Below are 141,542 nucleotides of genomic sequence, written 5' to 3'. Positions count from 1 at the left end.
AGGTCTGCTGTACTACTACAAGAGAGAAGTAGAGTCTGGAAGAAGGGACAATTTTATGATGCTTTGGAAGATAATGTTTTTTTTTTCTTTGAAATCGAAATGAATCAGAATATCAGTGCAAAAGACAGACTCTTGGTTTGGTTTAAAGAGATATGGTTTTAAAACAGACAAAATGTAGAAAACAGGTGTTTCTCACTTTTGGAAAAGAATGGACCGGGGATAATATTTTACTAGTTGCAGTGCTGATCTCACTGGGTTACAGTCCTGCAGTGTCACACCGGGGCCAGTGGCGCAATGGATAACGCGTCTGACTACGGATCAGGAGATTGCAGGTTCGACTCCTGCCTGGCTCGGGTCGTTTTTAAACGCATCGGGCTACTCCCTAATTAGTCTGTGCTACTTACTGCATTGTAATCGTACCCAGTAAGAGATTTCCTTCATGTAAATGAACTGCACCTGACAGCTTTAGAAAAACACCTGGCCTCAGTACGGTGCTGAGAGCTCAGCGTTGCTGTTCTAATTAGCACGCACTGCATCGGCTATGAGCCTGAACTTTTCAATTATTCCGATCAGTAAGTCAACACGTAGTCCACATGAACGGTAGAAATATTCTCTTGTCTGTCTCTTGTTTGTATAGAACTGAATGTCCCTGACAATGTACTGTTAGTTTTAATTGAAGAACGGCATTTGTGTTCAAATATACCAGACAAGTTTATGTAACTGCTCATGCGACACTCAGATGTAATTAGTCAAGAAATAAAGTCGAACAACAGCTGCGGGTTTGATTCTGAATGTATGAGATTGCAGTGCCTTTTACTTCCATTGACAAATGATAGAGATTCGAAGAGAGATCCTTCAGACCAGCAAGCAAACCCACGGCTATTTCGGTTTTCTATCTAGGCAACGTTGGTGTCTGCAATAGCATACGTTGGTGCCGTAGGCTTTGGGAGGAAAACCTGCAGGATGGAAAGGTGATCTATAGCCTCATCTCTAGAGATGTTTTGTTGCTGTGGCATGTGTGTGACCCATATTAAAAAAAAAATATCGAAGCTGCCTCTAAATCTGCAAATGAAGATGAGTCGATATACCACTTGTTTTTCGTATAACTAGACATATATTCATTTGTTACTGATTTCATTCATTGAGCACGGGTACAATAGAGGTACAGCAATTCACTGTTTGACATGTCTGGTACAGAACCTACAGAACCTAGCAATTAAAAAAAGGGGTGAAACTGTCTTTAGACTCAGCATACAGTACCGAGGCCACCCATGACCAAATAAAGGCTAACCTCGATAATCAGCCTAAAGAACGCAGACTACAGCAAAACGACTGACTTTGAAAAGGGAATGAACGTCCGGAAGGAGTAGTGGAACTAGCTTGAGATGCTTCTCCGGACCCCTAACTAAAAGCCACCGAGAACCAGCAGCGGCGTCGACTCCTTTCGAACCGGGATCCTTCCGCAGCCACGCAGTTCGTGGTGTCCTAACCCTCCCGTATCTGATTTTGGACCATGCACATCAGGGGAGAGCACGAACGCAGTCCCCCACTACCAGAAATTATGCAGTCGAGATTCCCACATTTGGGGAATTCGCAGGGGTCAGCACAGCCGGAGTGCAACGGCCGAGCCTCGCCCTGGGTGAACCGATTCGATTTCGATTTTTAAGAACTTTATTTTCTTTTCACAAAAAAATACAGGACATCACAAATCAGAAAGCTTTACATTAATATACATACTTAAAACAGTATATATGATCACATCTCATTACATTTTGACACGGTAACAGTTACATAGCAACAATTTTCTTTTTTTCTGGTGCAAATCACATTCTTTACTTAAACATGATAATGTTTTTCACAGTTTCTTGAGATATTGACCTATGCTCTCTATTTCCCACAGATTTTCTGCTTCCTCCCTCCCTTCTCTCCACAGATCTCTGAGGTAATAGTTCTCTCGGGTGATGAACAGGGCCAGGCTACCTGCTGCCTTGACTGGGACCTCGATGCCTTTGAACAGCCCCATGTTCCTCACTCTCCACAGGGCGTCTTTCCCACTGTTCACCACGGCCCAGATCCTGTCAAACACGTCGGGAGGAAGTTTGACAGGAGAGATGCCGTATATGACGAAAGCAGCGGTCAGGGTAAATTGGGGCAAGAGAGCCTGCAACCAATCTTCAAACTGTGCCCAGAAGGCCTTAGCAAAAAAACAGGACCACAGGAGATGGGTCACAGTCTCCTCCTCGCCGCAGCCCACCCTAACGCAGCGAGGGCTGGGGGTGAGGCCCCTACGGTACAAGAAAGTTCGTACCGGTAAGCACTGGTGGAAGACACTCCAGGCTAAATCTCTGTTAATGTTGCACAGAAATTTAGAGGATGTGTGTCTCCACACCTTCCTTGTTTGGGCTGATGTTAAAATGCCCACAGGGGTCTGCCTATTGTTCTGGGGTGCAACGAAATCTTCCAGTTTTTGGACGCTGACATCTCGGAGGGGAATATGGCCAATTGGGTGAGATCTTAGAAAACTTTTAACTGTCCCATAAATTGCAGGGCATGTGTCAGAGAGTGGGACGTCCAGCTTGGGTCTGACACCCCACACTCTGAACTCCTCCCTACCTACCCAGAGCCTGGAAAAATAAGTCCAGGTACGCGCTGCAGGTGCTGTTGCAAAGCCTCTCAGCACAGAGGCCAGGAAAATGCACAGCAGCTTCGTAGCAATATCTGGGACAGACTTCCCCCCTGAGGGTAGCGGCCTGTACATTATTTCCCTTCTGAGTCTTTCCTGCTTCCCACCCCATAGAAATTGAAACATCAATCTCCTCAGCACCGCTGCAACACGGTGTGGGATTGGGAAGGTAGAAGCCAGAAAATTCAAGACAGGCAAGAGCTCGGCTTTGATGACCAGCACCTTCCCTGTCATGGTGAGGTCTCGGTCCTTCCATTGCATCAGTTTTTTGTTTAAGATTGGCAATTTGTTCTGCCAATTTACTGTTCCCATCTCTTCTCCAAAATACACCCCCAGGACCTTAATTCTCTTCTCTTGCAGCCTGAGATCATGTCCTTCTTTTGGCTCCCTCCAGTTCTGATAAAAAATCTCACTCTTAGATTTGTTAATTTTTGCGGATGAAGCCAAAGAGAAACGATCACAGCACTGCAGAGCTCTGCTAATTGAGGCATTGTCAGAGAGGAGCAGGGTGACGTCATCCATGTATAGAGATGTCTTTACCTCTCCTCCCCCACTTCCAGGCACTGGTATCCGATTAATGGCCTGATCCTGGCGCAAGGCACAGGCTAAGGGCTCCATAGCCAAAACGAATAACAAGGGGGATAATGGGCAGGCCTGCCTCACCTCTGAACAGACTTCAAAGGGGCGTGATCTATTGCCATTAACCATTACTCTGCTGTTGCTACCTGTGTACAGCAGGTTAATCCACTTTCTCATGATGGGGCCAAAATTCATGTGCTCAAGTACCGATGTTAAGTACTGCCGGTTTAGGCGGTCAAAGGCCTTTTCTAGGTCTACACCTAAAATGCACAGAGGGAGGGAGCGATCCTCTGAGTACAGACAAACATCCCTCAACAAGGCCAGGTTGTCGCTCATCAGGCGTCCTGCTATCCCACAAGTCTGTTCTTTCCCTACCAGTGAGGCCACTACATTTTGTAGGCGCAGGATCTTAGTGTCCACGCCTAAGAGGCTGAGGGGTCTCCAGTTCTTTATGTCATTCTTTGCTCCTTTCTTAAACAAGAGAGAGATAGTGCCTTCTCTTAAGGAGTCAGGCAGCAATTCTGTCTTATAGCTTTCCTCGAATAGGAGCAGTAGCGGATCCTGAAGCAGATCCCAAAAGGTGCAATAAAATTCTTTAGGGAGCCCGTCAGCACCCGGAGTTTTCCCCTTCTGTAAGCTCTCCATAGCCTGTCTCAGCTCTTCTACTGTCAAATCCCTCTCAAGTACTTCCCTATCTTCTTCACTCAAAACGTTTTCTAGCTTTGAGGTAAAAAAATGAATTTCTTCATCCTTTACCTCTGTAGAGCTGTACAGTCTTGAGTAGAAGGCCTCGGTGCAGGAGAGGATAGCACTCGGCTCTGTTCTCTCTCGTCCCTCCTCATCAACTACACTTTCCATGACAGACTTGGAGCCTACCACTTTCCTGAAAAAGAAGCGAGTACACTTCTCATTTTCTTCCAAGAACTGCACTCTGCTTCTTAACAGCACTCCTCGACTACTTTCTTCGGCTATGCTCCGGATGTCCTTTTTTAAAAGGGTGATATCCTCGAGCACATCGAAGCCACTGTGCAGCATCGTGTAGAGACGCTGCAGCTGCCTCTGTTTCCTGGCTAGCACTCCTCTCCGTCTGGCAGCAGCCTTCCTTCCCTCAGCCATGAAAAAGGCCTTTGTCCTCACCTTCACCTCCTCCCACCACTCTCCTACTGACCCGTACAGACACTGCAAGGACAGCCACTGTGATAGTTTCTCCTTGTAGCGGGATACAACCCCCTCGTTCTCTAGCAGCTTTGTGTTGAGTTTCCAGAGGCCTGGGCCAAAGACAGTCCCGCCCTGGAGTTCCACTCTACACCCTAAAGCCTGATGATCTGAGAAGAAGACAGGCTGAAGAGTGACCCCAACAACTTTCACTCTCTCTGAGACAAAGCAATAGTCAATTCTGGAGCTGCTATTCCTCCCTGACCATGTATATCCTGCTGTTGTGGGATATATACATCTATATGTGTCTGAGAGTTTAAAGTCTTGAACTAAGTTTTGCAGGGCCAGTGAGCTGGAATCCAATTTTATCGGAGAGCTAGACTGCCTGTCTGTGTGCTCTAAGATACAATTAAAATCCCCTCCCACTATCACGTCTGTGCTACTTAACAATAGGGGAGAGAGTGCCTTGAGTAGCTCCACCCTTCCTCCCACATCAGTAGGACAATACACATTGATTAGCCGCAGGTTAACGGTCCCCCATTCCACATCCACACACAGCAACCTGCCATCTATGACCCTCTGAATACTTTTCAATTTGAAAGCCCATCCTTTGAAAAGAATGGCCACGCCAGAGGCTCTGTTGTTATTGTCCCCTGACCAAACAGAAGGCCCTTTATCCCACCTATCTTCAAAGCTTTTATACCTCTCTTGATAGGCTAAAGCACACTCCTGCAACATCAACACATCTCCCTCTCTCTGCTGGAGGTAATCAAAGACAGACTGGCATTTCACTCTGTCATTGATACCTCTGGTGTTAAGAGAAATTATGTTTAGAGCCATATTACATAAGAAAGTGGAACCAGTCTTTACAAAACACATTTCTCTTCGGTCTCACCTGTTACCTTCTTCTTTTTCTTTTTCTTCTTACCAATTTCCTGCCAGCCATCCTCTGAATGAGCCTTCATCAGGGTGGCAGCAGTAAAAGCGTTCACGGAGTCCATTTCAAGGAAGGGGGTAGAGGGAGGGGTGGAGGGGTTCCAGCTGTCCCCATCGCCATGCTCTCCTTCCTCCTCGCTCGGGGAGAAAACAGAGTCATTTTTGCACTCCGGCTGTGCTGACCCCTGTGAATTCCCCAAATGTGGGAATCTCGACTGCATAATTTCTGGTAGTGGGGGACTGGGTTCGCGCTCTCCCCTGATGTGCTTGGTCCAAAATCAGATACGGGAGGGTTAGGACACCACGAGCTGCGTGGCTGCGGAAGGATCCCGGTTCGACAGGAGTGGACGCCGCTGCTGGTTCTCGCTGGCTTTTAGTTAGGGGTCCGGAGAAGCATCTCAAGCTAGTTCCACTACTCCTTCCGGACGTTCATTCCCTTTTCAAAGTCAGTCGTTTTGCTGTAGTCTGCGTTCTTTAGGCTGATTATCGAGGTTAGCCTTTATTTGGTCATGGGGGGCCTCGGTACTGTATGCTGAGTCTAAAGACAGTTTCACCCGTTTTCTGATTGCTGGGTTCTGTACCAGTGCAGACATGTCAAACAGTGAATGGCTGTACCTCTATTGTATCCATGCTCAATGAATGAAATTGGTAACAAATGAATATATGTCTAGTTATACGAAAAACGAGTGGTTTATCGACTCATCTTCATTTGCAGATTTAGAGGCAGCTTCGATATTCGTTTTACAGACGGGTTTTTTTTTTTGAATATGGGTCACACACATGCCACAGCAACAAAACATCTCTAGAGATGAGGCTATAGATCACCTTTCCATCCTGCAGGTTTTCCTCCCAAAGCCTACGGCACCAACGGCGACCCCTGCTGGCCGGGAGAGCAAAAGCTTACAGCACCTGGTATTCCCAGGCAGTCTCCCATCCAAGTACTAACCAGGCCCGACGCTGCTTAGCTTCCGAGATCAGACGAGATCGGGCATGTTCAGGGTGGTGTGGCCGTAAGCGAAACCCCTGGCGCCTGACTCGCTACTTGAAGCTGTGTGTGGCGGGGGTTCCGTGCCCCCCGAGCGGGACTGAAGGATCGTTCGTGTGCAACTCTTTGGAAAGGAGCTGCTTTCCAAATCGCATTGCGTGCCTGGATGTTGGCGAATGCGCTCCCTTGTGTTGGCTCGTCCTGCACTGGAGGAGGACAAACAATCTGCACGGAGGAGCACCAGGCAAGTCTTCAGTGCACAGCACTCTGGAAACATTTCGGGGCTGTCGCGTGTTTATTTCAGCACGTAAAGCGCACCGGTCCAACACGTCGGCCGGGCGCACGGCGCCTCCGCCCTCTTGCTGCCCCTGCAGCTGCTTCACTTTTCCCTTTAGTTGCCATCGATTTTTTTGTAGTGCTATACATATACGATTGAGGTATCTTAGAGTTCTCCTTCGAAGACCCAGCACTCTCTTTTCTTTTCCCAGTGTTACTCATATCGGACTTTTTAAACCTAAAAAAAAATCGTTTTTTTTTCTTTCAATTATAACTGAAGTTTAAACAACTAGTGTTAAGTCCTTATTTTTCTGTAGTCAAAAAAAGCAAAAATTAACATTCAGGTCATGAAAAACTCAAAAAAACTCCCCAACCACTAAACTTTACCTCCCACCTGAGCGCCATCTTGAACGCCCCTACCACCAGAGAATGCTCACGATTTCGGAAGCTGTCTCCGGGACGTGCTGATTCCACACATCCTGAATAAATCATGATATTGTTAGTTGTTGTAGCTAGACGTTCAAATGAGTTTCATGGCCAGATGGACTGTTTCCTCCAGCGGTATAATATTGCAGTGAGACAGCACGATGCCTGCAAGACTATGTCACGCTAAACGCCACAGATTGTGTTTGTCCGTTCGTGTCAGTCGTCCCGCAGCCACGGGAAGTGGGACACAAACATGCTGCAATGCTTTCAGGACGTTAGGATTTGTTTGTGCAACATCCGAGAAGAGTTCTTGTGGCTTGAATGTGAACTGTACGTGCCCGCCCCCTTTCCTCTGTAGTGCATGAGTTCCTCCCGGCATGCCCTTCGTCATTGTTCTGTCATCTTGTATTTAAAGGGTTGTATTTCTGCTGCTGAAAATAAGCAACGGTTTTCTCACAACGCCCTTTGTTCCCAACGGAGCCCTTGTCTGTCATGAAATTCTTCAAAACCTCAAGCTAGAAGAAGAAGAAGACGACAAATATGAAGCGTTATAGCAACGACATGCCATGAGACGATCGATAACGATTTCCATAGGATCCCCGCGGTTGCCTGGCAACCGTCAGCTTTGCGCAGTGGCAGTATCGTAGCCTGTGAGGTTTAGCCGAGGCGCGATTATTGCTAGTTGAAAACTTTTCCCAATACCCCGCTTCCGCCGGTTTGCAATACAATCGGCGAAAGCAATTTTTGACAGTCTCGTCAGAGACTGAGCAAGGTGTTTAAAGACAGATTTGGTCACGGTGATATCATGGTAGAAAGAAACGAGCTTGTTACGTGTCAACAGAAACGCTCTTTAGCTCTTTCAGCTTTATGCAGAGAACAGCGTCTGTCGAGATTACTTTTGAGTCAGCGCGAAACGCCGTGTGCTGTCAGTATGATTTCATATTGCTCGTAGCGGCGTCTGGCTTTTGTCTGTCAAACGTTAGGTTGCGCTTCTTCATGCTGCATCGTCGGCATGAGTGGAGCATTTTAAACGTCTGTACTTACTGCGCCCCATAAGAAATCGTTTGTCCCCATTCAAAAGAGATTGTGCGATGTCTTGCAGCGTTCGCAAAGCAAACCTTTGACAGTTTGAAAAGAGGAATTTATTCTGCTTCCTGTGCGTGCAGTAGTTACAAAGTTGAACGTCTTTACACGATCTGCTGCAGTTTTCAGTGGGTGGGCTTTGTCAAATGGCTTGGAAAAACGCACTGTGTTTCGGCTCGGGAAACATCATGAGCAGTGTCCTGCATGTTTTCTGTGTATAGCTGTCTTTTAACGCATACAGAATTCATTCGAAATCATTGATTTCTCCAATTAACAAGGGTCCCTTTTTGAACCTGCCAGAAGCATTCTTTCAATGTAACAGATTTACTCCGGGGAAGGGCAGCATGACATTGAGAGTAGCTCAAGCTTTCAGCACCTTTATCTGACTGCATGTATGCAGACACTGCTCAGAATCCCCTGTAAGATTCTCCTTCAATTCCGTTTTGCAGTGCTTTAGCTCTTTCAAAAGGCTTCGCTTTGCTAGTCACAATCCAAGGCTCATGACAGCATTTGAAAACATTCGCAACTGCGTTGGCCGGGAATTGAACCTGGGTTAACTGCTTTGAAGGCAGCTATGCGCAACACTGGCTCGCTCCAGAATAAATCTCACGTCGAGGGCATATTTTTTTCCATTTTACCGTGAGTCGGGCTCAGCTGCACAGAGGAGAGAGCAGAGCAAAGAGGTCACGGGGACAGGGGAGTCACACGCTAACGGTTTGAATACGCGGAAGATCACTGAGGGATCCACAGTATATGGACCCTCCGTGCGCCATCAGTCCGCACTCCGGACTCTGAATCCTGCCATCCGAGTTAAGATCTCGGCGGAACCTGAGGCGCAGTTCCTTCTTAAAACGTAATCTGGTGAGCATTTCTAGAATCGTACTTGTATAGATGCAGCCTTTAATGTGTTGCTAGGTTAAAATTGATGACTTCTTGTATTTCAGTAGGCAACTGCCCTCTTGATTTCGGATTTAATTTCTTTATTACAGGGGCACTTTTATGAAGACAGAGTCATGTTCAGGTACTTTGCTTGATGGAGGAAGCTCATTTCGGACTCTGTGATCTGCTCACCTGGAAAGGTCTGCTATACTACTACAAGAGAGAAGTAGAGTCTGGAAGAAGGGACAATTTTATGATGCTTTGGAAGATAATGTTTTTTTTTTCTTATACTGAAAATGAAAGGTAGTTGTTTCTATATGGACTCAGTCTTTGGAATTTGTATATATATATTTCAGTGATCCCTCAGCCATTCCTTCTGTATTGTAATTCAATTTCTCTTTTAAAATTCCTTCCCCACTTCTAGGACCTGCAGTTGCTGAACTCCACAATGGCTTCTATTGGAAAGTCTGTGACTGAGACCAAGTGTTCACTTTTTTATGAAACCATTATTTATTTAGGAGCAATGAGCAATTCTTATATAAATGCAATAAAATCATTATGCTCAAACTATGAGAGAGAAAATTAAGGATAATTTAAGAAATCAGTCTTAGCTTGTTTCTATACACAGATGGTATTATTTATTTTCAAAGGAAACCCGCGAGGATTCCCCTGGTGTGCAAGATGTGCCTGAATACTCTTGATCAGCTTCCTGCTCACTTGAAGAGGGTGTGTATGAAGCACGCCACGGCAGAAAACATCAGGATGGCCTCTCAACAGGCGAGGGAGGACATGATGAATCACCTGAAGAACGGGGTCATCGTGGATTACCACAGAATAGAGATCGTGTCTGGTGAGGCAAACAGGATAGTGGTTGTAAGACTGCTAGAGTCCTTGGGCCTTTTTGTACATGGGAAGCCTGAAGACACATTGGCAAGGTGAGATATTTTTAATCTGTAAGGCTTCTGTAGTTTCTTTTTGAAATCATTGTTACAACATATTATGTAAAAGCATGTTGAAAAGAATCTACCTGCATTCCAGCGGCCCTGAGCAAGAGGCCGCAGTCCAGGAGGAAGAGATGCCAGAGGCTGCTCTAGAAACTGAAACAGAAGCGGATAAGGAAGGGGAAGATGTGAGCTCTGAAGAACTCTATCAGCAGTAAGACTTTTTATTTTTCAGATGTATCTATTTTTTACTAAAATTCTAATTTGTCTTATAGGTATAAAATGTTTAAACCGGTGTTTTATATCCTTACAGGCCCTGAGTAGTTAAAAAGTATCAGCAGGCCGGAAGAGAGTGGCCCAAGCTGGACTCTATAGAAAGCACTCCCTGGATGCTCCTCTCCTGATTGGATTCAAACAGTACCTTACCAAGGATCTGGGAGTGGCAAATTATTCTCAGGAGGTATTTATTTTTTAAAGGCATTTAAAATTAAGCAATGGTATCTTCATTGTAAATGTTTTTATTTCTTAGCTTAAAATTCACCCATGTGAAATGATGTCAGCCATAAACATCATGACTCTATATTTCCTACCTGAATCTATTCTACTTAAATTATTACATTATACACAATTTGAGTTCATTTTAAAAAGTAAAAGGTAATGAAAGGAATGCATTTTCATAAGAAAGATAATACCGATATGCATGTGATAATCTTCCTTATATCATGTAGTGCATCATTTGGACACTTTGTGGGCTTCAAATACAAAGAAAATCATGTTCTATGGTACAAGATAAATACAAAACTTAAGCTTTTATTTTAATTAGATTTCTTTATAAAGCATAAGCAATCATTTATTACATCGCTTCTTGAATTAAATCTTTTGACAAGAGGTAAGACTTCTGTTACATTTAAACCCATGTTTAGCTGTGTTTTTTAGATTTAACTGAACCAATTTCTGTGTGTGATAATGTCCTTGAATTCTGACAACATCACACTAAATTACATGATATAAAACAGCTAATGTTTCTAGAGATAAAGTTTCTGAGATGCTTCTAATTACTTTTTCTTACCAGGGACAGTTTAATTCACCTTGTACAGTACTGTAAGACCAAGATACTTTTTTTAAAAGTTATTTAACATTTTATAGAACTTTGTCTACTATGGCAACATGATGTGCTTGGTGAAACTTGGAAAAATACTGCTTGGCCACTTATCTTAAGATAAAGATAGGATAAAGGTTTATCTTTTGCACCTACCTGACCCCCAGGGAAGGCCAATGCTTTCTAAGTTGATGGTTCCCTACAGTAGACTGTACTTTAATTTCAAAGGTAATGTATATTGACCCAAATCAGTTTTGGAATCCAATCTACTGACGAGATGGAGCACATCCTTTTTTCAGGATTTTAGCATCATACGTTTGGTATATTTAGTCCCTAATGCTGAAAGAAATGATCATAGAACATTTGGACACTTTGTGGGCTTGAAATACAAAGCAAATCATGTTCTATGGTACAAGATAAATACAAAACTTAAGCTTTTATTTTAATTAGATTTGTTTATAAAGCATAAGCAATCATTTATTACATTAATATATGTAAAAATAACATTTTAGCATCATACGTTTAGTATATTTAGTCCCTAATGCTGAAAGAAATGAGCATAGAACATGACATCTAACCTTACCTGCGGTGTTTTTAATCCCTATTGCTCAATGCACGGTGAAAGCATTCCATACATGTGTCTGACAATGAGGAATGGGCCCCTGAGACAGTCATTTGCCTGTTTCACAAATGATCGTATTTTACTAGAGATTCTGTTTGGGATTCAGATGTGCATTCGGACAGCAATCCCTTTCAAGAAATGATATGTTCTGGATGAGGTCAAAGGTGCTGGAACACTGTATCTAGGATGTGTTTGCAGAGACTGTGTGTCTCCTGCTTCAACGCAGTGATAAACAGATGTGCTCCTTTAATTTATTGGTACATGCCCAGGGCAGTAAGCAGTCTGAGGATTTATTTCCAGATGGCATAGAGCAGTGAAGCAGTGAAGTAGTGCAAAACACTGGATCATTATATTATTAGAATCTATTCTACTTAAATTATTACATTATACTCAATTTGAGTTCATTTTAAAAAGTAAAAGGTAATGAAAGGAATGCATTTTCATAAGAAAGATAATACCGATATGCATGTGATAATCTTCCTTATATCATGTAGTGCGTCATTTGGACACTTTGTGGGCTTGAAATACAAAGAAAATCATGTTCTATGGTACAAGATAAATACAAAACTTAAGCTTTTATTTTAATTAGATTTGTTTCTAAAGCATAAGCAATCATTTATTACATTAATATATGTGAAAATAACATTTTAGCATCATATGTTTAGTATATTTAGTCCCTAATGCCGAAAGAAATGATCATTTGTTTAACATGCACGGGTCTGTCTCAAAGGATGCAGTACTCCTGAAGGGTCTCAAACCCTACATTTCGGATGCCTAGCTGTATCCCTCACATGTGGCACCTCAGAATGACTTCTAACCTTACCTGTGGTGTATTCAGTCCCTATTGCTCAATGCACGGTGTACATACTGCATACATGTGTCTTGAGAATGAGGAATGGGCCCCTGAGACAGTCATTTGCCTGTTTCACAAACAGGGACCTGGATCTAGACCTGGCCCGTACAGGGCTCAAACCCGCGACCTTGGCGTTATTAGCACCACGCTCTAACCAACTGAGCTAACCAGCCTCACGACAGTGCTCCTCTCTGTGCTGCAAAAAATCAAACTCAGGGAATTTCTTTTGTCCTCCTTTGAATAGAAAGCCGTGTAATCAGTGTACGGGCTTTCTCGTGCAGTTTCATGGTTCTTGTAACCCAAATCCTACACTGGCCTGAAGTGCCCCCCCATTTCACAGCATTTTTCAGCTGATTTAAAATGTACCTAAAGGAGAAGCATTATTGAAGACCATCAATTACCAAGAGCTTTTGTCAAAGGTTTTGGTGGTCATTTTGAATGACCACAGAGCGCTGTGACCTCGGTTTTACATCTCATCCAAAAGACAGCGCCCTTTTACAACACAGCATCTCCGTCACTATACTGGGGCATTGGGACCCGCACAGACCTCAGGGTGAGCGCCCCCCCGCCGGCACCATTAACACCGCTTCCAGCTGGAAGCTTTGTTTTTCCCTGTAGCTCATCCTCATCCAGGTACTGACCTGGCTCACACCTGCTTAGCTTCAGTGGGTTTTCAGTTGCGAGTTGCAAGGGGATGCAAGTGATGGAGCCGCTCGCTGCAAAAGCCACTGCATTGGCCGGGAATCGAACCCGAGCCTCCCGCGTGGCAGGCGAGAATTCTACCACTGAACCACCAATGTTCGGTGCCTGGGCCTTCAAAAAAGACGCTTTTTTGGTGCTCTGTGCAAAACGCGTCGACATCTGCTTCCAGCTGCAAAATGCCATTTGCGGACGCTGAAGAACTTATTTCCAAGGCAGCGGGTACAAGCGATTGGGCGTTTTAAAACCACCAGGAACAGCAAAGAGGCGCGCTTCTTTGCTTGCGCCGAAACACACCGACTGGAGGCGGATAACGTAGTCGGCAGGATTCGAACCTGCGCGGGGAGACCCCAATGGATTTCTAGTCCATCGCCTTAACCACTCGGCCACGACTACAGCAAGCCCCACTGCCGCTGCATTCTTGCTACAATCTTACCTGGATCGCGAGGCGCCGGCGGAAGCCTATTTCAAAGTCGTTCTCCGTTTCAAACAAACATTTCCAAAATACAAGCCTTGCAGACAGACACGCCTCAGAGGACTTAAGGGTGGCTTCATGTCGGAATGATAAAGTCTCCCCGTCCGGACATGAAAATGCCACTTTGTTACACACAAAAAAAGAATCAACAACAGAGAAATGCCCACAAGCATTTGAAAAGCCGCACCACGTCGCACTTGAAATAGCTCTTACATTAGTGGTAGACGCAGGAATCGCCTTTTTATTTACGCTCTTACCAACGCGATGGAAAGCAAAACAAAGCAAAGCAGAGCAAAACAAAACGAACAAACGAAAACCTTGCGTATAACGCCGTTACGTGCCCAAGCGGTATTGTACATCATCCTAGCACTGCACCCCGGGGCATACGGTATATGGGAACGAGCACACGCCACGAATCGTCTCAAATCACTCCCTACAGCTGTAAGGCGCCTTGAAGCGTGCACCCCCAACATTCTTCTTTGCGCATGTGTGAAAGGTAAACTCTTGAGCAGACTCTGAACCAGCTCTAAGGAAACTAATCCGATTAGACGTTACTTTGACTCATCTTTTTACGCTCAGTGCTGGATTGCTCAAACTCCAGCTAGGGTTAGGGTTAGCATTCCCACGCTACTTAGACACTTTGTTTACGCTCAGTGCTGGATTTTGGGAACTTCAGGATGAGTGGGAATTTTCTCCTATCTGTCAATTCTGTTTTGTTTTGGAGACTCTTGGCTGCCTATGTTGTACAGTGCAGCGTGAAGGAAACATTTTCCAAAACTGTGTCAGCTCAAAAGTTGTAAGAAAACCTCTCCAGCTGCTTTAACTCTCTTCATTTTTGTCATTTAATGTGACACTCGATGTATAACTGGAGCCTCACATATGCAAATGGTGAGGCTCCAGTTCGACACCCAGTTCGACACCACTTTACAGTATATGACAAAAGCATGGCAGACTGTGCCGGACCGGCAGATAACTTCCGCTTATTTTTACCATATTAAACATTGGAAATCCTCCCACTTGTATTTGTGACACTTGATTTTGGCTCCACCTAAGACACTCTTAAATCTTCAAACACTTTTCTCTTCTCCCGCAACACTCTTGTCTGTCGGCACTATGTGGCAGCGTTGCATGACAACCCCTCTCACCACGGAAAGGAACCTAACAGCTTTGGTAAGAGAGGAGAAAAGGACCTGGCCAGTACGGGGCTCGAACCCGTGACCTTGGCGTTATTAGCACCACGCTCGAACCAACTGAGCTAACCGGCCTCACAACAGTGCTCCTCTCTGTGCTGCAAAAAATCGAACTCAGGGAATTTCTTTTGTCCTCCTTTGAATAGAAAGCCGTGTAATTCAGTGTACGGGCTTTCTCGTGCAGTTTCATGGTTCTTGTAACCCAAATCCTACACTGGCCTGAAGTGCCCCCCCATTTCACAGCATTTTTCAGCTGATTTAAAATGTACCTAAAGGAGAAGCATTATTGAAGACCATCAATTACCAAGAGCTTTTGTCAAAGGTTTTGGTGGTCATTTTGAATGACCACAGAGCGCTGTGACCTCGGTTTTACATCTCATCCAAAAGACAGCGCCCTTTTACAACACAGCATCTCCGTCACTATACTGGGGCATTGGGACCCGCACAGACCTCAGGGTGAGCGCCCCACCGCCGGCACCATTAACACCGCTTCCAGCTGGAAGCTTTGTTTTTCCCTGTAGCTCACCCTCATCCGGGTACTGACCTGGCTCACACCTGCTTAGCTTCAGTGGGTTTTTTGAGTTGCGAGTTGCAAGGGGATGCAAGTGATGGAGCCGCTCGCTGCAAAAGCCACTGAATTGGCCGGGAATCGAACCCGAGCCTCCCGCGTGGCAGGCGAGAATTCTACCACTGAACCACCAATGCTCAGTGCCAGGGCCTTCAAAAAAGACGCTTTTTTGGTGCTCTGTGCAAAACGCGTCGACATCTGCTTCCAGCTGCAAAATGCCATTCGCGGACGCTGAAGAACTTATTTCCAAGGCAGCGGGTACAAGCGATTGGGCGTTTTAAAACCACCAGGAACAGCAAAGAGGCGCGCTTCTTTGCTTGCGCCGAAACACACCGACTGGAGGCGGATAACGTAGTCGGCAGGATTCGAACCTGCGCGGGGAGACCCCAATGGATTTCTAGTCCATCGCCTTAACCACTCGGCCACGACTACAACAAGCCCCACTGCCGCTGCGTTCTTGCTACAATCTTACCTGGATCGCGAGGCGCCGGCGGAAGCCTATTTCAAAGTCGTTCTCCGTTTCAAAAAAACATTTCCAAAATACAAGCCTTGCAGACAGACACGCCTCAGAGGACTTAAGGGTGGCTTCATGTCGGAATGATAAAGTCTCCCCGTCCGGACATGAAAATGCCACTTTGTTACACACAAAAAAAGAATCAACAACAGAGAAATGCCCACAAGCATTTGAAAAGCCGCACCACGTCGCACTTGAAATAGCTCAAACATTAGTGGTAGACGCAGGAATCGCCTTTTTATTTACGCTCTTACCAACGCGATGGAAAGCAAAACAAAGCAAAGCAGAGCAAAACAAAACGAACAAACGAAAACCCTCACGTCCCGCACTTGCGTATAACGCCGTTACTTGCCCAAGCGGTATTATACGTCATCCTAGCACTGCACCCCGGGGTGTACAGTATATGGGAACGAGCACACGCCACGAATCGTCTCGAATCACTCCCCACAGCTGTAAGGCGCCTTGAAGCGTGCACCCCCAACATTCTTCTTTGCGCGTCTGTGAAAGGTAAACTCTTGAGCAAACTCTAAACCAGCTCTAAGGAAACTAATCCGATTAGACGTTACTTTGACTCATCCTTTAAGGGACCTTTGTTAATTGGAGAAATCAATGATTTCGAATGAATTCTGTATGCGTTAAAAGACAGCTATACACAGAAAACATGCAGGACACTGCTCATGATGTTTCCCGAGCCGAAACACAGTGCGTTTTTCCAAGCCATCTGACAAAGCCCGCCCACTGAAAACTGCAGCAGATCGTGTAAAGACGTTCAACTTTGTAACTACTGCACGCACAGGAAGCAGAATAAATTCCTCTTTTCAAACTGTCAAAGGTTTGCTTTGCGAACGCTGCAGGACATCGCACAATCTCTTTTGAACGGGGACAAACGATTTCTTATGAGGCGCACTAAGTACAGACGTTTAAAAAGCTCCACTCATGCCGACCATGCAGCATGAAGAAGCGCAACCTAACGTTTGCATTCCTAGCACTGTTGCAACCTAGCACTGTTGCATTCCACGCATCAGTAGCTAAGAGAATATCATTTAAGGCTCTTGTTAATGCTGTTTCAGAAACCAGACTGAAATTTCTCAAGTATATTATTTGAATCCAGATACGATTGACGTTGGGCAACAACTATTCTCTCAAAACTTTTAGATTGAAATGGGACCTTTGAGACAGGCCTGTAGTTGTTAAGAACTTGTGGATCCAAATTTGACTTCTTAAGGAGCGGTCTAACAACCGCTACCTTAAATTGATCAGGTACAACGCCTGACGCAAGCGATGCATTCATCATACTAATTATAGGTCCTGCCAGTCCTTCGAGGGAATCTTTGACTAGCTGAGTGGGTATGGGATCTAGCGAACAGGTGGTTGACTTTGTCTTACGTCTGTGTCCATGAGTCCACCATAAGAAGAAATCTGAACAGAAATCTGAGTGGTGATCATGCGAGGTCACCACGGAGGAAACCACTGCTCTCCCCCCAAAAAAAACCACCACTGCCCCTCTCAAGTTTGCTAAAGACCACATGGATGTTCCACAGCAACTCCTGGAACAATGTTCTGTGGACAGACGTGACAAAAGTTGAACTTGTTGGTAAATGTGCACAGCGTTATGTTTGGAGATAACAAAACACTGCATACCAACTCCAAAACCTCATCCCACCTGGGAAGCATGGCGGAGGCTGTACGGCTTGCAATCATCGAGGGACCGATGAATTCCAAGATGTATCAGGAAATTCTACAGCAGAATGTCAGGGTGTCTGCCTGTGATCTAAAACTCGAAAGACGCTGGGTCATGCAGCATGACAAAAACAAAGGAGTACATCAACAACAGAGTGGCTGAAACAGAAGAAATTCCATATTTTGGGATGGCCAAGTAAGAGTCCTGACCCCAATCCCATTGAAGTGCTGTGGCGTGATCTGAAGCAGGCCGTTCAGCGCAAGACATCCCAAAAATATACATGAACTGAAACAGTTTTGCATAGAGGAATAGGCCAAAATACTTCCTAACCGCTGCTCAGGTCTGACCAGCCGCTACAGAAAGTGGGGATTGAGGTTTTTGTCATAAAGGAGGTTCCACTAGCTCCTTAATATAAGGGTTCACATACTTTTTCCATCAATGACCTTGATTGTTTAAACCATTTGGTCAATAAAGAAACAGCAATGTCAAATGTTGGGCGTGTGTTGTTTGTGAAATCAGACTCTCTTTATTAATTATTATGACTTAGATAAAGATAAGATCACATGTTAGGAGCCATTCATGCAGAAATCCACATCATTCCGAAGGGCTGTTTACAAAAGTTTTTCTCCCAACTGTATGTGAGAGAAAAGCAGAGACGCTCACTGAGTAAGGTGGGGTTGTAGCTTTGCAAATCACAAGGACATTTGTACGCTCAAAATGGGACAGGAGCACCCCAGATGGGACTCAAACCCACAATCGCTGTTTTAGGAGGCCAGTGTCTTAGCCATTAGGCCACTGGGGCACACTGGGGAGGGTCAATCACGCTGATGAGAGACAGTTTTTTTTTCCTTTGCTTTTTCAAAGGGATCCCCAAAATTAGGGAAGTTAGGCAGCAGAAGGTTTACTGTGACCTGAGAAGGACCGGCATCCAATCACGGTGGTACACACACACACGCTCTCACTCATCTGAGCTACACGGCTACCAAGATGATCTCAGGTGCGCCGAGCTGGTACGGAACATATTGAACTGATCGACGACGAATTGTCTCTCAGACAGGCTTTTCACCTCTGAGCTCCCTGACTGACAGTGATCAGCTAGGTAGTGAAACAGTCAGCTGCTTCTAAGCCTTAAACAGCTGCATCTCGGCGCTTCCACGGAGAGATGATTTGAAAGCCGAACATCGCCTATTGGGAACACCTTTCTATCACTAGTTTAAGAGACTCTTAAGGTCTTGCAGAGGTGCCTGTCTAATAGCATGTGCTTTGCAAGCTATAGGTGTTTAGGCTGAGGCAGAATGCCTGTTAACAAAATGTTTTTCTAAAGGGGCCTCGCACTCTTTTCCAAGCAATGGTCACCATCCCCACCGAGTGTCACAATGTAGTCATGTCCTAGGACATCACCTGTTAGTCTCCATTTGTCTGCCACCAACACTTTAGGTTACGGAGTCACAACCGCACCCCGGAGACCAGAGGAGCCATTGGCGTTCTGGCGGCGCAGATTGGGCTGAAGGTGGGACGCTTGAATCTCGCTGTTGGAGGCCGTCTGAAACTGACCCAAGCCTTTCCCTTGAATTAAATGTAAATAAGAAATGAACCCCAGATGCACATGGAATCAATCACGTGTTTCCTTTGAGCCGTTTCAGAGACTGCTCCAGAGTTTACCTTGCACAGATGCGCAAAGATTAATGATGGGGGTGCACGCTTCCAGGCGTCTTACAACTGTAGGGACTGTTTAGAGACAATTCGTAGATTGTTCTCATTTCCCTCTATTCCCCGTGTTGCAGTGGTAGGATGACGTAAATTCCTGCTTCGACACGTAACGGCATTATAATCAAGTGCAGGAGCTGAGGGCTTTAGTTTTGTTTCGTTTTCCATGGCGTTCGTAAGCGCGCAAATCAAAGGCAATTCCTGCGTCTAACACGAATGTAAATGCTTTGGAAAGTGCAGTGTGGTGCAGCTTGTAAAATCCTTTTCCACATTTGTGGTTTGTTGATGTTTTTTCTGTCTGCCAAAGTTGCATTTTGACATCCGGACTGGGGGACTTCATCATTTGAACGTGAAGCCAGCCTTAAACCCTCTGAGGCATGTCTGTCTGCCGGCACGAATCTTGTGAAAGGTATTTTTTTTTTTAACGGAGAGCGACTTTAAAAAGGTTTCCGCAGCGACTTCGCACTCCGTGTTAGATTATAGGAGGAATGCGGCGGCAGCGAGCTCGCTTTTGTCATGGCCGAGTGGTTAAGGCGATGGACTCGAAATGCGTTGGGGCTTCCCCGCGCAGGTTCGGAACTTGCCGACTCCGGCGTCTGCCGCACGTCGCCTTGTGCCTGCGCGGCAAAGGCGAAGTGCCGCTTCTCCTTTCCCGGTACTATAAAAATGCTAAATCGCTTGGACCCGCTGCCATGGAAAGCAGTTCTTCAGATTACCACACATTCTGCGTTCGCACCTCTGGTGCTCTACTTATGCCTTTGAAAACCTAATGAATAAAGCTGAAAGAACCGACACGATATGTAGGTGCTCGTAAAGCACGCATTAAAGATCTGTTAACAGCAAGGGTTTCAGTGGGTTAACTGAGGAGAAGGCGTGATCGCTAATTGTTGACTTTTTATTTGGTGTTAGAAACACTCTTACTGTGCATGATGTGCAACAAATGTAGCCACAGAAATTGCATCACGCTTTCATGTATGCTATTGCAAACACCAACGTTGCCTAGATAGAAAACCGAAATAGCCGTGGGTTTGCTTGTTGGTCTGAAGGATCTCTCTTCGAATCTCTATCATTTGTCAATGGAAGTAAAAGGCGCTGCAATCTCATACGTTCAGAATCAAACCCGCAGCTGTTGTTCGACTTTATTTCTTGACTAATTACAACTGAGTGTCGCATGAGCAGTTACGTAAACTTGTCTGGTATATTTGAACACAAATGCCGTTCTTCAATTAAAACTAACAGTACATTGTCAGGGACATTCAGTTCTATACAAACAAGAGACAGACAAGAGAATATTTCTACCTTTCATGTGGACTACGTGTTGACTTACTGATCGGAATAATTGAAAAGTTCGGGTTCATAGCCGATGCAGTGCGTGCTAATTAGAACAACAGCAACGCTGAGCTCTCAGCACCGTACTGAGCCCAGGTGTTTTTCTAAAGCTGTCAGGTGCAGTTCATTTACATGAAGGAAATCTCTTACTGGGTACGATTACAATACAGTAAGTAGCACAGGCTACTTAGGGAGTAGCCTGATGCGTTTAAAAACGACCCGAGCCAGGCAGAAGTCGAACCTACAATCTCCTGATCCGTAGTCAGACGTGTTATCCATTGCACCACTGACCCTGGTGCAACACTGCAGGACTGCAACCCGGTGAGCTCAGCACTGCAACTAGTAAAATACCCCCGGTCCATTCTTTTCCAAAAGTGAGAAACACCTGTTTTCTACATTTTGTCTGTTTTAAAACCATATCTCTTTAAACCAAACCAAGAGTTTGTCTTTTGCTCTGATATTCTGATTCATTTCGATTTCAAAGAAAAAAAAAACTACCTTCCAAAGCATCATAAAATTGTCCCTTCTTCCAGACTCTACTTCTCTCTTGTAGTAGTACAGCAGACCTTTCCAGGTGAGCAGATCACAGAGTCCGAAATGAGCTTCCTCCATCAAGCAAAGTACCTGAACATGACTCTGTCATCATAAAAGCGCCCCTGTAATAAAGAAATTCAATCTGAAATCAAGAGGGCAGTTGCCTACTGAAATACAAGAAGTCATCAATTTTAACCTAGCAACACATTAAAGGCTGCATCTATACAAGTACGATTCTAGAAATGCTCACCAGATTACGTTTTAAGAAGGAACTGCGCTTCAGGTTCTGCCGAGATCTTAACTCGGATGGCAGGATTCAGAGTCCGGAGTGCGGACTGATTGCGCACGGAGGGTCCATATACTGTGGATCCCTCAGTGATCTTCCGCGTATTCAAACCGCCAGCGTGTGACTCCCCTGTCCCCGTGACCTCATTGCTCTGCTCTCTCCTCTGTGCAGCCGAGCCCGATTCACGGTAAAGTGAAAAAAAAATATGCCCTCAACGTGAGATTTACTCTGGAGCGAGGATAGATGTTACCTTTTTATCATTGAACAGGATGTATGTGATGTGGCGACTAGGTTCAATTTTGTATCCTCTTTAAAAGATTAAGGACTGGGGTGAGCGTGATTTACCACCCTTTCAGCTAAGAACCCGAAGTGCGCACCGTTTAAGCTGCATAGACTCGGTCGTTTAACTCTTCTCCATTAGCAGGGTTAAGGTTAAAGAAAAAAAACATTGCTGACTTCTTTTTTTTTTGCCAGCTGCTAGCGCTGATTAGCAAGGTTTGTATTTCATGTTTTGCAAGTTGCATCCATTTTAAGAAAAACAAGTCGTGTTAAAGACAGGAAATGAATACTTGCATTTAATTAAGTCTAGCCATAGGCAGTTATCCACTGGGATTCAGACCCAGGGTCTCCTGTTTACTAGACAGGCACTTTAACCAACTAAGCCACAGCGCCCCGGGAGTGCTGTCCTTTTGCAGCCACTTGGACACACCACTCAGACACATCTGCATTCGGTGTGTGCTCCGCCTGCTCGCTGAGCAAGTTGCCACCTTTACATACAATAGCAACATCGACACCAAGAGAAAGGATGACAAATGGCTTTTATCTGGAACTTTTCATGTCCAAGGAGCTCAATGTGCTTTCTGTGTACAACAGGGCCACTGAACTCCATGCTGGCCACTGAACCACAGCAGTGGCTTGCTGGCTTGACATCTCCCAAGGAAAATGTTGAAATCGCATGTGGAACAGGAAAATGACCCTCGAGTACGAGGGAAAAAAAAGAAAAAGATCATCTGGAGCGCGCCAACCCAGTTGGGACAGCCCAGTTTTGTTGATGAGGTGGCCGAGTGGTTAAGGCGATGGATTGCTAGTCCATTGTGCTTTGCACGCATGGGTTCAAATCCCATCCTTGTTGGTTTCCATGTCTGTTTCCATTCTGTTTTTGATCCCTATTGCTCAATGCACAGTGAAAGCATTGCATACATGTGTCTGACAATGAGAAATGGGCCCCTGAGACAGTCATTTGCCTGTTTCACAAATGATCGTATTTTACTAGAGATTCTGTTTGGGATTCAGATGTGCATTCGGACAGCAATCCCTTTCAAGAAATGATACGTTCTGGATGAGGTCAAAGGTGCATCATTTGGACACTTTGTGGGCTTGAAATACAAAGAAAATCATGTTCTATGGTACAAGATAAATACAAAACTTAAGCTTTTATTATAATTAGATTTGTTTATAAAGCATAAGCAATCATTTATTACATTAATATATGTAAAAATAACATTTTAGCATCATACGTTTAGTATATTTAGTCCCTAATGCTGAAAGAAATGATCATAGAACATGACTTCTAACCTTACCTGCTGTGTTTTTGATCCCTATTGCTCAATGCACAGTGAAAGCATTGCATACATGTGTCTGACAATGAGAAATGGGCCCCTGAGACAGTCATTTGCCTGTTTCACAAATGATCGTATTTTACTAGAGATTCTGTTTGGGATTCAGATGTGCATTCGGACAGCAATCCCTTTCAAGAAATGATACGTTCTGGATGAGGTCAAAGGTGCTGGAACACTGTATTTAGGATGTGTTTGCAGTTATTCTGTGTTTCTAGCTTCAACCCAGTGATATATATATATATGCTCACTGATTTTTTGGTACATGCCCAGGGCAATAATCATTATGAGGATTTATTTCCATATGTGCTAGAGGTAGTGTTGTGAAATTCTTCAACACACTGGATCGCAGGTTTAAACCTGCACTCTTACTCCTTAAATACCAACAAATGCAGATATGTGGCAATCATATTGTAGCGGACACTCATTTGCCTGTTTCACAAATGATCATATTTTACTAGAGATTCTGTTTGGGATACGGATGTGCATTCTGACAACAATCTCTTTCAAAAAATGATTTTACCTTATCGCAGCTTTGCCCCTCTTGCCTCTTTGGAAAATATCTCCATCTTGTGGTCGTTGTTGGTAATGTTTAGACAATATCTCCATCTTGTGGTCGTTGTTGGTAATGTCTAGACAATATCTCCATCATGTGGTCGTTGTTGGTAATGTCTTCTTATGCCCTTTTTTATTTCAATTCTTTATTAGTTGATTCTAGAATCTCTACAATAGAGCTGAAAATATCAGTTTTGTAGCAGACAATATGACATTAGTTATAGTCCAAATAAGACTTTATTACCCTGTTTGTAACATAACAAATTAAAATTGATTAAAACTAAGTTTGGAACACCAGGGAACATAAAAAATGATTTTTAGGAAAACCATGAGGTTCTCTGTGTCCGATGCCTGCAAGGGGAGAAAGCTAGAATCCTTTGATTTTTTCAAAATTTGAAAATAAACATCATATAACAACAGCTTTCATTCCTAGGAGTGAAAAATAACCATTTTTGAAGACATATTAGTTTCTAAAACACTACAATAAAGTTAAAAACATCCGTTTTATATTACTTTTAGTATTTTTAGTGAAATTAGTCATTTATTGCACTATTTTTAATATAATCTCTAATTAAAAGTGAATAGAATTAAGTTTGGAGCAACAAGGAACACAAAAAAAAAAGATTTTAAGGAAAAAAATGATGTCTTCTGTGCCAGGTGCCTGCAAGGGGAGAAAGCTAGAATCCTACCCAGGCTCCTGGAGTTCTGTCCTGGCTAAAGGAGGGTGAATCCATCCCCTTCAAAGCTCCATGAAAAAATGATCATTTAAAATTTGAAAAAAAAAACATCATATAACAACAGTTTTCATTCATAGGAGTGAAAAACAACCATTTTTGAAGACATATTAGTTTCTAAAACACTACAATAAAGTTGAAAACATCCGTTTTATATTACATTAATTTTTGTGAAATTAGTCATTTATTGCACTATTTTTAATAAAATCTCTAATTAAAAGTGATTAAAATTAAGTTTGGAACAACAAGGAACACACAAAAAAAAGATTTTAAGGAAAAAAATATTGTCTTCTGTGCCACGTGCCTGCAAGGGGAGAAAGCTAGAATCCTACCCAGGCTCCTGGAGCTCTGTCCTGGCTAAAGGAGGGTGAATCCATCCCATTCAAAGCTCCATGAAAAAATGATATTTTTAAATTTAAAAAAAAAAAAACATTATAGAACAACATCTCTTGGTCCACAGAGTGCAAAAATCCAACTTTGAAGAAAATCCATTGACTGATCCCCGAATCCTGAAGTTTCTTCGCATGATATCGGGCTTGCAACCACTTTCTGGAAAATTTTCAGCTCCATTGTAGAGATACTAGAATCAACTAATAGAGAATTAAAATAAAAAAGGGCATAAGAAGACATTACCAACAACGACCACAAGATGGAGATATTGTCTAGACATTACCAACAACGACCACAAGATGGAGATATTTTCCAAAGAGGCAAGAAGGGCAAAGCTGCGATAAGGTAAAATCATTTTTTGAAAGAGATTGTTGTCAGAATGCACATCCGTATCCCAAACAGAATCTCTAGTAAAATATGATCATTTGTGAAACAGGCAAATGAGTGTCCGCTACAATATGATTGCTACATATCTGCATTTGTTGGTATTTAAGGAGTAAGAGTGCAGGGGGTTTAAACCTGCGATCCAGTGTGTTGAAGAATTTCACAACACTACCTCTAGCACATATGGAAATAAATCCTCATAATGATTATTGCCCTGGGCATGTACCAAAAAATCAGTGAGCATATACATATATCGCTGTGTTGAAGCTAGAGACACAGAATAAGTGCAAACACATCCTAAATACAGTGTTCCTGCACCTTGACCTCATCCAGAATGTATCGTTTTTTGAAAGCGATTGCTGTCAGAATGCACAACTGAATCCCAAACAGAATCTCTAGTCAAATATGATCATTTGTGAAACAGGCAAATGAGTCTCTCAGGTGCCCATTGCTCATTTTCAGACACATTTATGCAATACTTTCACCATGCGTTGAGCAATAGGGATTAAAGATACCAGAGGTAAGGTTTAAAAGTGATTCTGAGGTGCAACACATCAGCGAAACAGCTAGGCATCTGAAATGCGGGGTTTGAGAGCCCTTCAGGGAACACCGTACCCTAAAGGTACCAGAAGTCCACTAGTATAAGCATTAAGTCACTGTCAGCCCTGTTGCAATGTAATTGCTACATATCTTCATTTCTTTGGTTTTTAAGGAGTAAGAGTGCAGGGGGTCTAAATCTGCGATCCAGTGTGTTGAAGTATTTCACAACACTACCTGTAGCCCGTCTGGAAATAAATCCTCATTCTGATTATTGACCTGGGCATGTACCAATAAATCACTGAGTATATATATATATCACTGTGTTGAAGCTAGAGACCTGTATGTAATAATATGATGCTAAAATGTTATTTTCACATGTAAGAAAACCGGCTCAGGGACGCCAAATATGTAATGTTGCCATAGCAAAATTAAATGTAGGGGGTCTCTGAAGGCACCAGTTCTGTAGGGTTTGGGCATTTACTGAGACAATTATTAATTGTAGCAGTAAATCACAAAGTTGATTCTTTTGATAGCTTTAGAATCCAACCATGTGACATAACTCAAACAACGCGCACACACAGGTACTAATACACGAGGATACATTTATTAATACATAAAATATGCATGTAAACCTAACAGATCTTATCAAGAGGGTTATCAGAATACAAAAGATATATATTCAGTCAGTTACGAAGTGTTACACATATCAAGAGGACATACGTTCAGTATATCATTCATTAAGACCGTTTCGTTAATGAACTTGGTTATAACTTCTACATTAGATACTCAAACAAGTACATAACTCTTAGGAATTAAATTGATATCAACTGGTTGGGATAACAATTGAATTCTCGAGCTGTAATGCATTGAAGTTGAATACTCATCCAATCTTTGGGGATTCAGATCTTCCTGCGGGCACAAAGAAACAGTTGCAGGCTGTTGCTGTCCAATCCGCGCTCTCTGGCTCCGTGCCAGGCTGTGCTGTGCGGCTTGCGACGCTGCACTGCTGATGCTCACTGTGGGCTTTAACTAGCAAAGTTTGTGCACAGGAGAAAAGATGACTGTGGGTCCCAGCAAGTCAGGAAGAGGACCGGTTCGTTTCTGATGAAGAGCTAGTTCTGAATAGTGATTCAGCTGTCCACAGTTCCGACCTGTTCACAAGGCCTGCTGCTGGTGCTAACCTCGGGTGGATCCTCTGGTTATTCTCTGGCAACCTCCGCTCTAGACTCTTAGAACAAAGGAAAGTTCTGGCACTCGTACACACTGGCCGTTCCGTGGTTGTCCGGGCTGAGTCTCAGGATGGTCAGGAGGCGCGCTGCGAGAATGTCCTGCCCTTGGGAGCCTTCTGCTCCTGGGCCGTCCTGCCCTGGAATTCTCCTTTGAATTCCCTTTAGAATTGTCCACAGAATCCTCTGAATCCTCCCTTCTGAATCTTACTGAATCTCACAGGCTCTCTGTGTTGCCTGTTTTTACCTGGAGGAACTTCAGCTCATTGATTGGCTGAAAGTTCCATGGGCATCAGAGTCCCACGTGGGTTACTCGGCCCTACCAGTCCCTGATTGATTGATCAAGGTGAGATATGAGTCACTTAGTCCTGACACTTAGTAATGCAGTCCAGATGTCCAACTGGCACTCCCTAGACAGATAGGCGCCAATGGATGACCATTGATCATGATAGCCAGGCTTAGCTAAGTGCATCCCCCTTTGGGAGCTGTCCTAGGACCTTAAATCACCCTGCAGAACAGTTTCTCTGTGGCTGCACCACAGAGATGAACAGAGAAATGGGGCCTCATTTGGGAAGGCTCAGAACACTTAATTCTGCCTTATTAATAAGCCTCGCCGCTACATATCCCCCCTTTTTGAAGGTCATGAGGTCCTGAGGCGTTGTTGCCTTCAAAACAAAACAGAGTTAAGTGATGTCCCTTGCCATTAGAACATTAATCTTAAATGTCCACATTACTCCTCGAGAATTCATACCGGAACCAGCGTTGGATACAAACAGGATGAATAACATCTGGAGTATGTATAAACACGGTAGGAGACATTATCTAAGTCTAGGAATTACACATCAGGAAGTTCACTGTCAATATCTGATACCTCTGTAGTACATATTTGGGGAGAAATCACTTCCTTTCTTTTGACATGCTACCTTTGACTCATTCATGCTACCCAGATTACATTTTGATGCAAGAGTACAGCATTCAGAGTACACTGTCAGTCATGATCCAGCTTCCCAGCAGCAGTGTTACAATAACAACAGTTCCTGTTCCCAGCCCCGCGATAAACCACAACACCTGTGTTGGGTATCTGCTTGGGTGGTTTGGAGGTTTGTTCCATTAAAGCAAACTAACTACCTGTACCTCTTCAGGGCTTACTGTTTCTTGGATTTCTATCCAATTCAATAGTGTGGCACCTGAAGGCATCCATGACCTCAAGTTTGGTCTTATGTTGTCTGGTTCCAGACCGTACAGTGTTAAGTTACCATGCTGTACTATGGCCTCCTCGGGAACTTGCAGGAAAACTGTTTGATTAGGTAGCTGCATTGTGGTAGCTGTATCATGCCTGTCACAAGTCATAGTGTCAGTTAAATGTGGTGTGCTGACCAGCCATTTACTTCCTACCTGCTCTTCATGGGGTTCATTAACCTCCCTCTGCTCGTTAGTAGCTTTACACCCTTCATTGGTGAATCGTTTAGACACAGCCAATGGATAGCTTTGGTGGCCATACCCATCTCAAGATTTGGAACCAAATTCAATCTTGGATTGCCTTCTGGGTGAGCTATGAGCGATGGGGTTAATGTCACATACTCCTCTACTGAGAAGAGTGGAATCAAGTGGGTTGGGAATCGTGCCGTGGTTAGACTAGCTACAGTGGCACTAAGCTCCCTTAATAGGTCTTGTGTCAACATTCTGGCCTGTTGCACACAAGCATAAACCCACTGTATAACACCAACAATCATGTCCACTGGTTGGGGAATAAGGTTTAACCCTGTTGCATAGGAAATTGCCTGTAGGGTTTTCCCTAAGCTTTCCAACTTTTGCTGCTGTCGATACAGTCTGTCACTACCCTCCGGCATCTCTGACCCCTGCCTTCTTGGGGCAGTCAGGGTGAGAGTGCCAGTAGCACACAAACCTACCAGAAAAAAGCAAACGTGCAACAGTGGCGGCAGCAATCAGTCCTCCCAAAAGTCTTTTCGGGTGGCTGATCCCAGTCATCTCCTTCTGAGTGACTGTCGCCTTTCTAAGCTGGCGCAGCGTGTACATGGTGTCTTTCTCAGTATGCCCTGTGGCATCTTGGGCACCAACATCCTGGAAATATGGGGAGATCTGACGCAGCTGCTGATGCTGCTCCTCCTTTTCCAGGGCATCTGCTTTTTCGATTTGTTCATGCCTGTGCTCTAGGAACCCTGCAGGGGGTGGTGCAGCGGTAGAGCATGCCTGACCCTCGGCTGAGTGGTCATCTGGAGCACCTGAGTGATCTGGGATTGTTACCCCATTCTCACTGTTCAGGTCCACCCTGCACACTTCCTGATTGAGGAATCCCTCTATCGGCATGTTTACAATCGTTCGCTGGGCGTGGGTGTAGGACACCTGCTCGCTCCCCCCTTCCCTTGCTAGGGGTTCAGGGAGCTGCCCCAGCACTGGGATAGCTAGTTCACTGTCTTTGAACTTACTATCACTCACCAGGCCCATGTCAGTGCAGGCGGGGATTCTGACACCCCTCTTTGCGATGTCCTGCACTGGCAGGCGGGTGACTTGACCATCCAGCTCCAGTCTGGCTGAACCACTGTTGGTCAGACTCAGACTGACAGACTGAGCTGGTGGCTGTAAGAAAACCGGCTCGGCTTTCATTCCCTGTCCCTTCTGGGGGACTGGGTGTGTTGGCAACCCTGCCGTTGAGGCAGGAACAATCAGGTCAGTCTCACTCACTACCTGGTAGTTGTGAGAAATAATGTTACCTGACTGCAGGTTCCCTGGGTCACAGCAGAGGGAATCGGCATCTGGGATCAGGTGTGTCCACAGCGCAGTAGTCTCAGCGTCCAGCTGGACCTCCTGTCTAACCTGTGAATGTTGCACCAGGGGCACCTGGCGGTGGCCCTGTGACAGCTGCTCAAGCAGATCCTTACTAATAGAGGACCTCTCAGGGCTAAGGGTGAGGGCTACATCACCAACCTGCTCTCCTGCCATCTGGATCCCTTCCACCACTGCAGGGTGGTGTTCCTGACCCCTCTTGGGTGCCAGGGTGCACAGGGAAAGCTCCTTTTCATCGCCAGGTGGGGAGATCTGCTCCTCTTTAGGGATGTAAAAGGTGTGTGCTTTACCTGGTGGATCAGGCGGCTGCTTGGAGCACCGCTCCTGTGGCATGGAGGCTGTTGGGACCTTGGCCGGGACACGACTTCCCTGTACAGTGCCTTGCGAAAGTATTCGGCCCCCTTGAACTTTTCAACCTTTTGCCACATTTCAGGCTTCAAACATAAAGATATAAATTTTTTATTTTATGTGAAGAATCACCAACAAGTGGGACACAATTGTGAAGTGGAACGAAATCTATTGGATTTTTGAAACTTTTTTAACTAATAAAAAAATGAAAAGTGGGGCGTGCAAAATTATTCGGCCCCCTTGCGTTAATACTTTGTAGAGCCACCTTTTGCTGCGATTACAGCTGCAAGTCGCTTGGGGTATGTCTCTATCAGTTTTGCACATCGAGAGACTGAAATTCTTGCCCATTCTTCCTTGCAAAACAGCTCGAGCTCAGTGAGGTTGGATGGAGAGCGTTTGTGAACAGCAGTTTTCAGCTCTTTCCACAGATTCTCGATTGGATTCAGGTCTGGACTTTGACTTGGCCATTCAAACACCTGGATACGTTTATTTGTGAACCATTCCTTTGTAGATTTTGCTGTATGTTTGGGATCATTGTCTTGTTGGAAGATAAATCTCCGTCCCAGTTTCAGGTCTTTTACAGACTCCAACAGGTTTTCATCCAGAATGGTCCTGTATTTGGCTGCATCCATCTTCCCCTCAATTTTAACCATCTTCCCTGTCCCTGCTGAAGAAAAGCAGGCCCAAACCATGATGCTGCCACCACCATGTTTGACAGTGGGGATGGTGTGTTGAGGGTGATGAGCTGTGTTGCTTTTACGCCAAACATATCGTTTTGCATTGTGGGCAAAAAGTTCGATTTTGGTTTCATCTGACCAGAGCACCTTCTTCCACATGTTTGGGGTGTCTCCCAGGTGGCTTGTGGCAAACTTTAGACGAGACTTTTTATGGATATCTTTGAGAAATGGCTTTCTTCTTGCCACTCTTCCATAAAGGCCAGATTTGTGCAGTGTAAGACTGATTGTTGTCCTATGGACAGACTCTCCCACCTCAGCTGTAGTTCTCTGCAGTTCATCCAGAGTGATCATGGGCCTCTTGGCTGCATCTCTGATCAGTCTTCTCCTTGTCTGAGCTGAAAGTTTAGAGGGACGGCCAGGTCTTGGTAGATTTGCAGTGGTCTGATACTCCTTCCATTTCAAGATGATCGCTTGCACAGTGCTCCTTGGGATGTTTGAAGCTTGGGAAATCTTTTTGTATCCAAATCCGGCTTTAAACTTCTCCACAACAGTATTACGGACCTGCCTGGTGTGTTCCTTGGTCTTCATGATGCTCTCTGCGCTTTCAACAGAACCTTGAGACTATCACAGAGCAGGTGCATTTATACAGAGACTTGATTACACACAGGTGGATTCTATTTATCACCATCAGTCATTTAGGACAACATTGGATCATTCAGAGATCCTCGCTGAACTTCTGGAGTGAGTTTGCTGCACTGAAAGTAAAGGGGCCGAATAATTTTGCACGCCCCACTTTTCATTTTTTTATTAGTTAAAAAAGTTTCAAAAATCCAATAGATTTTGTTCCACTTCACAATTGTGTCCCACTTGTTGGTGATTCTTCACATAAAATAAAAAATTTATATCTTTATGTTTGAAGCCTGAAATGTGGCAAAAGGTTGAAAAGTTCAAGGGGGCCGAATACCTTCGCAAGGCACTGTATATCCGGGGAACAAGGAAATATTTTTATTTCTTGTCCAGAGGGAACAGAAGGAATCTCCACATAGGCTTCTGTGTTCGGTGGGCACTGTGTGAGCACAGTCTGCCTCTTGGCCCCCCTTTCCTTCTGTACAGAAGGCTTAGGAGCCTTGACCTGTTTCCACACTTTGCCTTTCTGGTGATCCACCAAAGGTTCCTCTCTGAGTCGCATGCCCTTTTCTTTTTCAACCCGTTTGAGCTTGCCGTGTGACATCAAACACCTTTCAACCTCAGTGTCAATCAGTGTCTCACTGTGTAAGACATCTCCCATGGCAGCCTTGAGGTAAAAGCTTCTTGCTTTTCCTCTGTGTTTTACTGCCTGCTCTGTGACTTCAGGGGTGGAGTCAGCACTCACTTGGGAGTGGCTGAATTCATCCAGGCAGGAACCCTTCTGCTCAATCAGATAGACTGAGGGAGGGAGAGGGGGCGGGTCTCCGCCTCCTCATGGAGAGTATCAGCTCATTCACGCTTCCGGCAGCCTTGGGGAGCGGTTGTCCCTGTCCTAATAAAGCTTGTTCAAGCCTGGCCAGGCGGGTGGCTACTGAATCCTTTTGTTCAGCTTTATCTAGCCCTTTCCCTCCCCCGGTGTTCTCATGGCACTTAGGACGCTGGGTGTGGTCCTGTGTGCATGCTTTGGAACGGGGCTTAGCCAGCTCAGGAGCCTGTGCTCCTTCGAGCAGGGGGGAATTAACCCTGCTGGCTCTGACGGCAAACACAGTCACTTTAACAGCTTTTTGCTCAGAGCGACTTTGGACATCATACTCCCAGGCTTTCTGCACGAATCTCTTAATATCAGTCATTTTCATGGTCTGTGCATCTGTATGCATTAAGATCATCTTTCTGACTGACGGGTGGAGATTCGCAATGAATAAACCCTTGAAATGTGTGTTCTCTTCGCAACCCTCATCATTTCGCCCTGCAAAATAAGTTCGTCTAAGTCTCTCGTAATATTCGCGAGGGGACTCTGCTCTCTTGTGCTTAATGTTAAGAGCGGCGGCTATCGCAGCAGTCGGGTCAATAAACGCACTGTTTTCTTCGATAAGTGCTTGACAAAGCTGCTCAAAATCATTACAGACTTCTTTCATCTGCCTAGCCATCCACTCATGTACAGCTCTGCTGGTAGTTTTCCTGACCAGAAACACTTTCTCCTGTTCTGTGGCGTTTGGCAGATACTGCAGGGTATACCTGAGGTCCTGAATATAACTCTCGATATTATTCTTTGACACTGCGGGGTCAAATCTCTCTATGTCCTTCGCTAGCTCTCTCAGAGAATGGAGATTTATCCTTCTAGCTTCTCCGCTGACGGAGATATGGAAGAGATCGTGGTCAGACCTGTCGCTGCTAGAGAGAGTGCTTAATAGCGACTCGAATTCAGACCTTTTAGCAACCATCGTTAAACTTAAAGAGTATTACTTTTAAGTACGAAATCACAGTTTTACCACAGAAAACCACAAGATCAAGTATGCAATCAACCCGGTAGATCGCAAAAGATCACAAAACAATCAAGCACGGCTTAAAGAGCAAGGGGAACTTTTTTTTCTTTCGGCTTTCAGCACACCGTATTGTTGTGTATGAAACCCGCGGCGTTTTATATTGAATTATTCCGCTTGGTTGACTCATTTCAGTCTTGCCACGCCCACCCAGGGACGCCAAATAATGTAAGAAAACCGGTTCAGGGACGCCAAATATGTAATGTTGCCATAGCAAAATTAAATGTAGGGGGTCTCTGAAGGCACCAGTTCTGTAGGGTTTGGGCATTTACTGAGACAATTATTAATTGTAGCAGTAAATCACAAAGTTGATTCTTTTGATAGCTTTAGAATCCAACCATGTGACATAACTCAAACAACGCGCACACACAGGTACTAATACACGAGGATACATTTATTAATACATAAAATATGCATGTAAACCTAACAGATCTTATCAAGAGGGTTATCAGAATACAAAAGATATATATTCAGTCAGTTACGAAGTGTTACACATATCAAGAGGACATACGTTCAGTATATCATTCATTAAGACCGTTTCGTTAATGAACTTGGTTATAACTTCTACATTAGATACTCAAACAAGTACATAACTCTTAGGAATTAAATTGATATCAACTGGTTGGGATAACAATTGAATTCTCGAGCTGTAATGCATTGAAGTTGAATACTCATCCAATCTTTGGGGATTCAGATCTTCCTGCGGGTACAAAGAAACAGTTGCAGGCTGTTGCTGTCCAATCCGCGCTCTCTGGCTCCGTGCCAGGCTGTGCTGTGCGGCTTGCGACGCTGCACTGCTGATGCTCACTGTGGGCTTTAACTAGCAAAGTTTGTGCACAGGAGAAAAGATGACTGTGGGTCCCAGCAAGTCAGGAAGAGGACCGGTTCGTTTCTGATGAAGAGCTAGTTCTGAATAGTGATTCAGCTGTCCACAGTTCCGACCTGTTCACAAGGCCTGCTGCTGGTGCTAACCTCGGGTGGATCCTCTGGTTATTCTCTGGCAACCTCCGCTCTAGACTCTTAGAACAAAGGAAAGTTCTGGCACTCGTACACACTGGCCGTTCCGTGGTTGTCCGGGCTGAGTCTCAGGATGGTCAGGAGGCGCGCTGCGAGAATGTCCTGCCCTTGGGAGCCTTCTGCTCCTGGGCCGTCCTGCCCTGGAATTCTCCTTTGAATTCCCTTTAGAATTGTCCACAGAATCCTCTGAATCCTCCCTTCTGAATCTTACTGAATCTCACAGGCTCTCTGTGTTGCCTGTTTTTACCTGGAGGAACTTCAGCTCATTGATTGGCTGAAAGTTCCATGGGCATCAGAGTCCCACGTGGGTTACTCGGCCCTACCAGTCCCTGATTGATTGATCAAGGTGAGATATGAGTCACTTAGTCCTGACACTTAGTAATGCAGTCCAGATGTCCAACTGGCACTCCCTAGACAGATAGGCGCCAATGGATGACCATTGATCATGATAGCCAGGCTTAGCTAAGTGCATCCCCCTTTGGGAGCTGTCCTAGGACCTTAAATCACCCTGCAGAACAGTTTCTCTGTGGCTGCACCACAGAGATGAACAGAGAAATGGGGCCTCATTTGGGAAGGCTCAGAACACTTAATTCTGCCTTATTAATAAGCCTCGCCGCTACACACATATATTAATGTAATAAATGATTGCTTATGCTTTATAAATAAATCTAATTAAAATAAAAGCTTAAGTTTTGTATTTATCTTGTACCATAGAACATGATTTTCTTTGTATTTCAAGCCCACAAAGTGTCCAAATGTTCTATGATCATTTCTTTCATCATTAGGGACTAAATATACCAAACGTATGATGCTAAAATCCTGAAAAAAGGATAGGCTCCATTTCGTCAGTAGATTGGAGTCCAAAACTGATTTGGGTCAATATACATTACCTTTGAAGATAAGGTACAGTCTACTGTAGGGAACCATCAACTTAGAAAGCATTGGCCTTCCCTGGGGGTCAGGTAGGTGCAAAAGATAAACCTTTATCCTATCTTTATCTTAAGATAAGTGTCCAAGCAGTATTTTTCCAAGTTTCACCAAGCTCATCATGTTGCCATAGTAGACAAAGTTCTATAAAATGTTAAATAACTTTAGAAAAAAGCATCTTGGTCTTTCAGTACTGTACAAGGTGAATTAAACTGTCCCTGGTAATAAAAAGTAATTAGAAGCATCCCAGAAACATCCCAGCATCCCAGAAACATTCTAGAAACATTCTATCTCTAGAAACATTAGCTGTTTTATATCATGTAATTTAGTGTGATGTTGTCAGAATTCAAGGACATTATCACACACAGAAATTGGTTCAGTTAAATCTAAAAAACACAGCTAAACATGGGTTTAAATGTAAAATAGAAGTCTTACCTCTTGTCAAAAGATTTAATTCAAGAAGCGATGTAATAAATGATTGCTTATGCTTTATAAACAAATCTAATTAAAATAAAAGATTAAGTTTTGTATTTATCTTGTACCATATAACATGGTTTTCTTTGTATTTCAATCCCACAAAGTGTCCAAATGACGCACTACATGATATAAGGAAGATTATCACATGCATATCGGTATTATCTTTCTTATGAAAATGCATTCCTTTCATTACATTTTACTTTTTAAAATGAACTCAAATTGTGTATAATGTAATAATGTAAGTAGAATAGATTCTAATAATATAATGATCCAGTGTGTTGCACTACTTCACTGCTTCACCGCTCTATGCCGTCTGGAAATAAATCCTCAGACTGCTCACTGCCCTGGGCTTGTACCAATAAATTACAGGAGCACATCTATATATCACTGCGTTGAAGCAGGAGACACACAATCACTTCAAACACATCCTAAATACAGTGTTCCAGCACCTTTGACCTCATCCAGAGCGTATCATTTCTTGAAAGGGATTCCTGTCCGAATGCACATCTGAATCCCAAACAGAATCTCTAGTAAAATACGATCATTTGTGAAACAGGCAAATGACTGTCTCAGGGGCCCATTCCTCATTGTCAGACACATGTATGCAATGCTTTCACCGTGCATTGAGCAATAGGGATTAAAAACACCGCAGGTAAAGTTAGATGTCATGTTCTATGATCATTTCTTTCAGCATTAGGGACTAAATATACTAAACGTATGATGCTAAAATGTTATTTTCACATATATTAATGTAATAAATGATTGCTTATGCTTTATAAACAAATCTAATTAAAATAAAAGCTTAAGTTTTGTATTTATCTTGTACCATAGAACATGATTTTCTTTGTATTTCAAGCCCACAAAGTGTCCAAATGTTCTATGATCATTTCTTTCCAGCATTAGGGACTAAATATACCAAACGTATGATGCTAAAATCCTGAAAAAAGGATGTGCTCCATCTCGTCAGTAGACTGGATTCCAAAACTGATTTGGGTCAATATACATTACCTTTGAAATTAAAGTACAGTCTACTGTAGGGAACCATCAACTTAGAAAGCATTGGCCTTCCCTGGGGGTCAGGTAGGTGCAAAAGATAAACCTTTATCCTATCTTTATCTTAAGATAAGTGGCCAAGCAGTATTTTTCCAAGTTTCACCAAGCTCATCATGTTGCCATAGTAGACAAAGTTCTATAAAATGTTAAATAACTTTAAAAAAAAGCATCTTGGTCTTACAGTACTGTACAAGGTGAATTAAACTGTCCCTGGTAATAAAAAGTAATTAGAAGCATCTCAGAAACTTTATCTCTAGAAACATTAGTTGTTTTATATCATGTAATTTAGTGTGATGTTGTCAGAATTCAAGGACATTATCACACACAGAAATTGGTTCAGTTAAATCTAAAAAACACAGCTAAACATGGGTTTAAATGTAACAGAAGTCTTACCTCTTGTCAAAAGATTTAATTCAAGAAGCGATGTAATAAATGATTGCTTATGCTTTATAAAGAAATCGAATTAAAATAAAAGCTTAAGTTTTGTATTTATCTTGTACCATAGAACATGATTTTCTTTGTATTTCAAGCCCACAAAGTGTCCAAATGTTCTATGATCATTTCTTTCATCATTAGGGACTAAATATACCAAACGTATGATGCTAAAATCCTGAAAAAAGGATAGGCTCCATTTCGTCAGTAGATTGGAGTCCAAAACTGATTTGGGTCAATATACATTACCTTTGAAGATAAGGTACAGTCTACTGTAGGGAACCATCAACTTAGAAAGCATTGGCCTTCCCTGGGGGTCAGGTAGGTGCAAAAGATAAACCTTTATCCTATCTTTATCTTAAGATAAGTGTCCAAGCAGTATTTTTCCAAGTTTCACCAAGCTCATCATGTTGCCATAGTAGACAAAGTTCTATAAAATGTTAAATAACTTTAGAAAAAAGCATCTTGGTCTTTCAGTACTGTACAAGGTGAATTAAACTGTCCCTGGTAATAAAAAGTAATTAGAAGCATCCCAGAAACATCCCAGCATCCCAGAAACATTCTAGAAACATTCTATCTCTAGAAACATTAGCTGTTTTATATCATGTAATTTAGTGTGATGTTGTCAGAATTCAAGGACATTATCACACACAGAAATTGGTTCAGTTAAATCTAAAAAACACAGCTAAACATGGGTTTAAATGTAAAATAGAAGTCTTACCTCTTGTCAAAAGATTTAATTCAAGAAGCGATGTAATAAATGATTGCTTATGCTTTATAAACAAATCTAATTAAAATAAAAGCTTAAGTTTTGTATTTATCTTGTACCATATAACATGGTTTTCTTTGTATTTCAATCCCACAAAGTGTCCAAATGACACACTACATGATATAAGGAAGATTATCACATGCATATCGGTATTATCTTTCTTATGAAAATGCATTCCTTTCATTACATTTTACTTTTTAAAATGAACTCAAATTGTGTATAATGTAATAATGTAAGTAGAATAGATTCTAACAATATAATGATCCAGTGTGTTGCACTACTTCACTGCTTCACTGCTCTATGCCGTCTGGAAATAAATCCTCAGACTGCTCACTGCCCTGGGCTTGTACCAATAAATTACAGGAGCACGTCTATATATCACTGCGTTGAAGCAGAAGACACACAATCACTGCAAACACATCCTAAATACAGTGTTCCAACACCTTTGACCTCATCCAGAACGTATCATTTATTGAAAGGGATTGCTGTCAGAATGCACATCTGAATCCCAAACAGAATCTCTAGTAAAATACGATCATTTGTGAAACAGGCAAATGACTGTCTCAGGGGCCCATTCCTCATTGTCAGACATATGTATGCAATGCTTTCACCGTGCATTGAGCAATAGGGATTAAAAACACCGCAGGTAAGGTTAGATGTCATGTTCTATGATCATTTCTTTCAGCATTAGGAACTAAATATACTAAATGTATGATACTAAAATGTTATTTTCACATATATTAATGTAATAAATGATTGCTTATGCTTTATAAATAAATCTAATTAAAATAAAAGCTTAAGTTTTGTATTTATCTTGTACCATAGAACAAGATTTTCTTTGTATTTCAAGCCCACAAAGTGTCCTTTGATCTCTTATCTGTGGTAATCCACAATGACCCCGTTCTTCAGGTGATTCATCATGTCCTCCCTCGTCTGTTGAGAGGCCATCCCGATCTCTTCTGCCGTGGCATGCTTCATACACGCTCTCTTGAAGTGAGCAGGAAGCTGATCAAAAGTATTCAGGCACATCTTGCACACCAGGGGAATCCTCGCGGGTTTCCTTTGAAAATAAATAATACCATCTGTGTATAGAAACAAGCTAAGACTGATTTCTTAAATTATCCTTAAAATTCTCTCTCATAGTTTGAGCATAATGATTTTATTGCATTTATATAAGAATTGCTCATTGCTCCAAAATAAATAATGGTTTCATAAAAAAGTGAACACTTACTTGGTCTCAGTCACAGACTTTCCAATAGAAGCCATTGTGGAGTTCAGCAACTGCAGGTCCTAGAAGTGGGGAAGGAATTTTAAAAGAGAAATTGAATTACAATACAGAAGGAATGGCTGAGGGTTCACTGAAATATATAAATATACAAATTCCAAAGACTGAGTCCATATAGAAACAACTACTTTTCATTTTCAGTATAAGAAAAAAAAAACATTATCTTCCAAAGCATCATAAAATTGTCCCTTCTTCCAGACTCTACTTCTCTCTTGTAGTAGTACAGCAGACCTTTCCAGGTGAGCAGATCACAGAGTCCGAAATAAGCTTCCTCCATCAAACAAAGTACCTGAACATGACTCTGTCTTCATAAAAGCGCCCCTGTAATAAAGAGATTAAATCCAAAATCAAGAGGGCAGTTGCCTACTGAAATACAAGAAGTCATCAATTTTAACCTAGCAACACATTAAAGGCTGCATCTATACAAGTGCGATTCTAGAAATGCTCACCAGATTACGTTTTAAGAAGGAACTGCACCTCAGGTTCCGCTGAGATCTTAACTCGGATGGCAGGATTCAGAGTCCGGAGTGCGGACTGATGGCGAACGGAGGGTCCACATACTGTGGATCCCTCAGTGATCTTCCGCGTATTCAAACCGCCAGCGTGTGACTCCCCTGTCCCTGTGACCTCATTGGTCTGCTCTCTCCTCTGTGCAGCCGAGCCCGACTCACGGTAAAGTGAAAAAAAAGATGCCCTCAACGTGAGATTTACTCTGGAGCGAGGATAGATGTTACCTTTTTATCATTGAACAGGATGTATGTGATGTGGCGACTAGGTTCAATTTTGTATCCTCTTTAAAAGATTAAGGACTGGGGTGAGTGTGATTTACCACCCTTTCAGCTAAGAACCCGACTTGCGCATCGTTTAAGCTGCATTGACTCGGTCATTTAACTCTTCTCCATTAGCAGGGTTAAGGTTAAAGAAAAAAACATTGCTGACTTCTTTTTTTTTTTGCCAGCCGCTAGCGCTGATTAGCAAGGCTTGTATTTCATGTTTTGCAAGTTGCATCCATTTTAAGAAAAACAAGTCGCGTTAAAGACAGGAAATGAATACTTGCATTTAATTAAGTCTAGCCGTAGGCGGTTGTCTGTAATGACCAGTTCTGTTCGAGAAGACACAACAAAGAAGGCACCGCTGGGATTCGAACCCAGGATATTCTGTTTACTAGGCAGGCGCTTTAACCAACTAAGCCACGGCGCCCCAGGAGTGCTGTTCTTTTGCAGCCACTTGGACACACCACTCAGACACATCTGCATTCGGTGTGTGCTCCGCCTGCTTGCTGAGCAAGTTGCCACCTTTACATACAATAGCAACATCGACACCAAGAGAAAGGATGACAAATGGCTCTTATCTGGAACTTTTCATGTCCAAGGAGCTCAATATGCTTTCTGTGTACAACAGGGCCACTGAACTCCACACTGGCCACTGAACCACAGCAGTGGCTTGCTGGCTTGACATCTCCCAAGGAAAATGTTGAAATCACATGTGGAACAGGAAAATGACCCTCGAGTACGAGGGAAAAAAAAGAAAAAGATCATCTGGAGCGCGCCAACCCATGTCCGGACAGCCCAGTTTCGTCGACAAGGTGGCTGAGTGGTTAAGGTGATGGACTGCTAATTCATTGTGCTCTGCAGTCATGGGTTCAAATCTCATTCTCGTCGCTCTCCATGTCTGACACATGTGCCTGTTTGACGTCGGCCCTCCTGTTGCTTGCTCCGGTGCTAGAGCCGTACATTTTCTAGCGGTGGCTGAACATGGTATAGTAGGCCAACGTCGGTATCGAGCAGTGACAGTAACAGTACTTACTGCGCCCCATAAGAAATCGTTTGTCCCTGTTCAAAAGAGATTGTGCGATGTCCTGCGGCGTTCGTAAAGCAAACCTTTGACAGTTTGAAAAGAGGAATTTATTCTGCTTCCTGTGCGTGCAGTAGTTACAAAGTTGAACGTCTTTACACGATCTGCTGCAGTTTTCAGTGGGCGGGCTTTGTCAGATGGCTTGAAAAAACGCACTGTGTTTCGGCTGAACTCCACACGCATGAGCAGTGTCCTGCATGTTTTCTGTGTATAGCTGTCTTTTAACGCATACAGAATTCATTTGAAATCATTGATTTCTCCAATTAACAAGGGTCCCTTTTTGAACCTGCGAGAAGCATTCTTTCAATGTAACAGATTTACTCCAGGGAAAGCCAGCATGACATTGAGAGTAGCTCAAGCTTTCAGCACCCATATTGGACTGCGTGTATGCAGACACCACTCAGAATCCCCTGTAAGATTCTCCCTCAATTCCGTTTTTCAGTGCTTTAGCTCTTTCAAAAGGCTTCGCTTTGCTAGTCACAATCCAAGGCTCATGATAGCATTTGAAAACATTCACCACTGCGTTGGCCGGGAATCGAACCCGGGTCAACTGCTTGGAAGGCAGCTATGCTCACCACTATACCACCAACGCATGCCCACAGGAAGTCTGCAGGACACCACCAGAGAATGCTTTTTTTAAAAAAAATTTTATTAAACATAGAATTTACAAATACAAATACAACAAGAGGATCAGAGTCATGTACAAGAGAAAAAAAATGCAGCAGAAAAAAGCATTTAACTACCAGAGGTAATTAAGTAATTATGTGATCAAATTGTATATTTTACATGTATCATATTTTCCTTGCTTTAATATTTCTCAATTATTTATAAACTTTAGTTTCAACATGCATGCGTTTCCTGTAAAAAATAAAACTCAGCACACAGTTTTTCTTTTAACAACATTTCGAGTACCTCTGGCATTCATGAAAAAGACATACACAAAAGCAAATAACTAACTCTAAGACTGTCTAAACTATTGAGTTTTTCAAAGAACCAGAACTATAACAGTCCTTAACACTTAACTACACCATTCCAAACTAACACTAAAGAAACACTAGTATATACTGGTATAACAAATAAAACCAAACATAATCATTAACTGAGCAGTCACTGGGAGCAAATCTCCTTCCCGTCCACAAAGGCCCTCGCTCCCACAAAGTAGGCTCTCCTCCCCTCTCTTCTGGCAGCTTCAACCTGGGGCCACAGCTGGTTCCTGGTACTCCTGTCCGCAGCAGACAGGTCCTCTGCAAACCTCAGTTTGTTCCCATTCAAATACTCATTCCCCCTCGCCGCTTGCCACAGCATGTCCCTCGCCGTCCTCTTGGTGAACTGTATTATAATCGATCTGGGGAGCACTTGCCCAGACATGTTCGCTCTCCCGAGCTTGTGAACAAAGTCAATGGCCGATATTACGTCCTCCTGGTCCGGCAGGGTCCTTTTACAGATACCCTTCACTGTTGCAACAAGGTCCTTATCACGTTCCTCTTTAACTCCAAATAATTTTAAATTCCATCATCGACGGTATCTATCTACATCGTTCACTTTCAATTCAAGTTCTTTAATATGCTTTTCTTGTTTGGTATTTACTTGTTTAAGAACTTTTACTTCACTCTTTAAGTCTTCAACCTCTTTAAACAAACAGTCCATGGACTTTTTAAGACTTTCGATTGCGACTGTATTAGATCAAGTCATTTCCTTCAGCTCACCCATGCTCTGTGCCATCATGTTGAAGATGTTGGTCTGGAGCTCCTCCAGCGTCAGGTTGCCCCTTCCTCTCTTGGCTGCCGGGGTTTTCACAGGTGTGCTGGGCAGGGACTCCGGCTCTTCCTCTGGCAGCTGAGTCTCACTTGGGCTGCGAGCGCTCGCGTACGAGCGCATCTCCAGCACTCTTTCCACGTCCCCTCCAGCTGCTTCACTTTTCCCTTTAGTTGCCATCAATTTTCTTGTAGTGCTATACATATACGATTGAGGTATCTTAGAGTTCTCCTTCGAAGACCCAGCACTCTCTTTTCTTTTCCCAGTGTTACTCATATCGAAATTCTTAAACCTAAAAAAAATAGTTTTTTTTTCTTTCAATTATAACTGAAGTTTAAACAAGTAGTGTTAAGTCCTTATTTTTCTGTAGTCAAAAAAAGCAAAAATTAACATTCAGGTCATGAAAAACTCAAAAAAAATCCTCAACCACTAAACTTTACCTCCCACCTGAGCGCCATCTTGAACGCCCCTACCACCAGAGAATGCTCAAGATTTCGGAAGCTGTCTCCGGGACGTGCTGATTCCACACATCCTGAATAAATCATGATATTGTTAGTTGCTGTAGCTAGACGTTCAAATGAGTTTCATGGCCAGATGGACTGTTTCCTCCAGCGGTATAGTATTGCAGTGAGACAGCACGATGCCTGCAAGACTATGTCACGCTAAACGCCACAGATTGTGTTTGTCCGTTCGTGTCAGTCATCCTGCAGCCACGGGAAGTGGGACACAAACATGCCTCAATGCTTTCAAGACGTTAGGATTTGTTTGTGCAACATCCGAGAAGAGTACTTGTGGCTTGAATGTGAACTGTACGTGCCCACCCCCTTTCCTCTGTAGTGCATGAGTTCCTCCCGGCATGCCCTTCGTCATTGTTCTGTCATCTTGTATTTAAAGGGTTGTATTTCTGCTGCTGAAAAGAATCAACGGGTTTCTTTGTTCCCAACGGAGCCCTTGTCTGTCATGAAATTCTTCAAAACCTCAAGCTAGAAGAAGACGACAAATATGAAGCGTTACAGCAACGACATGCCATGAGACGATTGATAACGATTTCCATAGGATCCCCGCGGTTGCCTGGCAACCGTCAGCTTTGCGCAGTGGCAGTATCGTAGCCTGTGAGGTTTAGCCGAGGCGGGATTATTGCTAGTTGAAAACTTTTCCCAATACCCCGCTTCCGCCGGTTTGCAATACAATCAGCGAAAGCTATTTTTGACAGTCTCGTTAGAGACTGAGCAAGGTGTTTAAAGACAGATTTGGTCATGGTGACATCATGGTAGAAAGAAGCGAGCTTGTTCCCAGTGGGCATTGATTCGTCGAATATACGTATATTTACGGCGAAATTACGGCTATACGTATATATACGTCGCCTCGACGTATAATCAACGTCGAATTGCAACCGTAAAATTGACGACATTAACAAACGCATATATAACGTCGAAAACACATCTAACACAGTGCATGAGGCTTTTTACTGTATGTATCGTGTGTGCCGCAACTAGGAGTATACGGCACTCTGCACAGTGTACGAAGTAAATTATTTTCGCAGCAATTAATTTACATGTGTATAATAAATATAGTAAATATAATAAATTAATTACTGCGAAAATAATTTACTTCGTACACTGTGCAGAGTGCCGTATACTCCTAGTTGCGGCACACACGATACATACAGTAAAAAGCCTCAGGCACTGTGTTAGATGTGTTTTCGACGTTATATATGCGTTTATTCATGTCGTCGATTTTACGGTTGCAATTCGACGTTGATTATACGTCGAGGCGACGTATATATACGTATAGCCGTAATTTCGCCGTAAATATACGTATATTCGACGAATCAATGCCCACAGCTTAGCATACAAGGGTTTTGCTGAGGGGTCTTGCCACCTGCCTGAAAAAAAACAGTAAAATGTTTGAGTGCCTATAGAGTTTCTATTTTTATTTTCTTGACAAAAGTTGATACCATTTCCTGGACACCCCGTCCCCCATCAGTGTGCGGTGCCCGAGGAAAAATCTGTAGGGGGGCGTCTGAAATTCTGAGGGGGGAGTGATATTTCGGTTGAAACGGAGCTGTTCGGTGCAGCTACCCAAATGAAATCTCGCAGCTATGCCATTGATTAGTGCTTCATGATAGAAGATAACGACTAGCAATCTGGTATTTGCGATGAAGTTCAGTTTCACATTTTTCGTCACTCTCACGGTTTGTATTGCCTGGAGCAAAAAGTACCATAAGCGTTCATTTTTGCAGCTACATGGACGTTCTGAATCGTTAAGAAAAAAATGTTGTAAAACCAACAGAAAGCACAGACTGCTATAACTAGTCCTAGTTATATAACAATTTTAAGTATTAAATCGTTACTGCAAGGAACTACTGCAAGGAATCGGTCCACCTGAGCAAACAGGATCGTAATGTTGACACTCAATAATATGTGCAGTTCCTGGACGGATAGCCCTCCTGCCCATCAAACAGACTGAGTGACTGTTCGTGTCATTTAGTGTTGTCTGACCATTGACAAAGTACAACTATTTTTTTAGGGCGCAAATTAAGTTAGGTAAAACTTTTTGCCCAAAACTGAAGGGGCGACATTCCCCCCTCCCCCCGTGATGCCAGGCCTGTCCCCATCCTATTCCATAATGTAATTATATATAATACCATACAACAGTGACCGATCCTTACTAACTGCATGCGTTAAAATTGCACATCAGCTCATAGCAGGGGGCACATAGCCGCGATGTATTATCAATGTTAAATTTCAACCATAATATCGACAACATTAATAAACGCATACGTTGAGAAAATATCGAACCCAGCATATTTTCCGGTTATATACCACAATGCATTGCTAGTATTCGTTGGTCACCATTTTGGACACGTTTTTCAAACGTAGAAGTATATCCGCAAATATCTCAGCAATCCTCTTTTGACGAGTAAGTATGAACAATAATAATACTATCTGAATACATACAGATCTTTCTTAATATTATTTTGATTAAAATAGTATGTGAATAAGCAAAAAAATGGCACATAAAATAGTGTGAATGGGGAAGATGACACAAAATCGTTTTGCCATTTCTCTTATTCTTATTCTATGTTGTACTTTCAAACTTTGGGTACTCTTTAATTAGGATAGACTTTATTGCTCAACTGCTATGATGCAAGCCAAATTTTATACATTGATTTCAGCTTTGAGCTTAGTAAACCGTTCATTTTTTAGATTATACTAAAGAAGATATTAATCATCATTTATTTGGGAAGTAATATTATATAATTTTCTCCTAGCTGCGGTGCTGAAGTCCCACCCTACATCAACAGAAAAAGAAATAAAGGAGCACACAATGTGTTACTTGAAGAATGCATATGCAAGGCAGGGGGCCAGGAGATCTGGACTCTGAAAATAATAGGTTTTTGGTTCTAACAGGACAATTAGACAGGGTTTGCAAATAGTGGACAAAAATCGTCTTAACTTCCATTGTAATATTTTTTTTTCTTGGAAATATAGAAGTTGTACATTTTAAAATGTATATTTGAATCAAAATGTGGTTTTGAGTTAGTGTGTTAATGTAATTAGTTTTGTGTTTGTCATTACTATACTGTATATTGCCATGTTACCAGAATTTGTAGGTGAAGTTTAAGACTAGTTGTGTTTTTTATGATTATTGCCCATATGTTGATTGTTGATTGATTGTATACAATGTATAATTTGAAATACATATGTTTCAGGTGTGAATGTGTATTTTCAGAATAAATTTCTAAACCTAATCATTGGCTTGGTTTACTTGTTTCTACACCTATAAAATCTATCTTTGATGTATAATAGACCTCTACCCATATACGTATAATAGACCTCTAAAATTATCCGTATAAAAGACCTCTAACCATATACGTATAATAGACCTCTAAAGTTATGCGTATAATAGACCTCTAACCATATACGTATAATAGACCTCTAAAGTTATCCGTATAATAGACCTCTAACCATATACGTATAATAGACCTCTAAACTTATACGTATAATAGACCTCTAACCATATACGTATAATAGACCTCTAAAGTTATACGTATAATAGACCTCTAACCATATACGTATAATAGTCCTCTAAAGTTATCCGTATAATAGACCTCTAAAGTTATCCGGAACTCCAACCATATATGTATAATAGTCCTCTAAATTTATCCGTATAATAGAACTCCAACCATTTATGTATAATGAACGTCTAAACATAGACGTATAACTTTAGACGTACATTAGAATTTCATTCTAGACGAATTGTAGACCACATTTAGACGTCTAAGGTATGCGTTTAATAGACGTATATTATACGTCTTTTGCCCACTGGGTTACGTCTCAACAGAAACGCTCTTTAGCTCTTTCAGCGTTATGCAGAGAACAGCGTCTGTCGAGATCACTTTTGAGTCAGCGCGAAACGTCGTGTGCTGTCAGTTTGATTTCATATTGCTCGTAGCGGCGCCCGGCTTTTGTCTGTCAAACGTTAGGTTGCGCTTCTTCATGCTGCATCGTCGGCATGAGTGGAGCTTTATAAACGTCTGTACTTACTGCGCCCCATAAGAAATCGTTTGTCCCCGTTCAAAAGAGATTGTGCGATGTCCTGCAGCAAACCTTTGACAGTTTGAAAAGAGGAATTGATTCTGCTTCCTGTGCGTGCAGTAGTTACAAAGTTGAACGCCTTTACACGATCTGCTGCAGTTTTCAGTGGGCGGGCTTTGTCAAATGGCTTGGAAAAACGCACTGTGTTTCGGCTCGGGAAACATCATGAGCAGTGTCCTGCATGTTTTCTGTGTATAGCTGTCTTTTAACGCATACAGAATTCATTCGAAATCATTGATTTCTCCAATTAACAAGGGTCCCTTAAAGGATGAGTCAAAGTAACGTCTAATCGGATTAGTTTCCTTAGAGCTGGTTCAGAGTTTGCGCAAGAGTTTACCTTTCACAGATGCGCAAAGAAGAACGTTGGGGGTGCACGCTTCAAGGCGCCTTACAGCTGTAGGGAGTGATTCGAGGCGATTCATGGCGTGTGCTTGTTCCCTTATACCGTACGCCCCGGGGTGCAGTGCTACGATGACGTACAATACCGCTTGGGCACGTAACGGCGTTATATGCGAGTGCGGGACGTGAGGGTTTTCGTTTGTTCGTTTTGTTTTGCTCTGCTTTGCTTTGTTTTGCTTTCCATCGCGTTGGTAAGAGCGTAAATAAAAAGGCGATTCCTGCATCTACCACTAATGTAAGAGCTATTTCAAGTGCGACGTGGTGCGGCTTTCAAATGCTTGTGGGCATTTCTCTGTTGTTGATTCTTTTTTTGTGTGTAACAAAGTGGCATTTTCATGTCCGGACGGGGAGACTTTATCATTCCGACATGAAGCCACCCTTAAGTCCTCTGAGGCGTGTCTGTCTGCAAGGCTTGTATTGTGGAAATGTTTTTTTGAAACGGAGAACGACTTTGAAATAGGCTTCCGCCGGCGCCTCGCGATCCAGGTAAGATTGTAGCAAGAACGCAGCGGCAGCGGGGCTTGCTGTAGTCGTGGCCGAGTGGTTAAGGCGATGGACTAGAAATCCGTTGGGGTCTCCCCGCGCAAGCTCGAATCCTGCCGACTACGTTGTCCGCCTCCAGTTGGTGTGTTCCGGCGCAAGCAAAGAAGCGCGCCTCTTTGCTGTTTCTGGTGGTTTTAAAACACCCAATCGCTTGTACCCGCTGCCTTGGAAATAAATTCTTCAGCGTCCGTGAATGGCATTTTGCAGCTGGAAGCAGATGTCGACGCGTTTTGCACAGAGCACCAAAAAAGCGTCTTTTTTGAAGTCCCAGGCACTAAGCATTGGTGGTTCAGTGGTAGAATTCTCGCCTGCCATGCGGGAGGCTCGGGTTCGATTCCCGGCCAATGCAGTGGCTTTTGCAGCAAGCGGCTCCATCACTTGCATCCCCTTGCAACTCGCAACTCAAAAAACCCACTGAAGCTAAGCAGGTGTGAGCCAGGTCAGTACCCGGATGAGGGTGAGCTACAGGAAAAAACAAAGCTTTCAGCTGGAAGCGGTGTTAATGGTGCCGGCGGGGGGGGGCGCTCACCCTGAGGTCTGTGCGGGTCCCAATGCCCCAGTATAGTGACGGAGATGCTGTGTTGTAAGAGGGCGCTGTCTTTTGGATGAGATGTAAAACCGAGATCACAGCGCTCTGTGGTCATTAAAAATGACCACCAAAACCTTTGACAAAAGCTTTTGGTAATTGATGGTCTTCAATAATGCTTCTCCTTTAGGTACATTTTAAATCAGCTGAAAAATGCTGTGAAATGGGGGGGCAATTCAGGCCAGTGTAGGATTTGGGTTACAAGAACCATGAAAATGCACGAGAAAGCCCGTACACTGAATTACACGGCTTTCTATTCAAAGGAGGGCAAAAGAAATTCCCTGAGATCGATTTTTTGCAGCACAGAGAGGATTACTGTCGTGAGGCCGGTTAGCTCAGCTGGTTAGAGCGTGGTGCTAATAACGCCAAGGTCACGGGTTCGAGCCCCGTACGGGCCAGGTCCTTTTCTCCTCTCTTACCAAAGCTGTTAGGTTCCTTTCCGTGGTGAGATGGGTTGTCATGCAACGCTGCCACATAGTGCCGACAGACAAGAGTGTTGCGGGAGAAGAGAAAAGTGTTTGAAGATTTAAGAGTGTCTTAGGTGGAGCCAAAATCAAGTGTCACAAATGCAAGTGGTTGGATTTCCAATGTTTAATATGGTAAAAATAAGCAGAAGTTATCTGCCGGTCATGGCACAATCTGCCATGCTTTTGTCAGATACTGTAAAGTGGTGTCGAACTGGAGCCTCACCATTTGCATATGTGAGGCTCCAGTTATACATCGAGTGTCACATTAAATGACAAAAATGAAGAGAGTTAAAGCAGCTAGAGAGGTTTTCTTACAAATTTTGAGTTGACACAGTTTTGGAAAATGTTTCCTTCACGCTGCACTGTACAACATAGGCAGCCAAGAGTCTCCAAAACAAAACAGAATTGACAGATAGGAGAAAATTCCCACTCGTCCTGAAGTTCCCAAAATCCAGCAGGTGGATTTTGGGAATGGCATACAGACCCCTGGCACAAGTGGTCTGTGCCAGGGGTCTGTATGCCGTTAACCATGCCGCTTAACCCAGTAGCACCACCACAGTCTTAAAGGAAACCGGTGTAACAACATGTCCGGGTAACTTTTTCCATTCACCCGCAGCCCTTTGTGTAAGGATGTGCCACATATGTGGCGTTTTTATCATAGTTATCATAGTTTTCTGATTTTGACCATTTAGATATAATTGATTGTTGTGTTGAAAAGTCTTTTATTTTTATCACAGTGTAGTTTTCTGATTTTGAGATATGGAGCATTGGCGTTATTCACACAGCAGCTGTATCGACGAGCGGTGAAAAAAGTGTGGTGGAAACGTCGGACCCTAAGGTGGTGACTGCATCGGAGACGGCTGTTAAGACGCTGATCAAAACCAAACGTGTCAAGCCTTCGGAGAGAAATAATAACACGCCTAAAGACTTGGTGTTTGGTGATGTGGGAGACTCAGTGCGGTATATTGCACAGTTAGTATCAAAGGTGGGCACTAATGAGGTGGATAAAAAGCGGGGTTTAGAGAATCTAAGAGCCGCTTTAGCAAGTGTACATTCAGTGTTTCCAAAACTGATCCAGGTTTACGCCGCTAGACTCTTAGACGTTTTTTTCTAAAGAAGATGCTGATCTAACCTCTGGATTTCGTTACCTGATAATGCTATTTCATGGTGCACTGGCGAAGACCCACCGGGATAAATGACTAAACATGTGCATGGTGCAGTCCAGAGAATATTGGATGAACTTTCTCCAAACATCGGGGCGAATGATTTTGTACAGCTGCGTTTGACTGCGGGTGGTTTTAACAAACCCTTGTTCTCACGCAGGAGACAACCCGGAGAATTAAATGCTGCTGATTTTTTAAGCCACATCTCAGACCTCTTACAGAGCCACACAGAAATTCTCACCGATGACAGCCTCCGATTAGTGGTGACGATAGTTAGGAATATGCAGGGGGGTGCCCGTCGAAGATTTAAATCCGTTCTGGGTAATTGCTCAGAAAAAAGCGCACCTTATCGACTTACATTACACGGGCGGTAATCTGTGTTTCACTGGGAGTGTGTACGGTTTGTTGAATGAAGGTTGTACCAATGGGGAAATGTTACAGGGCGCTAAACGAATGCACAAAGAGTTGGGTTTTTCAGAGAATCAGAAAATTAGTTTGTCAGACATTACTGCTTTTGAAAAACATTTAAAGGTGGTCATTAAAATTTTGTACCATGACCAGGGTGATTGGAAATATTTTACAACGGGGCCCACACCACCTAATTCTAAAATACTTTTTGTTCTACTGCATGAAGAGCATTTTTATGGGGTTTTAAATTTTAAAGCTTTTGTGGGGGCGGCATATTTTTGCACTAACTACCATGCGGCGTATAGCCACAAGAACGCACACGCCTGTGTTAAAACTTGTAAAACCTGTTTAGATCCCCAGTGTTGCGAAATTGATGCAGAAATTCAGAATTGTCCGGCCTGTAAGGTCTTTTGTCGTAGCTCTCAATGTTTGGCGAGACACTTTCGGAATGCAGCGACGGGTGTTAGTAAGTGTGAGCGCAGGGTCTTTTGTGAGAAATGTGAGGTTTATAACCTCTCTAGTCACAAATGTAAAGAGAAACTGTGCTCGCATTGTAACAACGTGATCGACACCCCTGACACACATTTGTGCTACATACTGCCTTTGGACAACCCCAAAATTTCAAACAAGTACATTTTTTTCGACTTTGAATGCATGCAAGAAACGGGGACACACATACCAAATTACATCCATGCCCTTCATATTAACAATAAACGAAGCTGGGAATTTTATGGTGAAACTTGTCTAAAGGATTTTGTGTGTAAATTTATCGATAGACGTTTCAAAAACCATACATTCATATCGCACAATGGCAAGGGATATGACAATTACCTAGTAATCAGACAGTTGTAAGATGAAAAGATGGACGTTGAACTAATTAATCAGGGTGGTAAGATAATGTGTATGACCGTAAAAGCTCTGAACATCAGATTTATCGATTCTTTAAACTTTCTACCTATGAAATTAAGCAAACTGTCGGCCGCCATGGGGTTCCCCGGGGGTAAGGGTCATTTTCCACACTTGATGAACACTTCAGAAAACCAAAATTATGTCAGCCCGATGCCGCCGCCAGAACTTTACGGCGTTAACTACATGCTGCAGAGGGAGAAAGCCGAGTTTTTGGTTTGGTATGAAGAATGCAAGGGAAGTGTGTTTAACTTACAGAGAGAGTTGAAACGTTACTGCCAGTTGGATGTGGCAATTCTAAGAGAAGGCTGTGTCAGGTTTTGGGACAAGGTCATGAATATGACCAGACAGACACGCGTGACTGAGTCAGGGGCCGCCTGCGTTGTGTGCATCGACCCCTTTCAGTTTGTGACCATCGCTAGTGTCTGCATGGCCATGTTCAGACTTATGTTTTTACAGGAAGAGACGATAGCGTTGCTACCCCATGACAATTACCACCACCAGCAAAAACGATTTTCTACACCCAGCATTCAGTGGCTTATGTACATCGAACACACAGAGCCCGTTAAAATCCAACACGTGTTAACCACGGCCGGTGAGTTCAAGGTTGGACAAAGCTGAAAGCTCAAAGCTGAAATAAATGTATAAAATTTGGCTTGCATCATAGCAGTTGAGCAATAAAGTCTGTCCTAATTAAAGAGTACCTAAAGTTTGAAAGTACAACATAGAATAAGAATAGAGAAATGGCAAAACGATTTTGTGCCATCTTCCCCATTCACACTATTTTTATGTACCATTTTTTGCTTATTCACGTACTATTTTAATCAAAATAATATTAAGAAAGATCTGTGTGTATTCAGATAGTATTATTATTGTTCATACTTACTCGTCAAAAGAGGATTGCTGAGATATTTGCGGATATACTTCTACGTTTGAAAAACGTGTCCAAAATGGTGACCAACGAATACTAGCAATGCATTGTGGTATATAACCGGAAAATATGCTGGGTTCGATATTTTCTCAACGTATGCGTTTATTAATGTTGTCGATATTATGGTTGAAATTTAACATTGATAATACATCGCGGCTATGTGCCCCCTGCTATGTGCTGATGTGCAATTTTAACGCATGCAGTTAGTAAGGATCGTACTGTTGTATGGTATTATATATAATGACATTATGGAATAGGATAAACGAAGTAATACTAAGACATGTTCTTATGGATTTGTCTTACCTTGAGATATGTAATTGGATTTCAGGATTAACTTCCTCATTCAATGTAGTGGTGATTCTTTGCCTGGTCAGTACCTGGGTGGGAGACCTCCAGCGAACAATTAAGCTTGCTGCTGGAAGTGGTGTTAAGAGACTCTTAGGATCTTCCAGAGGTCTCTATCCAATAGCACTAGTTGCCTTAGAGCTGGCTCAAACATTGCTCAAGAGTCTACCTTTCACAGATGCGCAAAGATGAATGATGGGGGTGCACGCTTCAAGGAGCCTTCCAACTGTAGGGACCGATTAGAGACGATCCGTAGCATGTGTTCGTTTCCATATACGCCCCGTGTCTCAACGGTAGGACAGAGTCAAATACTGCCTCGACACGTAACAGCGTTATATTAAACCGCAGGACTTGAGGGCTGTTTTGTTTGAATGTTCAAGGCATTGGTAAGAGCGTAGGTCAAGGGCCATTGGTGCATCTCCTGTAACTGGAGCAAAAATGCTATTCAAAGTGCAGTGACTAAAATCGTCGTCCACATGTCTCCGTTGTTGATTGCTTTCTGTCTAAGAACGTTCTGTTTTCATGTCCGAACGGGGAGACTTTATCATTCCAACTTGAAGCCACCCTTAAGTCCTCTGAGGTGTGTGTGTGTGTGCTTGCACGTATGGCGTAAAAGGTTTCTTAAACGGAGAGCGAACTTGAAAAAAGTTGCCTCCGCTGCCGCCGCCGCCTCGCACTCCCTGTTCGATTGTAGCAAGAAGGCAGCGGCCACGGCGCTCGCTGTAGTCGTGGCCGAGTGGTTAAGGTGACGGACTTGAAATCTGTTGGGGTCTCCCCGCGCAGGTTCAAATCCTGCCGACTACAGCGTCCTTTGCATTTGGTTGCGTGCGTGCGTGTAAAAGGACCAGCGCCGTTTCGTTTTCGCTGGGACCTTTAACACTCTAAATCGCCTGGACCCGCAGCCTGTGAAATCGATTCTTCAGCACCCACGAAGGACGCTTTGCCGCTGGACACAGATACCGATGCTTTTCTGCAACGAGCTTTCCAGCTGAATTTTCTCGGCAGCTCCGTACTGAACCTGTTCTCCATTGCAACATAGCGGAGGCTCGTCACGTCTATAGCAAGGCTGTGTAGGACCGCATACGCCACAGTGACTTGTACACAGACCACATGAAAGGCAAGCAAAATACACTTTTAAAATTCCAAAGACTCACAAGGTCAGAGGAACAGCGATGACCTGAACAGATCTGTTACAGAAGTCTAGGTTGACCTTTTTAGAGCTGTAATTGCATTTTTGTTTAATAGAAGATCAAATCTACTCGCATGTACCAGCACCTTACAGTTTATTGATGTTAATTCTGTTTAAGTAATAAGATTGCTAACGATGTTGGACTTTAGCCGGTGTTTTTTAGAACAAATTGCTTACACTTCTGTAAGGAATACGCAGTACGTGCCTTTGTCAGTCATTGCTCACCATACCTGTAACTTTCTTATCTAACTCACTTCCTCAAATAGTGAAGGTCCACAAACATAAATGAAAAAAAACCCTTGTTGTAGATGAGGTGCACAAAAAAGCAGCCCCTGATAGTGTATAACACATTTGTACTATTGCAGAGACACATGTAACATATATATATACTGTATATATTTATATATGAAACAGAAATAGAAACAGAAACAGGAATCGCGTACTCACCTGGAGAATCTCTGTAGGAATATCTAGCATTTATCAATGGAAATAAAAGCTGCTTTAATACAGTGCATGTTCAAACTCAAACCCTCAGCTGCTGTTCTTGTTTGTTTTGGGACAAATTGCAACTGAGCATCGCATGAGCCGTTACGTACCCTTATCTGTTAGGGAATTTCAAGGGAGGAGTTAGGTCAGAATGGGTAGGCTGCAAAACAACAAGTAAAGATTTATTCCAAGATGAAACGTTGTGGCGGTTTTCTTATCTTTTTAGCATGGACTAAACTTTTACGTGTTCCTTATATGCTATATATGTATATATTAGCACCAATGTCGTTCTTAAAAACTAACATGAAATTGTCAGGGACATTCAGCTATATACAAAGACGAGACAGACAAAGTAATAATTCTGTATTAACGTGCCCTACATATTGACGCAATGATCGAACTAACTGACATGTTCTGATTCAGATCCCCTGCAGTTCATGCCAATTAGAACAATAGCAATGCTGAGTCCTCCCCACCCTACCGAGCACAAATTCAGCTGCTCTGCATGTTTTTTCATTGCAATTGAGCTCGGAGCTGGAGATGATCTCCATACAGTTCTGTGTTCACTAGCCCGCACTTGCGTGCTAATTTACGGGTTGTGGCAAATGCTTTTCTATAGTTCATATACATGACGGCAACCTGTTACCGAGGAACCTGAGAGGTTTAAAAGCCTCACGAGCCAGGCAGGACTCGAACCTACAATCTTCTGATCCGAAGTCAGACGCGTTATCCATTACGCCACTGGCCCATAGAACATGCGCTTGCACTCCACCACAGAGAGCTCTACACTGCTACTAGTAGTACACTTCCCCATCTAAATTTTCACAGCAAGAAACTTGTGTTTCCTACTATTTTTATCAGGTTTAAAATATCATCTCCTTAAAACAGAAAAAGTGTTGATGTGTCGTGCTGAAATTCCGATTGATTTTGAATTCAAAGAAAAAAGGTTTTCTTCCAAAACACCATGAAATTGTCACATCTTGCAGACAATAGGTGTATTCCATGTTGAAAAGAGAAGAAAGAAAACCATGGAGCCTTTTACAGGTGTGAGAAGACCTCACAGTCGAAACGCTGTTTCCGTTCTTCTCTTTTCAGCATGCAATAAACCCATTGCTTGTTCCTTTGCAGCCGAGGCATGCTGACGTAGCTACCCAGCTGAACATCTTGCAGACTCTACCGTACTTCTCTCCTGTAGAAGTAAAGCAGGGCTTGCTGGGTGAGCTTTTGCTCCGGTAAATTAGGTCACGTGTCATGTTAAATCACTTCTTCTAAACACAACATTTGCTGGTGCTAGCTTTCCCCATTAAAAAAAAGAGACATTTCCCTTACAGTACATGACATATCGTTTTTATTCTATCAATAAGTATAGAAATTAAACAAAAGAAAAAATGGTGTTGCCAAAGAATGCACAGCTTGGACATGAAAAGTGCCCGATAAATGCCATTTCTCATCATTTCTCTTGGCGTCAGTTCTGCTATTAAATGGGACGGAGGCAACGGGCTCAGAGAGCATGTTAAGTGCACACCGAACGCAGATGTGTCCAAGTGTCTGTAAAAGTGCGGTGCTCCCTAGTGGCTTAAAGTGCCCGCCTAGTAAGCAGGCGATCGTGGGTCTGAATACCAGTGGTGCCTCTCTCCGTGTCTTGTTGTGCCGAATGTCTCATTTCAGACAAACATGTACAGCTTGGTTCAGTTTAATGCAAGAATTCATTTCCTTTCTGGAATAACTTGTTTTTGAAGAAATCCATACAGCTTGTGAAAGATGAAATCCATTTCTTGGTTGTCAGTGGAAAAAGATTGCCGGCTGCAAGAAGCGCAAGTGATTGTTTTCTTTGACCATAAACCTGCAAATGTAGGGAGCACAAGCGGCCGTCAGTCTCTGTGGCGCAATCGGTTAGCGCGTTCGGCTGTTAACCGAAAGGTTGGTGGTTCAAGCCCACCCAGAGACGCATGTCTCAGTTTTTCCAATGTAAACATCATCACCGCTAAAGAAGATGGCGCAGAAGGCTCCACAGTCGAAACGTTGTGCTTCTTTTCTTCTCTTTTCAGCATGGAGTAAACCTTTGTTTGATCCTTTGCAGCCTAAGCATGCTGACGCAGCTACCTTTCTCTTAACGCGCCTCAATCATTATTCACCAAAACGATCAGCAGAATAAGTCACTTTGTGGTGATGTCACTCCTCTGCTTCACAAATGTCCTTAGTGACGGGCCATTTCTTTCTGCCATTTTTCCGGAGCGGTTATGGATTGCTCCATCATTTCCCTCTTACTTTCCATCACTAGATTGAAAAAAAAAACAGAAACAGGCTGACAGGACGACAATCAAATTGCAAAAACTCATCAAAGCACTCGATAAAGTATTTGAATCCACAAGTAGCTACAGATGTAGCCATTCAAAATGGGTGAGGTATTTCACGGCATACCGCGACACGCCCACCGGGGTATCACGCGGTATCACGTGTGTCACGTGACTAGCTATCCGGCGTCGCCTTGTAAAACCGCCAGGGGGAGCTTAACCTCTCATGTACAGCATTCGAGCCTTTAATTTTGAACTGTGTATCACAGCATGTTAATCATCAGTCATTCAAATGTTGGTATATTTTATGAAAGCAAGATTGCTCAGTTGGACAAAAGTACACAACCTACCTTTATCAGAAATATTTATGCATCAAAGCCTTTACTGAAGATATTACTAATAGTATTAATAATGGATGACTTTGGACAAGCTGTATACTCAAAGTATAATTTCTTTAGCACATTTGTACAAGCACTTGGAATCTGTCCAAGCCATACTTTGTCAGGCATTTTGTTTTACTTCAACGGGGCATAAAAACTTCCTTGCTTTTAACAGGGCGTTTCATAATTTCTACTACGAGAATGATTTAAAATGCGACACCTATCATTCAACTAGAGCTTAAAATATCACAAGGAAAAATACACACCGGTATTCCATTTCTCCCTAAACATTGTAAGCTTCGAAGTCTTTAACTAACGTGATACCGGATACGTCAACAAGCATACTTTTAGAATTTGATTAAAAGGGAATATAATATGGAATCGCGTATCTCAAGAATTTAATAACGGTATGATTATATCCGTGTACTGCGGCAGAACTGTGTAGGGCTGTTTCGCCTGCCTGATCATGCGAGCTGTCTTGTAGCCTCCTGGTCTGGGTGCGTGACTACCAACTGGCAGGTTGTGTGTTCAAATCCAGCTGCTGCTGGACCTTCCAGTTTTATTTATTTATTTTTTAATCGCGTAACATAAACATATTACCGTATGCAAACTGTACTGTATACAATATGTATATGTATATTTAATGTCTTAACTGTGCCCGTTTAAGTATTGAATATTCATATCTAATTTTACCACTGAAGGGAAATCTTAACATAAACATACAGTATATGGCTGGTCTCGGTACTTTAAAGAAAAAAATACACACCAGTATTCCATTTCTCCCTAAACATTGTAAGCTTCGAATGAAACCACTAAATAAAGACATAAATATAGAAATCTTAAGATTTGTTTTATTTAATGTTGGTAGCAGGATGAACTGTCAGAGTGTATATTTTGTCGCAAAGTTGCTACAAGATGTTAACAGTGAAAAAGGTATTTAGAAATGAGTTATTTCAAGATGAAAAAGAAAACATACACGAAACATGGTTTCATTACGACCAGAATCGGTCTTGAGATATTTTTAACTTGATTTACAGTATTTGAGAGGTATGTCTTAACACCGATACTACAGTGCTTAAGTACTGCTCACGTATATGTTTCTAGGTTTATATTATGCATTTCATACGGTCAAATTACTTTTGAGCAACTAATAAGAAGCGCGAAACGGTATGCGTTTTAGTTTCGTTTTGTGCTGGAACCTGTGGATTGATTAGAGATATCAAGTACATACAAGTCATTTTTTAAATGTTGTAGTTCGTCTTGAAAAAATGTTATGAGTACATCATCTATCAACAATTACACAGGTTCTGTTTCCATATTGCGGATTTTGGTTAGGTACAGTATTATCAAATCCAGTGGCGCTGTGTGTTACTTTACTGAGTCCCAATCTGTGATTGAAACCTGTAAAACCGGTTTAATTCGTCACAGCCAGCACTCTTCAGGTGTGAGGGTCTTCTGCTCAGAATGAAACGCTAAAATGTTTGTGTATATTCTAATGGTAGTGGGGGCAGGGTGTGTGGGAACAGGTTTGTTCTTCACACCTGAAACATTTTCTCTGAAAGGATTTTCTTCGAAGTTTAACCGATCTTGTTACAGCATGTTACAGTTTACTATTATTAACCATATTAATTTTAAGTGCTTAATGTAAAATCTTGTAAAAATATATTTTCATTGTTCAAATATACATTAATATACATTAAGTCTGACTATCATATAATAAGTTAAATACAAAACTAAAGAAAAAATAGGGTTAAATATAATTCAAAATATTTTGCTAACAATGTTAACTGTTTATGAATAATAAAATGTATTAACTAAGGAGTAGGATGGCACAGTTGTTAGTATGTTTTTTGTTTTGTTTCTTTTTCATAAATACAACAGTAGTACCTGATGTCTCAGTGGCTTTCAAAATTAAATTATGCATGCAAACCTGTGAACTAGAAAGATAACTAAGATTTTAATACTAATTAAATGACCGCGGGCACTTCCCACCCCCTCTACATTCTCAGAGTAGAACAGACTAACCTTCTAATGAAAGACGGTCCACCCCCCACGGACAGGAAAAGTGCCCACAGGCACTTAAACTTAATATGGTCAGTAACGGTAAACAGTAACATGGTAAGAAGGAGCACGTACAAACGTTTTCGAAATAACCACATGTAAGACTCTGATCCTAAAAATGTTTAGGGAGAAAGTGGAATACTGGTGTGCTTCCAGAAGAATCAGTATGGCTCAGAGATTAAATAAAACTTCACAGACATTAACGAAGAGCATAACGCGTGTACTGTATACACTGCAAGTACTGTACAACCCAACTCTCTGCAGGAGTGCTGGCTGTGACGAATTGAACCGGTTTCACGGGTATTTTCAAAGTAAGAGGCGAGATTTCCAGCGAAAGACACCCCCTCAAAAACCCAGTAAATACAGTACTTACTAGTTAAAGGCTAGGCTCCCGACTACGGCGAAAGGAACCCTTCTTTCATTAGAAGACAATGAACATATTTTAGCCCTGAATGAATTAATAGCAAACATGGTTTACATAAAAGACATTTTTCCAAGAAAGTTTAGCCTTTGTCACTAATGAAACCACTAAATAAAGACATAAATAGAAAAATCTTAAGATTTTTAAAATACATGACTTTGCTAAAATTTATTTGAAAATAAAAACAATTACAACCGCCAGGGGAAAGAGAGAACAGGGGAGGGATGTTGGTTTTGCATAAGGGGCGGGGCTATGGAAAGTAGGTATGTTTGGGAATGTGTAGTTACATGTTCTGGCTGTTTGTGAATTATCGTTGTTGAGTATGGAGTGTTGAGGTATTGATTTTGTGTAATGTTTTATGTTGAAAATTGAGGTGGATTTTGTTTATGATAAACAGGATAAACTGGGATGGGAGGAAGGTTTGGTTTTGCATAAGGGGCGGGATTATGATAATTGGAGGACTTTGCGAGTGTAAAATGGTTTGATTATTTGATTTTGTATTGTGGTTGTTATCTATGTTTTTGGTTGGTATTATGTTTATATGGTTGTTTTTGTTGGTTGGTTGTTATTATGGTTATTAATAATACGATCTATAGTTGAAATCTGAGCCTAAATAAAAAGAAAAAGCAAGTGATTAGGTTTATGAGCAATCTAATTACTTATTCGTTTAAAAAGCTATATAAAATAAAGTTTATTATTAATTTGCTGGACAGAGCGGTGAACATTATTATGCATAAGACAAAGATAACGATCCTGATCAGTTTAGAAATCTGTGTACGCTGTAAGGTTTTTACTTCTTAAACTTTTAAAATACACGTTTTGAATAGAAAGAAATCCTCTTCCTGGTATAGCACACCAGCACGTCTTTTTTCTCCAATCAGAGGGGTCAGCCAATCACCATTCTGCGTTGGGTAGCAACGGGTGACTGTTCTCAGGCGGAAGATGTAAACAGCTTAATGTTCGTGTTAAATATTTTTTTTTAATTCAATTAAACGGGCACAGTTAAGACATTAAATATACATATACATACTGTATACAGTACAGTTTGCATACGGTAATATGTTTATGTTACGCGATTAAAAAATAAATAAATAAAAATGAGAAGTCCAGCAGCAGCTGGATTCGAACACACAACCTGCCAGTTGGTAGTCACGCACCTAGACCAGTAGGCTACAAGACAGCTCGCATGATCAGGCAGGCGAAACAGCCCTACATAGCTCTGCCGCAGTACACGGATATAATCATACCGTTATTAAATTCTTTAGATACGCGATTCCATATTATATTCCCTTTTAATCAAATTCTAAAAGTATGCTTGTTGACTCCGGTATCACGTTAGTTAAAGACTTCGAAGCTTACAATGTTTAGGGAGAAATGGAATACTGGTGTGTATTTTTTTCTTTAAAGTACCAAGACCAGCTATATACTGTATGTTTACGTTCCAAAATTAATATCGTTTATGGCCTTCACACGCGTTACAGTATGCTCCTATTCTTTTTATGCTCAGCTACTAAGATTTCCCTTCAGTGGTAAAATTCAATATCTACAACGGGCACAGTAAAGACGTTTACAGTAAGTCTTTCTACGACAGACCAACGGACCACGAGTGCCCCTGTCGGTCAACCAATCACGCACCGCGGTATCGCGTGTCATCTTACCTGCTGTACGTGTCTGTACCGCTTACTTTGAATGGCTGCATCTGTACGAGCAACTTTGTCCTGGCTTGCATGAAAGTCGGAAAATGTCAAAAAGAAAAAGATGGTGGCTTTTTCATATTCATTCTTTTATTTTTAGTTCGTTGGCTCTTCTGTCCATTGTCCTCCTGCCTGGCTCTTGACCTGTGACTGTCTGAACGCACACAGTAAAATTTCATGTGGGGGATTTGTCCTGAGCCTCTGTGAAAGACCCACCCACCCCTATAAATAACTGCTCTAGAAACACATGAATGCAAAACTAAACCACAGCTTAAAGAGGAGCTTGTCATGACCGCCAGGCAGTTAAGACCAACTCATAAGCGATCTAATCAGCACCAGCAGTGGGTGATTATTAACAAACGCCGCCGCACGAGTTAACCCACCTGCACACACTCCACCGTGCGGTACGCAGTGCTATTTTTACCATCTTTACCTGCTTCCCGCTGCTCGGTATTGAGTCTACTCCTTGAGAGCTCTACCTGGCGTTTTTCCATTACCTCGTTTATTCTGGATATTGGACTCCCCTTCTGCCTTTTCGACTTTGGACCTCGCCTCTCACCTCGGACTGTTTGCCACCAGTGTTCTCCCTGGATTACGACTTACCTTACGCCTCTTGACCACGAAACAAAGCAAAGCAGAGCAAAACAAAACGAACAAACGAAAACCCTCACGTCCCGCACTTGCATATAACGCCGTTACGTGCCCAAGCGGTATTGTATGTCATCCTAGCACTGCACCCCGGGGCGTACGGTATATGGGAACGAGCACACGCCACGAATCGTCTCGAATCACTCCCTACAGCTGTAAGGCGCTTTGAAGCGTGCACCCCCAACATTCTTCTTTGCGCATCTGTGAAAGGTAAACTCTTGAGCAAACTCTGAACCAGCTCTAAGGAAACTAATCCGATTAGACGTTACTTTGACTCATCCTTTAAGGGACCCTTGTTAATTGGAGAAATCAATGATTTCGAATGAATTCTGTATGCGTTAAAAGACAGCTATACACAGAAAACATGCAGGACACTGCTCACGATGTTTCCCGAGCCGAAACACAGTGCGTTTTTCCAAGCCATTTGACAACGCCCGCCCACTGAAAACTGCAGCAGATCGTGTAAAGGCGTTCAACTTTGTAACTACTGCACGCACAGGAAGCAGAATAAATTCCTCTTTTCAAACTGTCAAAGGTTTGCTTTGCGAACGCTGCAGGACATCGCACAATCTCTTTTGAACGGGGACAAACGATTTCTTATGGGGCGCAGTAAGTACAGACGTTTAAAAAGCTCCACTCATGCCGACGATGCAGCATGAAGAAGCGCAACCTAACGTTTGACAGACAAAAGCCGGGCGCCGCTACGAGCAATATGAAATCAAACTGACAGCACACGGCGGTTCGCGCTGACTCAAAAGTGATCTCGACAGACGCTGTTCTCTGCATAACGCTGAAAGAGCTAAAGAGCGTTTCTGTTGAGACGTAACAAGCTCGTTTCTTTCTACCATGATGTCACCATGACCAAATCTGTCTTTAAACACCTTGCTCAGTCTCTGACGAGACTGTCAAACATTGCTTTCGCCGATTGTATTGCAAACCGGCGGAAGCAGGGTATTGGGAAACGTTTTCAACTAGCAATAATCGCGCCTCGGCTAAACCTCACAGGCTACGATACTGCCACTGCGCAAAGCTGACGGTTGCCAGGCAACCGCAGGGATCCTATGAAAATTGTTATCGATCGTCTCATGGCATGTCGTTGCTGTAACGCTTCATATTTGTCGTCTTCTTCTTCTAGCTTGAGGTTTTGAAGAATTTCATGACAGACAAGGGCTCCGTCGGGAACAAAGGCCGTTGTGAGAAAACAGTTGCTTATTTTCAGCACCAGAAATACAACCCTTTAAATACAAGATGACAGAACAATGACGAAGGGCATGCCGGGAGGAACTCATGCACTACAGTGGAAAGGGGGCGGGCACGTACAGTTCACATTCAAGCCACAAGTACTCTTCTCGGATGTTGCACAAACAAATCCTAACGTCTTGAAAGCATTGCAGCATGTTTGTGTCCCACTTCCCGTGACTGCAGGACGACTGACACGAACGGACAAACACAATCTGTGGCGTTTAGCGTGACATAGTCTTGCAGGCATCTTGCTGTCTCACTGCAATACTATACCGCTGGAGGAAACAGTCCATCTGGCCATGCAACTCATTTGAGCGTTGGTGGTATAGTGGTGAGCATAGCTGCCTTCCATGCAGTTGACCCAGGTTTGATTCCCAGCCAACGCAGTGGTGAATATTTTCAAATGCTGTCACAAGCCTTGGATTGTGACTAGCAAAGCGAAGCCTTCTGAAAGAGCTAAAGCACTGCAAAACGGAATTGAGGGAGAATCTTACAGGGGATTCTGAGCGGTGTCTGCATACACGCAGTCCGATACGAGTGCTGAAAGCTTGAGCTACTCTCAATGCTGCCTTTCCCTGGAGTAAATCTGTTACATTGAAACAGCCCCGGGAGTGCTGTCCTTTTGCAGCCACTTGGACACACCACTCAGACACATCTGCATTCGGTGTGTGCTCCGCCTGCTCGCTGAGCAAGTTGCCACCTTTACATACAATAGCAACATCGACACCAAGAGAAAGGATGACAAATGGCTTTTATCTGGAACTTTTCATGTCCAAGGAGCTCAATGTGCTTTCTGTGTACAACAGGGCCACTGAACTCCACACTGGCCACTGAACCACAGCAGTGGCTTGCTGGCTTGACATCTCCCAAGGAAAATGTTGAAATCGCATGTGGAACAGGAAAATGACCCTTGAGTACAAGGGAAAAAAAAGAAAAAGATCATCTGGAGTGTGCCAACCCAGTTGGGACAACCCAGTTTTGTTGACGAAGTGGCCGAGTGGTCAAGGCGATGGACTGCTAATCCATTGTGCTCTGCACGCATGGGTTTGAATCCCATCCTCGTCGGTTTCCATGTCTGACGTGTGACGTTGGCCCTCCTGTTGTTTGCTCCAGATCTAGAGCTGTACATTTTCTAGCGGTGGCTGAACATGGTATAGTAGGCTAACGTCGGTATCGAGCAGTGACAGTAACAGTATTTACGTGCCACTGCTGCCAAGTGGCTCTGGGTTGAGACCGCGTTTCCACTTACTTGCAACGCAAACGGAGAAAGCGATTTTTGACAGTCTCTTGAGAGACTGCGCTAGGTGCATAGGGATAGACTTTGTAAGTTCCCCCTGGGATGGTGGCCTCTCAAATAGTTTGTGATTCCTCTAGACATTTATACAGTAGAAGCCTGCTTCGTGGCTTAAATCCAAGCTAAGGAAACGAGTTAGATGTCTGATGCAGAACTGCGAATTCAATGAAGGGGAACACTACAGTACATTGCACTGTATGTGTGAGGAAAGCTGCCCCCTTCTGTCCCTTATCGACCGAACAGAGTACTGTAAAGGATACCGCCAAGAAACTTTAGGATGCTGGTTGGAATCCAGCTCCAAAGAAGCCCCTTTGGGTGTTATGTCATCAAAAAGTAAGAACAGCGAATCTCCCTTTGATCAAAAGCGCAACAGAACTGTTTTCCGTGGAGCAGCTTTCAGACCCGCAGACCTGTTTTATTTGTAGGGCAGGGCGCATTCCCAAATGCGAATCTCCTGTTTTAGAAATGCTTTGGGCGGCGTGAAGTGAAAATAAGAAATGGGCTCCAGATGCACATGGAAGCAATCAAGTGTTTCATCCGAGCTGTTTCAAAGACTGCTCAAGAGCTTTCCTTTCACAGAGGCGCAACGATTAATGATGGGGGTGCACCCTTCAATGCGCCTTCCCAGTGGGCATTGATTCGTCGAATATACGTATATTTACAGCGAAAATACGGCTATACGTATATATACGTCGCCTCGACGTTTAATCAACGTCGAATTGCAACCATAAAATCGACGACATGAATAAACGCATATATAACATCGAAAACACATCTAACACAGTGCCTGAGGCTTTTTACTGTATGTATCGTGTGTGCCGCAACTAGGAGTATACGGCACTCTGCACAGTGTTCGAAGTAAATTATTTTCGCAGTAATAAATTTATTATATTTACTATATTTATTATACACGTGTAAATTTATTACTGCGAAAATAATTTACTTCGAACACTGTGCAGAGATTCTAGACAAATTGCAGACAACATTTAGACGTCTAAGGTATGCGTTTAATAGACGAATATTATACGTCTTTTGCCCACTGTGCTGCCCTCTTGATTTCGGATTTAATTTCTTTATTACAGGGGCGCTTTTATGATGACAGAGTCATGTTCAGGTACTTTGCTTGATGGAGGAAGCTCATTTCGGACTCTGTGATCTGCTCACCTGGAAAGGTCTGCTGTACTACTACAAGAGAGACGTAGAGTCTGGAGGAAGGGACAATTTTATGATGCTTTGGAAGATAATGTTTTTTTTTTCTTTGAAATCGAAATGAATCAGAATATCAGTGCAAAAGACAGACTCTTGGTTTGGTTTAAAGAGATATGGTTTTAAAACAGACAAAATGTAGAAAACAGGTGTTTCTCACTTTTGGAAAAGAATGGACTGGGGGTAATATTTTACTAGTTGCAGTGCTGATCTCACTGGGTTACAGTCCTGCAGTATCACACTGGATAACGTGTCTGACTACGGATCAGGAGATTGTAAGTTCGACTCCTGCCTGGCTCGGGTTGTTTTTAAACGCATCGGGCTACTCCCTAAGTAGTCTGTGCTACTTACTGCATTGTAAGAGTACCCAGTAAGAGATTCCCTTCATGTAAAGGAACTGCACCTGAAAGCTTTAGAAAAACACCTGGGCTCAGTACGGTGCTGAGAGCTCAGCTTTGCTGTTCTAATTAGCACGCACTGCATCGGCTATGAACCCGAACTTTTCAATTATTCCGATCAGTAAGTCAACACGTAGTCCACATGAACGGTAGAAATATTCTCTTGTCTGTCTCTTGTTTGTATAGAACTGAATGTCCCTGACAATGTACTGTTAGTTTTAATTGAAGAACGGCATTTGTGTTCAAATATACCATTTACGTAACTGCTCATGCGACACTGAGTTGTAATTAGTCAAGAAATAAAGTCGAACAACAGCTGCGGGTTTGATTCTGAACGTATGAGATTTCAGCGCCTTTTACTTCCATTGACAAATGACAGAGATTCGAAGAGAGATCCTTCAGACCAGCAAGCAAACCCACGGCTATTTCGGTTTTCTATCTAGGCAACGTTGGTGTCTGCAATAGCATACATGAAAGCGTGATGCAATTTCTGTGGCTACATTTGTTGCACGTCATGCACAGTAAGAGTGTTTCTAACACCAAATAAAAAGTCAACAATTAGCGATCACGCCTTCTCCTCAGTTAACCCACTGAAACCCTTGCTGTTAACAGTTCTTTACTGCGTGCTTTACGAGCACCTACATATTGTGTCGGTTCTTTCAGCTGTATTCATTAGGTTTTCAAAGGCATAAGTAGAGCACCAGAGGTGCGAACGCAAAATGTGTGGTTATCTGAAGAATGTATTTCCATGGCAGCAGGGCCAAGCGATTTAGCGTTCTTATAGTACCAGGAAAGGAGAAGCGGCACTTAGCCTCTGCCTCGCAGGCACAAGGTAACGTGCGGCAGACGCCGGAGTCGGCAGGTTTCGACCCTGCGCGGGGAAGCCCCAACGCATTTCGAGCCCATCGCCTTAACCACTCGAGCACGACAAAAGCGAGCCCGCCGCCGCCGCCGCATTCCTCCTATAATCAAACACGGACTGCGAGGTGGCTGCGGAAACCTTTTTAAAGTTGCTCTCCGTTAAAAAAAAAATACCTTTCACAAGATACGTGCCGGCAGACAGACACGCCTCAGAGGGTTTAAGGCTGGCTTCACGTTCAAATGATAAAGTCCCCCCGTCCGGATGTCAAAATGCAACGTTGTCAGACAGAACAAACATCAACAAACCACAAATGTGGACAAGGATTTTACAAGCTGCACCACACTGCACTTTCAAAAGCATTTACGTTCGTGTTAGACGCAGGACTTGCCTTTGATTTGCGCGCTTACGAACGCCATGGAAAACGAAACTAAACTAAAGCCCTCAGCTCCTGCACTTGATTATAATGCCGTTACGTGTCGAAGCAGTAATTTACGTCTTCCTACCACTGCAACACGGGGAATAGAGAGAAATGAGCACACGCTACGAATCGTCTCAATCACTCCCTAGAGTCGTAAGGCGCATTGAAGGGTGCACCCCCATCATTAATCGTTGCGCCTCTGTGAAAGGAAAGCTCTTGGGCAGTCTTTGAAACAGCTCGGATGAAACACTTGATTTCTTCCATGTGCATCTGGAGCCCACCCAGTGGGCAAAAGACGTATAATATACGTCTATTAAACGCATACCTTAGACGTCTAAATGTGGTCTACAATTCGTCTAGAATGAAATTCTAATATACGTCTAAAGTTATACGTCAATTATACGTCTATGTTTAGACGTTCATTATACATAAATGGTTGGAGTTCTATTATACGGATAAATTTAGAGGACTATTATACATATATGGTTGGAGTTCCGGATAACTTTAGAGGTCTATTATACGTATATGGTTAGAGGTCTGTTATACGTATATGGTTAGAGGTCTATTATACGGATAACTTTAGAGGTCTATTATACGTATATGGTTAGAGGTCTATTATACGTATATGGGTAGAGGTCTATTATACATCAAAGATAGGTTTTATAGGTGTAGAAACAAGTAAACCAAGCCAATGATTAGATTTAGAAATGTATTCTGAAAATACACATTCACACCTGAAACATGTATTTCAAATTATACATTGTATACAATCAATCAACAATCAACATATGGGCAATAATCATAAAAAACACAACTAGTCTTGAACTTCAGCTACAAATTCTGGTAACATGGCAATATACAGTATAGTAATGACAAACACAAAACTAATTACATTAACACACTAACTCAAAACCACATTTTGATTCAAATATACATTTTAAAATGTACAACTTCTATATTTCCAAGAAAAAAAAATATTACAATGGAAGTTAAGATGATTTTTGTCCACTATTTGCAAACCCTGTCTAATTGTCCTAACAGTTAGAACCAAAAACCTATTATTTTCAGTGTCCAGATCTCCTGGCCCCCTGCCTTGCATATGCATTCTTCAAGTAACACATTGCATGCTCCTTTATTTCTTTTTCTGTTGATGTAGGGTGGGACTTCAGCACCGCAGCTAGGAGAAAATTATATAATATTACTTCCCAAATAAATGATGATTAATATCTTCTTTAGTATAATCTAAAAAATGAACGGTTTACTAAGCTCAAAACTGAAATAAATGTATAAAATTTAGCTTGCATCATAGCAGTTGAGCAATAAAGTCTGTCCTAATTAAAGAGTACCCAAAGTTTGAAAGTACAACATAGAATAAGAATAGAGAAACGGCAAAACGATTTTGTGTCATCTTCCCCATTCACACTATTTTATGTGCCATTTTTTGCTTATTCACGTACTATTTTAATCAAAATAATATTAAGAAAGATCTGTATGTATTCAGATAGTATTATTATTGTTCATACTTACTCGTCAAAAGAGGATTGCTGAGATATTTGCGGATATACTTCTACATTTGAAAAACGTGTCCAAAATGGTGACCAACGAATACTAGCAATGCATTGTGGTATATAAGCGGAAAATATGCTGGGTTCGATATTTTCTCAACGTATGCGTTTATTAATGTTGTCGATATTATGGTTGAAATATAACATTGAAAATACATCGCGGCTATGTGCCCCCTGCTATGAGCTGATGTGCAATTTTAACGCATGTAGTTAGTAAGGATCGGTCACTGTTGTATGGTATTATATATAATGACATTATGGAATAGGATGGGGACAGGCCTGGCATCACGGGGGGAGGGGGGAATGTCGCCCCTTCAGTTTTGGGCAAAAAGATTTACCTAACTTAATTTGCGCCCTAAAAAAATAGTTGTACTTTGTCAATGGTCAGACAACACTAAATGACACGAACAGTCACTCAGTCTGTTTGATGGGCAGGAGGGCTATCCGTCCAGGAACTGCACATATCAGTGTCGTTATTGAGTGTCAACATTACGATCCTGTTTGCTCAGGTGGACCGATTCCTTGCAGTAGTTTATCATTATACTTAAAATCGTTATATAACTAGGACTAGTTATAGCAGTCTGTGCTTTCTGTTGGTTTTACAACATTTTTTCTTAACGATTCAGAACGTCCATGTAGCTGCAAAAATGAACGCTTATGGTACTTTTCGCTCCAGGCAATACTCTCCAGTGAGAGTGACGAAAAATGTGAAACTGAACTTCATCGCAAATACCAGATTGCTAGTCGATATCTTCTATCATGAAGCACTAATCAATGGCATAGCTGCGAGATTTCATTTGGGTAGCTGCACCGTACAGCTCCGTTTCAACCGAAATATCACCCCCGCTCAGAATTTCAGACGCCCCCCTACAGATTTTTCCCCGGGCACCGCGCACTGATGGGAGACGGGGTTTCCAGGAAATGGTATCAACTTTTCTCAAGAAAATAAAAATAGAAACTCTATAGGCACTCAAACATTTTACTGTTTTTTTTTTCAGGCAGGTGGCAAGACCCCTCCGCAAAACCCTTGTATGCCAAGCTGTGGGCATTGATTCGTCGAATATACGTATATTCACGGCGAAAATAAGGTTATACGTATATATACGTCGCCTCGACGTATAATCAACGTCGAATTGCAACCGTAAAATCGACGACATTAATAAATGCATATATAACGTCGAAAACACATCTAACACTAGGAGTATACGGCACTCTGCACAGTGTACGAAGTAAATTATTTTCGCAGTAATTAATTTACACGTGTATAATAAATATAGTAAATATAATTAATTACTGCGAAAATAATTTACTTCGTACACTGTGCAGAGTGCTGTATACTCCTAGTGTTAGATGTGTTTTCGACGTTATATATGCGTTTATTAATGTTTATTTCACAGTGTCGTGCACCTTTTCATTGCTCTCGCTTTCAGAGCCTCCGCACGGCACACGACTCAACATCAGGAAGCACATTGAAGTGAAAGCAGGGAGCGCTGCGACATGCACTGTGCAGATCCCGCCACACTAAGAGGTGAGTGGGTCTGTTCGATGCACAAAGAACGCTTTGATAAGCGTCAAAGGCAAATCATTCCGAGTTGGTCGTTTGTGTTTTCCGTTCAGACGCGAAATGCTGAAATGATCTCTCGGCTCCTCGGTTGTCATTTCTGCTCCGTAAAGGAATCACAGCACGAGTCGGCTTCCAGCACGGTGGGTCGGGACACGATGCCGGGGGTCGGAGAGAGCGATGTCTTCCTCGTTAGTATAGGACCTGTCACGTGGACCTGTCACCTGTCCCCACCTGTCACGCGGGAGACCGGGGTACATCAGGACGCGCATTGAAGTGAAAGCAGGATGCGCTGCGACATGCACTGTGCAGATCCCGCCACACTAAGAGGTGAGTGGGTCTGTTCGATCACAGCACTAGGCGAATCCCCAATCCCCTTTTGTGCGTGGCGACAGAAGAAGTCTGGTCTGTTTCCTCCCGGTTTCAATCCGGGGATCTTTCGCGTGTGAGGCAAACGTGATAACCACTACACTACGGAAACTGTGGTCAGATGTGCCCAGCGGCCCAGCGCTGAGCTTCACCAATGCGATTCAGCTGCTTCCAGTGCCTTTATTGGGATGCGCTGATGGACCATGCTCTCTCTCCAGAGACCAGCACGCCTGTCATGGACGGAGCAGGAAAGACGGCGCCACATTCTACAGCCCTCTCCACGCAATCGACGAAATCGGGCTACTGAAGTGGAGAAAATCGCCTCTCCAGAAAGTGCAAATATCATCTTGGAGAGTATTGTAACGCAACGGGGGCTCAGGCGGGCGCCCTTGCCGCATCTGGTCGGCCCCATCCCGACTGGAGGCTCGAACCCGGGACTTCCGCGTCTCTCTGCAGCGACCTAGCCCCGTGAGCCAAAGAGAGATCTCACCACAGCCCAGTAGCTGTGGTCCTGCTATCACAGGGAAGGGCGGTGACGTCACCCGCTCTGGTACGCCGGCTCTTACACAGCGCCTGTCGGCCGTAAGCGTTACACTCTCCCCCGCTTAAATCGCCGTCCCCGGCGAAGGGCTATCCCGCCCCGCTTCTGACACCAATGTAACGCAACGGGGGCTCAGGCGGGCGCCCTTGCCGCATCTGGTCGGCCCCATCCCGACTGGAGGCTCGAACCCGGGACTTCCGCGTCTCTCTGCAGCGACCTAGCCCCGTGAGCCAATGAGAGATCTCACCACAGCCCAGTAGCTGTGGTCCTGCTATCACAGGGAAGGGCGGTGACGTCACCCGCTCTGGTACGCCGGCTCTTACACAGCGCCTGTCGGCCGTAAGCGTTACAGTATAAATCCTATTGCCGAAGGTCAGCCCTGTCTACCAGAGTGACCCTCCCACCTCCTGCAGCGATGGTCAGCTCGTCTCACACGCGTGAAGTTTCGGCTGGAAACAAGCGCCCCCTCTTCTCGCACGTTTTGCACGTTGAGTAGTTTTAATGCGGCTCCTTCGTACACAGTGCTGATCTTTTGGAAAGCAGGAGGCAAAATTGACACGTTCCCATACCGGGAGTCGAACCCGGGCCGCCTGGGTGAAAACCAGGAATCCTAACCGCTAGACCATATGGGAGTGCACAACCCTGCTGTTCCGGGCATCATGCAAGCAAACTACATAAATATGAGAAAACACGCAAGAGAGCTGTCACTCAGAGTGTCGAAGGGTCGATGTATACTGGGGCTCAGTTGAAATGCAACGTCAGGACTTTCCCGAATTATGTCACACGAAGAGAGCACAGCCTTTTCCGCCCTGCCACGTGTGTATCGGTAACTCGCCGTGATCGTATAGTGGTCAGTACTTTGTGTTGTGGCCGCAACAACCCCGGTTCGAATCCGGGTCACGGCAGAATAGGGGCGTCTGCTTTTACTACTTGCACGAATGAAGGCAAAAAAAAGCCAATTGATGTGAACGAACGGCGCTTTACAGAGGAGTACTGCCTGACTGGATCGTTGATGAACGACAGAGACCACTCCGACCTCTTCTCGGGTTTCTTCAATGACTTACTAAGGATCTTCTTCACATTCGCCCATGCAGGGGAAGCCAGTTACACCAAAGCAAACGCAGGAAAGTGCAATTCAAGCAGAGACCAGGAGGGACTTGTTTACACCGAGAGTGGTCGGAGAATGGAACAATGCGCCCAGCCCTGTTGCTGGAGCCGATTCTTGATGAGATCTTGGGCTCACTAAGAAGCCCCCGCTGGATGCTAATCTTTCTGTTGTTCTTGCAGGTCCTGCGCTGCTATTGAGCCGACAGAGCTCGTCCTGATCTGTCGGCACAGCCCAATTGCAAATGATCGGCTCCGCATACAGAAGGAACGTGCGTTTGGTACAAGAGTGCATGAAGGCACCGGAAATACATTGGGAACAAATGACCGGTCGCTCAATACCTCTGTGAAGTACAGGAGCGTGCAAAACGAGGCTGTTTCCACCCGGTCTCGAACCGGGGACCTTTCGCGTGTTAGGCGAATGTGATAGCCGCTACACCACGGAAACCTGCAGGGACTGCTGCTGGTGTCTCGCTTGCGTTTCGGGCTGAGAAAGGGACGCGTCACTTTAGGCAGGGGGCGCTGGAGAGAGGAACAAAGGGCGCGATGAAACAAAACACCGAAACCCGGGATCTTTAGATCTTCAGTCTAACGCTCTCCCAGCTGAGCTATTTCGGCGGTGCACAGAGCCCACAGCCACCTGCTCCAGCCTTCCTGTGTTGCGGCATGAGCGCACCAAGAGTAGCGGGAGAGTGTTGCAGGAACGTCACTCAGAAGGAAAGCCACCCAGGTGCGCCCTCTGAGCTCTGTCCAGCGCATCTTCCTCGCATGGACTCCTGCCTGCGACGGGCAGGAAACAATTAGCAAGAACAGAACAACACCCCATGGGTGTCTCATGACCACACCTTAGGTTGTGACACGTGCAGGTGTGAGGGGTTGCCGGGCTACTTTGGAGCAGAGCTTGGGCGGAGGGAAGGCGGGAAAGCAGACAAAGAGGTGACACCTCAAGGTCTGCACGATCACAGCTCTCCGCCGCCCCAGGCTTCCGCTCGATAAGCTGCTGGACACACCCGCCCCTCCTCACACAGACCGTGGAAAAGCCCCCGAGTCGGAAGCCTATTTCAAAGTCGTTCTCCGTTTCAAAAAAACATTTCCAAAATACAAGCCTTGCAGACAGACACGCCTCAGAGGACTTAAGGGTGGCTTCATGTCGGAATGATAAAGTCTCCCCGTCCGGACATGAAAATGCCACTTTGTTACACACAAAAAAAGAATCAACAACAGAGAAATGCCCACAAGCATTTGAAAAGCCGCACCATGTCGCACTTGAAATAGCTCTTACATTAGTGGTAGACGCAGGAATCGCCTTTTTATTTACGCTCTTACCAACGCGATGGAAAGCAAAACAAAGCAAAGCAGAGCAAAACAAAACGAACAAACGAAAACCTTGCGTATAACGCCGTTACGTGCCCAAGCGGTATTGTACATCATCTTAGCACTGCACCCCGGGGCGTACGGTATATGGGAACGAGCACACGCCACGAATCGTCTCGAATCACTCCCTACAGCTGTAAGGCGCCTTGAAGCGTGCACCCCCAACATTCTTCTTTGCGCATGTGTGAAAGGTAAACTGTTGAACAAACTCTGAACCAGCTCTAAGCAAACTAATCCGATTAGACGTTACTTTGACTCATCTTTTTACGCTCAGTGCTGGATTGCTCAAACTCCAGCTAGGGTTAGGGTTAGCATTCCCACGCTACTTAGACACTTTGTTTACGCTCAGTGCTGGATTTTGGGAACTTCAGGATGAGTGGGAATTTTCTCCTATCTGTCAATTCTGTTTTGTTTTGGAGACTCTTGGCTGCCTATGTTGTACAGTGCAGCGTGAAGGAAACATTTTCCAAAACTGTGTCAGCTCAAAAGTTGTAAGAAAACCTCTCCAGCTGCTTTAACTCTCTTCATTTTTGTCATTTAATGTGACACTCGATGTATAACTGGAGCCTCACATATGCAAATGGTGAGGCTCCAGTTCGACACCCAGTTCGACACCACTTTACAGTATATGACAAAAGCATGGCAGACTGTGCCGGACCGGCAGATAACTTCCGCTTATTTTTACCATATTAAACATTGGAAATCCTCCCACTTGTATTTGTGACACTTGATTTTGGCTCCACCTAAGACACTCTTAAATCTTCAAACACTTTTCTCTTCTCCCGCAACACTCTTGTCTGTCGGCACTATGTGGCAGCGTTGCATGACAACCCCTCTCACCACGGAAAGGAACCTAACAGCTTTGGTAAGAGAGGAGAAAAGGACCTGGCCAGTACGGGGCTCGAACCCGTGACCTTGGCGTTATTAGCACCACGCTCTAACCAACTGAGCTAACCAGCCTCACAACAGTGCTCCTCTCTGTGCTGCAAAAAATCGAACTCAGGGAATTTCTTTTGTCCTCCTTTGAATAGAAAGCCGTGTAATTCAGTGTACGGGCTTTCTCGTGCAGTTTCATGGTTCTTGTAACCCAAATCCTACACTGGCCTGAAGTGCCCCCCCATTTCACAGCATTTTTCAGCTGATTTAAAATGTACCTAAAGGAGAAGCATTATTGAAGACCATCAATTACCAAGAGCTTTTGTCAAAGGTTTTGGTGGTCATTTTGAATGACCACAGAGCGCTGTGACCTCGGTTTTACGTCTCATCCAAAAGACAGCGCCCTTTTACAACACAGCATCTCCGTCACTATACTGGGGCATTGGGACCCGCACAGACCTCAGGGTGAGCGCCCCACCGCTGGCACCATTAACACCGCTTCCAGCTGGAAGCTTTGTTTTCCCCTGTAGCTCACCCTCATCCGGGTACTGACCTGGCTCACACCTGCTTAGCTTCAGTGGGTTTTTTGAGTTGCGAGTTGCAAGGGGATGCAAGTGATGGAGCCGCTCGCTGCAAAAGCCACTGCATTGGCCGGGAATCGAACCCGAGCCTCCGGCGTGGCAGGCGAGAATTCTACCACTGAACCACCAATGCTCAGTGCTTGGGCTTTCAAAAAAGACGCTTTTTTGGTGCTCTGTGCAAAACGCGTCGACATCTGCTTCCAGCTGCAAAATGCCATTCGCGGACGCTGAAGAACTTATTTCCAAGGCAGCGGGTACAAGCGATTGGGCGTTTTAAAACCACCAGGAACAGCAAAGAGGCACGCTTCTTTGCTTGCGCCGAAACACACCGACTGGAGGCGGATAACGCAGTCGGCAAGATTCGAACCTGCGCGGGGAGACCCCAATGGATTTCTAGTCCATCGCCTTAACCACTCGGCCACGACTTCAGCAAGCCCCACTGCCGCTGCGTTCTTGCTACAATCTTACCTGGATCGCGAGGCGCCGGCGGAAGCCTATTTCAAAGTCGTTCTCCGTTTCAAAAAAACATTTCCAAAATATAAGCCTTGCAGACAGACACGCCTCAGAGGACTTAAGGGTGGCTTCATGTCGGAATGATAAAGTCTCCCCGTCCGGACATGAAAATGCCACTTTGTTACACACAAAAAAAGAATCAACAACAGAGAAATGCCCACAAGCATTTGAAAAGCCGCACCACGTCGCACTTGAAATAGCTCTTACATTAGTGGTAGACGCAGGAATCGCCTTTTTATTTACGCTCTTACCAACGCGATGGAAAGCAAAACAAAGCAAAGCAGAGCAAAACAAAACGAACAAACGAAAACCTTGCGTATAACGCCGTTACGTGCCCAAGCGGTATTGTACATCATCCTAGCACTGCACCCCGGGGCGTACGGTATATGGGAACGAGCACACGCCACGAATCGTCTCGAATCACTCCCTACAGCTGTAAGGCGCCTTGAAGCGTGCACCCCCAACATTCTTCTTTGCGCATGTGTGAAAGGTAAACTCTTGAGCAGACTCTGAACCAGCTCTAAGGAAACTAATCCGATTAGACGTTACTTTGACTCATCTTTTTACGCTCAGTGCTGGATTGCTCAAACTCCAGCTAGGGTTAGGGTTAGCATTCCCACGCTACTTAGACACTTTGTTTACGCTCAGTGCTGGATTTTGGGAACTTCAGGACGAGTGGGAATTTTCTCCTATCTGTCAATTCTGTTTTGTTTTGGAGACTCTTGGCTGCCTATGTTGTACAGTGCAGCGTGAAGGAAACATTTTCCAAAACTGTGTCAGCTCAAAAGTTGTAAGAAAACCTCTCCAGCTGCTTTAACTCTCTTCATTTTTGTCATTTAATGTGACACTCGACGTATAACTGGAGCCTCACATATGCAAATGGTGAGGCTCCAGTTCGACACCCAGTTCGACACCACTTTACAGTATATGACAAAAGCATGGCAGACTGTGACGGACCGGCAGATAACTTCCGCTTATTTTTACCATATTAAACATTGGAAATCCTCCCACTTGTATTTGTGACACTTGATTTTGGCTCCACCTAAGACACTCTTAAATCTTCAAACACTTTTCTCTTCTCCCGCAACACTCTTGTCTGTCGGCACTATGTGGCAGCGTTGCATGACAACCCCTCTCACCACGGAAAGGAACCTAACAGCTTTGGTAAGAGAGGAGAAGAGGACCTGGCCAGTACGGGGCTCGAACCCGTGACCTTGGCGTTATTAGTACCACGCTCGAACCAACTGAGCTAACCGGCCTCACAACAGCGCTCCTCTCTGTGCTGCAAAAAATCGAACTCAGGGAATTTCTTTTGTCCTCCTTTGAATAGAAAGCCGTGTAATTCAGTGTACGGGCTTTCTCGTGCAGTTTCATGGTTCTTGTAACCCAAATCCTACACTGGCCTGAAGTGCCCCCCCATTTCACAGCATTTTTCAGCTGATTTCAAATGTACCTAAAGGAGAAGCATTATTGAAGACCATCAATTACCAAGAGCTTTTGTCAAAGGTTTTGGTGGTCATTTTGAATGACCACAGAGCGCTGTGACCTCGGTTTTACATCTCATCCAAAAGACAGCGCCCTTTTACAACACAGCATCTCCGTCACTATACTGGGGCATTGGGACCCACACAGACCTCAGGGTGAGCGCCCCACCGCCGGCACCATTAACACCGCTTCCAGCTGGAAGCTTTGTTTTTCCCTGTAGCTCACCCTCATCCGGGTACTGACCTGGCTCACACCTGCTTAGCTTCAGTGGGTTTTTTGAGTTGCGAGTTGCAAGGGGATGCAAGTGATGGAGCCGCTCGCAGCAAAAGCCACTGCATTGGCCAGGAATCGAACCCGAGCCTCCCACGTGGCAGGCGAGAATTCTACCACTGAACCACCAATGTTCGGTGCCTGGGCCTTCAAAAAAGACGCTTTTTTGGTGCTCTGTGCAAAACGCGTCGACATCTGCTTCCAGCTGCAAAATGCCATTCGCGGACGCTGAAGAACTTATTTCCAAGGCAGCGGGTACAAGCGATTGGGCGTTTTAAAACCACCAGGAACAGCAAAGAGGCGCGCTTCTTTGCTTGCGCCGAAACACACCGACTGGAGGCGGATAACGTAGTCGGCAGGATTCGAACCTGCGCGGGGAGACCCCAATGGATTTCTAGTCCATCGCCTTAACCACTCGGCCACGACTACAGCAAGCCCCACTGCCGCTGCGTTCTTGCTACAATCTTACCTGGATCGCGAGGCGCCGGCGGAAGCCTATTTCAAAGTCGTTCTCCGTTTCAAACAAACATTTCCAAAATACAAGCCTTGCAGACAGACACGCCTCAGAGGACTTAAGGGTGGCTTCATGTCGGAATGATAAAGTCTCCCCGTCCGGACATGAAAATGCCACTTTGTTACACACAAAAAAAGAATCAACAACAGAGAAATGCCCACAAGCATTTGAAAAGCCGCACCACGTCGCACTTGAAATAGCTCTTACATTAGTGGTAGACACAGGAATCGCCTTTTTATTTACGCTCTTACCAACGCGATGGAAAGCAAAACAAAGCAAAGCAGAGCAAAACAAAACGAACAAACGAAAACCTTGCGTATAACGCCGTTACGTGCCCAAGCGGTATTGTACATCATCCTAGCACTGCACCCCGGGGCGTACGGTATATGGGAACGAGCACACGCCACGAATCGTCTCGAATCACTCCCTACAGCTGTAAGGCGCCTTGAAGCGTGCACCCCCAACATTCTTCTTTGCGCATGTGTGAAAGGTAAACTCTTGAGCAGACTCTGAACCAGCTCTAAGGAAACTAATCCGATTAGACGTTACTTTGACTCATCTTTTTACGCTCAGTGCTGGATTGCTCAAACTCCAGCTAGGGTTAGGGTTAGCATTCCCACGCTACTTAGACACTTTGTTTACGCTCAGTGCTGGATTTTGGGAACTTCAGGATGAGTGGGAATTTTCTCCTATCTGTCAATTCTGTTTTGTTTTGGAGACTCTTGGCTGCCTATGTTGTACAGTGCAGCGTGAAGGAAACATTTTCCAAAACTGTGTCAGCTCAAAAGTTGTAAGAAAACCTCTCCAGCTGCTTTAACTCTCTTCATTTTTGTCATTTAATGTGACACTCGATGTATAACTGGAGCCTCACATATGCAAATGGTGAGGCTCCAGTTCGACACCCAGTTCGACACCACTTTACAGTATATGACAAAAGCATGGCAGACTGTGCCGGACCGGCAGATAACTTCCGCTTATTTTTACCATATTAAACATTGGAAATCCTCCCACTTGTATTTGTGACACTTGATTTTGGCTCCACCTAAGACACTCTTAAATCTTCAAACACTTTTCTCTTCTCCCTCAACACTCTTGTCTGTCGGCACTATGTGGCAGCGTTGCATGACAACCCCTCTCACCACGGAAAGGAACCTAACAGCTTTGGTAAGAGAGGAGAAAAGGACCTGGCCAGTACGGGGCTCAAACCCGTGACCTTGGCGTTATTAGCACCACGCTCGTACCAACTGAGCTAACCGGCCTCACGACAGTGCTCCTCTCTGTGCTGCAAAAAATCGAACTCAGGGAATTTCTTTTGTCCTCCTTTGAATAGAAAGCCGTGTAATTCAGTGTACGGGCTTTCTCGTGCAGTTTCATGGTTCTTGTAACCCAAATCCTACACTGGCCTGAAGTGCCCCCCCATTTCACAGCATTTTTCAGCTGATTTAAAATGTACCTAAAGGAGAAGCATTATTGAAGACCATCAATTACCAAGAGCTTTTGTCAAAGGTTTTGGTGGTCATTTTGAATGACCACAGAGCGCTGTGACCTCGGTTTTACATCTCATCCAAAAGACAGCGCCCTTTTACAACACAGCATCTCCGTCACTATACTGGGGCATTGGGACCCGCACAGACCTCAGGGTGAGCGCCCCACTGCCGGCACCATTAACACCGCTTCCAGCTGGAAGCTTTGTTTTTCCCTGTAGCTCACCCTCATCCAGGTACTGACCTGGCTCACACCTGCTTAGCTTCAGTGGGTTTTTTGAAATGCGAGTTGCAAGGGGATGCAAGTGATGGAGCCGCTCGCTGCAAAAGCCACTGCATTGGCCGGGAATCGAACCCGAGCCTCCCGCGTGGCAGACGAGAATTCTACCACTGAACCACCAATGCTCAGTGCCTGGGCCTTCAAAAAAGACGCTTTTTTGGTGCTCTGTGCAAAACGCGTCGACATCTGCTTCCAGCTGCAAAATGCCATTCGCGGACGCTGAAGAACTTATTTCCAAGGCAGCGGGTACAAGCGATTGGGCGTTTTAAAACCACCAGGAACAGCAAAGAGGCGCGCTTCTTTGCTTGCGCCGAAACACACCGACTGGAGGCGGATAACGTAGTCGGCAGGATTCGAACCTGCGCGGGGAGACCCCAATGGTTTTCTAGTCCATCGCCTTAACCACTCGGCCACGACTACAGCAAGCCCCACTGCCGCTGCGTTCTTGCTACAATCTTACCTGGATCGCAAGGCGCCGGCGGAAGCCTATTTCAAAGTCGTTCTCCGTTTCAAAAAAACATTTCCAAAATACAAGCCTTGCAGACAGACACGCCTCAGAGGACTTAAGGGTGGCTTCATGTCGGAATGATAAAGTCTCCCCGTCCGGACATGAAAATGCCACTTTGTTACACACAAAAAAAGAATCAACAACAGAGAAATGCCCACAAGCATTTGAAAAGCCGCACCACGTCGCACTTGAAATAGCTCTTACATTAGTGGTAGACGCAGGAATCGCCTTTTTATTTACGCTCTTACCAACGCGATGGAAAGCAAAACAAAGCAAAGCAGAGCAAAACAAAACGAACAAACGAAAACCCTCACGTCCCGCACTTGCGTATAACGCCGTTACTTGCCCAAGCGGTATTATACGTCATCCTAGCACTGCACCCCGGGGTGTACGGTATATGGGAACGAGCACACGCCACGAATCGTCTCGAATCACTCCCTACAGCTGTAAGGCGCCTTGAAGCGTGCACCCCCAACATTCTTCTTTGCGCGTCTGTGAAAGGTAAACTCTTGAGCAAACTCTAAACCAGCTCTAAGGAAACTAATCCGATTAGACGTTACTTTGACTCATCCTTTAAGGGACCTTTGTTAATTGGAGAAATCAATGATTTCGAATGAATTCTGTATGCGTTAAAAGACAGCTATACACAGAAAACATGCAGGACACTGCTCATGATGTTTCCCGAGCCGAAACACAGTGCGTTTTTCCAAGCCATCTGACAAAGCCCGCCCACTGAAAACTGCAGCAGATCGTGTAAAGACGTTCAACTTTGTAACTACTGCACGCACAGGAAGCAGAATAAATTCCTCTTTTCAAACTGTCAAAGGTTTGCTTTGCGAACGCTGCAGGACATCGCACAATCTCTTTTGAACGGGGACAAACGATTTCTTATGAGGCGCACTAAGTACAGACGTTTAAAAAGCTCCACTCATGCCGACCATGCAGCATGAAGAAGCGCAACCTAACGTTTGCATTCCTAGCACTGTTGCAACCTAGCACTGTTGCATTCCGCGCATCAGTAGCTAAAAGAATATCATTTAAGGCTCTTGTTAATGCTGTTTCAGAAACCAGACTGAAATTTCTCAAGTATATTATTTGAATCCAGATACGATTGACGTTGGGCAACAACTATTCTCTCAAAACTTTTAGATTGAAATGGGACCTTTGAGACAGGCCTGTAGTTGTTAAGAACTTGTGGATCCAAATTTGACTTCTTAAGGAGCGGTCTAACAACCGCTACCTTAAATTGATCAGGTACAACGCCTGACGCAAGCGATGCATTCATCATACTAATTATAGGTCCTGCCAGTCCTTCGAGGGAATCTTTGACTAGCTGAGTGGGTATGGGATCTAGCGAACAGGTGGTTGACTTTGTCTTACGTCTGTGTCCATGAGTCCACCATAAGAAGAAATCTGAACAGAAATCTGAGTGGTGATCATGCGAGGTCACCACGGAGGAAACCACTGCTCTCCCCCCCAAAAAAACCACCACTGCCCCTCTCAAGTTTGCTAAAGACCACATGGATGTTCCACAGCAACTCCTGGAACAATGTTCTGTGGACAGACGTGACAAAAGTTGAACTTGTTGGTAAATGTGCACAGCGTTATGTTTGGAGATAACAAAACACTGCATACCAACTCCAAAACCTCATCCCACCTGGGAAGCATGGCGGAGGCTGTACGGCTTGCAATCATCGAGGGACCGATGAATTCCAAGATGTATCAGGAAATTCTACAGCAGAATGTCAGGGTGTCTGCCTGTGATCTAAAACTCGAAAGACGCTGGGTCATGCAGCATGACAAAAACAAAGGAGTACATCAACAACAGAGTGGCTGAAACAGAAGAAATTCCATATTTTGGGATGGCCAAGTAAGAGTCCTGACCCCAATCCCATTGAAGTGCTGTGGCGTGATCTGAAGCAGGCCGTTCAGCGCAAGACATCCCAAAAATATACATGAACTGAAACAGTTTTGCATAGAGGAATAGGCCAAAATACTTCCTAACCGCTGCTCAGGTCTGACCAGCCGCTACAGAAAGTGGGGATTGAGGTTTTTGTCATAAAGGAGGTTCCACTAGCTCCTTAATATAAGGGTTCACATACTTTTTCCATCAATGACCTTGATTGTTTAAACCATTTGGTCAATAAAGAAACAGCAATGTCAAATGTTGGGCGTGTGTTGTTTGTGAAATCAGACTCTCTTTATTAATTATTATGACTTAGATAAAGATAAGATCACATGTTAGGAGCCATTCATGCAGAAATCCACATCATTCCAAAGGGCTGTTTACAAAAGTTTTTCTCCCAACTGTATGTGAGAGAAAAGCAGAGACGCTCACTGAGTAAGGTGGGGTTGTAGCTTTGCAAATCACAAGGACATTTGTACGCTCAAAATGGGACAGGAGCACCCCAGATGGGACTCAAACCCACAATCGCTGTTTTAGGAGGCCAGTGTCTTAGCCATTAGGCCACTGGGGCACACTGGGGAGGGTCAATCACGCTGATGAGAGCCAGTTTTTTTTTCCTTTGCTTTTTCAAAGGGATCCCCAAAATTAGGGAAGTTAGGCAGCAGAAGGTTTACTGTGACCTGAGAAGGACCGGCATCCAATCACGGTGGTACACACACACACGCTCTCACTCATCTGAGCTACACGGCTACCAAGATGATCTCAGGTGCGCCGAGCTGGTACGGAACATATTGAACTGATCGACGACGAATTGTCTCTCAGACAGGCTTTTCACCTCTGAGCTCCCTGACTGACAGTGATCAGCTAGGTAGTGAAACAGTCAGCTGCTTCTAAGCCTTAAACAGCTGCATCTCGGCGCTTCCACGGAGAGATGATTTGAAAGCCGAACATCGCCTATTGGGAACACCTTTCTATCACTAGTTTAAGAGACTCTTAAGGTCTTGCAGAGGTGCCTGTCTAATAGCATGTGCTTTGCAAGCTATAGGTGTTTAGGCTGAGGCAGAATGCCTGTTAACAAAATGTTTTTCTAAAGGGGCCTCGCACTCTTTTCCAAGCAATGGTCACCATCCCCACCGAGTGTCACAATGTAGTCATGTCCTAGGACATCACCTGTTAGTCTCCATTTGTCTGCCACCAACACTTTAGGTTACAGAGTCACAACCGCACCCCGGAGACCAGAGGAGCCATTGGCGTTCTGGCGGCGCAGATTGGGCTGAAGGTGGGACGCTTGAATCTCGCTGTTGGAGGCCGTCTGAAACTGACCCAAGCCTTTCCCTTGAATTAAATGTAAATAAGAAATGAACCCCAGATGCACATGGAATCAATCACGTGTTTCCTTTGAGCCGTTTCAGAGACTGCTCCAGAGTTTACCTTGCACAGATGCGCAAAGATTAATGATGGGGGTGCACGCTTCCAGGCGTCTTACAACTGTAGGGACTGTTTAGAGACAATTCGTAGATTGTTCTCATTTCCCTCTATTCCCCGTGTTGCAGTGGTAGGATGACGTAAATTCCTGCTTCGACACGTAACGGCATTATAATCAAGTGCAGGAGCTGAGGGCTTTAGTTTTGTTTCGTTTTCCATGGCGTTCGTAAGCGCGCAAATCAAAGGAAATTCCTGCGTCTAACACGAATGTAAATGCTTTGGAAAGTGCAGTGTGGTGCAGCTTGTAAAATCCTTTTCCACATTTGTGGTTTGTTGATGTTTTTTCTGTCTGCCAAAGTTGCATTTTGACATCCGGACTGGGGGACTTCATCATTTGAACGTGAAGCCAGCCTTAAACCCTCTGAGGCATGTCTGTCTGCCGGCACGAATCTTGTGAAAGGTATTTTTTTTTTAACGGAGAGCGACTTTAAAAAGGTTTCCGCAGCGACTTCGCACTCCGTGTTAGATTATAGGAGGAATGCGGCGGCAGCGAGCTCGCTTTTGTCATGGCCGAGTGGTTAAGGCGATGGACTCGAAATGCGTTGGGGCTTCCCCGCGCAGGTTCGGAACTTGCCGACTCCGGCGTCTGCCGCACGTCGCCTTGTGCCTGCGCGGCAAAGGCAACGTGCCGCTTCTCCTTTCCCGGTACTATGAAAATGCTAAATCGCTTGGACCCGCTGCCATGGAAAGCAGTTCTTCAGATTACCACACATTCTGCGTTCGCACCTCTGGTGCTCTACTTATGCCTTTGAAAACCTAATGAATAAAGCTGAAAGAACCGACACGATATGTAGGTGCTCGTAAAGCACGCATTAAAGAACTGTTAACAGCAAGGGTTTCAGTGGGTTAACTGAGGAGAAGGCGTGATCGCTAATTGTTGACTTTTTATTTGGTGTTAGAAACACTCTTACTGTGCATGATGTGCAACAAATGTAGCCACAGAAATTGCATCACGCTTTCATGTATGCTATTGCAGACACCAACGTTGCCTAGATAGAAAACCGAAATAGCCGTGGGTTTGCTTGTTGGTCTGAAGGATCTCTCTTCGAATCTCTATCATTTGTCAATGGAAGTAAAAGGCGCTGCAATCTCATACGTTCAGAATCAAACCCGCAGCTGTTGTTCGACTTTATTTCTTGACTAATTACAACTGAGTGTCGCATGAGCAGTTACGTAAACTTGTCTGGTATATTTGAACACAAATGCCGTTCTTCAATTAAAACTAACAGTACATTGTCAGGGACATTCAGTTCTATACAAACAAGAGACAGACAAGAGAATATTTCTACCTTTCATGTGGACTACGTGTTGACTTACTGATCGGAATAATTGAAAAGTTCGGGTTCATAGCCGATGCAGTGCGTGCTAATTAGAACAACAGCAACGCTGAGCTCTCAGCACCGTACTGAGCCCAGGTGTTTTTCTAAAGCTGTCAGGTGCAGTTCATTTACATGAAGGAAATCTCTTACTGGGTACGATTACAATACAGTAAGTAGCACAGGCTACTTAGGGAGTAGCCTGATGCGTTTAAAAACGACCCGAGCCAGGCAGAAGTCGAATCTACAATCTCCTGATCCGTAGTCAGACGTGTTATCCATTGCACCACTGACCCTGGTGCAACACTGCAGGACTGCAACCCGGTGAGCTCAGCACTGCAACTAGTAAAATACCCCCGGTCCATTCTTTTCCAAAAGTGAGAAACACCTGTTTTCTACATTTTGTCTGTTTTAAAACCATATCTCTTTAAACCAAACCAAGAGTTTGTCTTTTGCTCTGATATTCTGATTCATTTCGATTTCAAAGAAAAAAAAAACTACCTTCCAAAGCATCATAAAATTGTCCCTTCTTCCAGACTCTACTTCTCTCTTGTAGTAGTACAGCAGACCTTTCCAGGTGAGCAGATCACAGAGTCCGAAATGAGCTTCCTCCATCAAGCAAAGTACCTGAACATGACTCTGTCATCATAAAAGCGCCCCTGTAATAAAGAAATTCAATCTGAAATCAAGAGGGCAGTTGCCTACTGAAATACAAGAAGTCATCAATTTTAACCTAGCAACACATTAAAGGCTGCATCTATACAAGTACGATTCTAGAAATGCTCACCAGATTACGTTTTAAGAAGGAACTGCGCTTCAGGTTCTGCCGAGATCTTAACTCGGATGGCAGGATTCAGAGTCCGGAGTGCGGACTGATTGCGCACGGAGGGTCCATATACTGTGGATCCCTCAGTGATCTTCCGCGTGTTTAAACCGCCAGCGTGTGACTCCCCTGTCCCCGTGACCTCATTGCTCTGCTCTCTCCTCTGTGCAGCCGAGCCCGATTCACGGTAAAGTGAAAAAAAAATATGCCCTCAACGTGAGATTTACTCTGGAGCGAGGATAGATGTTACCTTTTTATCATTGAACAGGATGTATGTGATGTGGCGACTAGATTCAATTTTGTATCCTCTTTAAAAGATTAAGGACTGGGGTGAGCGTGATTTACCACCCTTTCAGCTAAGAACCCGACGTGCGCACCGTTTAAGCTGCATAGACTCGGTCGTTTAACTCTTCTCCATTAGCAGGGTTAAGGTTAAAGAAAAAAAACATTGCTGACTTCTTTTTTTTTTGCCAGCTGCTAGCAAGGTTTGTATTTCATGTTTTGCAAGTTGCATCCATTTTAAGAAAAACAAGTCGTGTTAAAGACAGGAAATGAATACTTGCATTTAATTAAGTCTAGCCATAGGCGGTTATCCACTGGGATTCAGACCCAGGGTCTCCTGTTTACTAGGCAGGCGCTTTAACCAACTAAGCCACAGCGCCCCGGGAGTGCTGTCCTTTTGCAGCCACTTGGACACACCACTCAGACACATCTGCATTCGGTGTGTGCTCCGCCTGCTCGCTGAGCAAGTTGCCACCTTTACATACAATAGCAACATCGACACCAAGAGAAAGGATGACAAATGGCTTTTATCTGGAACTTTTCATGTCCAAGGAGCTCAATGTGCTTTCTGTGTACAACAGGGCCACTGAACTCCACGCTGGCCACTGAACCACAGCAGTGGCTTGCTGGCTTGACATCTCCCAAGGAAAATGTTGAAATCGCATGTGGAACAGGAAAATGACCCTCGAGTACGAGGGAAAAAAAAGAAAAAGATCATCTGGAGCGCGCCAACCCAGTTGGGACAGCCCAGTTTTGTTGACGAGGTGGCCGAGTGGTTAAGGCGATGGATTGCTAGTCCATTGTGCTTTGCACGCATGGGTTCAAATCCCATCCTTGTTGGTTTCCATGTCTGTTTCCATTCTGTTTTTGATCCCTATTGCTCAATGCACAGTGAAAGCATTGCATACATGTGTCTGACAATGAGAAATGGGCCCCTGAGACAGTCATTTGCCTGTTTCACAAATGATCGTATTTTACTAGAGATTCTGTTTGGGATTCAGATGTGCATTCGGACAGCAATCCCTTTCAAGAAATGATACGTTCTGGATGAGGTCAAAGGTGCATCATTTGGACACTTTGTGGGCTTGAAATACAAAGAAAATCATGTTCTATGGTACAAGATAAATACAAAACTTAAGCTTTTATTATAATTAGATTTGTTTATAAAGCATAAGCAATCATTTATTACATTAATATATGTAAAAATAACATTTTAGCATCATACGTTTAGTATATTTAGTCCCTAATGCTGAAAGAAATGATCATAGAACATGACTTCTAACCTTACCTGCTGTGTTTTTGATCCCTATTGCTCAATGCACAGTGAAAGCATTGCATACATGTGTCTGACAATGAGAAATGGGCCCCTGAGACAGTCATTTGCCTGTTTCACAAATGATCGTATTTTACTAGAGATTCTGTTTGGGATTCAGATGTGCATTCGGACAGCAATCCCTTTCAAGAAATGATACGTTCTGGATGAGGTCAAAGGTGCTGGAACACTGTATTTAGGATGTGTTTGCAGTTATTCTGTGTTTCTAGCTTCAACCCAGTGATATATATATATATGCTCACTGATTTTTTGGTACATGCCCAGGGCAATAATCATTATGAGGATTTATTTCCATATGTGCTAGAGGTAGTGTTGTGAAATTCTTCAACACACTGGATCGCAGGTTTAAACCTGCACTCTTACTCCTTAAATACCAACAAATGCAGATATGTAGCAATCATATTGTAGCGGACACTCATTTGCCTGTTTCACAAATGATCATATTTTACTAGAGATTCTGTTTGGGATACGGATGTGCATTCTGACAACAATCTCTTTCAAAAAATGATTTTACCTTATCGCAGCTTTGCCCCTCTTGCCTCTTTGGAAAATATCTCCATCTTGTGGTCGTTGTTGGTAATGTTTAGACAATATCTCCATCTTGTGGTCGTTGTTGGTAATGTCTAGACAATATCTCCATCATGTGGTCGTTGTTAGTAATGTCTTCTTATGCCCTTTTTTATTTCAATTCTTTATTAGTTGATTCTAGAATCTCTACAATAGAGCTGAAAATATCAGTTTTGTAGCAGACAATATGACATTAGTTATAGTCCAATTAAGACTTTATTACCCTGTTTGTAACATAACAAATTAAAATTGATTAAAACTAAGTTTGGAACACCAGGGAACATAAAAAATGATTTTTAGGAAAACCATGAGGTTCTCTGTGTCCGATGCCTGCAAGGGGAGAAAGCTAGAATCCTTTGCTTTTTCAAAATTTGAAAATAAACATCATATAACAACAGCTTTCATTCCTAGGAGTGAAAAATAACCATTTTTGAAGACATATTAGTTTCTAAAACACTACAATAAAGTTAAAAACATCCGTTTTATATTACTTTTAGTATTTTTAGTGAAATTAGTCATTTATTGCACTATTTTTAATATAATCTCTAATTAAAAGTGAATAGAATTAAGTTTGGAGCAACAAGGAACACAAAAAAAAAAGATTTTAAGGAAAAAAATGATGTCTTCTGTGCCAGGTGCCTACAAGGGGAGAAAGCTAGAATCCTACCCAGGCTCCTGGAGTTCTGTCCTGGCTAAAGGAGGGTGAATCCATCCCCTTCAAAGCTCCATGAAAAAATGATCATTTAAAATTTGAAAAAAAAAACATCACATAACAACAGTTTTCATTCATAGGAGTGAAAAACAACCATTTTTGAAGACATATTAGTTTCTAAAACACTACAATAAAGTTGAAAACATCCGTTTTATATTACATTACTTTTTGTGAAATTAGTCATTGATTGCACTATTTTTAATAAAATCTCTAATTAAAAGTGATTAAAATTAAGTTTGGAACAACAAGGAACACACAAAAAAAAGATTTTAAGGAAAAAAAATATTGTCTTCTGTGCCAGGTGCCTGCAAGGGGAGAAAGCTAGAATCCTACCCAGGCTCCTGGAGCTCTGTCCTGGCTAAAGGAGGGTGAATCCATCCCATTCAAAGCTCCATGAAAAAATGATATTTTTAAATTTGAAAAAAAAACATTATAGAACAACATCTCTTGGTCCACAGAGTGCAAAAATCCAACTTTGAAGAAAATCCATTGACTGATCCCCGAATCCTGAAGTTTCTTCGCATGATATCGGGCTTGCAACCACTTTCTGGAAAATTTTCAGCTCCATTGTAGAGATACTAGAATCAACTAATAGAGAATTAAAATAAAAAAGGGCATAAGAAGACATTACCAACAACGACCACAAGATGGAGATGTTGTCTAGACATTACCAACAACGACCACAAGATGGAGATATTGTCTAGACATTACCAACAACGACCACAAGATGGAGATATTTTCCAAAGAGGCAAGAAGGGCAAAGCTGCGATAAGGTAAAATCATTTTTTGAAAGAGATTGTTGTCAGAATGCACATCCGTATCCCAAACAGAATCTCTAGTAAAATATGATCATTTGTGAAACAGGCAAATGAGTGTCCGCTACAATATGATTGCTACATATCTGCATTTGTTGGTATTTAAGGAGTAAGAGTGCAGGGGGTTTAAACCTGCGATCCAGTGTGTTGAAGAATTTCACAACACTACCTCTAGCACATATGGAAATAAATCCTCATAATGATTATTGCCCTGGGCATGTACCAAAAAATCAGTGAGCATATACATATATCGCTGTGTTGAAGCTAGAGACACAGAATAAGTGCAAACACATCCTAAATACAGTGTTCCTGCACCTTGACCTCATCCAGAATGTATCGTTTTTTGAAAGCGATTGCTGTCAGAATGCACAACTGAATCCCAAACAGAATCTCTAGTCAAATATGATCATTTGTGAAACAGGCAAATGAGTCTCTCAGGTGCCCATTGCTCATTTTCAGACAAATTTATGCAATACTTTCACCATGCGTTGAGCAATAGGGATTAAAGATACCAGAGGTAAGGTTTAAAAGTGATTCTGAGGTGCAACACATCAGCGATACAGCTAGGCATCTGAAATGCGGGGTTTGAGAGCCCTTCAGGGAACACCGTACCCTAAAGGTACCAGAAGTCCACTAGTATAAGCATTAAGTCACTGTCACCCCTGTTACAATGTGATTGCTACATATCTTCATTTCCTTGGTTTTTAAGGAGTAAGAGTGCAGGGGGTCTAAATCTGCGATCCAGTGTGTTGAAGTATTTCACAACACTACCTGTAGCCCGTCTGGAAATAAATCCTCATTCTGATTATTGACCTGGGCATGTACCAATAAATCACTGAGTATATATATATATCACTGTGTTGAAGCTAGAGACCTGTATGTAATAATATGATGCTAAAATGTTATTTTCACATGTAAGAAAACCGGCTCAGGGACGCCAAATATGTAATGTTGCCATAGCAAAATTAAATGTAGGGGGTCTCTGAAGGCACCAGTTCTGTAGGGTTTGGGCATTTACTGAGACAATTATTAATTGTAGCAGTAAATCACAAAGTTGATTCTTTTGATGGCTTTAGAATCCAACCATGTGACATAACTCAAACAACGCGCACACACAGGTACTAATACACGAGGATACATTTATTAATACATAAAATATGCATGTAAACCTAACAGATCTTATCAAGAGGGTTATCAGAATACAAAAGATATATATTCAGTCAGTTACGAAGTGTTACACATATCAAGAGGACATACGTTCAGTATATCATTCATTAAGACCGTTTCGTTAATGAACTTGGTTATAACTTCTACATTAGATACTCAAACAAGTACATAACTCTTAGGAATTAAATTGATATCAACTGGTTGGGATAACAATTGAATTCTCGAGCTGTAATGCATTGAAGTTGAATACTCATCCAATCTTTGGGGATTCAGATCTTCCTGCGGGCACAAAGAAACAGTTGCAGGCTGTTGCTGTCCAATCCGCGCTCTCTGGCTCCGTGCCAGGCTGTGCTGTGCGGCTTGCGACGCTGCACTGCTGATGCTCACTGTTGGCTTTAACTAGCAAAGTTTGTGCACAGGAGAAAAGATGACTGTGGGTCCCAGCAAGTCAGGAAGAGGACCGGTTCGTTTCTGATGAAGAGCTAGTTCTGAATAGTGATTCAGCTGTCCACAGTTCCGACCTGTTCACAAGGCCTGCTGCTGGTGCTAACCTCGGGTGGATCCTCTGGTTATTCTCTGGCAACCTCCGCTCTAGACTCTTAGAACAAAGGAAAGTTCTGGCACTCGGACACACTGGCCGTTCCGTGGTTGTCCGGGCTGAGTCTCAGGATGGTCAGGAGGCGCGCTGCGAGAATGTCCTGCCCTTGGGAGCCTTCTGCTCCTGGGCCGTCCTGCCCTGGAATTCTCCTTTGAATTCCCTTTAGAATTGTCCACAGAACCCTCTGAATCCTCCCTTCTGAATCTTACTGAATCTCACAGGCTCTCTGTGTTGCCTGTTTTTACCTGGAGGAACTTCAGCTCATTGATTGGCTGAAAGTTCCATGGGCATCAGAGTCCCACGTGGGTTACTCGGCCCTACAAGTCCCTGATTGATTGATCAAGGTGAGATATGAGTCACTTAGTCCTGACACTTAGTAATGCAGTCCAGATGTCCAACTGGCACTCCCTAGACAGATAGGCGCCAATGGATGACCATTGATCATGATAGAAAGGCTTAGCTAAGTGCATCCCCCTTTGGGAGCTGTCCTAGGACCTTAAATCACCCTGCATGAATAGTCTCTCTGTGGCTGCACCACAGAGATGAACAGAGAAATGGGGCCTCATTTGGAAAGGCTCAGAACACTTAATTCTGCCTTATTAATAAGCCTCGCCGCTACACACATATATTAATGTAATAAATGATTGCTTATGCTTTATAAATAAATCTAATTAAAATAAAAGCTTAAGTTTTGTATTTATCTTGTACCATAGAACATGATTTTCTTTGTATTTCAAGCCCACAAAGTGTCCAAATGTTCTATGATCATTTCTTTCATCATTAGGGACTAAATATACCAAACGTATGATGCTAAAATCCTGAAAAAAGGATAGGCTCCATTTCGTCAGTAGATTGGAGTCCAAAACTGATTTGGGTCAATATACATTACCTTTGAAGATAAGGTACAGTCTACTGTAGGGAACCATCAACTTAGAAAGCATTGGCCTTCCCTGGGGGTCAGGTAGGTGCAAAAGATAAACCTTTATCCTATCTTTATCTTAAGATAAGTGTCCAAGCAGTATTTTTCCAAGTTTCACCAAGCTCATCATGTTGCCATAGTAGACAAAGTTCTATAAAATGTTAAATAACTTTAGAAAAAAGCATCTTGGTCTTTCAGTACTGTACAAGGTGAATTAAACTGTCCCTGGTAATAAAAAGTAATTAGAAGCATCCCAGAAACTTTATCTCTAGAAACATTAGCTGTTTTATATCATGTAATTTAGTGTGATGTTGTCAGAATTCAAGGACATTATCACACACAGAAATTGGTTCAGTTAAATCTAAAAAACACAGCTAAACATGGGTTTAAATGTAAAATAGAAGTCTTACCTCTTGTCAAAAGATTTAATTCAAGAAGCGATGTAATAAATGATTGCTTATGCTTTATAAACAAATCTAATTAAAATAAAAGCTTAAGTTTTGTATTTATCTTGTACCATATAACATGGTTTTCTTTGTATTTCAATCCCACAAAGTGTCCAAATGACGCACTACATGATATAAGGAAGATTATCACATGCATATCGGTATTATCTTTCTTACGAAAATGCATTCCTTTCATTACCTTTTACTTTTTAAAATGAACTCAAATTGTGTATAATGTAATAATTTAAGTAGAATAGATTCTAACAATATAATGATCCAGTGTGTTGCACTACTTCACTGCTTCACTGCTCTATGCCGTCTGGAAATAAATCCTCAGACTGCTCACTGCCCTGGGCTTGTACCAATAAATTACAGGAGCACGTCTATATATCACTGCGTTGAAGCAGAAGACACACAATCACTGCAAACACATCCTAAATACAGTGTTCCAACACCTTTGACCTCATCCAGAACGTATCATTTATTGAAAGGGATTGCTGTCAGAATGCACATCTGAATCCCAAACAGAATCTCTAGTAAAATACGATCATTTGTGAAACAGGCAAATGACTGTCTCAGGGGCCCATTCCTCATTGTCAGACATATGTATGCAATGCTTTCACCGTGCATTGAGCAATAGGGATTAAAAACACCGCAGGTAAGGTTAGATGTCATGTTCTATGATCATTTCTTTCAGCATTAGGAACTAAATATACTAAACGTATGATACTAAAATGTTATTTTCACATATATTAATGTAATAAATGATTGCTTATGCTTTATAAATAAATCTAATTAAAATAAAAGCTTAAGTTTTGTATTTATCTTGTACCATAGAACAAGATTTTCTTTGTATTTCAAGCCCACAAAGTGTCCTTTGATCTCTATTCTGTGGTAATCCACAATGACCCCGTTCTTCAGGTGATTCATCATGTCCTCCCTCGTCTGTTGAGAGGCCATCCCGATCTCTTCTGCCGTGGCATGCTTCATACACGCTCTCTTGAAGTGAGCAGGAAGCTGATCAAAAGTATTCAGGCACATCTTGCACACCAGGGGAATCCTCGCGGGTTTCCTTTGAAAATAAATAATACCATCTGTGTATAGAAACAAGCTAAGACTGATTTCTTAAATTATCCTTAAAATTCTCTCTCATAGTTTGAGCATAATGATTTTATTGCATTTATATAAGAATTGCTCATTGCTCCAAAATAAATAATGGTTTCATAAAAAAGTGAACACTTACTTGGTCTCAGTCACAGACTTTCCAATAGAAGCCATTGTGGAGTTCAGCAACTGCAGGTCCTAGAAGTGGGGAAGGAATTTTAAAAGAGAAATTGAATTACAATGCAGAAGGAATGGCTGAGGGTTCACTGAAATATATAAATATACAAATTCCAAAGACTGAGTCCATATAGAAACAACTACTTTTCATTTTCAGTATAAGAAAAAAAAACATTATCTTCCAAAGCATCATAAAATTGTCCCTTCTTCCAGACTCTACTTCTCTCTTGTAGTAGTACAGCAGACCTTTCCAGGTGAGCAGATCACAGAGTCCGAAATAAGCTTCCTCCATCAAACAAAGTACCTGAACATGACTCTGTCTTCATAAAAGCGCCCCTGTAATAAAGAGATTAAATCCAAAATCAAGAGGGCAGTTGCCTACTGAAATACAAGAAGTCATCAATTTTAACCTAGCAACACATTAAAGGCTGCATCTATACAAGTGCGATTCTAGAAATGCTCACCAGATTACGTTTTAAGAAGGAACTGCACCTCAGGTTCCGCTGAGATCTTAACTCGGATGGCAGGATTCAGAGTCCGGAGTGCGGACTGATGGCGAACGGAGGGTCCACATACTGTGGATCCCTCAGTGATCTTCCGCGTATTCAAACCGCCAGCGTGTGACTCCCCTGTCCCTGTGACCTCATTGGTCTGCTCTCTCCTCTGTGCAGCCGAGCCCGACTCACGGTAAAGTGAAAAAAAAGATGCCCTCAACGTGAGATTTACTCTGGAGCGAGGATAGATGTTACCTTTTTATCATTGAATAGGATGTATGTGATGTGGCGACTAGGTTCAATTTTGTATCCTCTTTAAAAGATTAAGGACTGGGGTGAGCGTGATTTACCACCCTTTCAGCTAAGAACCCGACTTGCGCACCGTTTAAGCTGCATAGACTCGGTCGTTTAACTCTTCTCCATTAGCAGGGTTAAGGTTAAAGAAAAAAAAAATTGCTGACTTCTTTTTTTTTGCCAGCTGCTAGCGCTGATTAGCAAGGTTTGTATTTCATGTTTTGCAAGTTGCATCCATTTTAAGAAAAACAAGTCGTGTTAAAGACAGGAAATGAATACTTGCATTTAATTAAGTCTAGCCGTAGGCGGTTGTCCATAATGACCAGTTCTGTTCGAGAAGACAGAACAAAAAAAGGCACTGCTGGGATTCAGACCCAGGGGCTCCTGTTTACTAGACAGCCGCTTTAACCAACTAAGCCACAGTGCCCCGGGAGTGCTGTCCTTTTGCAGCCACTTGGACACACCACTCAGACACATCTGCATTCGGTGTGTGCTCCGCCTGCTCGCTGAGCAAGTTGCCACCTTTACATACAATAGCAACATCGACACCAAGAGAAAGGATGACAAATGGCTTTTATCTGGAACTTTTCATGTCCAAGGAGCTCAATGTGCTTTCTGTGTACAACAGGGCCACTGAACTCCACGCTGGCCACTGAACCACAGCAGTGGGTTGCTGGCTTCACATCTCCCAAGGAAAATGTTGAAATCGCATGTGGAACAGGAAAATGACCCTCGAGTACGAGGGAAAAAAAAGAAAAAGATCATCTGGAGCGCGCCAACCCAGTTGGGACAGCCCAGTTTTGTTAACAAGGTGGCCGAGTGGTTAAGGCGATGGATTGCTAATCCATTGTGCTTTGCACGCATGGGTTCAAATCCCATCCTCGTTGGTTTCCATGTCTGTTTCCATTCTGTTTTTGATCCCTATTGCTCAATGCACAGTGAAAGCATTGCATACATGTGTCTGACAATGAGAAATGGGCCCCTGAGACAGTCATTTGCCTGTTTCACAAATGATCGTATTTTACTAGAGATTCTGTTTGGGATTCAGATGTGCATTCGGACAGCAATCCCTTTCAAGAAATGATACGTTCTGGATGAGGTCAAAGGTGCATCATTTGGACACTTTGTGGGCTTGAAATACAAAGAAAATCATGTTCTATGGTACAAGATAAATACAAAACTTAAGCTTTTATTATAATTAGATTTGTTTATAAAGCATAAGCAATCATTTATTACATTAATATATGTAAAAATAACATTTTAGCATCATACATTTAGTATATTTAGTCCCTAATGCTGAAAGAAATGATCATAGAACATGACTTCTAACTCTACCTGCGGTGTTTTTGATCCCTATTGCTCAATGCACAGTGAAAGCATTGCATACATGTGTCTGACAATGAGAAATGGGCCCCTGAGACAGTCATTTGCCTGTTTCACAAATGATCGTATTTTACTAGAGATTCTGTTTGGGATTCAGATGTGCATTCGGACAGCAATCCCTTTCAAGAAATGATACGTTCTGGATGAGGTCAAAGGTGCTGGAACACTGTATTTAGGATGTGTTTGCAGTTATTCTGTGTTTCTAGCTTCAACCCAGTGATATATATATATATGCTCACTGATTTTTTGGTACATGCCCAGGGCAATAATCATTATGAGGATTTATTTCCATATGTGCTAGAGGTAGTGTTGTGAAATTCTTCAACACACTGGATCGCAGGTTTAAACCTGCACTCTTACTCCTTAAATACCAACAAATGCAGATATGTAGCAATCATATTAATAATAATAATAATAATTGCTTACACTTATATAGCGCTTTTCTGGACACTCCACTCAAAGCGCTTTATATTGTAGCGGACACTCATTTGCCTGTTTCACAAATGATCGTATTTTACTAGAGATTCTGTTTGGGATACGGATGTGCATTCTGACAACAATCTCTTTCAAAAAATGATTTTACCTTATCGCAGCTTTGCCCCTCTTGCCTCTTTGGAAAATATCTCCATCTTGTGGTCGTTGCTGGTAATGTCTAGACAATATCTCCATCTTGTGGTCGTTGTTGGTAATGTCTAGACAATATCTCCATCATGTGGTCGTTGTTGGTAATGTCTTCTTATGCCCTTTTTTTATTTCAATTCTTTATTAGTTGATTCTAGAATCTCTACAATAGAGCTGAAAATATCAGTTTTGTAGCAGACAATATGACATTAGTTATAGTCCAATTAAGACTTTATTACCCTGTTCGTAACATAACAAATTAAAATTGATTAAAACTAAGTTTGGAACACCAGAGAACATAAAAAATGATTTTTAGGAAAACCATGAGGTTCTCTGTGTCCGATGCCTGCAAGGGGAGAAAGCTAGAATCCTTTGCTTTTTCAAAATTTGAAAATAAACATCATATAACAACAGCTTTCATTCCTAGGAGTGAAAAATAACCATTTTTGAAGACATATTAGTTTCTAAAACACTACAATAAAGTTAAAAACATCCGTTTTATATTACTTTTAGCATTTTTAGTGAAATTAGTCATTTATTGCACTATTTTTAATATAATCTCTAATTAAAAGTGAATAGAATTAAGTTTGGAGCAACAAGGAACACAAAAAAAAAAGATTTTAAGGAAAAAAATGATGTCTTCTGTGCCAGGTGCCTGCAAGGGGAGAAAGCTAGAATCCTACCCAGGCTCCTGGAGCTCTGTCCTGGCTAAAGGAGGGTGAATCCATCCCCTTCAAAGCTCCATGAAAAAATGATCATTTAAATTTTGAAAAAAAAAACATCATATAACAACAGTTTTCATTCATAGGAGTGAAAAACAACAATTTTTGAAGACATATTAGTTTCTAAAACACTACAATAAAGTTGAAAACATCCGTTTTATATTACATTAATTTTTGTGAAATAAGTCATTTATTGCACTATTTTTAATAAAATCTCTAATTAAATGTGATTAAAATTAAGTTTGGAACAACAAGGAACACAAAAAAAAAGATTTTAAGGAAAAAAATATTGTCTTCTGTGCCAGGTGCCTGCAAGGGGAGAAAGCTAGAATCCTACCCAGGCTCCTGGAGCTCTGTCCTGGCTAAAGGAGGGTGAATCCATTCCATTCAAAGCTCCATGAAAAAATGATATTTTTAAATTTGAAAAAAAAAAACATTGTAGAACAACATCTCTTGGTCCACAGAGTGCAAAAATCCAACTTTGAAGAAAATCCATTGACTGATCCACGAATCCTGAAGTTTCTTCGCATGATATCGGGCTTGAAACCACTTTCTGGAAAATGATGAAAAATGCCAAAAATGAAAAAAAAGTTATCAATTCTAGAGCCTAAGGGGAAAATAAGACAAATGTATATCTCCAAATAATTTTATGTGCTTCAGAAGAGCCCAGGAAAGTTTTTTGCATACATGAAACCACGCCCGTTTGCACGTAAGCAGACATGGTTGCACACACGACTGCATGAAAGCACGCGTGCATGCAAAATCATCCTGTTAAGCATTTGAAAAGCCGCACCACGGCGCACTTGAAATAGCTCTTACATTAGAGGTCGACGCAGGAATCGCCTTTTTATTTACGCTCTTACCAACGCGATGGAAAGCAAAACAAAGCAAAGCAGAGCAAAACAAAATGAACAAACGCAAAACCCTCACGTCCCGCACTTGCATATAACGCCGTTACGTGCCCAAGCGGTATTGTACGTCATCCTAGCACTGCACCCCGGGGCGTACGGTATATGGGAATGAGCACACGCCACGAATCGTCTCAAATCACTCCCTACAACTGTAAGGTGCCTTGAAGCGTGCACCCCCAACATTCTTCTTTGCGCATCTGTGAAAGGTAAACTCTTGAGCAAACTCTGAACCAGCTCTAAGGAAACTAATCCGATTAGACGTTACTTTGACTCATCCTTTAACAGTTTTCAGTCTCTGTCTTTAAACACCTTGCTCAGTCACATTCAAGCCACAAGTACTCTTCTCGGATGTTGCACAAACAAATCCTAATGTCTTGAAAGCATTGCAGCATGTTTGTGTCCCACTTCCCGTGGCTGCAGGACGACTGACACGAACGGACAAACACAATCTGTGGCGTTTAGCGTGACATAGTCTTGCAGGCATCGTGCTGTCTTACTGCAATACTATACCACTTGAGGAAACAGTCCATCTGGCCATGAAACTCATTTGAACGTCTAGCTACAGCAACTAACAATAACATGATTTATTCAGGATGTGTGGAATCAGCACGTCCCGGAGACAGCTTCTGAAATCGTGAGCATTCTCTGGTGGTGTCCTGGAGGGCTCCCCCGGGCATGTGTTGGTGGTATAGTGGTGAGCATAGCTACCTTCCAAGCAGGTGACCCGGGTTCGATTCCCGGTCAACGCAGTGGCAAGTGTTTTCAAATGCTGTCACAAGCCTTTGGTAAGCAAAGCGAAGCCTTTTGAAAGAGCTAAAGCACTGCAAAATGGAATTGAAGGAGAATCTTACAGGGGATTCTGAGCAGTGTCTAAATAAATAAATTCACAGCGTCTGCGGATGGCATTTTGCAGCTGGAAGTAGATGTCGACGCTTTTTTCACACAGCACCAAAAAAGCGTCTTTTTTGAAGGTACAGGCATTGAGCATTGGTGGTTCATTGTTAGAACTCTCGCCTGCCACGCAGGAGGCTTGGTTTCGATTCCTGGCCAATGCAGTGGCTTTTGCAGCGAAGAGCTCCATCACTTGCATCCCAACTTTTGCAACTCGCAACTGAAAACCCACTGAAGCTAAGCAGGTGTGAGCCAGGTCAGTACCTGGATGAGGGTGAGCTACAGGGAAAAACAAAGCTTCCAGCTGGAAGCGGTGTTAATGGGGCCAGCGGGGAGGCGCTCACCCTGAGGTCTGTGCGGGTCCCAATCTCCCAATATAGTGACGGAGAAGCTGTGTTGTAAAGGGGCGCTGTCTTTTGGATGAGATGTAAAACCGAGGTCATAGTGCTCTGTGGTCATTAGAAATGACCACCAAAACCTTTGACAAAAGCTCTTGGTAATTGATGGTCTTCAATAATGTTTCTCCTTTAGGTACATTTAAAATCAGCTGAATAATGCTGTGAAATCATGAAACTGCATGAGAAAGCCCGTACACTGAATTACACGGCTTTCTATTCAAAGGAGGACAAAAGAAATTCCCTGAGTTCGATTTTTTGCAGCACAGAGAGGGGCACTCTCATGAGGCCGGTTAGCTCAGTTGGTTAGAGCGTGGTGCTAATAACGCCAAGGTCGCGGGTTCGAGCCCCGTATGGGCCATGTCCTTTTCTCCTCTCTTACCAAAGCTGTTAGGTTCCTTTCCGTGGTGAGAGGGGTTGTCATGCAACACTGCCACATAGTGCCGACAGACAAGAGTGTTGCGGGAGAAGAGAAAAGTGTTTGAAGATTTAAGAGTGTCTTAGGTGGAGCCAAAATCAAGTGTCACAAATGCAAGTGGGAAGATTTCCAATGTTTAATATGGTCAAAATAAGCGGAAGTTACCAGCTGGTCCGGCACAGTCTGCCATGCTTTTGTCATATACTGTAAAGTGGTGTCGAACTGGAGCCTCACCATTTGCATATGTGAGGCTCCAGTTATACATCGATTGTCACATTAAATGACAAAAATGAAGAGAGGTAAAGCAGCTGGAGAGGTTTTCTTACAACTTCTGAGCTGACACAGTTTTGGAAAATGTTTCCTTCACGCTGCACTGTACAATATAGGCAGCCAAGAGTCTCCAAAACAAAACAGAATTGACAGATAGGAGAAAATTCCCACTCCTCCTGAAGTTCCCAAAATCCAGCACTGAGCGTAAACAAAGTGTCTAAGTAGTGTGGGAATGTTAAACCTAACCCTAGCTGGAGTTTGAGCAATCCAGCACTGAGAGTAAAAAGATGAGTCAAAGTAACGTCTAATCAGATTAGTTTCCTTAGAGCTGGTTCAGAGTTTGCTCAAGAGTTTACCTTTCACAGATGCGCAAAGAAGAATGTTGGGGGTGCAGGCTTCAAGGCGCCTTACAGCTGTAGGGAGTGATTCGAGACGATTCGTGGCGTGTGCTCGTTCCCATATACCTTACGCCCCGGGGTGCAGTGCTAGGATGACGTACAATACCTCTTGGGCACGTAACGGCGTTATATGCAAGTGCGGGACGTGGGGGTTTTCGTTTGTTCGTTTTGTTTTGCTCTGCTTTGCTTTGTTTTGCTTTCCATCGCGTTGGTAAGAGCGTAAATAAAAAGGCGATTCCTGCATCTATCACTAATGTAAGAGCTATTTCAAGTGCGGCGTGGTGCGGCTTTTCAAATGCTCAACAGGATGACTTCGCTTGCACGTGTGCTTTCATGCAGTCGTGTGTGCAACCATGTCTGCTTATGTGCAAACGGGCGTGGTTTCATGTATGCAAAAAACTTTCCTGGGCTCTTCTGAAGCACATAAAATTATTTGGAGATATACATTTGTCTTGTTTTCCTCTTAGGCTCTAGAATTGATAACTTTTTTTTAGGATTCTAGCTTTCTCCCCTTGCAGGCATCGGGCACAGAGGACCTCATGGTTTTCCTGAAAATCTTTTTTTTTTTGTGTTCCTTGTTGTTCCAAACTTAATTTTAATCACTTTTAATTAGATATTTTATTAAAAATAGTGCAAAAAATGACTAATTTCACTAAAAATAATGTAATATAAAACTGATGTTTTTAACTTTATTGTAGTGTTTTAGAAACTACTATGTCTTCAAAAATGGTTATTTTTCACTCCTAGGAATGAAAGCTGTTGTTATATGATGTTTATTTTCAAATTTTGAAAAAATCAAAGGATTCTAGCTTTCTCCCCTTGCAGGCATCGGACACAGAGAACCTCATGGTTTTCCTAAAAATCATTTGTTATGTTCCCTGGTGTTCCAAACTTAGTTTTAATCAATTTTAATTTGTTATTATGTTAAAAACAGGGTAATAAGTTTCTAATTGGACTATAAATAATGTCATATTGTCTGCTATAAAACTGATGTTTTCATCTCCATTGTAGAGATTCTAGAATCAACTAATAGAGAATTAAAATAAAAAAGGGCATAAGAAGACATTACCAACAACGACCACAAGATGGAGATGTTGTCTAGACATTACCAACAACGACCACAAGATGGAGATATTGTCCAAAGAGGCAAGAAGGGCAAAGCCGCGATAAGGAGATTGCTGTCAGAATGCACATCCGGATCCCAAACAGAATCTCTAGTAAATTATGATCATTTGTGAAACAGGCAAATGAGTGTCTGCTACAATATGATTGCTACATATCTGCATTTGTTGGTTTTTAAGGAGTAAGAGTGCAGGCGGTTTAAACCTGCGATCCAGTGTGTTGAAGTATTTCACAACACTACCCCTAGCACATCTGGAAATAAATCCTCATAATGATTATTGCCCTGGGCATGTACCAAAAAATCACTGAGCATATACATATATCGCTGTGTTGAAGCTAGAGACACAGAATAAGTGCAAACACATCCTAAATACAGTGTTCCTGCACCTTGACCTCATCCAGAATGTATCGTTTTTTGAAAGCGATTGCTGTCAGAATGCACAACTGAATCCCAAACAGAATCTCTAGTCAAATATGATCATTTGTGAAACAGGCAAATGAGTCTCTCAGGTGCCCATTGCTCATTTTCAGACACATTTATGCAATACTTTCACCATGCGTTGAGCAATAGGGATTAAAGATACCAGAGGTAAGGTTTAAAAGTGATTCTGAGGTGCAACACATCAGCGATACAGCTAGGCATCTGAAATGCGGGGTTTGAGAGCCCTTCAGGGAACACCGTACCCTAAAGGTACCAGAAGTCCACTAGTATAAGCATTAAGTCACTGTCAGCCCTGTTGCAATGTGATTGCTACATATCTTCATTTCTTTGGTTTTTAAGGAGTAAGAGTGCAGGGGGTCTAAATCTGCGATCCAGTGTGTTGAAGTATTTCACAACACTACCTGTAGCCCGTCTGGAAATAAATCCTCATTCTGATTATTGACCTGGGCATGTACCAATAAATCACTGAGTATATATATATATCACTGTGTTGAAGCTAGAGACCTGTATGTAATAATATGATGCTAAAATGTTATTTTCACATGTAAGAAAACCGGCTCAGGGACGCCAAATATGTAATGTTGCCATAGCAAAATTAAATGTAGTGGCTCTCTGAAGGCACCAGTTCTGTAGGGTTTGGGCATTTACTGAGACAATTATTAATTGTAGCAGTAAATCACAAAGTTGATTCTTTTGATGGCTTTAGAATCCAACCATGTGACATAACTCAAACAACGCGCACACACAGGTACTAATACACGAGGATACATTTATTAATACATAAAATATGCATGTAAACCTAACAGATCTTATCGAGAGGGTTATCAGAATACAAAAGATATATATTCAGTCAGTTACGAAGTGTTACACATATCAAGAGGACATACGTTCAGTATATCATTCATTAAGACCGTTTCGTTAATGAACTTGGTTATAACTTCTACATTAGATACTCAAACAAGTACATAACTCTTAGGAATTAAATTGATATCAACTGGTTGGGATAACAATTGAATTCTCGAGCTGTAATGCAGTGAAGTTGAATACTCATCCAATCTTTGGGGATTCAGATCTTCCTGCGGGCACAAAGAAACAGTTGCAGGCTGTTGCTGTCCAATCCGCGCTCTCTGGCTCCGTGCCAGGCTGTGCTGTGCGGCTTGCGACGGTGTGCTGCTGATGCTCACTGTGGGCTTTAACTAGCAAAGTTTGTGCACAGGAGAAAAGATGACTGTGGGTCCCAGCAAGTCAGGAAGAGGACCGGTTCGTTTCTGATGAAGAGCTAGTTCTGAATAGTGATTCAGCTGTCCACAGTTCCGACCTGTTCACAAGGCAGGCCTGCTGCTGGTGCTAACCTCGGGTGGATCCTCTGGTTATTCTCTGGCAACCTCCGCTCTAGACTCTTAGAACAAAGGAAAGTTCTGGCACTCGGACACACTGGCCGTTCCGTGGTTGTCCGGGCTGAGTCTCAGGATGGTCAGGAGGCGTGCTGCGAGAATGTCCTGCCCTTGGGAGCCTTCTGCTCCTGGGCCGTCCTGCTCTGGAATTCTCCTTTGAATTCCCTTTAGAATTGTCCACAGAATCCTCTGAATCCTCCCTTCTGAATCTTACTGAATCTCACAGGCTCTCTGTGTTGCCTGTTTTTACCTGGAGGAACTTCAGCTCATTGATTGGCTGAAAGTTCCATAGGCATCAGAGTCCCACGTGGGTTACTCGGCCCTACCAGTCCCTGATTGATTGATCAAGGTGAGATATGAGTCACTTAGTCCTGACACTTAGTAATGCAGTCCAGATGTCCAACTGGCACTCCCTAGACAGATAGGCGCCAATGGATGACCATTGATCATGATAGCCAGGCTTAGCTAAGTGCATCCCCCTTTGGGAGCTGTCCTAGGACCTTAAATCACCCTGCAGAACAGTTTCTCTGTGGCTGCACCACAGAGATGAACAGAGAAATGGGGCCTCATTTGGGAAGGCTCAGAACACTTAATTCTGCCTTATTAATAAGCCTCGCCGCTACATATCCCCCCTTTTTGAAGGTCACGAGGTCCTGAGGCGTTGTTGCCTTCAAAACAAAACAGAGTTAAGTGATGTCCCTTGCCATTAGAACATTAATCTTAAATGTCCACATTACTCCTCGAGAATTCATACCGGAACCAGTGTTGGATACAAACAGGATGAATAACATCTGGAGTATGTATAAACACGGTAGGAGACATTATCTAGGTCTAGGAATTACACATCAGGAAGTTCACTGTCAATATCTGATACCTCTGTAGTAGATATTTGGGGAGAAATCACTTCCTTTCTTTTGACATGCTACCTTTGACTCATTCATGCTACCCAGATTACATTTTGATGCAAGAGTACAGCATTCAGAGTACACTGTCAGTCATGATCCAGCTTCCCAGCAGCAGTGTTAAAATATAACCAGTTCCTGTTCCCAGCCCCGCGATAAACCACAACACCTGTGTTGGGTATCTGCTAGGGTGGTTTGGAGGTTTGTTCCATTAAAGCAAACTAACTACCTGTACCTCTTCAGGGCTTACTGTTTCTTGGATTTCTATCCAATTCAATAGTGTGGCACCTGAAGGCATCCATGACCTCAAGTTTGGTCTTATGTTGTCTGGTTCCAGATTGTACAGTGTTAAGTTACCATGCTGTACTATGGCCTCCTCGGGAACTTGCAGGAAAACTGTTTGATTAGGTAGCTGCATTGTGGTAGCTGTATCATGCCTGTCACAAGTCATAGTGTCAGTTAAATGTGGTGTGCTGACCAGCCATTTACTTCCTACCTGCTCTTCATGGGGTTCATTAACCTCCCTCTGCTCGATAGTAGCTTTACACCCTTCATTGGTGAATCGTTTAGACACAGCCAATGGATAGCTTTGGTAGCCATACCCATCTCAAGATTTGGAACCAAATTCAATCTTGGATTGCCTTCTGGGTGAGCTATGAGCGATGGGGTTAATGTCACATACTCCTCTACTGAGAAGAGTGGAATCAAGTGGGTTGGGAATCGTGCCGTGGTTAGACTGGCTACAGTGGCACTAAGCTCCCTTAATAGGTCTTGTGTCAACATTCTGGCCTGTTGCACACAAGCATAAACCCACTGTATAACACCAACAATCATGTCCACTGGTTGGGGAATAAGGTTTAACCCTGTTGCATAGGAAATTGCCTGTAGGGTTTTCCCTAAGCTTTCCAACTTTTGCTGCTGTCGATACAGTCTGTCACTACCCTCCGGCATCTCTGACCCCTGCCTTCTTGGGGCAGTCAGGGTGAGAGTGCCAGTAGCACACAAACCTACCAGAAAAAAGCAAACGTGCAACAGTGGCGGCAGCAATCAGTCCTCCCAAAAGTCTTTTCGGGTGGCTGATCCCAGTCATCTCCTTCTGAATGACTGTCGCCTTTCTAAGCTGGCGCAGCGTGTACATGGTGTCTTTCTCAGTATGCCCTGTGGCATCTTGGGCACCAACATCCTGGAAATATGGGGAGATCTGACGCAGCTGCTGATGCTGCTCCTCCTTTTCCAGGGCATCTGCTTTTTCGATTTGTTCATGCCTGTGCTCTAGGAACCCTGCAGGGGGCGGTGCAGCGGTGGAGCATGCCTGACCCTCGGCTGAGTGGTCATCTGGAGCACCTGAGTGATCTGGGATTGTTACCCCATTCTCACTGTTCAGGTCCACCCTGCACACTTCCTGATTGAGGAATCCCTCTATCGGCATGTTTACAATCGTTCGCTGGGCTTGGGTGTAGGACACCTGCTCACTCCCCCCTTCCCTTGCTAGGGGTTCGGGGAGCTGCCCCAGTACTGGGATAGCTAGTTCACTGTCTTTGAACTTACTATCACTCACCAGGCCCATGTCAGTGCAGGCGGGGATTCTGACACCCCTCTTTGCGATGTCCTGCACTGGCAGGCGGGTGACTTGACCATCCAGCTCCAGTCTGGCTGAACCACTGTTGGTCAGACTCAGACTGACAGACTGAGCTGGTGGCTGTAAGAAACCCGGCTCGGCTTTCATTCCCTGTCCCTTCTGGGGGACTGGGTGTGTTGGCAACCCTGCCGTTGAGGCAGGAACAATCAGGTCAGTCTCACTCACTACCTGGTAGTTGTGAGAAATAATGTTACCTGACTGCAGGTTCCCTGGGTCACAGCAGAGGGAATCGGCATCTGGGATCAGGTGTGTCCACAGTGCAGTAGTCTCAGCGTCCAGCTGGGCCTCCTGTCTAACCTGTGAATGTTGCACCAGGGGCACCTGGCGGTGGCCCTGTGACAGCTGCTCAAGCAGATCCTCACTAATAGAGGACCTCTCAGGGCTAAGGGTGAGGGCTACATCACCAACCTGCTCTCCTGCCATCTGGATCCCTTCCACCACTGCAGGGTGGTGTTCCTGACCCCTCTTGGGTGCCAGGGTGCACAGGGAAAGCTCCTTTTCATCGCCAGGTGGGGAGATCTGCTCCTCTTTAGGGATGTAAAAGGTGTGTGCTTTACCTGGTGGATCAGGCGGCTGCTTGGAGCACCGCTCCTGTGGCATGGAGGCTGTTGGGACCTTGGCCGGGACACGACTTCCCTGTATATCCGGGGAACAAGGAAATATTTTTATTTCTTGTCCAGAGGGAACAGAAGGAATCTCCACATAGGCTTATGTGTTCGGTGGGCACTGTGTGAGCACAGTCTGCCTCTTGGCCCCCCTTTCCTTCTGTACAGAAGGCTTAGGAGCCTTGACCTGTTTCCACACTTTGCCTTTCTGGTGATCCACCAAAGGTTCCTCTCTGAGTCGCATGCCCTTTTCTTTTTCAACCCGTTTGAGCTTGCCGTGTGACATCAAACACCTTTCAACCTCAGTGTCAATCAGTGTCTCACTGTGTAAGACATCTCCCATGGCAGCTTTGAGGTAAAAGCTACTTGCTTTTCCTCTGTGTTTTACTGCCTGCTCTGTGACTTCAGGGGTGGAGTCAGCACTGACTTGGGAGTGGCTGAATTCATCCAGGCAGGAACCCTTCCGCTCAATCAGATAGACTGAGGGAGGGAGAGGGGGCGGGTCTCCGCCTCCTCCAGTGGAGAGTATCAGCTCATTCACGCTTCCGGCAGCCTTGGGGAGCGGTTGTCCCTGTCCTAATAAAGCTTGTTCAAGCCTGGCCAGGTGGGCGGCTACTGAATCCTTTTGTTCAGCTTTATCTAGCCCTTTCCCTCCCCCGGTGTTCTCATGGCACTTAGGACGCTGGGTGCAGTCCTGTGTGCATGCTTTGGAACGGGGCTTAGCCAGCTCAGGAGCCTGTGCTCCTTCGAGCAGGGGGGAATTAACCCTGCTGGCTCTGACGGCAAACACAGTCACTTTAACAGCTTTTTGCTCAGAGCGACTTTGGACATCATACTCCCAGGCTTTCTGCACGAATCTCTTAATATCAGTCATTTTCATGGTCTGTGCATCTGTATGCATTAAGATCATCTTTCTGACTGACGGGTGGAGATTCGCAATGAATAAACCCTTGAAATGTGTGTTCTCTTCGCAACCCTCATCATTTCGCCCTGCAAAATAAGTTCGTCTAAGTCTCTCGTAATATTCGCGAGGGGACTCTGCTCTCTCGTGCTTAATGTTAAGAGCGGCGGCTATCGCAGCAGTCGGGTCAATAAACGCACTTTATTCTTCAATAAGTGCTTGACAAAGCTTCTCAAAATCATAACAGACTTCTTTCTTCTGCCTAGCCATCCACTCATGTACAGCTCTGCTGGTAGTTTTCCTGACCAGAAACACTTTCTCCTGTTCTGTGGCGTTTGGCAGATACTGCAGGGTATACCTGAGGTCCTGAATATAACTCTCGATATTATTCTCTGACACTGCGGGGTCAAATCTCTCTATGTCCTTCGCTAGCTCTCTCAGAGAATGGAGATTTATCCTTCTAGCTTCTCCGCTGACGGAGATATGGAAGAGATCGTGGTCAGACCTGTCGCTGCTAGAGAGAGTGCTAAATAGCGACTCGAATTCAGACCTTTTAGCAACCATCGTTAAACTTAAAGAGTATTACTTTTAAGTACGAAATCATAGTTTTACCACAGAAAACCACAAGATCAAGTATGCAATCAACCCGGTAGATCGCAAAAGATCACAAAACAATCAAGCACTGCTTAAAGAGCAAGGGGAACTTTTTTTTCTTTCGGCTTTCAGCACACCGTATTGTTGTGTATGAAACCAGCGGCGTTTTATATTGAATTATTCCGCTTGGTTGACTCATTTCAGTCTTGCCACGCCCACCCAGGGACGCCAAATAATGTAAGAAAACCGGCTCAGGGACGCCAAATATGTAATGTTGCCATAGCAAAATTAAATGTAGTGGCTCTCTGAAGGCACCAGTTCTGTAGGGTTTGGGCATTTACTGAGACAATTATTAATTGTAGCAGTAAATCACAAAGTTGATTCTTTTGATGGCTTTAGAATCCAACCATGCGACATAACTCAAACAACGCGCACACACAGGTACTAATACACGAGGATACATTTATTAATACATAAAATATGCATGTAAACCTAACAGATCTTATCGAGAGCGTTATCAGAATACAAAAGATATATATTCAGTCAGTTACGAAGTGTTACACATATCAAGAGGACATACGTTCAGTATATATTTCATTAAGACCGTTTCGTTAATGAACTTGGTTATAACTTCTACATTAGATACTCAAACAAGTACATAACTCTTAGGAATTAAATTGATATCAACTGGTTGGGATAACAATTGAATTCTCGAGCTGTAATGCATTGAAGTTGAATACTCATCCAATCTTTGGGGATTCAGATCTTCCTGCGGGCACAAAGAAACAGTTGCAGGCTGTTGCTGTCCAATCCGCGCTCTCTGGCTCCGTGCCAGGCTGTGCTGTGCGGCTTGCGACGGTGCGCTGCTGATGCTCACTGACCGGCTAGTTAGTGTTGGCTTTAACTAGCAAAGTTTGTGCACAGGAGAAAAGATGACTGTGGGTCCGAGCAAGTCAGGAAGAGGACCGGTTCGTTTCTGATGAAGAGCTAGTTCTGAATAGTGATTCAGCTGTCCACAGTTCCGACCTGTTCACAAGGCAGGCCTGCTGCTGGTGCTAACCTCGGGTGGATCCTCTGGTTATTCTCTGGCAACCTCCGCTCTAGACTCTTAGAACAAAGGAAAGTTCTGGCACTCGGACACACTGGCCGTTCCGTGGTTGTCCGGGCTGAGTCTCAGGATGGTCAGGAGGCGTGCTGCGAGAATGTCCTGCCCTTGGGAGCCTTCTGCTCCTGGGCCGTCCTGCTCTGGAATTCTCCTTTGAATTCCCTTTAGAATTGTCCACAGAATCCTCTGAATCCTCCCTTCTGAATCTTACTGAATCTCACAGGCTCTCTGTGTTGCCTGTTTTTACCTGGAGGAACTTCAGCTCATTGATTGGCTGAAAGTTCCATAGGCATCAGAGTCCCACGTGGGTTACTCGGCCCTACCAGTCCCTGATTGATTGATCAAGGTGAGATATGAGTCACTTAGTCCTGACACTTAGTAATGCAGTCCAGATGTCCAACTGGCACTCCCTAGACAGATAGGCGCCAATGGATGACCATTGATCATGATAGCCAGGCTTAGCTAAGTGCATCCCCCTTTGGGAGCTGTCCTAGGACCTTAAATCACCCTGCAGAACAGTTTCTCTGTGGCTGCACCACAGAGATGAACAGAGAAATGGGGCCTCATTTGGGAAGGCTCAGAACACTTAATTCTGCCTTATTAATAAGCCTCGCCGCTACATATCCCCCCTTTTTGAAGGTCACGAGGTCCTGAGGCGTTGTTGCCTTCAAAACAAAACAGAGTTAAGTGATGTCCCTTGCCATTAGAACATTAATCTTAAATGTCCACATTACTCCTCGAGAATTCATACCGGAACCAGTGTTGGATACAAACAGGATGAATAACATCTGGAGTATGTATAAACACGGTAGGAGACATTATCTAGGTCTAGGAATTACACATCAGGAAGTTCACTGTCAATATCTGATACCTCTGTAGTAGATATTTGGGGAGAAATCACTTCCTTTCTTTTGACATGCTACCTTTGACTCATTCATGCTACCCAGATTACATTTTGATGCAAGAGTACAGCATTCAGAGTACACTGTCAGTCATGATCCAGCTTCCCAGCAGCAGTGTTAAAATATAACCAGTTCCTGTTCCCAGCCCCGCGATAAACCACAACACCTGTGTTGGGTATCTGCTAGGGTGGTTTGGAGGTTTGTTCCATTAAAGCAAACTAACTACCTGTACCTCTTCAGGGCTTACTGTTTCTTGGATTTCTATCCAATTCAATAGTGTGGCACCTGAAGGCATCCATGACCTCAAGTTTGGTCTTATGTTGTCTGGTTCCAGACCGTACAGTGTTAAGTTACCATGCTGTACTATGGCCTCCTCGGGAACTTGCAGGAAAACTGTTTGATTAGGTAGCTGCATTGTGGTAGCTGTATCATGCCTGTCACAAGTCATAGTGTCAGTTAAATGTGGTGTGCTGACCAGCCATTTACTTCCTACCTGCTCTTCATGGGGTTCATTAACCTCCCTCTGCTCGATAGTAGCTTTACACCCTTCATTGGTGAATCGTTTAGACACAGCCAATGGATAGCTTTGGTAGCCATACCCATCTCAAGATTTGGAACCAAATTCAATCTTGGATTGCCTTCTGGGTGAGCTATGAGCGATGGGGTTAATGTCACATACTCCTCTACTGAGAAGAGTGGAATCAAGTGGGTTGGGAATCGTGCCGTGGTTAGACTGGCTACAGTGGCACTAAGCTCCCTTAATAGGTCTTGTGTCAACATTCTGGCCTGTTGCACACAAGCATAAACCCACTGTATAACACCAACAATCATGTCCACTGGTTGGGGAATAAGGTTTAACCCTGTTGCATAGGAAATTGCCTGTAGGGTTTTCCCTAAGCTTTCCAACTTTTGCTGCTGTCGATACAGTCTGTCACTACCCTCCGGCATCTCTGACCCCTGCCTTCTTGGGGCAGTCAGGGTGAGAGTGCCAGTAGCACACAAACCTACCAGAAAAAAGCAAACGTGCAACAGTGGCGGCAGCAATCAGTCCTCCCAAAAGTCTTTTCGGGTGGCTGATCCCAGTCATCTCCTTCTGAATGACTGTCGCCTTTCTAAGCTGGCGCAGCGTGTACATGGTGTCTTTCTCAGTATGCCCTGTGGCATCTTGGGCACCAACATCCTGGAAATATGGGGAGATCTGACGCAGCTGCTGATGCTGCTCCTCCTTTTCCAGGGCATCTGCTTTTTCGATTTGTTCATGCCTGTGCTCTAGGAACCCTGCAGGGGGCGGTGCAGCGGTGGAGCATGCCTGACCCTCGGCTGAGTGGTCATCTGGAGCACCTGAGTGATCTGGGATTGTTACCCCATTCTCACTGTTCAGGTCCACCCTGCACACTTCCTGATTGAGGAATCCCTCTATCGGCATGTTTACAATCGTTCGCTGGGCTTGGGTGTAGGACACCTGCTCACTCCCCCCTTCCCTTGCTAGGGGTTCGGGGAGCTGCCCCAGTACTGGGATAGCTAGTTCACTGTCTTTGAACTTACTATCACTCACCAGGCCCATGTCAGTGCAGGCGGGGATTCTGACACCCCTCTTTGCGATGTCCTGCACTGGCAGGCGGGTGACTTGACCATCCAGCTCCAGTCTGGCTGAACCACTGTTGGTCAGACTCAGACTGACAGACTGAGCTGGTGGCTGTAAGAAACCCGGCTCGGCTTTCATTCCCTGTCCCTTCTGGGGGACTGGGTGTGTTGGCAACCCTGCCGTTGAGGCAGGAACAATCAGGTCAGTCTCACTCACTACCTGGTAGTTGTGAGAAATAATGTTACCTGACTGCAGGTTCCCTGGGTCACAGCAGAGGGAATCGGCATCTGGGATCAGGTGTGTCCACAGTGCAGTAGTCTCAGCGTCCAGCTGGGCCTCCTGTCTAACCTGTGAATGTTGCACCAGGGGCACCTGGCGGTGGCCCTGTGACAGCTGCTCAAGCAGATCCTCACTAATAGAGGACCTCTCAGGGCTAAGGGTGAGGGCTACATCACCAACCTGCTCTCCTGCCATCTGGATCCCTTCCACCACTGCAGGGTGGTGTTCCTGACCCCTCTTGGGTGCCAGGGTGCACAGGGAAAGCTCCTTTTCATCGCCAGGTGGGGAGATCTGCTCCTCTTTAGGGATGTAAAAGGTGTGTGCTTTACCTGGTGGATCAGGCGGCTGCTTGGAGCACCGCTCCTGTGGCATGGAGGCTGTTGGGACCTTGGCCGGGACACGACTTCCCTGTATATCCGGGGAACAAGGAAATATTTTTATTTCTTGTCCAGAGGGAACAGAAGGAATCTCCACATAGGCTTATGTGTTCGGTGGGCACTGTGTGAGCACAGTCTGCCTCTTGGCCCCCCTTTCCTTCTGTACAGAAGGCTTAGGAGCCTTGACCTGTTTCCACACTTTGCCTTTCTGGTGATCCACCAAAGGTTCCTCTCTGAGTCGCATGCCCTTTTCTTTTTCAACCCGTTTGAGCTTGCCGTGTGACATCAAACACCTTTCAACCTCAGTGTCAATCAGTGTCTCACTGTGTAAGACATCTCCCATGGCAGCTTTGAGGTAAAAGCTACTTGCTTTTCCTCTGTGTTTTACTGCCTGCTCTGTGACTTCAGGGGTGGAGTCAGCACTGACTTGGGAGTGGCTGAATTCATCCAGGCAGGAACCCTTCCGCTCAATCAGATAGACTGAGGGAGGGAGAGGGGGCGGGTCTCCGCCTCCTCCAGTGGAGAGTATCAGCTCATTCACGCTTCCGGCAGCCTTGGGGAGCGGTTGTCCCTGTCCTAATAAAGCTTGTTCAAGCCTGGCCAGGTGGGCGGCTACTGAATCCTTTTGTTCAGCTTTATCTAGCCCTTTCCCTCCCCCGGTGTTCTCATGGCACTTAGGACGCTGGGTGCAGTCCTGTGTGCATGCTTTGGAACGGGGCTTAGCCAGCTCAGGAGCCTGTGCTCCTTCGAGCAGGGGGGAATTAACCCTGCTGGCTCTGACGGCAAACACAGTCACTTTAACAGCTTTTTGCTCAGAGCGACTTTGGACATCATACTCCCAGGCTTTCTGCACGAATCTCTTAATATCAGTCATTTTCATGGTCTGTGCATCTGTATGCATTAAGATCATCTTTCTGACTGACGGGTGGAGATTCGCAATGAATAAACCCTTGAAATGTGTGTTCTCTTCGCAACCCTCATCATTTCGCCCTGCAAAATAAGTTCGTCTAAGTCTCTCGTAATATTCGCGAGGGGACTCTGCTCTCTCGTGCTTAATGTTAAGAGCGGCGGCTATCGCAGCAGTCGGGTCAATAAACGCACTTTATTCTTCAATAAGTGCTTGACAAAGCTTCTCAAAATCATAACAGACTTCTTTCTTCTGCCTAGCCATCCACTCATGTACAGCTCTGCTGGTAGTTTTCCTGACCAGAAACACTTTCTCCTGTTCTGTGGCGTTTGGCAGATACTGCAGGGTATACCTGAGGTCCTGAATATAACTCTCGATATTATTCTCTGACACTGCGGGGTCAAATCTCTCTATGTCCTTCGCTAGCTCTCTCAGAGAATGGAGATTTATCCTTCTAGCTTCTCCGCTGACGGAGATATGGAAGAGATCGTGGTCAGACCTGTCGCTGCTAGAGAGAGTGCTAAATAGCGACTCGAATTCAGACCTTTTAGCAACCATCGTTAAACTTAAAGAGTATTACTTTTAAGTACGAAATCATAGTTTTACCACAGAAAACCACAAGATCAAGTATGCAATCAACCCGGTAGATCGCAAAAGATCACAAAACAATCAAGCACTGCTTAAAGAGCAAGGGGAACTTTTTTTTCTTTCGGCTTTCAGCACACCGTATTGTTGTGTATGAAACCAGCGGCGTTTTATATTGAATTATTCCGCTTGGTTGACTCATTTCAGTCTTGCCACGCCCACCCAGGGACGCCAAATAATGTAAGAAAACCGGCTCAGGGACGCCAAATATGTAATGTTGCCATAGCAAAATTAAATGTAGTGGCTCTCTGAAGGCACCAGTTCTGTAGGGTTTGGGCATTTACTGAGACAATTATTAATTGTAGCAGTAAATCACAAAGTTGATTCTTTTGATGGCTTTAGAATCCAACCATGCGACATAACTCAAACAACGCGCACACACAGGTACTAATACACGAGGATACATTTATTAATACATAAAATATGCATGTAAACCTAACAGATCTTATCGAGAGCGTTATCAGAATACAAAAGATATATATTCAGTCAGTTACGAAGTGTTACACATATCAAGAGGACATACGTTCAGTATATATTTCATTAAGACCGTTTCGTTAATGAACTTGGTTATAACTTCTACATTAGATACTCAAACAAGTACATAACTCTTAGGAATTAAATTGATATCAACTGGTTGGGATAACAATTGAATTCTCGAGCTGTAATGCATTGAAGTTGAATACTCATCCAATCTTTGGGGATTCAGATCTTCCTGCGGGCACAAAGAAACAGTTGCAGGCTGTTGCTGTCCAATCCGCGCTCTCTGGCTCCGTGCCAGGCTGTGCTGTGCGGCTTGCGACGGTGCGCTGCTGATGCTCACTGACCGGCTAGTTAGTGTTGGCTTTAACTAGCAAAGTTTGTGCACAGGAGAAAAGATGACTGTGGGTCCGAGCAAGTCAGGAAGAGGACCGGTTCGTTTCTGATGAAGAGCTAGTTCTGAATAGTGATTCAGCTGTCCACAGTTCCGACCTGTTCACGAGGCCTGCTGCTGGTGCTAACCTCGGGTGGATCCTCTGGTTATTCTCTGGCAACCTCCGCTCTAGACTCTTAGAACAAAGGAAAGTTCTGGCACTCGGACACACTGGCCGTTCCGTGGTTGTCCGGGCTGAGTCTCAGGATGGTCAGGAGGCGCGCTGCGAGAATGTCCTGCCCTTGGGAGCCTTCTGCTCCTGGGCCGTCCTGCCCTGGAATTCTCCTTTGAATTCCCTTTAGAATTGTCCACAGAATCCTCTGAATCCTCCCTTCTGAATCTTACTGAATCTCACAGGCTCTCTGTGTTGCCTGTTTTTACCTGGAGGAACTTCAGCTCATTGATTGGCTGAAAGTTCCATGGGCATCAGAGTCCCACGTGGGTTACTCGGCCCTACCAGTCCCTGATTGATTGATCAAGGTGAGATATGAGTCACTTAGTCCTGACACTTAGTAATGCAGTCCAGATGTCCAACTGGCACTCCCTAGACAGATAGGCGCCAATGGATGACCATTGATCATGATAGCCAGGCTAAGCTAAGTGCATCCCCCTTTGGGAGCTGTCCTAGGACCTTAAATCACCCTGCATGAATAGTCTCTCTGTGGCTGCACCAGAGAGATGAACAGAGAAATGGGGCCTCATTTGGGAAGGCTCAGAACACTTAATTCTGCCTTATTAATAAGCCTCGCCGCTACACACATATATTAATATAATAAATGATTGCTTATGCTTTATAAACAAATCTAATTAAAATAAAAGCTTAAGTTTTGTATTTATCTTGTACCATAGAACATGATTTTCTTTGTATTTCAATCCCACAAAGTGTCCAAATGACGCACTACATGATATAAGGAAGATTATCACATGCATATCGGTATTATCTTTCTTTTAAAAATGCATTCCTTTCATTACCTTTTACTTTTTAAAATGAACTCAAATTGTGTATAATGTAATAATTTAAGTAGAATAGATTCTAATAATATAATGATCCAGTGTGTGGCACTACTTCACTGCTTCACTGCTCTATGCCGTCTGGAAATAAATTCTCAGACTGCTTACTGCCCTGGGCATGTACCAATGAATTACAGGAGCACATCTATTTCTCACTGCGTTGAAGCAGGAGACACACAGTCTCTGCAAACACATCCTAAATACAGTGTTCCAGCACCTTTGACCTCATCCAGAACGTATCATTTCTTGAAAGGGATTGCTGTCCGAATGCACATCTGAATCCCAAACAGAATCTCTAGTAAAATACGATCATTTGTGAAACAGGCAAATGACTGTCTCAGGGGCCCATTCCTCATTGTCAGACATATGTATGCAATGCTTTCACCGTGCATTGAGCAATAGGGATTAAAAACACAGCAGGTAAGGTTAGATGTCATGTTCTATGATCATTTCTTTCAGCATTAGGGACTAAATATACTAAACGTATGATACTAAAATGTTATTTTCACATATATTAATGTAATAAATGATTGCTTATGCTTTATAAATAAATCTAATTAAAATAAAAGCTTAAGTTTTGTATTTATCTTGTCCCATAGAACATGATTTTCTTTGTATTTCAAGCCCACAAAGTGTCCTTTGATCTCTATTCTGTGGTAATCCACGATGATCCCGTTCTTCAGGTGATTCATCATGTCCTCCCTCGCCTGTTGAGAGGCCACCTGATCTCTTCTGCCGTGGCGTGCTTCATACACGCCCTCTTGAAGTGAGCAGGAAGCAAATCAAAAGTATTCAGGCACATCTTGCACACCAGGGGAATCCTCGCGGGTTTCCTTTGAAAATAAATAATACCATCTGTGTATAGAAACAAGCTAAGACTGATTTCTTAAATTATCCTTAAAATTCTCTCTCATAGTTTGAGCATAATGATTTTATTGCATTTATATAAGAATTGCTCATTGCTCCAAAATAAATAATGGTCTCAGTCACAGACTTTCCAATAGAAGCCATTGTGGAGTTCAGCAACTGCAGGTCCTAGAAGTGGGGAAGGAATTTTAAAAGAGAAATTGAATTACAATACAGAAGGAATGGCTGAGGGTTCACTGAAATGTATAAATATACAAATTCCAAAGACTGAGTCCATATAGAAACAACTACTTTTCATTTTCAGTATAAGAAAAAAAAAACATTATCTTCCAAAGCATCATAAAATTGTCCCTTCTTCCAGACCCTACTTCTCTCTTGTAGTAGTACAGCAGACCTTTCCAGGTGAGCAGATCACAGAGTCCGAAATGAGCTTCCTCCATCAAGCAAAGTACCTGAACATGACTCTGTCTTCATAAAAGCGCCCCTGTAATAAAGAAATTAAATCCAAAATCAAGAGGGCAGTTGCCTACTGAAATACAAGAAGTCATCAATTTTAACCTAGCAACAAATTAAAGGCTGCATCTATACAAGTGCGATTCTAGAAATGCTCACCAGATTACGTTTTAAGAAGGAACTGCGCCTCAGGTTCCGCCGAGATCTTAACTCGGATGGCAGGATTCAGAGTCCGGAGTGTGGACTGATGGCGAACGGAGGGTCCACATACTGTGGATCCCTCAGTGATCTTCCGCGTATTCAAACCGCCAGCGTGTGACTCCCCTGTCCCTATGATCTCATTGCTCTGCTCTCTCCTCTGTGCAGCCGAGCCCGACTCACGGTAAAGTGAAAAAAAAGATGCCCTCAACGTGAGATTTACTCTGGAGCGAGGATAGATGTTACCTTTTTATCACTGAACAGGATGTGTGATGTGGCGACTAGGTTCAATTTTGTATCCTCTTTAAAAGATTAAGGACTGGGGTGAGCGTGATTTACCACCCTTTCAGCTAAGAACCCGACTTGCGCACCGTTTAAGCTGCATAGACTCGGTCGTTTAACTCTTCTCCGTTAGCAGGGTTAAGGTTAAAGAAAAAAAAATAGCTGACTTCTTTTTTTTTTGCCAGCCGCTAGCGCTGATTAGCAAGGTTTGTATTTCATGTTTTGCAAGTTGCATCCATTTTAAGAAAAACAAGTCGCGTTAAAGACAGGAAATGAATACTTGCATTTAATTAAGTCTAGCCGTAGGCGGTTGTCTGTAAGGACCAGTTCTGTTTGAGAAGACACAACAAAGAAGGCACCACTGGGATTTGGACCCAGGATCTCCTGTTTACTAGACAGGCGCTTTAACCAACTAAGCCACGGTGCCCCAGGAGTGCTGTCCTTTTGCAGCCACTTGGACACACCACTCAGACACATCTGCATTCGGTGTGTGCTCCGCCTGCTTGCTGAGCAAGTTGCCACCTTTACATACAATAGCAACATCGACACCAAGAGAAAGGATGACAAATGGCTTTTATCTGGAACTTTTCATGTCCAAGGAGCTCAATGTGCTTTCTGTGTACAACAGGGCCACTGAACTCCACACTGGCCACTGAACCACAGCAGTGGCTTGCTGGCTTGACATCTCCCAAGGAAAATGTTGAAATCACATGTGGAACAGGAAAATGACCCTCGAGTACGTGGGGAAAAAAAGAAAAAGATCATCTGGAGCGCGCCAACCCATGTCCGGACAGCCCAGTTTCGTCGACAAGGTGGCTGAGTGGTTAAGGTGATGGACTGCTAATCCATTGTGCTCTGCAGGCATGGGTTCGAATCCCATTCTCATCGCTCTCCATGTCTGACATGTGTGCCTGTTTGACGTCGGCCCTCCTGTTGTTTGCTCCGGTGCTAGAGCCGTACATTTTCTAGCAGTGGCTGAACATGGTATAGTAGGCCAACGTCGGTATCGAGCAGTGACAGTAACAGTACTTACTGCACCCTATAAGAAATCGTTTGTCCCTGTTCAAAAGAGATTGTGCGATGTCCTGCGGCGTTCGTAAAGCAAACCTTTGACAGTTTGAAAAGAGGAATTTATTCTGCTTCCTGTGCGTGCAGTAGTTACAAAGTTGAACGTCTTTACACGATCTGCTGCAGTTTTCAGTGGGCGGGCTTTGTCAGATGGCTTGAAAAAACGCACTGTGTTTCGGCTCGGGAAACATCATGAGCAGTGTCCTGCATGTTTTCTGTGTATTGCTGTCTTTTAACGCATACAGAATTCATTCGAAATCATTGATTTCTCCAATTAACAAGGGTCCCTTTTTGAACCTGCGAGAAGCATTCTTTCAATGTAACAGATTTACTCCGGGGAAAGCCAGCATGACATTGAGAGTAGCTCAAGCTTTCAGCACCCGTATCGGACTGCGTGTATGCAGACACCGCTCAGAATCCCCTGTAAGATTCTCCCTCAATTCCGTTTTTCAGTGCTTTAGCTCTTTCAAAAGGCTTCGCTTTGCTAGTCACAATCCAAGGCTCATGACAGCATTTGAAAACACTCGACACTGCGTTGGCCGGGAATCGAATCCGGGTCAACTGCTTGGAAGGCAGCTATGCTCACCACTATACCACCAACGCACACCCACAGGAAGCCTACAGGACACCACCAGAGAATGCTTTTTTTAATTTTTTTTTTATTAAACATAGAATTTACAAATACAAATACAACAAGAGGATCAGAGTCATGTACAAGAGAAAAAAAACGCAGCAGAAAAAAGCATTTAACTACCAGAGGTAATTAAGTAATTATGTGATCAAATTGTATATTTTACACGTATCATATTTTCCTTGCTTTAATATTTCTCAATTATTTATAAACTTTAGTTTCAACATGCATGCGTTTCCTGTAAAAAATAAAACTCAGCACACAGTTTTTCTTTTAACAACATTTCGAGTACCTCTGGCATTCATGAAAAAGACATACACAAAAGCAAATAACTAACTCTAAGACTGTCTAAACTATTGAGTTTTTCAAAGAACCAGAACTATAACAGTCCTTAACACTTAACTACACCATTCCAAACTAACACTAAAGAAACACTAGTATATACTGGTATAACAAATATAACCAAACATAATCATTAACTGAGCAGTCACTGGGAGCAAATCTCCTTCCCGTCCACAAAGGCCCTCACTCCCACAAAGTAGGCTCTCCTCCCCTCTCTTCTGGCAGCTTCAACCTGGGGCCACAGCTGGTTCCTGGTACTCCTGTCCGCGGCAGACAGGTCCTCTGCAAACCTCAGTTTGTTCCCATTCAAATACTCATTCCCCCTCGCCGCTCGCCACAGCATGTCCCTCGCCGTCCTCTTGGTGAACTGTATTATAATCGATCTGGGGCGCACTTGCCCAGACATGTTCGCTCTCCCGAGCCTGTGAACAAAGTCAATGGCCGATATTACGTCCTCCTGGTCCGGCAGGGTCCTTTTACAGATACCCTTCACTGTTGCAACAAGGTCCTTATCACGTTCCTCTTTAACTCCAAATAATTTTAAATTCCATCATCGATGGTATCTATCTACATCGTTCACTTTCAATTCAAGTTCTTTAATATGCTTTTCTTGTTTGGTATTTACTTGTTTAAGAACTTTTACTTCACTCTTTAAGTCTTCAACCTCTTTAAACACACAGTCCGTGGACTTTTTAAGACTTTCGATTGCGACTGTATTAGATCAAATCATTTCCTTCAGCTCACCCATGCTCTGTGCCATCATGTTGAAGATGTTGGTCTGGAGCTCCTCCAGCGTCAGGTCGCCCCTTCCTCTCTTGGCTGCCGGGGTTTTGACAGGTGTGCTGGGCAGGGACTCCGGCTCTTCCTCTGGCAGCTGAGTCTCACTTGGGCTGCGAGCGCTCGCGTACGAGCGCATCTCCAGCACTCTTTCCACGTCCCCTCCAGCTGCTTCACTTTTCCCTTTAGTTGCCATCAATTTTCTTGTAGTGCTATACATATACGATTGAGGTTTCTTAGACTTCTCCTTCGAAGAACCAGCACTCTCTTTTCTTTTCCCAGTGTTACTCATATCGAAATTCTTAAACCTAAAAAAAATCGTTTTTTTTCTTTCAATTATAACTGAAGTTTAAACAAGTAGTGTTAAGTCCTTATTTTTCTGTAGTCGAAAAAAGCAAAAATTAACATTCAGGTCATGAAAAACTCAAAAAAAATCCTCAACCACTTAACTTTACCTCCCACCTGAGCGCCATCTTGAACGCCCCTACCACCAGAGAATGCTCACGATTTCGGAAGCTGTCTCCGGGACGTGCTGATTCCACACATCCTGAATAAATCATGATATTGTTAGTTGCTGTAGCTAGACGTTCAAATGAGTTTCATGGCCAGATGGACTGTTTCCTCCAGCGGTATAGTATTGCAGTGAGACAGCACGATGCCTGCAAGACTATGTCACGCTAAACGCCACAGATTGTGTTTGTCCGTTCGTGTCAGTCATCCTGCAGCCACGGGAAGTGGGACACAAACATGCTGCAATGCTTTCAAGACGTTAGGATTTGTTTGTGCAACATCCGAGAAGAGTACTTGTGGCTTGAATGTGAACTGTACGTGCCCGCCCCCTTTCCTCTGTAGTGCATGAGTTCCTCCCGGCATGCCCTTCGTCATTGTTCTGTCATCTTGTATTTAAAGGGTTGTATTTCTGCTGCTGAAAAGAATCAACGGGTTTCTTTGTTCCCAACGGAGCCCTTGTCTGTCATGAAATTCTTCAAAACCTCAAGCTAGAAGAAAACGACAAATATGAAGCGTTACAGCAACGACATGCCATGAGACGATTGATAACGATTTCCATAGGATCCCCGCGGTTGCCTGGCAACCGTCAGCTTTGCGCAGTGGCAGTATCGTAGCCTGTGAGGTTTAGCCGAGGCGGGATTATTGCTAGTTGAAAACTTTTCCCAATACCCCGCTTCCGCCGGTTTGCAATACAATCGGCGAAAGCAATTTTTGACAGTCTCGTTAGAGACTGAGCAAGGTGTTTAAAGACAGATTTGGTCATGGTGACATCATGGTAGAAAGAAGCGAGCTTGTTCCCAGTGGGCATTGATTCGTCGAATATACGTATATTTACGGCGAAATTACGGCTATACGTATATATACGTCGCCTCGAAGTATAATCAACGTCGAATTGCAACCGTAAAATTGACGACATTAACAAACGCATATATAACGTCGAAAACACATCTAACACAGTGCCTGAGGCTTTTTACTGTATGTATCGTGTGTGCCGCAACTAGGAGTATACGGCACTCTGCACAGTGTTCGAAGTAAATTATTTTCGCAGCAATTAATTTACACGTGTATAATAAATATAGTAAATATAATAAATTAATTACTGCGAAAATAATTTACTTCGTACACTGTGCAGAGTGCCGTATACTCCTAGTTGCGGCACACATGATACATACAGTAAAAAGCCTCAGGCACTGTATTAGATGTGTTTTCGACGTTATATATGCGTTTATTCATGTCGTCGATTTTACGGTTGCAATTCGACGTTGATTATACGTCGAGGCGACGTATATATACGTATAGCCGTAATTTCGCCGTAAATATACGTATATTCGACGAATCAATGCCCACAGCTTGGCATACAAGGGTTTTGCTGAGGGGGTCTTGCCACCTGCCTGAAAAAAAACCGTAAAATGTTTGAGTGCCTATAGAGTTTCTATTTTTATTTTCTTGACAAAAGTCCCCCATCAGTGCGCGGTGCCCGAGGAAAAATCTGTCGGGGGGCGTCTGAAATTCTGAGGGGGGAGTGATATTTCGGTTGAAACGGAGCTGTACGGTGCAGCTACCCAAATGAAATCTCGCAGCTATGCCATTGATTAGTGCTTCATGATAGAAGATAACGACTAGCAATCTGGTATTTGCGATGAAGTTCAGTTTCACATTTTTCGTCACTCTCAAGGTTTGTATTGCCTGGAGCGAAAAGTACCATAAGCGTTCATTTTTGCAGCTACATGGACGTTCTGAATCGTTAAGAAAAAAATGTTGTAAAACCAAGAGAAAGCACAGACTGCTATAACTAGTCCTAGTTATATAACGATTTTAAGTATAATGATAAACTACTGCAAGGAATCGGTCCACCTGAGCAAACAGGATCGTAATGTTAAAACTCAATAATATGTGCAGTTCCTGGACGGATAGCCCTCCTGCCCATCAAACAGACTGAGTGACTGTTCGTGTCATTTAGTGTTGTCTGACCATTGACAAAGTACAACTATTTTTTTAGGGTGCAAATTAAGTTAGGTAAAACTTTTTGCCCAAAACTGAAGCGGCGACATTCCCCCCTCCCCCCGTGATGCCAGGCCTGTCCCCATCCTATTCCATAATGTCATTATATATAATACCATACAACAGTGACCGATCCTTACTTATTGCATGCGTTAAAATTGCACATCAGCTCATAGCAGGGGGCACATAGCAGCGATGTATTATCAATGTTAAATTTCAACCATAATATCGACAACATTAATAAACGCATACGTTGAGAAAATATCGAACCCAGCATATTTTCCGGTTATATACCACAATGCATTGCTAGTATTCGTTGGTCACCATTTTGGACACGTTTTTCAAACGTAGAAGTATATCCGCAAATATCTCAGCAATCCTCTTTTGACGAGTAAGTATGAACAATAATAATACTATCTGAATACATACAGATCTTTCTTAATATTATTTTGATTAAAATAGTATGTGAAAAAGCAAAAAAACGGCACATAAAATAGTGTGAATGGGGAAGATGACACAAAATCGTTTTGCCGTTTCTCTTATTCTTATTCTATGTTGTACTTTCAAACTTTGGGTACTCTTTAATTAGGACAGACTTTATTGCTCAACTGCTATGATGCAAGCCAAATTTTATACATTTATTTCAGCTTTGAGCTTAGTAAACCGTTCATTTTTTAGATTATACTAAAGAAGATATTAATCATCATTTATTTGGGAAGTAATATTATATAATTTTCTCCTAGCTGCGGTGCTGAAGTCCCACCCTACATCAACAGAAAAAGAAATAAAGGAGCACGCAATGTGTTACTTGAAGAATGCATATGCAAGGCAGGGGGCCAGGAGATCTGGACTCTGAAAATAATAGGTTTTTGGTTCTGTTAGGACAATTAGACAGGGTTTGCAAATAGTGGACAAAAATCGTCTTAACTTCCATTGTAATATTTTTTTTTCTTGGAAATATAGAAGTTGTACATTTTAAAATGTATATTTGAATCAAAATGTGGTTTTGAGTTAGTGTGTTAATGTAATTAGTTTTGTGTTTGTCATTACTATACTGTATATTGCCATGTTACCAGAATTTGTAGCTGAAGTTTAAGACTAGTTGTGTTTTTATGATTATTGCCCATATGTTGATTGTTGATTGATTGTATACAATGTATAATTTGAAATACATATGTTTCAGGTGTGAATGTGTATTTTCAGAATACATTTCTAAACCTAATCATTGGCTTGTTTTACTTGTTTCTACACCTATAAAATCTATCTTTGATGTATAATAGACCTCTACCCATATACGTATAATAGACCTCTAATGTTATCCGTATAATAGACCTCTAACCATATACGTATAATAGACCTCTAAAGTTATACGTATAATAGACCTCTAAAGTTATCCGGAACTCCAACCATATATGTATAATAGTCCTCTAAATTTATCCGTATAATAGAACTCCAACCATTTATGTATAATGAACGTCTAAATATAGACGTATAATTGACGTTTAACTTTAGACGTATATTAGAATTTCATTCTAGACGAATTGTAGACCACATTTAGACGTCTAAGATATGCGTTTAATAGACGTATATTATACGTCTTTTGCCCAATGGGTTACGTCTCAACAGAAACGCTCTTTAGCTCTTTCAGCGTTATGCAGAGAACATCGTCTGTCGAGATCACTTTTGAGTCAGCGCGAAACGCCGTGTGCTGTCAGTTTGATTTCATATTGCTCGTAGCGGCGCCCGGCTTTTGTCTGTCAAACGTTAGGTTGCGCTTCTTCATGCTGCATCGTCGGCATGAGTGGAGCTTTATAAACGTCTGTACTTACTGCGCCCCATAAGAAATCGTTTGTCCCCGTTCAAAAGAGATTGTGCGATGTCCTGCAGCAAACCTTTGACAGTTTGAAAAGAGGAATTTATTCTGCTTCCTGTGCGTGCAGTAGTTACAAAGTTGAACGCCTTTACACGATCTGCTGCAGTTTTCAGTGGGCGGGCTTTGTCAAATGGCTTGGAAAAACGCACTGTGTTTCGGCTCGGGAAACATCATGAGCAGTGTCCTGCATGTTTTCTGTGTATAGCTGTCTTTTAACGCATACAGAATTCATTCGAAATCATTGATTTCTCCAATTAACAAGGGTCCCTTAAAGGATGAGTCAAAGTAACGTCTAATCGGATTAGTTTCCTTAGAGCTGGTTCAGAGTTTGCTCAAGAGTTTACCTTTCACAGATGCGCAAAGAAGAATGTTGGGGGTGCACGCTTCAAGGCGCCTTACAGCTGTAGGGAGTGATTCGAGGCGATTCATGGCGTGTGCTCGTTCCCTTATACCGTACGCCCCGGGGTGCAGTGCTATGACGATTGCTGTAGTCGTGGCCGAGTGGTTAAGGCGATGAACTAGAAATCCATTGGGGTCTCTCCGCGCCTGTTCGAATCCTGCCGACTACATTGTCCGCCTCCAGTTGGTGTGTTCCGGCGCAAGCAAAGAAGCGCGCCTCTTTGCTGTTTCTGGTGGTTTTAAAACACCCAATCGCTTGTACCCGCTGCCTTAGAAATAAATTCTTCAGCGTCCGTGAATGGCATTTTGCAGCTGGAAGCAGATGTCGACGCGTTTTGCACAGAGCACCAAAAAAGCGTCTTTTTTGAAGGCCCAGGCACTAAGCATTGGTGGTTCAGTGGTAGAATTTTCGCCTGCCATGCGGGAGGCTCGGGTTCGATTCCCGGCCAATGCAGTGGCTTTTGAAGCGAACGGCTCCATCACTTGCATCCCCTTGCAACTTGCAACTGAAAACCCACTGAAGCTAAGCAGGTGTGAGCCAGGTCAGTACCCGGATGAGGATGAGCTACAGGGAAAAACAACGCTTTCAGCTGGAAGCGGTGTTAATGGTGCCGGCGGGGGGGGCGCTCACCCTGAGGTCTGTGCGGTTCCCAATTCCCCAGTATAGTGACGGAGATGCTGTGTTGTAAGAGGGCGCTGTCTTTTGGATGAGATGTAAAACCGAGATCACAGCGCTCTGTGGTCATTAAAAATGACCACCAAAACCTTTGACAAAAGCTCTTGGTAATTGATGGTCTTCAAAAATGCTTCTCCTTTAGGTACATTTTAAATCAGCTGAAAAATGCCGTGAAATGGGGGGGCACTTCACGCCAGTGTAGGATTTGGATTACAAGAACCATGAAACTGCACGAGAAAGGCCGTACACTGAATTACACGGCTTTCTATTCAAAGGAGGACAAAAGAAATTCCCTGAGTTTGATTTTTTGCAGCACAGAGAGAAGCATTGTTGTGAGGCCGGTTAGCTCAGTTGGTTAGAGCGTGGTGCTAATAACGCCAAGGTCACAGGTTCGAGTCCCATACGGGCCAGGTCCTTTTCTCCTCTCTTACCAAAGCTGTTAGGTTCCTTTCCGTGGTGAGAGGGGTTGTCATGCAACGCTGCCACATAGTGCCGACAGACAAGAGTGTTGCGGGAGAAGAGAAAAGTGTTTGAAGATTTAAGAGTGTCTTAGGTGGAGCCAAAATCAAGTGTCACAAATGCAAGTGGTTGGATTTCCAATGTTTAATATGGTAAAAATAAGCGGAAGTTATTTGCCGGTCCGGCACAGTCTGCCATGCTTTTGTCAGATACTGTAAAGTGGTGTCGAACTGGGTGTCGAACTGGAGCCTCACCATTTGCATATGTGAGGCTCCAGTTATACATCGAGTGTCACATTAAATGACAAAAATGAAGAGAGTTAAAGCAGCTGGAGAGGTTTTCTTATAACTTTTGAGCTGACACAGTTTTGGAAAATGTTTCCTTCACGCTGCACTGTACAACATAGGCAGCCAAGAGTCTCCAAAACAAAACAGAATTGACAGATAGGAGAAAATTCCCACCCGTCCTGAAGTTCCCAAAATCCAGCACTGAGCGTAAACAAAGTGTCTAACTAGTGTGGGAATGCTAACCCTAACCCTAGCTGGAGTTTGAGCAATCCAGCACTGAGCGTAAAAAGATGAGTCAAAGTAACGTCTAATCGGATTAGTTTCCTTAGAGCTGGTTCAGAGTTTGCTCAAGAGTTTACCTTTCACAGATGCGCAAAGAAGAATGTTGGGGGTGCACGCTTCAAGGCGCCTTACAGCTGTAGGGAGTGATTCGAGACGATTCGTGGCGTGTGCTCGTTCCCATATACCTTACGCCCCGGGGTGCAGTGCTAGGATGACGTACAATAACGCTTGGGCACATAACGGCGTTATATGCGAGTGCGGGACGTGAGGGTTTTCGTTTGTTCGTTTTGTTTTGCTCTGCTCTGCTTTGCTTTGTTTTGCTTTCCATCACGTTGGTAAGAGCGTAAATAAAAAGGCGATTCCTGCGTCTACCACTAATGTAAGAGCTATTTCAAGTGCGACGTGGTGCGGCTTTTCAAATGCTTGTGGGCATTTCTCTGTTGTTGATTCTTTTTTTGTGTGTAACAAAGTGGGATTTTCATGTCCGGACGGGGAGACTTTATCATTCTGACATGAAGCCACCCTTAAGTCCTCTGAGGCGTGTCTGTCTGCAAGGCTTGTATTTTGGAAATGTTTTTTTGAAACAGAGAACGACTTTGAAATAGGCTTCCGGATTGGGCACACCCGTACGGATTGGGCACGCCCGCAAGCCGAGAGCCACAGGCGATGAGCCCGGAGCTGAACGGGCCCCACTGGCTCGTTTGTAAGGCCAGGTGCATTGCCAACCACGACCGTCAGGGCAGAGGCTTTGAAGGCGGCCTGGGCTCCTGCAGCTGTGCAGCCACGCACTTTGGTTTCTCTTCATTTCGTACAAATCTTTCGCTTTTTACTAAAGATTTCCGTGGAGAGGAGCATGAATGAGCTCCATGCAATTTTTGTGCTTCCCTGCCTTCGGGTGGGGCGCAGCTGGGCTGGTCAAAGAGAGAAAACAACAACGCTCACAATCGCTCTTGTTATGGCGATTGTGGCCGTCTGCTCTGCGAGTCCTCGGTCTCCGCCCGTCTGATTGGCGCTCTCTTCTTTGGGGGGCGGGAAGTGTCCGGCCGCAGGGGATCTTCAGACCTCGCTTTGCATAGCGGCTTCCCAGAGTGCGTCGTTTCCGGCACAGTGTGGCCGGGTGTTTTCCGAGTTATCGCACGGATTGGGCAGGCCCGCAAGCCAAGAGCCGCAGGCGATGAGCCCGGAGCTGAACGGGCCCCACGGTGGAAAGAACGCATGGGTTCTAATCCCATTCTCGTTGCTCTCCATGTCTGACACGTGTGCCCGTTCGACGTTGGCCTTCCTGTCGTTTGCTCCGGTACTAGAGCCGTACATTTTCTAGCAGTGGCTGAACATGGTATAGTAGGTTAACGTCGGTATCGAGCAGTAACGGTAACAGTATTTACGTGCCGCTGCTGCCAAGTGGCTCTGGGTTGAGACTGCGTTTTCACTTACTTGCAACGCAAAAGGAGAAAGCGATTTTTGACAGTCTCTCGAGAGACTGCGCTAGGTGTTTAGGGATAGACTTTGTCAGTTCCCCCTGGGATGATGGCCTCTCAAATAGTTTGTGATTCCTATAGACGTTTATACAGTAGAAGCCTGCTTCGTGGCTTAAATCCAAGCTAAGGAAACGAGTTAGAGGTCTGATGCAGAACTGCAAATTCAATGAACAGGAACACTACAGTACATTGAACTGTATGTGTGAGGAAAGCTGCCCCCTTCTGTCCCTTGTCGACCGAACAGAGGACTGTAAAAGATACCGCCAAGAAACTTTAGGATGCCGGTTGGAATCCAGCTCCAAAGAAGCCCCTTTGGGTGTTATGTCATCAAAAAGTAAGGAACCCCCGCCACACACAGCTTCAAGTAGCGAGTCAGGCGCCGGGGCTTTCGCTTACGGCCACACCACCCTGAACACGCCCGATCTTGTCTGATCTCGGAAGCTAAGCAGCGTTGGGCCTGGTTAGTACTTGGATGGGAGACTGCCTGGGAATACCAGGTTCTGTAAGCTTTTGCTCTCCCGGCCAGCAGGGGTCGCCGTTGGTGCCGTAGGCTTTGGGAGGAAAACCTGCAGGATGGAAAGGTGATCTATAGCCTCATCTCTAGAGATGTTTTGTAGCTGTGGCATGTGTGTGACCCATATTCAAAAAAAAAAACCCGTCTGTAAAACGAATATCGAAGCTGCTTCTAAATCTGCAAATGAAGATGAGTCGATAAACCACTCGTTTTTCGTATAACTAGACATATATTCATTTGTTACCGATTTCATTCATTGAGCACGGATACAATAGAGGTACAGCCATTCACTGTTTGACATGTCTGCACTGGTACAGAACCGAGCAATCAGAAAACGGGTGAAACTGTCTTTAGACTCAGCATACAGTACCGAGACCCCCCATGACCAAATAAAGGCTAACCTCGATAATCAGCCTAAAGAACGCAGACTACAGCAAAAGGACTGACTTTGAAAAGGGAATGAACGTCCGGAAGGACTAGTGGAACTAGCTTGAGATGCTTCTCCGGACCCCTAACTAAAAGCCAGCGAGAACCAGCAGCGGCGTCCACTCCTGTCGAACCGGGATCCTTCCGCAGCCACGCAGCTCGTGGTGTCCTAACCCTCCCGTATCTGATTTTGGACCAAGCACATCAGGGGAGAGCGCGAACGCAGTCCCCCACTACCAGAAATTATGCAGTCGAGATTCCCACATTTGGGGAATTCGCAGGGGTCAGCACAGCCGGAGTGCAATGGCCAAGCCTCGCCCTGGGTGAACCTCCTTCTTGATCAAAGTATCTCCCCTGCCAGGTAAGTATGAGTTAAACAGGCCCCTGCAAGCGGCCCGCACCCACAGCACAAATCGCGCAGCCTAGGCCACCTCCTCGCCCCGCACGCCACCGCCTCCTGCTGGGCCCACTCTTTCACACACTCACACGCCACACTAACACTCAAAAGTGTGGGCAAAACGAGAAAACGAGCGCGCCGTTTTCTACACATCTGCAGTCGCCGTTGCGCATTCGCAGCATGTTCGCAGGATGCAATTCGGCCTCATTTGCATAACTCCAGACCGGCAGATCGCCACGCAAGCTCGCGACGTGCGCCTGCCACACACCGAACAAACCTTTTCAGCAATTTCCAAAAAACGGGCCTGCTCGCCTGCCCACAAGGCTCCGTCTCTTACCTGCTCTCCAGAGCCTGCTGCCTTCTGTGCTTTTCTCTCGGCACCGCTGCAGCGCACACAACTCCTGCAGCGGGAGGGGGGGAGAAAGTTCCCGCGCTCCGCCGCAGGGAAGGCTCGCTCCGTACGCACACGTCCTTTCGATGCCAGTCCAACAAGTGCTCCGCATTAGCTGCGTCGGGGCTCCGGCGTGTCGCACCTCACCTCACCTCGCCCTGCCCCCTCCTTGAATGTCTGCCGCTAGGCATGCCCCGCTCTCCTCCGCCTTATCTTATCGCGTGTGAGGACCGACAATGGCCACAATGCCGGGGAATGGCACCTGTAAAGTGTTAATTGGGGCACAGGAACAGCCCGTCTCGTCTCGGGGGGGCCGGCTTCAGAGACAATACAGCAAACACAGCGGGGCGGGGGAAGAAGACGACACCACACATGCGGGTACATTCAGCTCCGGCGGGAACGAGACATTTGTCGGTCTTTTCAAGTGCCGAGAGCCGAGCAATCCTTCACTTGTATCGTTTCTCCCCGGTGACTAGATCTGGCCCTGCGACTCTCGACTGGGCTCACCCCCGGGGCAGCCCAGCAGGTGTGAGCCTGGCCGGCACCCGGATGGGAGATTCCACCCCGGAAAAGCTCCGGTTGCTGCTGCTCCTGCAAGAGGTGTGACTGGGACCAGTAGGGAGCGCTCACCCTGCGGGCTGTGTGGCTCTCTTACGCCCCAGCCTCCTGATGGCGACACTCTGCTGCACAAACAGGCGCCGTCCTTCGGGGGAGGCGTCAAACCGAGGTCCCGACCCTCCTTGGCCATTAGGAAACCCCAGGGCGTCTCTCAAAAAGAGACGCCGGGGGTGTCCCTCTGGTGTTAGTGCTCCCCTTTACCCATCAGTCGGGGTCTCCTCCTAATCCCCGTCTCACCTGTAACAATCAATGACGAGGCCCCCCTGTCCGTGAGATTTAGTACTCGCGCAAGAGACTGGGGGCAGAGCGCGAACGCGGTCCCCCGCCCCCCACAAAGTGCGCGCTCCGGGTTCCCTCTCGGGGCCCTGCAACACAGCGGAAGGGCAGCGAGAAGGAGCCTCTTGCTCTGATGCCGCAAGGCCACAAGAGGGCGGAGGCGCCGCGCACGCGGCCGACGTGTTGGACCGGTGCGCTTTACGTGCTGAAATAAACACGCGAAAGCCCCGAAATGTTTCCAGAGTGCTGTGCACTGGAGGTTTTTGTCTGGTGAAGACTTGCCTGGTGCTCCTCCGTGCAGATTGTTTGTCCTCCTCCAGTGCGGGACGAGCCAACACAAGGGAGCGCATTCGCCAACATCCAGGCACGCAATGCGATTTGGAAAGCAGCTCCTTTCCAAAGAGTTGCACAAGAACGATCCTTCAGTCCCGCTCGGGGGGCACGGAACCCCCGCCACACACAGCTTCAAGTAGCGAGTCAGTCGCCGGGGCTTTCTCTTACGGCCACACCACCCTGAACACGCCCGATCTCGTCTGATCTTGGAAGCTAAGCAGCGTCGGGCCTGGTTAGTACTTGGATGGGAGACTGCCTGGGAATACCAGGTGCTGTAAGCTTTTGCTCTCCCGGCCAGCAGGGGTCGCCGTTGGTGCCGTAGGCTTTGGGAGGAAAACCTGCAGGATGGAAAGGTGATCTATAGCCTCATCTCTAGAGACGTTTTGTTGCTGTGGCATGTGTGTGACCCATATTCAAAAAAAAAAACCCGTCTGTAAAACGAATATCGAAGCTGCCTCTAAATCTGCAAATGAAGATGAGTCGATAAACCACTCGTTTTTCGTATAACTAGACATATATTCATTTGTTACCGATTTCATTCATTGAGCACGGATACAATAGAGGTACAGCCATTCACTGTTTGACATGTCTGCACTAGTACAGAACCGAGCAATCAGAAAACGGGTGAAACTGTCTTTAGACTCAGCATACAGTACCGAGGCCCCCCATGACCAAATAAAGGCTAACCTCGATAATCACCCTAAAGAACGCAGACTACAGCAAAACGACTGACTTTGAAAAGGGAATGAACGTCCGGAAGGAGTAGTGGAACTAGCTTGAGATGCTTCTCCGGACCCCTAACTAAAAGCCAGCGAGAACCAGCAGCGGCGTCCACTCCTGTCGAACCGGGATCCTTCCGCAGCCACGCAGCTCGTGGTGTCCTAACCCTCCCGTATCTGATTTTGGACCAAGCACATCAGGGGAGAGCGCGAACGCAGTCCCCCACTTCTAGAAATTATGCAGTCGAGATTCCCACATTTGGGGAATTCGCAGGGGTCAACACAGCCGGAGTGCAATGGCCGAGCCTCGCCCTGGGTGAACCTCCTTCTTGATCAAGGTATCTCCCCTGCCAGGTAAGTATGAGTTAAACAGGCCCCTGCAAGCGGCCCGCACCCACAGCACAAATCGCGCAGCCTAGGCCACCTCCTCGCCCCGCACGCCACCGCCTCCTGCTGGGCCCACTCTTTCACACACTCACACGCCACACTAACACTCAAAAGTGTGGGCAAAACGAGAAAACGAGCGCGCCGTTTCCTACACATCTGCAGTCGCCGTTGCGCATTCGCAGCATGTCCCGGGATGCAATTCGGCCTCATTTGCATAACTCCAGACCGGCAGATCGCCACGCAAGCTCGCGACGTGCGCCTGCCACACACCGAACAAACCTTTTCAGCAATTTCCAAAAAACGGGCCTGCTCGCCTGCCCACAAGGCTCCGTCTCTTACCTGTTCTCCAGAGCCTGCTGCCTTCTGTGCTTTTCTCTCGGCACCGCTGCAGTGCACACAACTCCTGCAGCGGGAGGGGGGGAGAAAGTTCCCGCGCTCCGCCGCAGGGAAGGCTCGCTCCGTGCGCACACGTCCTTTCGATGCCAGTCCAACAAGTGCTCCGCATTAGCTGCGTCGGGGCTCCGGCGTGTCGCACCTCACCTCACCTCGCACTGCCCCCTCCTTGAATGTCTGCCGCTGGGCATGCCCCGCTCTCCTCCGCCTTATCTTATCGCGTGTGAGCACCGACAATGGCCACAATGCCGGGGAATGGCACCTGTAAAGTGTTAATTGGGGCACAGGAACAGCCCGTCTCGTCTCGGGGGGGCCGGCTTCAGAGACAATACAGCAAACACAGCGGGGCGGGGGAAGAAGACGACACCACACATGCGGGTACATTCAGCTCCGGCGGGAACGAGACATTTGTCGGTCTTTTCAAGTGCCGAGAGCCGAGCAATCCTTCACTTGTATCGTTTCTCCCCGGTGACTAGATCTGGCCCTGCGACTCTCGACTGGGCTCACCCCCGGGGCAGCCCAGCAGGTGTGAGCCTGGCCGGCACCCGGATGGGAGATTCCACCCCGGAAAAGCTCCGGTTGCTGCTGCTCCTGCAAGAGGTGTGACTGGGACCAGTAGGGAGCGCTCACCCTGCGGGCTGTGTGGCTCTCTTACGCCCCAGCCTCCTGATGGCGACACTGCTGCACAAACAGGCGCCGTCCTTCGGGGGAGGCGTCAAACCGAGGTCCCGACCCTCCTTGGCCATTAGGAAACCCCAGGGCGTCTCTCAAAAAGAGACGCCGGGGGTGTCCCTCTGGTGTTAGTGCTCCCCTTTACCCATCAGTCGGGGTCTCCTCCTAATCCCCGTCTCACCTGTAACAATCAATGACGAGGCCCCCCTGTCCGTGAGATTTAGTACTCGCGCAAGAGACCGGGGGCAGAGCGCGAACGCGGTCCCCCGCCCCCCACAAAGTGCGCGCTCCGGGTTCCCTCTCGGGGCCCTGCAACACAGCGGAAGGGCAGCGAGAAGGAGCCTCTTGCTCTGACGCCGCAAGGCCACAAGAGGGCGGAGGCGCCGCGCGCCCGGCCGACGTGTTGGACCGGTGCGCTTTACGTGCTGAAATAAACACGCGAAAGCCCCGAAATGTTTCCAGAGTGCTGTGCACTGGAGGTTTTTGTCTGGTGAAGACTTGCCTGGTGCTCCTCCGTGCAGATTGTTTGTCCTCCTCCAGTGCGGGACGAGCCAACACAAGGGAGCGCATTCGCCAACATCCAGGCATGCAATGCGATTTGGAAAGCAGCTCCTTTCCAAAGAGTTGCACACGAACGATCCTTCAGTCCCGCTCGGGGGGCACGGAACCCCCGCCACACACAGCTTCAAGTAGCGAGTCAGGCGCCGGGGCTTTCGCTTACGGCCACACCACCCTGAACACGCCCGATCTCGTCTGATCTCGGAAGCTAAGCAGTGTCGGGCCTGGTTAGTACTTGGATGGGAGACTGCCTGGGAATACCAGGTGCTGTAAGCTTTTGCTCTCCCGGCCAGCAGGGGTCGCCGTTGGTGCCGTAGGCTTTGGGAGGAAAACCTGCAGGATGGAAAGGTGATCTATAGCCTCATCTCTAGAGATGTTTTGTTGCTGTGGCATGTGTGTGACCCATATTCAAAAAAAAAAACCCGTCTGTAAAACGAATATCGAAGCTGCCTCTAAATCTGCAAATGAAGATGAGTCGATAAACCACTCGTTTTTCGTATAACTAGACATATATTCATTTGTTACCGATTTCATTCATTGAGCACGGATACAATAGAGGTACAGCCATTCACTGTTTGACATGTCTGCACTGGTACAGAACCGAGCAATCAGAAAACGGGTGAAACTGTCTTTAGACTCAGCATACAGTACCGAGGCCCCCCATGACCAAATAAAGGCTAACCTCGATAATCAGCCTAAAGAACGCAGACTATAGCAAAACGACTGACTTTGAAAAGGGAATGAACGTCCGGAAGGAGTAGTGGAACTAGCTTGAGATGCTTCTCCGGACCCCTAACTAAAAGCCAGCGAGAACCAGCAGCGGCGTCGACTCCTTTCGAACCGGGATCCTTCCGCAGCCACGCAGCTCGTGGTGTCCTAACCCTCCCGTATCTGATTTTGGACCAAGCACATCAGGGGAGAGCGCGAACGCAGTCCCCCACTACCAGAAATTATGCAGTCGAGATTCCCACATTTGGGGAATTCGCAGGGGTCAGCACAGCCGGAGTGCAATGGCCGAGCCTCGCCCTGGGTGAACCGATTTCGATTTTTAAGAACTTTATTTTCTTTTCACAAAAAAATACAGGACATCACAAATCAGAAAGCTTTACATTCATATACATACTTAAAACAGTATATATGATCACATCTCATTACATTTTGACATGGTAACAGTTACATAGCAACAATTTTCTTTTTTTCTGGTGCAAATCACATTCTTTACTTAAACTTGATAATGTTTTTCACAGTTTCTTGAGATATTGACCTATGCTCTCTATTTCCCACAGATTTTCTGCTTCCTCCCTCCCTTCTCTCCACAGATCTCTGAGGTAATAGTTCTCTCGGGTGATGAACAGGGCCAGGCTACCTGCTGCCTTGACTGGGATCTCGATGCCTTTGAACAGCCCCATGTTCCTCACTCTCCACAGGGCAACTTTCCCACTGTTCACCACGGCCCAGATCCTGTCAAACACGTCAGGAGGAAGTTTGACAGGAGAGATGCCGTATATGACGAAAGCAGCGGTCAGGGTAAATTGGGGCGAGAGAGCCAGCAACCAATCTTCAAACTGTGCCCAGAAGGCCTTAGCAAAAAAGCAGGACCACAGGAGATGGGATACAGTCTCCTCCTCGCCGCAGCCCACCCTAACGCAGCGAGGGCTGGGGGTGAGGCCCCTACGGTACAAGAAAGTTCGTACCGGTAAGCACTGGTGGACGACACTCCAGGCTAAATCTCTGTGAATGTTGCACAGAAACTTCTGTTTCCACACCTTCCTTGTTTGGGCTGATGTTAAAATGCCCACATGGGTCTGCCTATTGTTCTGGGGTGCAACGAAATCTTCCAGTTTTTGGACGCTGACATCTCGGAGGGGAATATGGCCAATTGGGTGAGATCTTAGAAAACTTTTAACTGTCCCATAAATTGCAGGGCATGTGTCAGAGAGTGGGACGTCCAGCTTGGGTCTGACACCCCACACTCTGAACACCTCCCTACCTACCCAGAGCCTGGAAAAATAAGTCCAGGTACGCGCTGCAAGTGCTGTTGCAAAGCCTCTCAGCACAGAGGCCAGGAAAATGCACAGCAGCTTCGTAGCAATATCTGGGACAGACTTCCCCCCTGAGGGTAGCGGCCTGTACATTATTTCCCTTCTGAGTCTTTCCTGCTTCCCACCCCATAGAAATTGAAACATCAATCTCCTCATCACCGCCGCAACACGGTGTGGGATTGGGAAGGTAGAAGCCAGAAAATTCAAGACAGGCAAGAGCTCGGCTTTGATGACCAGCACCTTCCCTGTCATGGTGAGGTCTCGGTCCTTCCATTGCATCAGTTTTTTGTTTAAGATTGGCAATTTGTTCTGCCAATTTACTGTTCCCATCTCTTCTCCAAAATACACCCCCAGGACCTTAATTCTCTTCTCTTGCAGCCTGAGATCATGTCCTTCTTTTGGCTCCCTCCAGTTCTGATAAAAAATCTCACTCTTAGATTTGTTAATTTTTGCGGAGGAAGCCAAAGAGAAACGATCACAGCACTGCAGAGCTCTGCTAATTGAGGCATTGTCAGAGAGGAGCAGGGTGACGTCATCCATGTATAGAGATGTCTTTACCTCTCCTCCCCCACTTCCAGGCACTGGTATCCCATTAATGGCCTGATCCTGGCGCAAGGCACAGGCTAAGGGCTCCATAGCCAAAACGCATAACAAGGGGGATAATGGGCAGCCCTGCCTCACCCCTGAACAGACTTCAAAGGGGCGTGATCTATTGCCATTAACCATGACTCTGCTGTTGCTACCTGTGTACAGCAGGTTAATCCACTTTCTCATGATGGGGCCAAACTTCATGTGCTCAAGTCCCGATGTTAAGTACTGCCGGTTTAGGCGGTCAAAGGCCTTTTCTAGGTCTACACCTAAAATGCAAAGAGGGAGGGAGCGATCCTCAGAGTACAGACAGACATCCCTCAACAAGGCCAGGTTGTCGCTCATCAGGCGTCCTGCTATCCCACAAGTCTGTTCTTTCCCTACCAGTGAGGCCACTACATTTTGTAGGTGCAGGAAAAGGGCTTTGGACAGGATCTTAGTGTCCACGCCTAACAGGCTGAGGGGTCTCCAGTTCTTTATGTCATTTTTTGCTCCTTTCTTAAACAAGAGAGAGATAGTGCCTTCTCTTAAGGAGTCAGGCAGCAATTCTGTCTTATATCTTTCCTCGAATAGGACCAGTAGCGGATCCTGAAGCAGATCCCAAAAGGTGCAATAAAATTATTTAGGGAGCCCGTCAGCACCTGGAGTTTTCCCCTTCTGTAAGCTCTCCATAGCCTGTCTCAGCTCTTCTACTGTCAAATCCCTCTCAAGTACTTCCCTATCTTCTTCACTCAAAACGTTTTCTAGCTTTGAGGTAAAAAAATGAATTTCTTCATCCTTTACCTCTGTAGAGCTGTACAGTCTTGAGTAGAAGGCCTTGGTGCAGGAGAGGATAGCACTCGGCTCTGTTCTCTCTCGTCCCTCCTCATCAACTACACTTTCCATGACAGACTTGGAGCCTACCACTTTCCTGAAAAAGAAGCGAGTACACTTCTCATTTTCTTCCAAGAACTGCACTCTGCCTCTTAACAGCACTCCTCGACTACTTTCTTCGGCTATGCTCCGGATGTCCTTTTTTAAAAGGGTGATATCCTCGAGCACATCGAAGCCACTGTGCAGCATCGTGTAGAGACGCTGCAGCTGCCTCTGTTTCCTGGCTAGCACTCCTCTCCGTCTGGCAGCAGCCTTCCTTCCCTCAGCCATGAAAAAGGTCTTTGTCCTCATCTTCACCTCCTCCCACCACTCTCCTACTGACCCGTACAGACACTGCAAGGACAGCCACTGTGATAGTTTCTCCTTGTAGCGGGATACTACCCCCTCGTTCTCTAGCAGCTTTGTGTTGAGTTTCCAGAGGCCTGGGCCAAAGACAGTCCCGCCCTGGAGTTCCACTCTACACCCTAAAGCCTGATGATCTGAGAAGAAGACAGGCTGAAGAGTGACCCCAACAACTTTCACTCTCTCTGAGACAAAGCAATAGTCAATTCTGGAGCTGCTATTCCTCCCTGACCATGCATATCCTGCTGTTGTGGGATATATACATCTATATGTGTCTGAGAGTTTAAAGTCTTGAACTAAGTTTTGCAGGGCCAGTGAGCTGGAATCCAATTTTATCGGAGAGCTAGACTGCCTGTCTGTGTGCTCTAAGATACAATTAAAATCCCCTCCCACTATCACGTCTGTGCTACTTAACAATAGGGGAGAGAGTGCCTTGAGTAGCTCCACCCTTCCTCCCACGTCAGTAGGACAATACACATTGATTAGCCGCAGGTTAACGGTCCCCCATTCCACATCCACACACAGCAACCTGCCATCTATGACCCTCTGAATACTTTTCAATTTGAAAGCCCATCCTTTGAAAAGAATGGCCACGCCAGAGGCTCTGTTGTTATTGTCCCCTGACCAAACAGAAGGCCCTTTATCCCACCTATCTTCAAAGCTTTTATACCTCTCTTGATAGGCTAAAGCACACTCCTGCAACATCAACACATCTCCCTCTCTCTGCTGGAGGTAATCAAAGACACACTGACATTTAACTCCGTCATTGATACCTCTGGTGTTAAGAGAAATTATGTTTAGAGCCATATTACATAAGAAAGTGGAACCAGTCTTTACAAAACACATTTCTCTTCGGTCTCACCTGTTACCTTCTTCTTTTTCTTTTTCTTCTTACCAATTTCCTGCCAGCCATCCTCTGAATGAGCCTTCATCAGGGTGGCAGCAGTAAAAGCATTCACGGAGTCCATTTCAAGGAAGGGGGTAGAGGGAGGGGTGGAGGGGTTCCAGCTGTCCCCATCGCCATTCTCTCCTTCCTCCTCGCTCGGGGAGAAAACAGAGTCATTTTTCCTTTTCCTCAAGTCCAGCTCCTGGGAGCACTGAGGGGAAAGGGGTGCAGCCGATGCACCAGTCTCCTCTTCCCCCTCACCCACCAGCTGTTGCAGATCCTCCGTGATGGACTGGATGGAGGAGAGGAGGGCATCTGTAGCACTTGCAGAGTCTGAGAAAAGCAGCTCCGCTGAATCCTGGGTATCGTCGCTGGACCCGCTCCACCGGGGGGCCCCACACTGGCCCTCGTTCTGAGGAGCAGGAGTGGGGGAGGGGTCCTCGCTGTTCTCGGGGGTTTTCAAACCCTCGTGCTTGTCTGGTGCAGTCTGCGGTTGTGGGAGCGTAGTGGATTTCTCTTCCACCGGCCCCGGAGCCACAGCAGGACTGATCCTGGCTGGAGGCTGAGACTCTTTGTCCAACAAGGGTTCTTTGTTTGACTTGTTGTTTGCTTTGGCTTTTCGGGCCGGTTTGGCTGAAACAAGCACTGCCTCATCCTTTCTCATTTTGAGTTTATTGGCGTAGGCGTGAGGGCAGTTCTTAAAAACGTGTCCTTCCGAGCCACATAAATTGCACTTTGGCAGCATTGAACAGTCAGAGGCTAAATGTCCCTGTTTGCCACAGGTCTTGCAGCATTTCACAGTGCAGGAAGATGCCAGGTGTCCCACAGCACCACAGCGCCGACACACCTTTGGTTGTCCCACATAAAAAACATAGCCATTGCAGGCGCCCAGCCGGATTGTAGAGGGCAGGTGCCTTAAGCCTCCATTTACATTGTCCGGTAGTAAGCGAACCTCGAATTTCCTTGCTCCTGTTTTTATACCGTCAACATCTCTAACCTCAGTTCCATGGTGGACGGTGCAGTACTGGTTAAGCCAGGTGTGAATGTCCTCCGTCTTTGCCAGTTCCGAGAACATAACAACATGCACCGTTTTCCTCTCTCTCTGTGTCAGAGGCTGCAAGTTGATCTTCTCAAGTGCAGGAACTTTCCCTCTTTTTGCCTCAAACACATCCACGCATTGTTCAAACAGAGGATAGGTACCAAATACAACCTCAAATGCTTTCTGACCTGGGAGAGCAAAGATGAAATCCAAGTGCCGAGGTTCAAAGCCAAGTTCCTTCTGTAACACTTTTCTGCTGAACTGCATACGATCCATGAACAGGTCATCCAAAAGCTCAAAACGTACAGCATTCTTGCGGGATCCAAAGGTTGCCATCTCAAACTGCAAAACAAACACTGCTTCCACAAAACAAGAAAACAATCCAACTACTCCAACTACAGGCTGATCAAGGTATCTCCCCTGCCAGGTAAGCCGAGAGCCGCAGGCGATGAGCCCGGAGCTGAACGGGCCCCACTGGCTCGTTTGTAAGGCCAGGTGCATTGCCAACCACGACCGGCAGGGCAGAGGCCTTGAAGGCAGCCTGGGCTCCTGCAGCTGTCCAGCCACGCACTCTGGTTTCTCTTCATCTCGTACAAATCTTTTGCCTTTTACTAAAGATTTCCATGAAGAGGAGCATGAATGAGTTCCATACAATTTTTGTGCTTTCCTGCCTTCGGGTGGGGCGCAGCTGGGCTGGTCAAAGAGAGAAAACAAAACCGCTCACAATCACTCTTATTACTGCGACTGTGGCCGTCTGCTCTGCGAGTCCTCGGTCTCCGCCTGTCTGATTGGTGCTCTTTTCTTTGGGGGGCGGGAAGTGTCCGGCCGCAAATATGAAGCGTTACAGCAACGACATGCCATGAGAAGATTGATAACGATTTCCATAGGATCCACGCGGTTGCCTGGCAACCGTCAGCTTT

General features: G+C 44.4%; 38 non-coding genes and 2 pseudogenes across 38 annotated transcripts in view; 19 read left to right on the top strand and 21 right to left on the bottom strand.

Annotated features, from left to right (window-relative positions):
- Nucleotides 1-280: 280 nt before the first annotated feature.
- trnar-acg (transfer RNA arginine (anticodon ACG)) lies at nucleotides 281-353 on the top strand. Its single transcript has one exon. It is a non-coding gene; the product is annotated as a tRNA-Arg (tRNA).
- A 1,168-nt stretch (nucleotides 354-1,521) lies between these two features.
- Nucleotides 1,522-1,662, bottom strand: LOC138232843 (U1 spliceosomal RNA; annotated as a pseudogene).
- Nucleotides 1,663-5,433: 3,771 nt separating this feature from the next.
- LOC138232849 (U1 spliceosomal RNA) lies at nucleotides 5,434-5,614 on the top strand (annotated as a pseudogene).
- Nucleotides 5,615-6,250: 636 nt separating this feature from the next.
- On the bottom strand, nucleotides 6,251-6,369 carry LOC138232960 (5S ribosomal RNA). The gene has a single exon (XR_011187400.1). It is a non-coding gene; the product is annotated as a 5S ribosomal RNA (ribosomal RNA).
- A 1,292-nt stretch (nucleotides 6,370-7,661) lies between these two features.
- On the top strand, nucleotides 7,662-7,803 carry LOC138232861 (U4 spliceosomal RNA). The gene has a single exon (XR_011187303.1). It is a non-coding gene; the product is annotated as a U4 spliceosomal RNA (small nuclear RNA).
- A 5,727-nt stretch (nucleotides 7,804-13,530) lies between these two features.
- Nucleotides 13,531-13,612, bottom strand: trnas-aga (transfer RNA serine (anticodon AGA)). Its single transcript has one exon. It is a non-coding gene; the product is annotated as a tRNA-Ser (tRNA).
- A 1,270-nt stretch (nucleotides 13,613-14,882) lies between these two features.
- On the bottom strand, nucleotides 14,883-14,956 carry trnai-aau (transfer RNA isoleucine (anticodon AAU)). Its single transcript has one exon. It is a non-coding gene; the product is annotated as a tRNA-Ile (tRNA).
- An 843-nt stretch (nucleotides 14,957-15,799) lies between these two features.
- trnas-aga (transfer RNA serine (anticodon AGA)) lies at nucleotides 15,800-15,881 on the bottom strand. The gene has a single exon. It is a non-coding gene; the product is annotated as a tRNA-Ser (tRNA).
- A 24,487-nt stretch (nucleotides 15,882-40,368) lies between these two features.
- Nucleotides 40,369-40,442, bottom strand: trnat-agu (transfer RNA threonine (anticodon AGU)). Its single transcript has one exon. It is a non-coding gene; the product is annotated as a tRNA-Thr (tRNA).
- A 1,174-nt stretch (nucleotides 40,443-41,616) lies between these two features.
- trnag-ucc (transfer RNA glycine (anticodon UCC)) lies at nucleotides 41,617-41,688 on the bottom strand. Its single transcript has one exon. It is a non-coding gene; the product is annotated as a tRNA-Gly (tRNA).
- Nucleotides 41,689-43,934: 2,246 nt separating this feature from the next.
- LOC138232889 (U4 spliceosomal RNA) lies at nucleotides 43,935-44,076 on the top strand. Its single transcript, XR_011187331.1, has one exon. It is a non-coding gene; the product is annotated as a U4 spliceosomal RNA (small nuclear RNA).
- A 4,596-nt stretch (nucleotides 44,077-48,672) lies between these two features.
- trnag-gcc (transfer RNA glycine (anticodon GCC)) lies at nucleotides 48,673-48,743 on the top strand. The gene has a single exon. It is a non-coding gene; the product is annotated as a tRNA-Gly (tRNA).
- A 561-nt stretch (nucleotides 48,744-49,304) lies between these two features.
- Nucleotides 49,305-49,378, top strand: trnai-aau (transfer RNA isoleucine (anticodon AAU)). The gene has a single exon. It is a non-coding gene; the product is annotated as a tRNA-Ile (tRNA).
- A 4,544-nt stretch (nucleotides 49,379-53,922) lies between these two features.
- On the top strand, nucleotides 53,923-54,004 carry trnas-uga (transfer RNA serine (anticodon UGA)). Its single transcript has one exon. It is a non-coding gene; the product is annotated as a tRNA-Ser (tRNA).
- Nucleotides 54,005-55,550: 1,546 nt separating this feature from the next.
- On the bottom strand, nucleotides 55,551-55,623 carry trnar-ucg (transfer RNA arginine (anticodon UCG)). Its single transcript has one exon. It is a non-coding gene; the product is annotated as a tRNA-Arg (tRNA).
- Nucleotides 55,624-56,749: 1,126 nt separating this feature from the next.
- Nucleotides 56,750-56,823, top strand: trnan-guu (transfer RNA asparagine (anticodon GUU)). Its single transcript has one exon. It is a non-coding gene; the product is annotated as a tRNA-Asn (tRNA).
- A 6,440-nt stretch (nucleotides 56,824-63,263) lies between these two features.
- Nucleotides 63,264-63,405, bottom strand: LOC138232884 (U4 spliceosomal RNA). Its single transcript, XR_011187326.1, has one exon. It is a non-coding gene; the product is annotated as a U4 spliceosomal RNA (small nuclear RNA).
- Nucleotides 63,406-72,389: 8,984 nt separating this feature from the next.
- Nucleotides 72,390-72,461, bottom strand: trnae-uuc (transfer RNA glutamic acid (anticodon UUC)). The gene has a single exon. It is a non-coding gene; the product is annotated as a tRNA-Glu (tRNA).
- A 201-nt stretch (nucleotides 72,462-72,662) lies between these two features.
- trnah-gug (transfer RNA histidin (anticodon GUG)) lies at nucleotides 72,663-72,734 on the top strand. Its single transcript has one exon. It is a non-coding gene; the product is annotated as a tRNA-His (tRNA).
- A 574-nt stretch (nucleotides 72,735-73,308) lies between these two features.
- On the bottom strand, nucleotides 73,309-73,381 carry trnav-aac (transfer RNA valine (anticodon AAC)). Its single transcript has one exon. It is a non-coding gene; the product is annotated as a tRNA-Val (tRNA).
- A 1,812-nt stretch (nucleotides 73,382-75,193) lies between these two features.
- On the bottom strand, nucleotides 75,194-75,267 carry trnai-aau (transfer RNA isoleucine (anticodon AAU)). Its single transcript has one exon. It is a non-coding gene; the product is annotated as a tRNA-Ile (tRNA).
- A 2,195-nt stretch (nucleotides 75,268-77,462) lies between these two features.
- trnai-aau (transfer RNA isoleucine (anticodon AAU)) lies at nucleotides 77,463-77,536 on the bottom strand. The gene has a single exon. It is a non-coding gene; the product is annotated as a tRNA-Ile (tRNA).
- An 843-nt stretch (nucleotides 77,537-78,379) lies between these two features.
- On the bottom strand, nucleotides 78,380-78,461 carry trnas-aga (transfer RNA serine (anticodon AGA)). Its single transcript has one exon. It is a non-coding gene; the product is annotated as a tRNA-Ser (tRNA).
- Nucleotides 78,462-79,731: 1,270 nt separating this feature from the next.
- On the bottom strand, nucleotides 79,732-79,805 carry trnai-aau (transfer RNA isoleucine (anticodon AAU)). The gene has a single exon. It is a non-coding gene; the product is annotated as a tRNA-Ile (tRNA).
- Nucleotides 79,806-80,364: 559 nt separating this feature from the next.
- trnag-gcc (transfer RNA glycine (anticodon GCC)) lies at nucleotides 80,365-80,435 on the bottom strand. Its single transcript has one exon. It is a non-coding gene; the product is annotated as a tRNA-Gly (tRNA).
- A 15,626-nt stretch (nucleotides 80,436-96,061) lies between these two features.
- On the top strand, nucleotides 96,062-96,143 carry trnas-gcu (transfer RNA serine (anticodon GCU)). The gene has a single exon. It is a non-coding gene; the product is annotated as a tRNA-Ser (tRNA).
- Nucleotides 96,144-100,466: 4,323 nt separating this feature from the next.
- On the top strand, nucleotides 100,467-100,540 carry trnai-aau (transfer RNA isoleucine (anticodon AAU)). Its single transcript has one exon. It is a non-coding gene; the product is annotated as a tRNA-Ile (tRNA).
- Nucleotides 100,541-118,738: 18,198 nt separating this feature from the next.
- Nucleotides 118,739-118,812, bottom strand: trnat-agu (transfer RNA threonine (anticodon AGU)). Its single transcript has one exon. It is a non-coding gene; the product is annotated as a tRNA-Thr (tRNA).
- Nucleotides 118,813-119,984: 1,172 nt separating this feature from the next.
- trnag-ucc (transfer RNA glycine (anticodon UCC)) lies at nucleotides 119,985-120,056 on the bottom strand. The gene has a single exon. It is a non-coding gene; the product is annotated as a tRNA-Gly (tRNA).
- Nucleotides 120,057-122,301: 2,245 nt separating this feature from the next.
- LOC138232875 (U4 spliceosomal RNA) lies at nucleotides 122,302-122,443 on the top strand. Its single transcript, XR_011187317.1, has one exon. It is a non-coding gene; the product is annotated as a U4 spliceosomal RNA (small nuclear RNA).
- A 3,926-nt stretch (nucleotides 122,444-126,369) lies between these two features.
- Nucleotides 126,370-126,440, top strand: trnag-gcc (transfer RNA glycine (anticodon GCC)). Its single transcript has one exon. It is a non-coding gene; the product is annotated as a tRNA-Gly (tRNA).
- A 2,035-nt stretch (nucleotides 126,441-128,475) lies between these two features.
- LOC138232940 (U5 spliceosomal RNA) lies at nucleotides 128,476-128,592 on the top strand. Its single transcript, XR_011187381.1, has one exon. It is a non-coding gene; the product is annotated as a U5 spliceosomal RNA (small nuclear RNA).
- A 966-nt stretch (nucleotides 128,593-129,558) lies between these two features.
- Nucleotides 129,559-129,677, top strand: LOC138232972 (5S ribosomal RNA). The gene has a single exon (XR_011187411.1). It is a non-coding gene; the product is annotated as a 5S ribosomal RNA (ribosomal RNA).
- Nucleotides 129,678-130,313: 636 nt separating this feature from the next.
- LOC138232984 (U1 spliceosomal RNA) lies at nucleotides 130,314-130,477 on the bottom strand. The gene has a single exon (XR_011187420.1). It is a non-coding gene; the product is annotated as a U1 spliceosomal RNA (small nuclear RNA).
- A 1,808-nt stretch (nucleotides 130,478-132,285) lies between these two features.
- LOC138232966 (5S ribosomal RNA) lies at nucleotides 132,286-132,404 on the top strand. The gene has a single exon (XR_011187406.1). It is a non-coding gene; the product is annotated as a 5S ribosomal RNA (ribosomal RNA).
- A 636-nt stretch (nucleotides 132,405-133,040) lies between these two features.
- On the bottom strand, nucleotides 133,041-133,204 carry LOC138232989 (U1 spliceosomal RNA). Its single transcript, XR_011187425.1, has one exon. It is a non-coding gene; the product is annotated as a U1 spliceosomal RNA (small nuclear RNA).
- Nucleotides 133,205-135,009: 1,805 nt separating this feature from the next.
- LOC138232848 (5S ribosomal RNA) lies at nucleotides 135,010-135,128 on the top strand. Its single transcript, XR_011187292.1, has one exon. It is a non-coding gene; the product is annotated as a 5S ribosomal RNA (ribosomal RNA).
- Nucleotides 135,129-135,764: 636 nt separating this feature from the next.
- LOC138232838 (U1 spliceosomal RNA) lies at nucleotides 135,765-135,934 on the bottom strand. The gene has a single exon (XR_011187286.1). It is a non-coding gene; the product is annotated as a U1 spliceosomal RNA (small nuclear RNA).
- A 5,255-nt stretch (nucleotides 135,935-141,189) lies between these two features.
- Nucleotides 141,190-141,306, top strand: LOC138232918 (U5 spliceosomal RNA). The gene has a single exon (XR_011187359.1). It is a non-coding gene; the product is annotated as a U5 spliceosomal RNA (small nuclear RNA).
- A 230-nt stretch (nucleotides 141,307-141,536) lies between these two features.
- The window catches only part of LOC138232891 (U4 spliceosomal RNA), a 142-nt gene continuing 136 nt past the window's right edge, over nucleotides 141,537-141,542 (top strand). The window contains exon 1 of the small nuclear RNA XR_011187333.1: nucleotides 141,537-141,542. This exon is cut by the window's right edge and continues 136 nt beyond it. This is a non-coding gene — a small nuclear RNA (U4 spliceosomal RNA).

Source organism: Lepisosteus oculatus, unplaced genomic scaffold (genome assembly GCF_040954835.1).
Source record: "Lepisosteus oculatus isolate fLepOcu1 unplaced genomic scaffold, fLepOcu1.hap2 HAP2_SCAFFOLD_64, whole genome shotgun sequence".
Classification (NCBI taxonomy): Eukaryota; Metazoa; Chordata; class Actinopteri; order Semionotiformes; family Lepisosteidae; genus Lepisosteus; species Lepisosteus oculatus.
The sequence above is the reverse complement of the archived record's forward strand: the minus strand, read 5'-3'. Positions and strand labels throughout refer to the sequence as shown.